The sequence below is a fragment of the Manis pentadactyla genome, assembly GCF_030020395.1.
Source record: "Manis pentadactyla isolate mManPen7 chromosome 15 unlocalized genomic scaffold, mManPen7.hap1 SUPER_15_unloc_1, whole genome shotgun sequence".
In the NCBI taxonomy this organism is placed as follows: Eukaryota; Metazoa; Chordata; class Mammalia; order Pholidota; family Manidae; genus Manis; species Manis pentadactyla.
This window is the reverse complement of record NW_026644588.1, coordinates 3,323,143-3,445,038: the sequence shown is the minus strand read 5'-3', so window position 1 is coordinate 3,445,038 and position 121,896 is coordinate 3,323,143. Positions and strand designations below refer to the sequence as shown.

Here is a 121,896-nt window from a genome sequence, read left to right as displayed (position 1 = left end):
CTTTCCAGCTTTGTTTTTCTTTTACAAGATGTCACTAAATAATTCTGGCCTTCTGTCTGTCTGGGGGAAAACATTTCCCTGGGTTTTGATTGAAATTGCATCAAATTCACAGACTCTTTTTGGGAGTGACATCTTTACAATATTGAGTGGGTGGCCATTATTTAGAACTTCAAAAGCTCTCTCAATGATGTTGTGGTTTTACACCTTTTGTTAGATTTATTGGTTTGTTAGATGTTTGTAGACGATTGTATATGGCATAGGTTTCTATTTTATTTCCTGTTCTACTTTTTTCTCCTGCTATGAGCAATGACTGGGTTTTGCTGGCCTTCTACAGAACAGCCATGCAAAGTTCATTTATCAATTTGAATAGCTTGTAAATTCTTTGGGATCTTATATGTACACAATGTATTCTGTGATCAATGACAGGTTTTATTATTTTGTTTCCAGTGCTTATGCCTTTTACACATTTCCTTGCTTTCTTGCCTGGCTAGAATCTCCAATACAATGTTGAATATTTATTTTATAAATTATAAAATAAATTAGTCATAGCAATGGAAGTACAGCATATAGAATATAACCAATATAACCAATAATATTGTGATATCTTGGTGTGGTGGCAGAGGGGACTGCATTTATTGTGGTGAACATTCAGGAATGTATATAATTATACACGCTGTACATCTGAAACCAATATAATATTACACACATATATATATACACATATATATATATCAACTATAGTCCAATAAATAAAAAAAGAAAAAAATGATTTCACCATTTGATATGATTATATGGTAGGGTTATTTATATATCCTTCGCCAGATGAAATTTCCTGCCCATCGTTTGTGTTGTGCTGTTCTGTCTTCCTGTGAGCGGCCCTTTGATTCTGTTGGACGTTCTGCACCTGGACGTTCAGAGCGCTCCTCTGCTGCTTCCTCCTTGGGGGCATGTCCCCTGCCTCGGCCCCTGGGCCTGCCCCGACCCCTCCCTGATTTCTGTGCCGGTGACCCGGGACCTCCGCTCGCTGCCATGCAGACCCTCGGCGCGCTTTTGCTGTTAGATCCGCTTCCCGGTGTGGTGGGGCTTGTGGGGTGGCTGGTGGATTCATCAGTCAGGGTTCTGCAGAGAGACAGACCCAACAGGGAGGGTGAATGCGTGCATGTGCATGTGCGTGTGTATAGGAAGGAAAGTGCCAGACGCACAGAGACAGAGGGAGAGGGAGCTAGGAAGGAGCTGGCTCACAGACTGTGCAGGCTGGCAGGTCCAAACCCTGCAGGGTGGGCAGGCCGGCCGGGAAGAGCTGCTGCCCCGCCCCCGCAGTCGGGGGCAGAGTTCCCTCCTCCTTGGGCACCTCAGGCTGTCTGCGCCCAAGGCCTTCTCCTGATGAGACGAGGCCCACCCGCAGCACGCGGGTCAGGCGGCTCTGCCCCGTCTCCTGATTTAAGTGCTGACGTCATCTCAGGGACGCCTTCACGGCAGCATCCAGACGAGTCCGACCGAATACCTGGTGCCATGACCCGGCCAGGCGGACCCTCGGAATTAGTGGCACAGCTCCTGACAGGTCTGCCTCCCGGGGTGCACACCGACACCCGCCATCGCTTCTGCAGCCCAGGCGGGGCACGGACTTTGAGCGGCGCTACTAACGAACAGCAGGGGTGCGTCCGCGTGCCCCACCGGTGTTGGGCTGCAGAGGGGTGAGCCCGCCGTCCCGCGGGCAGGCTGCTCCCTTGCCCTCTCGGCCTGGTGCCTGGATGAAACGCGCTGCCATCTGGGAGGAGCCGAGGGCGGCCTCTGGCCAAGACCCAGGAAGGAACCGAGGCCGCAGCCCGACCCCCCTGGGACACGGAATCCTGCCCACGGCTGTGGGTGAGCAGTTAGAACACTGAAAACCAAAACTCCCGACCGAATCCCGCAGACTCCCGAAACCCCACATGCACAGCCTCCCCCACCTTCAGCATCCTCACCAGATAGCACGTCTATTACCACTGATGAGCTCATGTTGGCACAGGGTAACCACCCACCCACAGCCCATAGCATCCCTCAGGGCTCATGCCTGGTGTACATTCTGTAGGTTTGGACAAATGCCCAATAGCATGTATCCTCCATTACGGTGTGTTGTACAGAATATTTCACTGCTGGAGAAACCCTGTGGTCAGCCACTCATCTCTCCTTCTCTCAACACCTGGCAACCACTGGCCCATAGTTTTCTTTCCCAGAATGTCATACAGTTGGAATCATACATTATGTAGCCTTTCAGACTGGCTTCCTTCACTTGGTAATAAGCATTTACATTTCCTCCCTGGCCTTTCATTACTTGATAGCCCATTCCTTTTTAGTGCTGAATAATATTCTATTGTTTGGATGTACCACAGTTTATTTATCCATTCACCTACTGAAGGACATTTGGTCACTTCCAAGTGCTGGTGATTATGATAAAAGCTGCTGTAACCATCTCTGTGCAGATTCTTGTGCAGACATAAGTTTTCAATTCATTTGGGTAAGGAAGGTGCACAATGGCTGGATCATACAGAAAGAATATGTTTAGTTTTGTAACAAACCACCAAGCTGTCTTCCAAAGTGGCCAGGCCATTTTGCATTTTGCACCAGCAGTGAGAGTTCCTGTTCCTCCACCCTTGATAGTATTTGATGGTGTCAGTGTTTTGGGTTTTGGCTCTTCTAATAGGTGTTCAGTGGAAACTTGGTTCTTAAGATGTTGAGGGAGGTGCAGCACCCTGGCTGGGGAGTCAGACAGCGCGAGATCCTCCTCTGAGCCTGTCTCCCACAGCCTCAGTGTCCCGGACAACTCACTTCCCTATAAAGCTTCATGAATATGAGCTTGTGAATTCCCTTTCTTCAGAAGCCCATCAACCAATATTTACCAGTTGTCTGTCACGGGCTTGAGCCCATCAACCAATATTTACCAGTTGTCTGTCACGGGCTTGGTGTTTGGGTTACAGGAGTGAACAAATATGACAGTTCCTGTGCCCAACAGAGCTCCTATCTTGTGAGGAGACAGACTCAAACAGTGAATCATAAATTATTTAACTACCATCAGGATATAAGAGAGAGTAACACTAGTCACTGTAACAAGCCAAACCTAAAATACCAGTATCTTAGCAGAGGAGTTTGTTTCCCACCCATGTAAATGGCTGATGTGGGTGTTCCTGGGCAGAATCTTGATTTCCTGTATGGAACGACTCCAGAACACCAGCATCTTCCATCCTGTGGCCTTACCATTCTCTTGGGCAACATGGTCCTCTGCTTCCAACCCAGTCGGGAAGAGAAAGAGAGAAGAGAATCTACATCCTCTTGTAAAAGTTGCTGGCGTGGAAGTGACACACGTTATTTCTGCTCAGATGTCTTAGCTATACGTAGTTATGTCACACGTGGACGCAAGGGGACTAGACAGTAAAGTTCCTGGTGGGTGGCCCCCTCACACACACAGTCCACCATAGAAGAAACAGCCACTTGTCTGGTGAGCAGCCAGGCATCCGTGTCACATGTGGAAGGTGATGTCGAGGCACTCACATGAGCATGTGTAGCAGGGAGCGTGTTATACCCCCTCTGACCAACGCATCATCTGGGGCGATGGACTCCACGAGTAGAAAGACCTCTTGGAGTTCTGAGTGACATCAGCAGACACATGTGCACGTGCCCTCCGGAAACCAACCAGCGGGGTTTTGGCTGACCTGGTCAAGATGTGCCCATAGAGAGCCAACACACCAACGTGGCAGGCACCATGCTGCCTACCCTGCCCCAGACCTGCAGACAGGGTACAGGATGTGGCCGTCAGAGACCCAGGCCCACCACCCTGTGGTTTCTCACCAACTGTTTTGCAGAAAGGCCACACCCAAGGGGGGTGGGAGGCGGGGCGGGGGGCAGAGCCGACTGTCTCCCTTGCCCTCTCTCATTCGCGCTCCTGCCCTACCTGGGTGTTATCTCTGACCCACACACCACATCCAGAACGTCAGGGCGGCCCTGGGCTCTGCAGAGGGATTCAGAGCATGACCTGGCTGCGGGACGGACATGATACTGTGACACTGGCTCAGTGTCACAGAGCATGTGGGACCTTAAGCAAGCTGAGCCCAGGACTGTGGGTTTAGGCAGGGTAGGGTGAGGGCCTCCAGAAAAAAAGGAAAGCAAAATAACTACAGTCAGAACAATGTAACAATATGCAAAGAAGTCCCTATTGAAACTCCATGTTAAGCATTACATGAAATCAGGGTCACACTAATTCTCTAGGGTAAAGATACTAGACTAAGAATATAGACATCTTCAGTGGGCTCAGTTAAAGCTCCAAAGGCCAGGAGTGACTTGGCCTGGAATGTTTAGATGTTCCCCAGGTAAAGAAAAGTATCTCAGCATAACCCATGACTCCATTGTATCAATTAGATCACGACACTCTAAAATTTCCCTTAGCCTGCTAAGAGGCCCAGCTTGGTTTTAACTGTACCTGTGTGCTGTGATTCCCTCTCTAGCCCTAATCAAGTAAACTGCAACCCGGGCAAAAGATTAATTTGGTAAGCAAGCCCAGCTATAAACATCCCAAAAAGTTAGAAAGTAAGGTTCTTAACACACTCTTTAGCAACCCAGCCCACCTTGGGGGCAGGGCAGGCAGTCTTAATTGATGTGCTCCCGGAGAGAAGCTGCTATCCTGAGAAAGAAGCAGAGCAGCAAATTTCTTGTTACTCATCAAAAATGAGCATTCTGCGACCGCTCAGCAAGGGGTACCCTAGCTCTTTCCCCCCATTCCTGAAAATCCTCAACCGCGCATAAATCCCCTAGACAACGCACCACCACGGGCTCTCTTGTCCCCTCTTGGCCTGAGCCAGGAGCTCTGTCCTCTCACTGTATCTCTCAATAAAAGCCTCTCCCTGGCTCTCCTACCTTGAGTGTTTGTGAAGATCATTCTTGGACTCCGTGAACAAGAACCCCAGTATCAAAGCCACTGCCCAAGGAACGTTAGTAAATGGGATTTGGCGAATTTCTTTTTCTTTTTCAACCCACGCATATATATGTATTGCATGCCTATTAAGGGCCTGGTCTGTGCCAAATATTTGAGATGCACAAATCAATGGAGCTCATAGTCTAATGAGGAAGACACATATCAAACTGTCAAATCATATAATTGCAGAGGGATAGGGAACTGCAGTAACTCTGGGCCTCGGGGAAGGCCACCCTGGTGACACTGAGCTTACAAGCATGGGAACTGCCAATGTGGGCAAGCAGAGAGGAGGGGTGGGGAGACTGGGCAGAGGAGACAGCTTCTGTGAAAGCCCAGAGTCAGAGAGAGTTTTGCCAGGTCTAAGAAGCTGAGACAATTCCAGAAGAGTTAGAGATGGGAAGACAGTGAGAAGTTCCATAGAGACCGGACGTGTAAGGCTTCCTAAAAGGCTGTGTAAAAACTTGGGATTTTATCTTTAAGCTGATGGGAAAGTTTTTAAACCTTAGCCCGGCATGATGAGATTTTTGTCCAACGTGTAGCTGTATGACCACTTCATGGAGACAGAATTGGAGGAGGTAGTAAACACAACTAACAGACTACCATTTTCTGAGCCCCTAAATACCAGGCATCATTCCGAATCCTCCACGGGGGACTGCTTCTCACAATGAGTCCGTGAAGGTGTTTGCATCATTAGCCCCACTTTATAGATAAGAACACAGGCTCAGAGTGTTAGTTAACTTGATTAGCAATGGGCATCAAGCAAGCTGTGGAGCTGGGTCTCAGCCTGGGCAGGCCCTATGTCCTCACCTGGGATGGCTATGTCATATTTAGCAATAGTACACAAAACTATACTTTAAATGTATTAAAATAAAAACGGCATGGACAGACCACTTAGGAAGCTCTTGACCTCTAGGAGAGAGAGGAATTGCTTGGAGTGGGACGGTGACAGCTGGAATTTCAATAGGTGCGTGGAATGTCCTTCTCCCGAGACGTACCTGGCTCACCCCTCCAGGCTTCCTCCAGTCCTCCTTTCTCATTTCTACCTCCCCAGACCCTCCTTTCCAAAACTGCTGCATTTTATATTGTCTTTTCCCCCCTCTTTGATGTGTAGCGTTAGCCTTGTTATGTATTTTACTTATTAGTCATCTTTACCATCTGTCTCCCCCTAGAATACGTTCTGGTTCTAGCTTCTAGTGTTTTTTTCTGTAGTATTTCCTACTTTTTCTGCACTGTTTGTATTTTTCTGGAGGGGTTCCTATCATGTCTTTGCACCCAGAGCAGTATCTGGCACCTAGCGGATATGTAATAAATATTTTTGAATGATGACGAACACACAGACACATGCAGAACACAGGAAGGTAAGGAAGACGGCAGCCCATTGCCACCGGACACAAGCCCAGGGTCTGTGTTTCTGTAAGGGGATCCCAGTTCTGCCAGCTTAAGCTCTCTGACTCTGAGCAAGTGACTCTTTATGCTTCTGCGCTTTTTTTGAAGTAATGGTACTTAACTCTCAGAGGTATTGTGAATTTTCAGTGAGTTCATATGTTAAAAATGCCCAGGCAGAGCCTGACTGTTGGGGCTCAGATATTGATGGTAATTATGATGATGACTATTGTGGCTGTTGTTCTTCTATTTATCTGCACAAAATAGCACTAACAGAGAATCGACATTCTTTTCAAGAATTTATGGAACAGTGGCAAAAATTGACCCCTTACAGAGGGACCAATTTCAGATTACAAAATAAATTAGTCATAGGAACAGAAGTCCAGCATAGAGAGTATAACCAATAATATCGTAGTATCTTGGTATGGTAATCGGGGGTAACTACACTCCCCGTGGTGAGCCTTTAGCAATGTATGTAATTATCAAGTCACTATGTTGTACATCTGAAACCAATATGATATTGTAAATCAACTATATACCAATAAAAAATAAACAAAAAATTTAAAAATCAACCACTTATGAGTCCCCCAAGGAGATATCAAAATATTCTGTAGATTTACTGTCACACAAACCATGTTCTCTGACTACGAAAATCCTATCAGAAATCAAAAATTGAAAGATTAAAAAAAAACCCACAAAAATTAAAAGAGTGGAAAACACACATTTTAAAATGAAAAAGAAAGTTTCTCCATAAGTCCTGAGTTTCAGGGTAACAAGAACACCAAAGTTATGAAATATTTAGAAACCGAGGGAGTGATTCATGCTGCTCACAGTGATCCTCAGCGATGTGTCGCATTGTTTTGCCATTTTGCTGATGAGTCTCAGAAAAGGGAAGGCGCTTGTCCAAGGTAGAAAAGCCAGTAAATGGTAGGGCTGGGATTCAAACCCAGGGTCAGCTGTCTTCCTAGTCTGAATGCTTCATCTTGCTGCAGCAACTTGAGTTTCACATAAAATGGTAATGATCTGTATGTGATCAATATAAGTGGAATGCAATAAAATATTAGTCTTTTGATTCCATGTTCTTATAATATTTCTTTACAGAAAAATAATGCTTTTGTTTAAGTAGCAACAATTTTCATGGGCAAATAATAATGGAGTGTGTTTTTCTTCTAACCCTCTTCTCTTGAACACAGTTTTAAAGAGTACTTGAATGGTAATGCTTTCTCCCTCTGAAAGACTGCTTGGTTGAGGATAAGGTCAGGCCCTTAGAGGGTGGGGACGAGACCCCTGCAGGGCTTGAGACAGTGGCCTCAGGAGAGGCTGGGAAGGTCCTGGTAGGACTGAGGGCAAACCTAACCTCCATGCCAGTTTGGTTACAGCCAGTCCTGCACTGAGACAGCAGGAGAAAGGGGGGCTCTTAACCTCATCCTGACCAGGGGACGCTTTCCCATGTCACCTGACTGGGTGCTGGGGTGGGGATGCCTCAGTAGCTTGTGCATTGGCCACCAGGCCACTTTATTATATCTCTTCGAGTGGAAGCCCTAAGTTATAGATATAGCCCAGCTGCAAGCTCTGGGCTTCCTATATATATAGTATTTTAAAATATAAATTTGCAAATAGAAAACATAGTATTTACTTCAAATATATTTTTATAGACATGAGAAATTAAACATTTCAGGGGCAACTCTTTTAAACTATCTTATGTGGCAAATTTGTTATTAGCTTCCCTTCACCCATCCTCAGAAACCATCAATATTTTGCCCATCTTGTTCCATCCACTACTCCATCGCCGCCCCTCTTTTATTTTTCAGTTGGAGAATTTTAAAGCAGATCCTAGATGTCATTTGGAGTACTTACTACTCCAGATCTCATAACTAGAAGGCGGTGACTCCTGGATTCAAGCCTCTGCGGTCTGGCTCCGGTACCTGTGCTGGGAGGAAAGGTGGGGGTGAGAAACAGGGCCGCCGAGCAGACCACTGTGATGACGTTGTTATTACAAATCAGTGTACCTAACAGTCCTCCTGGGAACCTCCAAACTATTTTTGAATCTGGGTGCTCCGCATAATTTCGTAAGGCTGTGAGTGTGTGGAGAGTGGGTGCAGGACTCAGTATCGAAAGTGTAGCATTTCACTGATACACTCATGAAACTCCAGTTTACTGCAGGGGCTGCTTCTCTCCTGAAACATATTTGTAGAAATCACTATTTGCGGATGCACTCTGCTGCCAGTTCAAGAATTTAACATAGCAGGGATCAAGCATAGGTGACATCTGACTGAAGGCCTGAGCCCGTGGGGGTCCCCCGCTGTACTCCCATCAGGCGTGAGGAGCTAACTCATTAACTACAGCATTTCTGGAGTGATCAAAGGCTTGACACTTATTCTTGACTGTTTGAAAATATACCATTTTTAAGGACTATACAGGACTCAAGTCAAATGACTGCTAATGTCTCAATGGTACTGAATCAACATTTGAAGTTGACTGAGCCCAAGCAGAGAGCTCAGATCCTGAATTAGGTCCTTTGTGATCTGTGGAGATCAAAGGAAGATCCTGGGGAAGGACGTGTCCTGCTTTTAAAGCCTGGCACCCTTTCTCTGCAGGAATGAGGCACCAAATAAGAACAGGCCGGATATTCTAGACGTGGGGCTGGTGGCTGCAATAGTGACCCCATCGGGAAGGCCCGCCCCGCCGGGGGGCTCCCTCCCTGGGCCTGGGGGCGCTGAAGGGCTGGCTGCAGGTGCAGCAGATGGCCCTGACGGACGCACCGGGTGTGGGCTCTAGGAAGCCTCTGTGTGAAGTGGTCCTAAGTTCCCTGGAGGGAAGGAAGAAGAGCTTTCAATGAACCTGAACACTGGTTACTTTTTCCCATCAGCCAACCGAACTCTCAGAAAGCCAAGAGGAGAGGGTGAGGCAGGATTAGTATACGGCTTGATGAATTTTCACTAATAGACAGTATCTTTTAGATTCCCTACTTTGTAAGATTAAAATTTTAGCTCTCCTGCCTTCCCTACCTCTTTTTATTTTTGTATAGCAGGCTTATAATATTTCACTCTGTTATGTAACTACACTTAAGTCTTTGATGCTTTATCTAAAGGTTGAGCCTAAAAACTGAAAATCATATGATATTAATATTTGTGACTTACTGTTCCTAGTGGAGCTAATGAGGACTATAGTTCAATTTTCTTGTTTAGATCACTTTCTATTTTCATGGAATTTCCCAATGCCATTCTTTCTCCCTCCCTTTTGGCCCTTGAAGCACAATTTCAATTTTTGTTACCCCCCCCAACCTGGTTCACTGTGTGCCCCTTTCCCGCAGGCCCTCCTCCCCGGTGTCCTGCGTCACCCTGCTCTCTAGGCGTGCTACTCACCTGTCACCCTGGGAAATTCCTGCTTTGCATCCACTGGTTCCCCCAAATCATCCCGTCTTCACGCTAAGGCCCTTCCTTCAATTTGGTTGCACGTCTTCCATTGTCTTCCTATGCTCCTGAGTCACTGAATGTTGGAAAATGGTTTTTTTTCTGCTCTTACATTGGGTCCACAATTAGGATGAATGTAGAATTCTAGGACGACAGTTATTTTCCTCCGGCTCCTGTCAGGGACGGGAGGATGGGTAGTGAGAATGAGCCGGAGGGAAAGAGTGACCCGTCAGTAGAGTCTCATTTATCTGCCGCCTTCCAGGCTCGCTCCTGAAAGTCTGATTCCTGTTCCTCTCAGATTCCCATTCCTTCATCGAAGACCAGTTTTCTCTTTTCTTCTCTTTATATGAAGGCACATTTTGGAACAATTCAAATTCTAAAATTTTCATGATTTTATGGGAACTGAGAATATTTCCTGGTTCATCTTCTAATTAATTTTTTATTTTAAAAATAATCTCCAATTTGCCATGATCTTTTTCTTGCTTTTCTATAGCATTCTCTTCTTGTTTTATGGATGCATTTCCTTGACTGTCTTTGGAATATTTGAAGTTGCCTGTTGCCTGTCGTGCGTCCCCTCCAGGACCGTTGTTGCCCCTCAGGTACAACCTTCTTGCCTGTGCTCCTCCTTGGTGGGGGGTTGCCCGAGTCTCTGACCTGTGACTGTCCAGTCATAACTGAGAGCCAGGCCATTAACCGGCTGTGTGACAATGCTCTGTGTGGGCTTAGTTTTAGGACAGTTGAGTGGGTTATGGTCTGACTGTGGAGTCGTCTTCTCTGAGGTCTTTCGGTTTCTCCACAGAAGATGACTGCAGCTTTCTGGGTTTGCAGGGGCAGGATCTGAGGTGATGGCAAAGAAGGAGAGGGGAGGGGAGATGAGGGAGAGAGAGTGTGGGTTAGCAGGAGGGAGGGGCAGGTGATGGGGATCAGCGGCTAGCAGCTCCACACACAGGCTTTCCAGTTATCTTTCCTGCCCAGATGTCACACTCATCCTTTGTCCTACAAGAGGTCTTATTAATAAGGTAAGAGACTTTTTTTTTTTTAGATTGTGGATTTCTGCCACTTTTAATCTCTTGAATCTCATTTTAATGGGGTTGATGGAGGGCGAGGTCATATCGTGTGGTCAACGAGAAGCCGTAGTACTGTGTTCTACACCCGTATTTTGAATTGTTCTTTGACAATATTTTATTCTACTGTCCATTTTATATACATTGGCCTAACAATTTAACATTCATCTGTGTGAGAATTAATGAAACTCAGGATGCTAGGAGCGTCTGTGTGTCCTACACTATGACATCATTGCCTTTATTGTCCTCGTCTTAGCCCCCTGCTCCTGTCTGCTGTGACTCCGTCAGCAGCTTCCGAGGCACTTCCCCTCCTTCCTCGGCCTCCCTGCCCGCAAGTAAACTGCGAAGGAGATCAGTTTATTCATGGCTTTGAAAATAAATTGTATTTTGGTAAGTTAGAGTGGCCACAATGATCATGCCTTGCTTTTCCGTCCTGGAAACCCCAAACATCCCAAATTCACCCCTGAGAATTACAGAAAGCTAAAATGAGGGTGCTCATGTGTTTTGGGTGCCTTCCCCATGCCATGGCTTCTAAGGAATTTTAAAGAATGCTCACTGGCTGGCCTCCCTCTGTGATCGAGGGCCCCAGGGGGGCTTATTTCACCTTAAACCCAGAACATTGTTGAAAACAGGCTCTTAACCCAGTTCCTCTCCTATTTTCTATTTGGCCCTGTAAGAATATAGATGTCTGTGTTCTGCAAGATGAGGAAGACAAACCAGGTGTTTAGGGTGCCTGTGCTCAGCTCCTTAGGAAGACTTATGTCTTATTGATGTTCCAAGAGTCTTCATGAACATTTAAAGTAAATCAAGCTGTTAATTCACAGATTGTCTCACTGTGATGTTCCTCCTGGAAAATGAAACAAATAGTATCCGTGGTTCATTGTGAGTTGTCAGAAAGTCTCCATCATTCCTATGCCAATTTCTTTAGGCACTGCCCACATTTTTATTTAGTAAGAAGTTTGGGGGTTTTCTGAGCAATGCATACCCAGATGGGAAGTTTTGAAGCTCCTGCAGTTATTAAAAAGTTATTAGAAGTTGTAGGTTTCTGCTTTTTTTAAACAGAGAGTAGTTTTCCAAGTCTTCCTTCAGGTCTTGGAAATGTCAGACCCTACGTCCATTCCCATGAGGCTTCCCCAGTGAGTCCTGGTAGCGGCGTGTCACCTGTAAGCTGAGGTTCCATCTGATTCCACTCAAACCTATAACCTGTGTGTGAGTGTGGGCCAGTCATTTCTCTGTGTCCACGTCCCTTATGTGGACAGGTGTCCCTGAGAGCGCTGTCCATCATCCCCCTCTATGGGCTGACGGGTTTCCCTGGAAGCTCGTCCAGCCTCATCTTCAGAAACCTGGAACATATTTGTGTTTATGAGAAAGCATCTGAGTGGTGACCCACGTCCATACTGTGACGGTCTTTCTGGTTAGACTGAACACTGTTCCCTGGGGTAGGAGAGTCTCCTTGAACACAGAGTGTGCTGTGGTGTATATTAGACCAGAATGCAGCTGGGCGTAGGGGAATGGCTAAAAGGGAGGTACTGGCTATCAAGCTGAAATACCTGTAATTCAGTTGACTACAAACTACTCTTAACATGTGATCTGGCACTCAACTTTGACCCCCATATATAGATGCTGGGCACCCCTCTTGGAGGTCGCTTGCTGTGATTGCCCTGGCCATAGGTCCCACCTTGACAGTGTGCATCCAAGACCACGTGTGGGACTTAAAAGGGAAGAGGGGCTCCTCAACTTCTAAAAAGAGATGAATGAAAATCCAAATGGGTCCCTGGAAAATTATTTGTCCTATTATTTACTCGTTCATCATATGCTATTGTGCCTAGCATAGGATGTAATGTGAGAGATGTGGGTGGCTTAGATACGGGTCACAAACACCGCGCTTTAGGGCACTGATGAACTAGAGCTGCAGGGGATGGCAGTTATGAAAATAGCGAATACAATGCAAATATAGTCTGTTCTAGTAGAAGCTGCTCTTTACAATACTAATTATTCTATTATTATACATCCTATGATAATATATTAAGGCTAAATTGTCAGACCAACTCATATTCAAATATATTTAATATGGAAAAATATATAATAACTTTAATTTACTGCAAAATGGGACACATTTAAATTGGGTGAGTAGACTCATGTGGCACCACTGATTTTACATAATTACGTAAGTAAATATAAACTAATTTTTCATTAGATTTGGCAACATTCAAATTAGAACTTTAAAGAATCTTTAATGGAGACTTCTACCTTGTGAAAGTGATACAGGCATAGTTAAGATGTATATTGTTTTATTAATTTTTAACCAGTGCTTAGCATCTGAGCCTACGGGCATGTATGTAAATGCACAGGGTAATCCCCAAGGATCATTGTTCTGATCCCTCCACCTTGTCAGAATCTTTTCTAATTTCTTCTTACTATTGTTATCTAGAGTAGTTATTCTAAAAGTTATTCTTTAAAAAAAGAACCAAACAAAATAATAAAAAAAAACTCTTAGTGAGAGCTCGAGCCATGGCCAAATGAAAATAAACAGTGCATTTTATGAATCAAGAGCCTGAAGTTTCATTGATAATACCTGCTTTTAAATTCTTTTTTAGCTTTGCCTGGAAAATATTTCCCACAGTGTACATGGAGTGTCCTTCCTCAGTACTCCTGACATCTGGTGGGGACACAGGATCGTGGCAGGTATTGCCGGGTATTCTGGTTAATACTAGCTGTCAGAGCAATCTCTAAAACAAGCCAACACTTCAATGGCTCAAGTATGACAGTAGTTTATTTCTTGCTTATGTAATGTCCAAAACAAGTATTGTTTTTATAGTCTTTAAAAAAAATTTAAATGGAATAAAATTGATATGCAGTATTATATTAGTTTCAAATGTCCAACACAGTGACCCAGTAATTACATACGTCACCAGATGCTTGCAACACCAAGTGGAGTTCCCCATTAGCATCCATGATGCTGCAGTATTATTCGTTATATTGTATATGTTGCCCTTCCTACTGCCAGGGATCAGTTTAGAAAAAGCATGGGCCCCAGCCCTGACCAATGGGACCCAGAGACACTCTTCTGGAGACCGTTACAAGCTCTCCCCGCTCTTAAAAAGGGACACGAGGAAGGAGGGAGGAACGTGCTCTTTCCTGTGCCCTCTGGTTTGGACCTCGGGGCAGGAGGGGGTGATCCTCGTCCCTGCTGCGATCCGCATGCTGAGCTGGCCGCTGCTGGGAGACCCTGACTTCACCCCGGACACACTGGAACCCCCGTCATGTCCTGACTGCTTGTCACTACGCTGCTGACTCTTCTGTCCTTAGGCCCAAAGCAGGAGCTAAAGTCACGTCTTTGCTTATTTATTCCTGCTGCTCTCCTGCTCCTAAAATGTGAGCTCCCTGAGGGGAGCACCCGGGTCCCTCCTGGGTCGCTGTGGGCCCGCTGCATGGACCGGGCGCGGACACACACTGCGGCAGGCACCTCAGGGCCGCTCCCGGAATGCATGAGGACGCGGCCCCTCCAGGGCGGAGACTCAGCTCACGCGTTTCTGGGGCGCTGGTGAGTGGCAGGAGCCCTGAAGCCTTTGCTGACTCAACAGGCCAGAGAAGCCTGAAGACACCTGCTTCAGAACAAAATTTAATAGCGTTTACAGATGGACAAAATAAAATAACAATGAGCCAAGTCATTACAAGACTATGGTATGAAGGCACAGGGCACACGTAAAGGGACCGGGGCCTCTGGCACCAGCTGACGAGGATGCCACAGTGTCCGCTGATGGCGCTTCTCGTGCCTGTTGTTGGCTGATGCCAGCTATTCTGCAAGCTGGGCTGGTCAGTGGGGGGCAGGGGAGGTGGGGGTGGAGGCAGAGGGATGCCCTGAACACCTCAGGGAGGCTGAAAGGAGAGGGGACGGGGCCCGAGGTCCTCATCTCAATGATGTGCTGCTTGGCCCCGGCTCACGGCCCAAATCACCCCTGCAAGGGGCCCATGTCAGCCCCCATCTCCCCTTCCTCCTCCTCCTCCTCCTCTCCCACCTTAAAGGCCTTCGCTGGCCGCTCCTCCCCGACGGCTGTTTCCTCGGGGTCCTGAAGCCGGTGCCGCTTCATGTGGGCACAGCGAGTCCACATCTTGTCAAACACCCTGCAGAGTCAGCAGAGGACACAGGTCAGAGCAGGGGGAAGGTGGGCTGAGGGCCACGGGGACAGAGGGCAGGCTGTGCGGGTGCATCCGGGGACAGGGCTGGTGCCCACCTCTCACACTCCCCACAGGGAAAAGCGCCCTGGCCCTGGACGCGCCCCGGAGGCTCAGGGGTCCGCTTGGGAGCAGCACTAGGGCTCGCGGTGATGATGGATTCTCCCCTGCCACTCTCCGTCTCTGTCTTCAACTCAAGGGTTGGATGGTGGTGGCGTCTCTTCTGAGGGCTGCAAGTGGCCTGCAGAAGGGGCAGAAATGACATCACGGTGCCGACCTTCCACCTTCTGAGGGTGATGCTTTCCCCTGTAGGGGCCCCTTCCCCACCCCGACCTGGGTGGTCAGTAGGTCTTCAGACCAGCACTGAACTCCAGTGAGACCCCATTGCCCCAGAATCCCCTACCTTTGTTTCTGTTGGGTCTGCCTCGGCCAGCTTCCTTTTGACCCTCTTGTCCAGTCCTGGGGCCCAAGAAGAGGTAGTAAACCGGACACTCTTTTTCCAGCCATAGTAATACTGTACACACTGGGCCACAGTCTTTGTCCGGACCTGGTGAAAGAAAACAGCAGCGGGCTTTGGGCACTGCCCCACACGCCCCCTCGTTAGGCACTTCCTGAAAGCTCTCCTGGAATGCCTCTCCCTCTGGCCTGGCACGCCCCGGGGCTACAAGGAGCACAGAAGCACAGAGTCCTGCTGGTGATGAGGGGCCCAGGGTGACGCCGCCGTAGCCAGCACCGTCCAAGCTCTGCACGCTCTCTGAGCCCCAAGTCAATCCCGGGAGGCCTTCCCTACAGGAAGGTGTACACGAGGGCTCCCTACACAGGCGCTCACTGTGACGTCAGGCCTAATGGCTATGCATTTACCAGCTGGGACTCCCATCAGCAGGTACCACAAAGCCTTTGCAACAGCCAGGCAGCGCCCTGCAGTGCAGAGGTAGGCGGCCCACGAGAGGAGGGTGGGTTTTGAGGGCACAGTCGGATCCTCGGGCATTCAGACCCCACCATGTGCTCTCCCCCCACTAAGAATGGACCCCATTAATAATAACTTCTGTAAAAACAAAGCAGAACAGGAAAGTTTAATTGCTCTAGGAAGACAATTTCTCAGGAAAATTAAATTGGCCATTTACAATGTGGGGCTCCCTTTAGAAAATACTTTCTCCATGTGAAATTTTTCCAGCTCTGTATATCTTCAAAGACTCGGAGCTAGAGTAGTAAATCCTCTGCCTAAGAATTATCACTACGTTAGAAGAAAAAAAAGAAAGAAGTTGGACTTCTGCTTCCAGACAAGATGGAGCAGCAGGAGCTACACTGACCTTCCCATTCAAAACAATGAGAAGAAACAGTCAAAATGTCTGAAATGATGTTTGGGAAGACGCTAGGCAAGCCAAGAACAAGTCTTTCTGAGACAGAAAATAACCCCCACTGTCCCTACACACTACACCCTGAGAGAGTTTCCAGGCCACGGCCTGGGGAGAGGGGCCCGGGCAGAGCCCGGTGGGCTTCCTGAGCTGAGATGGGAGGGGGGTTCTGGGAGAACAAGGCGGTGAGAGTTCACAGGACAAGGCAGGACAGGGAAGAGCTGCTCAGAGGAAACTTCCAGAGATCGGGGGGCGCTCCCCTTGAGCAATCAGCAATGTGCTGACTAGCATGTGCACATGAGGTGGCCCAAAACTGGGTAAAGAACCGCCTGGAAGAAGTAGATGAAAAGGCTCTTTCTTGAAAAAGTTCAATGTACACCTATCATGTGAGCCACTCATTCCTTTCCTAAGTATTTACCGCCCTCCCTGCCACCAACACTACTTGGTCATGTAGAGATTTGAACGTGAATGTTCACAGAAGCTTTATAATTGCAGATACGTGGACACCACGCAGATGTCCCTCAATAGGGGAATGATTAAACCAACTGTGTTACATCCACACAATGGAATACTCCTCAGCAAGAAAAAGGGTCCACACAATAACATGGATGGACCTCAAAATAGTGATGCTGAGTGTAAGAAGCCACACAAGGCAGACAAGCAGTGCACATGCTGCAGGATTGATAGAAAACACTGGAAAATGCAAACTAACTTATAGTGACAGAAAGAAGATAAGGAGGTGATTAGGGACAGGGGTGGTAGGAAAAAGGGATTTACCAAGGGGGCAGGAAGAAACTTTTGGGGGTGATGAATGTGTTTCTTATCTTGATCATGGTGATGGTTTTGCAGGTATAAATATGTCAAAACATAAAATCCTACATTTTGGTTACATGCAGTTTTGTGTGTATCAAGTTAAAAGAACAAAAAACAGCCGACATTAAGTGTAGTATGTTCGCATCCTTTCTAAATATATGTATTTATGTATTTGTACATATGTATATGCACATAAGATCTGTACGGGCAAAGAAATGCCTGAGGGGCCCAACCGAAGTCAGAGGTCATCATTCAGAAGTAGGACGACGGGGATGGCTGTGGAGGGCTTTGAGCACGGGATGGCATTTCTGTACTGCCTGGAGGTGTTCACATCAATGGCTTTATAAACTACAAGCAGTTTACAGTGTGAACAGCGTGTCACCCCGATAGGCCCTCCAGCTCTGGCTCGGCTCAGCGGTGTGAGAGGAGGCCTTGCCTACACCAGCCCACCCACGTACACCTTACCATCTTTTGTATCAAGGAAAAGTTTCTCTTGTAAACACAGAATCCTTTATGAAAGAGCTCCTTCTCCACGGGGGTCCAGATGGCTGAACCTATCGGGGGAAGCAGGAGGGAAAAGGACGGTTCTGCGGCCGCAGCCGTGGCGGAAATGCAGCCTGCCCTTTTTAAAGCTGTCGTTACCGAGTACCAAGTATGTGCCAAGAATTCTGTTTTATCTCATACAATCCTTAGAAAATCCTTAGCAGGTTGGGACCAATACTATCCCCACTTTACAGATGCAATAACAAGGCTCCCATTGGTTAAGAGACTTGCCAACGGGAGGCAGGGACCCCCAGTTGCCTGACTCCCAGGCTGGGGTGCTCAGCCACTGCATCTGAGCCCGCCTGCACCTCTCCCTGGCCAGGGGATCCCTTTCCTGGCTGGGCACAGCCCGTGAGGGAACCACTGGAAGGGGGAAGGGAGGACCCAGCCAGGAGAGAGAGGCACCCCCTGAGGTCCCCTGGAGAGGAAAGGCCCTTCGGGAAAGGCAGGAGAAGGAGGGCCCCAAGAGCACGCCCAGGGGCACAAGCAGAGCCCAAGTACTAGCCGGGCACACCCACTCCCGCAGCCTCGCTCCAGTACCTGCGTAGTGATAGTCAGCCAGCAGGTGAGTTGGTGGCTTCTGGGGTCCGCTCAGTGAGAGGGTCTCTAGCGCCACCTGAAGCAGGAAGGAAAGCAGGCTACTTTCTGAGGGAGGGAAGGTGAGGCGGAGGCCTGCCTTCATCCCTTCATTCATTTGAAAAGCACTGACAGGTCCCCCTAAAGGCTCCGTCACCCCAGGGCTACTCAGCACGTGGTGGGGCCGTGGACTGGCCGCAGCCTGTGAACTGCAGTGGACGTACCGGCTCCGTCACTGCGCATACTGCTGAGTGCAGCTGGGGTTTTCCTCAGTAGGGTTTTCTCCACGAAGGAAGCAGTGTGCGGATTTATTCCGGCACCAGCTCCTTCCTTCGTAAGGACTGGCATTTGTAGGAGCCCTGCCTGTGCCACGCCCCATTGTGTTTTCTTCAAAGCACTAACCACTAACAATTTTTGAAAACAGATTTCCCTTTGTCCTAAAATTAAAATTTAAGCCCCACGGAGAAGGATTTTGCCTCGCTTACCAGTGCAAAACCTATCGGGAAGGGCCATGGAACCTGCAGTGCTTCCCCGGGGGGATGCCTCCATCCTGGGACAATGACCCCCCGCCACTGACTCCCCCACCCAAAGCCTGTCTGTGCCCTGCGAGCACAGAACCTACGGCGTGCGCCCCTTTACCTGCTGGTCCTGGTTCCCTCGAGGTGACAGCCACTGGTCGTTGGGAAAACACATATGGCTGGTCAGCCCTTCCTCTGTTTGAAACATCTGGCTGCAATTCTTGCAGACATATGTGCTCCTTGGCTCTGCCCAGTCTGCAGGGCCTCCATTTTGCTGGTTACTGTGGAGAGACACGGCAGGAGGGAAGAACGGGGGAAGGGGACTCCAACCCTGCATTTTTTGTTTTTTAATTTTTTTCTTTTCAAGTGTGATCCACTGACAACTCTCGATGAATCCGCAGAAATGGAGAAGATACCCCCTTCCTTCGTGGCCTGGCAGGCACTCTTCAGGACTGAAGCATCCAGAGCTCACTCGCCCAAGGCCAGCACATTAAAGCCCCCAGAGGACTTCCGAGGGGCTGAGCCCCCAGGCCCGGCAGGGAGGGGCTTCTGAACTTACCATCCGCCTGCCATGCTCTCCTCCTTCACTGGATCCGGGAGCCGGTAGTTATTTCCTCCCTGAAGATGAAAATACATCTGAGCCGACATATCAAAAATGAGGCAGATGCAAGGACTAAAACTACAAGGTGCCGAGAAGAAAACACAGGTGTGGCTCCGTGACCTTGGATTAGGCCATGCTTTCTTGGGTGACACAGAAAGACAGCAAACTGGACTTATCAAAACTTAAAACTTCTCTGCATCAAGGGACACCATCAAGAAAGTAAGAACCCACAGAATGGGAGAAAGTCATTACATGTTATACATCTCATAAGGGCCTTGTATGTACAATACATAAAGAACTCTTACAGCTCAACAAAAGTCAAATAACCCAGTTCAACAATGGGCAAAGGATATGAACAGACACCAAACCGAAGAAGACATATGAATGGCCAATAAGCACGTGAAAAGATGCTCAGCACCATCAGCCGTTAGAGCCACGTGAGTCAGACCGTGATGAGGCAGCACCTCACACCCACTAGAATGGCTATGGTAAAAAAAAAATTGGACAATAGCAAGTGGAGAAACTAGAGACCTCGTCCACCGTGGATGGGGATGTGAAAGGGCGCAACTGCTTTGGAAAACCTGGCAGCTTCTCAGATGCTTAAACACAGAGCTACCCCATGAACTAATAATCCCACCCCCAGGTCATTTCCAAGAGAAATGAAAATTTATGTCCCCACAAAACTTGTACAAATGCTCACAGAAGCACTATTCACGACTGCTAAGAAGTGGAAAAAACCCAAATGGCCATCAACCGATGAATAAATAAACAAAATGCGATGTGTCCACGCAATGGAGTATTTCTCAGCCATAAAGAGGAGCGAAGCCCTGGTGTACGCTACAACATGAGGGAACTTTCAAACATTATGCTGAGTGGAAGAAGGCAGACCCGAAAGGCCACAGTGTATGATTTCAACCATATGAATATACTAATAATCACCAGAAGATGTGATTTAAAATGGTCAATTAGATGGCATGTGAATATTGAAGCTATTTTTTTTTTTTTTTAGATAATTATTTTTTATTGAAGGGTAGTTGACACACAGTATTACATTACATTAGTTTCAGGTGTACAACACAGTGATTCAACATTTATATACATGATAATTCTAAGTACCATGAAGCTATTTTTTTTTTAAAAAAAGGATGTAGCCATCAGGTGCTCGACCCGAGCACATCACAAAGAGAAGAGGCTGACGCCCTGGGGCCCAGGTCCTCGTGGCCACAACCTGGGGAGGAACCAGGCTAATGCTGCACAAGTGCTGACACATGTGGGCACCCGTGCCCCACAGCCAGAGATGGCGTCTCATGCAGGAGCATTGAGGGGGAAGGAACTCTCCGTTTATATCCTCTGAAGAGTTTGAGGGGCAAACCCAGAAGGAAGAGAAGGGTAAGAGGAAAGCAGGCAGAAAAAACTCAGTGAGGAAAGGTGGCACGGGGCGTCCCAGCGACTCTGCAAAGCCTTCATCCTGGCGTTTTTGCGGGGGAGGTTGGTGGGGAGGCCACGATCTGTCAGGACCTTCACTTTGCCTCTGTGAAACTAGGTCTGAGGACGCACAGGCACTAAATAAAATGCCTGGATGACTCATAAATTCAGAAACAAGTGATAAGTGAGACTGTCATCTCACAGCATAAAGTCAGGTACCTGGATCCTGTTGGATATCATCAGTTTGGACTTTGAGTCTTGTGGGCGGTTCACCAAAGGACCTGCCGACGAGAAGGAGGCCATGGCCACCTTGCTGGGAGAGGCCTCACAGCACATATCCATTTTCAACTTCTCCTTCTGGAAGTCCGAGAAACGTTTGTCCTGCGAGTTACCAGGGATGAGCCTGTGACCTCTGCGCCAGGAGCAGGCCAGGCCCTTTGCACCTTTCATGGCCCCCGAGGCCAGGCCACTCTCTGCCTGGGCCTGCTTCCCTGGGAGCTGGGCTCCAGCAGGGTAGTCCCCACCTAGCTGGGTCTGCCGTGGGCCCCCTGTGGGGAGGATGTCCCCCAGGTCTAAGGACCCTTTTGTGGATCTCAGCTGTGTGGCCAGAGAGGAGACGTCTGGGTTCCCAGGGGTTTGCCATGGTGCAGGGGCCACTTTTGGTCCTCCCTTCGTGTCCCGTCTATTGCTGCCGGGCAAGGCCTCCCTGGGGTAGGCGGGCATGGTTTTTCCCTTGTGGGGTGGGGATCCCTCTGCCTCTGGGTTTCCAGGGCCAGGATAGAAAGAGTCAACCGTGGGTGCCAGTGGTGGGGGCGGGTGTGGCTGTGGCCCCTGCAGTGGCTTCAGCGCAGCCTGCTTGCCCTCAGGCACAGCATGCTGGGAGGAGGCCACAGCCACCTGGGGGCCAGAGATGATCCGCTGGGACTTGGCGATCATCTGGAGCACCTGCATCTGCTCTTGACTCACCAGACACTCCTGCGACTTCAGGAACAGCTGCCTGAAGAGCGGCGTGGCGTCAGATGACAGCCAGCTCAGCGTCAGGGCCTCCTGGAGGGCGGGCCTCTCCACGTGCTGTTGTGAGCAGGAGTCGCTGTCAGAATCGCTCTCCTTGGAAGCCCCGGTGTCCCCTTCCTCGCTGGCATATCCAGGGTCGCCTGAGGCCTCCCCAGGTGCCTTCAGGAGTGCGGGAGGGAGGGGCAGTGCGTCCTCCAAACTGGGGCCACCGCTGGGCGAGGGCTCCCCCGTCAGGGAGGTGCTGCTGGGCCTGGGCCCAGACTCGGAGCCCTCCTGAGGGGACACTGAAGTGGGCTTCTGGATGGCAAACACATCGTCCCCTTCGCTCTCGGGGCAGCCTGGCAGGTTCTGGAGCCACTGGAAATTGTGGTTTGATGGCTCGGCGCTGGCAGGCGCTGCCTGGCCTTGGATCAGATGCAGGCCGGCCGGCAGGGTTCCACCCTCCTGCCCGCTCTCCAGGGTGGGTAGTCGCTGGGGCGGCCGCTCCGACTCAGCTGGGTCGGGACCACCATCCTCTGCTACCCTGGAGTGAGTGGCTGTGAACTCAGCGGCGGGCTCCTTCCACAGGGAATGACACTCCTCGGGAACATCAGTGCCCAGGATCCCTGGGGACGCTGGGGTGCAGGGGTAGGGCCCCAGTGAGGGTGGGCAGGGGCAGGCTGTGTTTTTCCCTTCCCCGTCATCTGAGGGCCCGGCCAGGACCGGGCCGGGAGAAGAGATCTCCTGGTGGACCATGCTGCTCACAGTAGAGGGCAGGAGGTCTTGGTTGGGCAAAAGGGAGCCTGGGGACCTGGCTTCTGGAGGCACCAGGGACCGCAGGCCATCTGCAGCAGGCTGTCCGGCCACGTCGTGGGCAGGAGAGGAGTCCCCACAGGCTTCTTCCTCAGGGGGGGCCTCCTTCAAGACATACAAGCCGTGCTCGACCTCGTACTGCCGGCGAAGGGAGCGGTCATCACAGTAGCTCTTGCTGCAGCCCTGCTCCATGCACGCAAAGGGCTTGGTCTTCTGGTGGGGGAGCATGTGCCCAGTCCTACGGTCACGCATGAGAAGCGACTCAGAGGGCACTGGGGCTCAGCCTCCCACTGCAGGGTCCGGAGCCTGACTCCCCCCACAGTGCTCCCAAGGGGCAGTGGAGCTCAGAACCACGGTTAATAACCTGCACTCAGACCCCGGCTATGGTCAAAGCATCTGGAAGGGGTGACCCTCTCCCTCACCGTTAAGGAAACCCCTTATCCGAGAGATAAATCAACAGAAGCCAGGCCAGAGTTCCCCAGAATGGGTTTCCCAGGAATGCCAGCCCTCCCGAGTGGCTCCCTGAGGACGTGGGCTCCACTGGCAAGTCAGTCCCGACAGAGCACCATGTGCTTCTTGAGGTTCAGGGGAGCAAATGTAAAAGCCACATAGCAGGTAGATAGAGGGTCATCTGTCTAACCCTCCATGTCTCTGAAACATACTTGCCCACAGAACTGTTTTCTGAAATAGTTCCTCTTAGTGCCCTCAAGAACCAAGTTTTGCAGAATACATTTGAGGAAAAGCACATTGGGGAGGATCCTGTCTTTAACAAAGGAGTCTTTCCCCTACCATAGAATTCCTATAAGGAGACAGCTGCCTGAAACCCCCCACAGGAAAAAATACAATTTACAGATGCCCAATCAGAACTTCCTAGAAAACACCTAAATGTGCCTCCTGTAATATAAATGAATACAAACAGGCACTATGTTTATGTCATTCTTATATCTACATTAATAACCTAAACAGATGAGTAAATCACCCTCCGCATTCCGAACACCCTACTCTGGACAGTCCTAATAATGCGGCAAATGGGGCGTGTCTGATAAATGACAGAGCCCTTCCCCAAAGGGCGGCCCTGGCCTCCAGTTGAGGAGAGTGGCAGAGACCCAATCTCCAGCTCCCCTGTTAACAGGTCTGTGACGTGGGCAAATCGCTGCCTTTCCCCGGGGTGGGGGGCTTAGGGAGAGGATGAGTCGGAAGGGGGGTCAGTCAAAGCCCCGTGGGAAGGGCAGGAGCGTATAAAATGCAATGGACTGCCGTCTAACACTTACCAGTCTCTTGGTTTGAGGAGGTCTGTCTGTCCTTCCTCACTAGCAAGAAAAGCTTATCATTTAAGAGACATTAGGAACAAAAGGAATTCTGCTCCAGACTCCTAATGGGCTTTCTTTTAAAACCAAGAGTTAAAAAGAAAAAAATAAGGAGTTAAAAAAGACAAACAAGAGTTAATGCTCCGTTGCCACGTTCTAGACAGAGGTATTTTGGCATCTCTCATGCCCTGTGGAGTCTGGTACATGGGCGTCATATAAACACGGGCTGGTTCTCCTCAGGCACCTGCCACTGTCTCCAAATATTTCTCTATAAAGTGAACCCGATTCCCTCCATGACAGAATCGCCTCGGGAGGTCCCATCTGCAAATCAAGGCAGTGATTTTCTCACTGGTGTCACTTTGGGAGCTGGGAAGGGTGACCTGTTCAGGGCAGTGTCAGGCCTGTCCCCAGACACGGAGTCCGCATCTAAGCACGGGTCACAGGGACCCAACAGGGTCAGGGTGTGTTGGGCTCATCTGGGAGGAGATGAGAACGACCTAGGAACTCGCCCCCTACCCCCCAAGCCCCTGCACAGACGTTGGTGACCAGACTCCTACATACAGTTGGTTGTGGCGCTTAAAGGCCTTGCTGCAGATTCCTCAAACATGTGTCCGTTCCTGGCTGTGCGTCAGGTAGTGCTTGCTCTGGGAGCTGGTGCTTCTCAACACCTTCCTGCAGAGGCTGCTGTCCAGAAGCAGGCTCTCAGGCGAAGTGGGGTGCCGCTTTCCTTTCCTCGGGCGCCCGGAGGTGGCGCTGCCTCCTTCGTCAGCCTCTCTAGGCACCTGAAGCTTGCCCAGCCTCAGGTCTAAACAAACAGAAGGAGAAAGCCCAGGTTAGAGGCACCTGGGGACATGGAAGAGCTGGGCTGAAGCGCCCCCCGCCTCTTAGAACCGCAGGAGGCTTGGGAAGGGAGGCCCGGGAGCCCTTTCTGCACCTCCAGCACCTTAACTCGCAGAGAAAACAAGGCTTAGACCAGAGAGTGGGGAGAGAAAGGACCCTGGTCTGGCCACGCTGCCAGACAGTGTCCAGTCAGTGGCCCAACTGTGGTCACTTGTGGCCTGGAAGGATTCTAAGAACCAGGTTGCCGTGGCGGCAGGGGCCTTATGACATCATGGCTCTCTCACAAGGGCAAACCGGAAAGACGTAATCCAAAATTTACTGAAGGATAAATCCTTTCTCCCAGCCACTTTTACCTTAGGTGTTTTTTTTTTTTCATTTTTTTATTTTTTTTTACCTTTGGGTTTTTGAAGGAAATAATGTAGACTTATATGAGGAGTTAACTGCAAGGGAATTACCCGCAGCGTTGCCTTTCCTGTTAGAAACAGCCTGCTATCTGATCAGAGAGAATGTAGGTGACACCGCTGTGGTTTAAATGGTCTAGGAAATAAGCATTTAAGGTAAAACTGTGGAAAACTATCTGATGACATGAAAGGATATTCATGCCTTAATGCTGAGAAACGCACAGCCTGTTACAAAACAAAATTATCCTAGTCTTTAAAAAAGAAAAATAAATGTTAATAGAGAACAGAGAGAACAGAATAGACTGATGGGATTATGGGCCAATTTAATTTTCTTCTTCTTCTGTACTGGAATATGTTTCCATGCTTTCTGTGTCCCTTGGTAAAGTGATAAAAGTTATTTTAACAAGTCGTGTCACCTGAGGACCAGAGGAAGGGACTGGGGGTGTGCAGGTGGCAGAGGGGAGGTCTTCAAATATCCCGAGGGCCAGCTTGGGAAGGAAGGAGCAGATTGCTTCTGTCTTGCAGAGGAATGGCTGTCTGCAGAAGTTCCCATCTGGGACAGAGACAGCTTGGGGACCAGGAAGCAAGGGAAACTGACCTCAAATCTCCAGAACCTAAGGCCCTGGGTGCCAGGACTCTGCAGGCTGCCTGCTGGGCTCACAGACACTCAGTAACTGTCCCTGGTGTGCATGAATCATGGGAGATTTTTCTACCCCTCAGATTGGTCTTCCAGGTGGAGCACACTGCCTCATGAGAGGGCAAGTTCAGAGATCACCATTTATCTGTGACTCTGCAGAGGTGGGGGCCAAGAATCCAACAGGCCAGGTTGTGGGGGGCGGAGGGGGCTCAGCTTTAGGAGCCAGAGTGCTCAGCCTCTGAGCCTGAGACCCAGCGGAGAGTCCCAGCAGCAAGGAGCCCGGATGGGGCCTCCAGGCCCAGCCTCTCGTCCTGATCTGCCTCTGGCCACTGCCTCCTGTTACTTCACTGTAAGGGGGTATGTGGTGGGGGCTTGATAATGGGGGGAACCTAGTAACCACAGTGTTGCTCGTGTGATTGTAGATTAATACCAAAATAATAAAAAAGGTGGAGCATAACTCCTTCCTTCTTAAGTGACTTCCTGCACAGTGTGGGGAGGAAGACTGAGTTGAGGGTGGAAAAACCTGACAAGCATCGCCAGCCAGGTGGCTGAGGCTCACACCAGCAGGGATGAATCACCACATTGATACATGCACCCTTGGTAACACGTGATGACAGTGATGCTTCACCTCTATGGTCTTCCAGCGTAACCATAATAAAAACACACAACTGAGGCACACTCTCCAAAATACCTGACCAGGACGTCTCAAAGCCGTCAAGGCATCCGAAACAAGGAAAGTCTGAGAAACTGTCACAGCTGTCAGAAAACAGCGTAAAACCTCAATGTGACTTATTCCCACCAGGAGGTTTAAGACATTTTAACAGTAAAGTATTAACAAAGGGCCACGCGGTGGCAGCTGTTTGGGCTGAGAGTCGGGTGGGAACTGATGAGGGCCTGGCGCTACCTGGTTGAGTTTTTTTAAACTACCAATAAGATTAAGACAAATGTAAGGGAAAGATGCAACTGGTTCAGATGCCGTCCGAGACACAGTGTGAACCTGCAGTACTCAGCCAGTGATGGGGCAAGGGGGGGGGCTCACGTGCCAGGGGATAAATCATTTGCCCCCACTGCCCCAGGGGTGCCCGCTCACCAGCCTCCCGGTCCTGCAAGACCGTCACTGAAGCCTCGCTCTGCTGTCCTCTTTGTCGCCGTGTCCACTTACTGGGTTTGGACCAGGGAGTGTTTCTCACAGGATTCATGTGAGAGAGTAAACCTCCTGGGGCTCAAGGCTGAAAGGGGTTCCCCGCCCGGCATAAGTTCTCTGTGAATCTGCTGAGACTGAATAAACACAAGGGTGGAATACTCGGGAGGGGGTGTTTATTTCTCACTGTCCAGTCTCCGTGCGCACTCATCTTTATCTCCCAGTGCTCGCGCCCCCTCTCGCTGTGCTGTGCTCCCCAGCTCTCTCCCCGTGTGCCCCCAAGTCCTCCCTTTCCCTGCTGCCAGTTCTGCTTGCCCCTCCCCCTCCCTGCAGGAGCAACTTCACGGGGGGTGGGGGGTCCCTGCTGACCGGAGGGCGCCTGACCAATTCTGTACCAGAAAAGGAGCAGTGGAGAGAATTACCATTTCCCGTCCACTCCATGCCCTGACCAGCAGTCCAATTACAGACTGGTGGCCGTGCTGTGCTAATCATCCCACTGGTGTGCAAACAGGCCCTTATACGCATCCGGGTGGGGATTCTAGTTGACGACTCCCATTTACCCAACACCCCCCATCACATTGCTTGGGGAGCATTGTGTATTTCATCTGTCCTTGTCCCCGCCGCGACAAAGAATTGGAGGGCAGAGACACTAGTGAAGCAGAGTAAAAGTTTTATTTAAAGTAAGTTAAAGAGAGAAGTGCAGCAGGCAACCTCAGCAAGGAGAGGCGCCCCGAAGGGTTTGGAGAGAGAAAGCTTAAGATTAAAAGGTTACGCACTTAGCAAGTGCGGGCGACCTCAGAGATGGGAGCGCCCGGAAAGGTTGGGGTTTCCCCCGTTTAAGGATTCTTTAGGAATGTGACTAAGGACTGGGGTGCAGACTTGTTAAATGGTCTTTGAATACTTACAATTACAACAAGGAAGTTCTCACACTGATTTCTCCCTGGAATATCGGTGTCTGGGTCTGGGAGCAGATCAAACAGCTTCCTTCCCAGCCCCCGAGGTGGGATGAGCTGTTCTGTTTGCTAAAGAGCAACTTAAAAATCCTACATTTTTAACTTCCTGGGTATTAAAATACACTCTTTAAGATGGAATCTTTCCTGCCTTTTACTATGTTGTTTACTGCTGGGGCTCCATGCTAAATTAGTTGCCTAGGTTACAGAACTACTTAACTAGGCACTGAAGGAGAAAATAAAACAGCATATAAGTAAAGGTAAAGATAAAGTAAGCTGGGCCTGGAAAAACCTGGACAGGATCACTGACCAAAGAACCAAGTGGCACTAGGAAGTTTTGGAGTGTTGAGGGTTTTACACCGGCGGCTCAGACCGGAGTTATCTCCCAAGGTCTGAGCCCTGAACAAAGGCAAGGGGAGCAATATGTATCTTTCTGCTTTCGTATCTGCAACATTTCTTCCTGCACAGCAAACGAGCAGCAGAAGGGAGCCACCTGGGCCAGACTGCTGTCCTTGCAAGGCGTTCCCTGTGAGTCACACTGCTCTGACTGCAAACTTCCAGCCCTGCTTTTCCCGGAGGCCCTCCCCCTACTCTGACTACACCCGCGCTCCCTGTCTCACAAGGACTGGAGATCTGCACCAGGACAAGCCTCCGCCCTCCAAGCCCTCCTCGCCAGGTCTCCTCTTTGGGAAAGTCTTTGAACACAGCGGAGGGTTGAGCTCTGACTCCAGGACGAATGGCGAAGTGCAAGGGCGGTTACTGGGGTGTCAGTGTGAAGAACCGTATTTTCCCCAGGTAGACTTTTCGTTTCACATTCTAGTTTGCATGTCCCTCACAGAAAATTCCAGGATTTAATTAAATTGCTTGAATTGATTTCAATTGCAGGTAGGTTCCTGGATCCAAGAACGGCTCCACACAACCCCCCCACCCCACCCCGCTAAGGTCCTGGTTCCCGGATTCTCAGTTGCTTCAGCCTCACTGGCAGAACTTGCGTCCATCCCGCTGGAAAAAGCTTTTCACTTGAACTGTTCTTCACTGTGAGGGAGAAGCCATGTTTCCCAGCGTAAATGGTCCTCAGAAATCTGCAACATTGTATCTTGAACAGTCTGAAGCACAGACATAGGCAGGATGCAGCCCTTCACGGAAAAAGGAGGAAAAGCTAGTGAACAAGGCACCAGCCAGCAGGGGACCGGGCTGACCCCGCCCAGCTCAAGGGATGGGCCTCACCCGCCCGCGGTCATGCGCAGTCCGGCCCCGCGCACGCCCCGCCCCCAGGCCATTCGCTTCTTGCTGCCGCACGCGCAGGTCCCCGCAGACCCGGAAACGCCCAACGCGAGGGGGCGGAGGCAAAGGAAAACGTATGTCCCGCCCCCCTCCGCCCTCTTAAACTGGTCCGGGGTCCCTTCGGTCTGTTCCCCGCCCACCACCGTGATACTTCCACGTCGCTGCGGGCGCCCGCGCGCACCCCTCGCGTATCACAGTCCCCGTGAAGCTGGGCCCCGCCCCTGGCCTCGCTTCCACCCGCCTTTCCCGTCGTTTTCTTGCCTGAAGCCCTTCCGTGGCGTCTCGGGCCTCCCGCGCCGGGTGAACCTCCACCACGGGCTGTGCGGCTCCCGAAGAGCGGCGCCAGCCGCCCAGCACCAGGACGAGGCCCACCGCGCCCGCCGGTCCCCTGCTGGCCCCTCCCGCCGCCCCTAACCGCCTCTCCGCGGCCACGGGCCGGGCCCTCTGCCCCCCAGGCCGCCCCTGCCGAGGCGCCTCCTCCCCGGACCGCGGTGCGGGAGGGGGACACCGGGCTTGAGCCCCGGATTCCGCCGACGGTGAACGTGCTCTCCCGGGAGGCCGCGCCCAGTGCCGCAGCGCTCCTGGGCTCGCGGGCGACGGCGCTGGGGAGAAGCCGGGCGGGAGCGGCGGGGACAGAAGCGGGCGAGTGCGGAGGCCGGGAGGCTGCGGGAGAGCAGGCGCAGGGAGAGGACGGGCGAGCCCGGGAAGGAGCAGGCGGCGGAGCCGGGGAGGCTTAGAACCTGCGGGGCATCCGGGCGAAGGTGAGTCCCCGGGGAGGGAGGCCCTTGGGGGGCGGCGGGGAGGCGCTCGGGGCGGGGTTCCGGGGAGGGTGCGCGCTGGGAGCCGTGGCCGCAGGGCGGCGTGGTTCAGGGCCCGAGAGGACCGGGGCGGCCCGGAGGGCGGAGGAGGGAAGCAGAGCCGTTGGGGGTGCCGTGGAGGGGACGGGGGGCGCGTGAACGGGCGGGAGGGCAGGGGAGTGACTGCGCTGGAGAGTGTAAGAGGGCGGGCGGAGGGCGGGAGTGCGGGGAGAGCGGGGACCGTGAGGAAGGCCGGGGAGAAGGGGCAGCGGGAGGGGGACCAGTTGCAGTGCGCGGAGCAGGGGGGAGAGGAGGCACCGAAGGGACAGACGGCAGGAGAGGGGAGGGCACCTGAGTGAGCAGCAACCCAGCGGGAAAACACAAAATCAAAGAGAAAAAGAAATAGGGAGGTGGATATACAAAGTGAGAGACGGAAACAGCATTAGAGAGGCGGGGGTGGAGGCTGGCAGGGCGGTGGTGGTGAGGCTCTGGATCCTGATGATGCTCCGTGATGCAGCTGTGATGCATCGGTGGCTTTGAAAATACATCTAAAATTCGTTTCAGTGGTGGAGGGAACACTGAGAATTGCAAAGCTTCTAATAGGCCTGGGCAATTTATATTGTATGTCAGAGAATAGCTGACATTTGCGACTTCTTTTAGCCTGAGGGCAGTGACCTGACTTGGTCAGTGGTGGGTCTCCCCCTTCCGTTTTCCTGGGGTGGCTTAGAAGTTGGGAAAGACAACTGTGGACGAAACGACTGTCACTATACGGTGCTGTTTTTAAGGGTACAGTAAAATGAATGCTTTGTTTTTTAGTTTCTTTATAATGGGATTTTATATATGTACATATATGATATATATAGACACTTAACACTTAATTCATAATTTGGTAGTTTGAGAGAAATGTTACTTCTTTGATTTTCTACTTCCTTATGATTCTCAAGTAAGTTTTGTTGACCTTTAATAAACTCATGTCATTCTTTTATTAGGATATATTCTAACATGTACTTTTGACATCAAAATGACTTAGACTCGAAAAGCTTAGACATCATTTCCTTTTTAAACTTGTTTGTGGTTTAAGTCAGGCCTGCAGGCTTTCTGCCCTGTATCTTCTGTCTTGGATGGACGTGTTCTTTGGTGACCAGTTAATAATTTTAGACTGTTTGACTGGTAGTTGGTAGGGATGTCAGTGATGTTTTAAGAGTCAAAGACTAATTGAAGGAGTTTTGTAATACTCAGTTTTCTTCCCTTTTATGTGATTTCTTAGCATAGTGAGCTGTGACCTCAGAGTAGTTGTTCCCCTCTGGTCTCTCCCGTCTTTTTTCTGCCGTGTTGAAGATGTGCCGGATTGACTTGGAAGCTCTGTGCAACAGAGCCCAACTATGTCTGGTGCAGCAATATTCTCAAAACAAATAAAAACAAAACCTCACCCATCTGTAAAGCTGAAATGAAAAGGAAATATGCTCAGCACTTATTTCTACAAGTTACTTGTTCAGTGTTGTGCACACCTGTAGTCACTTTTTCACAATTCTGCATTTTAAAAACATTTCACAATCACTTTCTGGAACGGAATTAAGTGCTGATATCAGGGTGAGAACCTGGGTGTGTAATCCTGACTCCTGGATGTTACTTCGGTCGCAGCCACAAATGGTGGTATGTGCATCCGAAACACACAGAGGCCCCCCTCGCACACAAACACAGGCCTACTATGCACTCTATTCTCCCATCTTTAAAAGCAAACGTTATCGCACACACTGCAGCAGTGGGGACTCTGGGACTCTGGCTGTCCCCACACCCCTCTTCAACTCACAGACCCGGCCTTGATCACACCCCATGGAGGGCTGACACCCCTCCCTGCAGCCACCACCAACCTCAGGAGAGACGCTCAGCGCCCTGGTGCTCACTGCTGCACACAGGTAACCTATGTTAAGGCTGGTCCTGTCTCACCTCCTGGAAGGAGAACCTCTGGTCAGGAGACACTATATAAAGATTTTCACGCTTGTAGTAACACCATTTCCAGGAAATAATTGTAAAATATTTTTAAAATACAGAATCACAAAAACATAGCTACACGTGTGCAAAATATTGAAAGAGAGTCAGTTGTAAGCTCTGAGCAGATTTCTTTTTAATTTCGCCTTTATTGATGCATAGGTTTTTGGTGCAGAGTGTGCGAGGGCTTCCCAGGAAGGCAGAATCTGAAGAGATGGTGGGGGAACTCACCCGTTGGCCTAAGGAGGCTTCTGTCCGCGAGTCCCTCCTCAGCAGTGGGCAGCAGGGGACCGTCCTTTCCACACCGGGAGGTCCCCCATGTGGTTGTGGCAAAGGAAGGGAATATGATGACTCTAAGCATTAAACGGCATGTTTTCCGCATTCAGGATTGGCTTCTAAGAAAGACTCATGTTCCCTGAGGCCAAAGTCTGGAAAAAGAGGAGGAGGACGGCAGAGAAGGAGCCGGGAATGGCTGTTCCTCAGGTAAAGTCCCTACCCTTTGGGTGACCTTCTGTGTCTCCTTCCTGAAGGGCCCTTCCTGGGTCTCCCTGATCCCTGACCCTGACTGCGTGTCCCCTGGTCACTGCACTCGCCCCTCAGCACCTCTCATCCCCACTTCGGTTCCATGTCAGCTGACCCAGTGACATGGGGCTTGTGCGGGGGCTCCCTGGGCATCGTCCTGGGCAGGGCTTCCCACCGTGTTCAGGGGACAGGGCGTCAGGGTGGGTGGGCAGCAGGGACGCGTCTAGGGCTGTGCCTGGATGCACCGTCAGCTCTCCGTAGCCCGGATGAAAGAGGCTGCAGGGGGAAGCCACGTACTAATGTTCATAAGTATGTGGTAAGTTGTGGGAAAGGAGACCAAAAAGGGGCAATCTTTTCTGCCTGATTTTGAATATATTTGAAGTTGGACATGTGAGTCACTGGCCCTAAATCTTAATGATTGGGAAACACCATCAGAGATAGAGGGTGTGGGATTCTATCATGCATTTTAACCTATGGCGTCCACCTTTCCGGCACGGATGGCTCCTGTTTCGTGTGCGTCGTAATGACCTGGGTGGGACTTCCGGTACTTCAGCACTTTGCACGGTACTCCGGGCAGGGTGCATCCTGGGCCGCTCCCCGGGCTTGAAGGCGAGCTTCCAGTCTCAGCACTGCGTGTGCCGTTCTGTGTGTGCCTTTCATATAGGGCCCTGCTCGCGTTTACTATTCCTGGTTCCTTCAGTGTTTATCTTTAGAGTTTGTCAAATGTCAACTTTTTTCCCTATTAACTGAGATGATTGTGTGTTTCTTTTCCTTTCCTTGCTATTAATGGAGTGCATTAACATTCAGTGGTTTTGTATGTTGACTATTCCCAGCCATGCAGGAATAATTCCACCTGTGGTGGTCTGTACTGGTTTGAATGTGCTGTTGAGTTCCATTTGCTCGTATGTTAAGTTTTTGCATTGATGTTCTTCAGGAATATCGGTTTCTACTTTTCTTCCTGTGTCTTTTCCTGGGTTTGGAATCAGATTCATGTGATTCCATAGAAGTGTTTCTGAAGATTTATAGCAGGATTCGTGTTTATTCTTCCGTAAGTATTTGGTAGGCTCCTGGGGAAGCCTTCTGGCCCTGGGTGTGTGTGTAGGTTTCTGAGGACCGCGTGACTCTCTCTAGTTGTAACTGTTCACATTTTCTTTATTACTCGGTGATGCGGTCTGCGAGGTTGTATGTTTCTCTGAATGTTCCCGTATTTTCTAGGATATGTAATTTCTTGGCATATAATTGTTCATAGTACTTTCTTGTAGACCATTTTCAACATTTCTGGGAAACCTGTTGCAGTGTCCCCCTTTCATTTCTGATTTTACTTGAGGGCTTGTTCTCTCTCTCTCTCTCTCAGCCTAGCTAAATGTTTGTCAATTTCTAAATCTTTCAGAAAACCTGTTCTTGGTCTCTTGATTTTTAGGTTTTCCTAGTCTCTGTTTCATTTCTCCCTGCTCTGATCTTACTCCTTCTGCTAAATTTTGGTGAGTTTGTTATTTTTCTGATTTCTTGAGGTATAAAATCCTATTTCTGATTGGAGACCACTCCTTTTCTGTAATGTAAAACTTACCACTGCAGGCATCCTCCTCAGTGCCGCTGTCACTGCGTCCCCCGAGTTTGCTGTGTTGTATTTCCATTTTTATCGTGATAGTTCTAAAAATCCTTGTGACTTCTTGGACCTTTTTATTTAAACATGGTGTATTCCATATTTTGTGGAGTTGTCTGTTTTCCCTCTGCTATTTGTTTCTAGCTTCACTGTGGATAGAGAAGATACATATTATTACTTCAATCTTCTGAAATTTTTTGTTTGTTTTGTGTCACAACATGTGGCCTGTCCTGCAGAATGTCCCGCGTGCGCTTGCGTAGAAGGTGCCCTGCGGCTGCGGGGGGGTGTCCTTCCCGGCTGTCGGGCCCCTCGGGCTGTGGAGCCGTGTGAGTCCTCGGGCTCCTTGCCCGCCTGGCTGGTTGTTCTGTCCGTGTTAACACTGGGGTGTTGGCCCTCATACTGTTTCTGCGATGCTGTCTGTCTCTCCGTCCCCTCCTTCCGTGTTTGCGTCATCGCTCTGAGAGTGCGGGCATGTTCGTAATGGCTGCCTCTTCCCGGGAATGGTCCCTCTTGCCATTCTCCTGCCCTTTGTCTCTTGTGACATCTCCCGTCTGGCCTTTCCTGTGCCCTGATACGGCTGCTGCTGCTGTCAGGAGCGTCCTGGTGGCATCGAGGGTCTTTCCCTCCTTCCTTTTGAGCCTCTCCCTGTCCTGAGATTCGTGCGTGTGTAGTTTGCCTGGACAGGGGTGAATGGCAGGAGCCCTGGGCAGTGCCCTTTTCTCCACCATCATTTCAGAAGAAAAACATCCAGTGTTGTAGAGATCATGGCGTTTGTTGAAATTTCTAGTGGAATAACAGTTTTTTTCCCCAATATCCTTACTTCATGATTTTTCAATTATCCAATAGTTGTTTCTAGTGTTCAATTTTTTATTTTTTTATTTTATTTTTTTGGTTTTGGTATCATTAATGTACAATTACATGAGGAACATTATGTTTACTAGGCTACCCCCTTCACCCAGTCCCCCCACAACCCCCATTACAGTCACTATCCATCAGCGTAGTAAGATGCTGTAGAATCACTACTTGTCTTCTCTGTGTTGCACAGCCCTCCCCCTGCCTCCCCCCACATTATACATGCTAATCGTAAGGCCCCCTTCCTTTCCACCACCACCCTTGTCCCTCCCTTCCCATCCATCCTTCCCAGTCCCTTTACCTCTGGTTTCATCCATTCTTGGGTTCTGTGATTCTGCTGCTGTTTTGTTCCTTCAGTTTTCCCTTTGTTCTTATATTCCACATATGAGTGAAATCATCTGATACTTGTCTTTTTTCGCCTGGCTTATTTCACTGAGCATAATACCCTCTAGCTCCATCCATGTCGTTGCAAATGGTAGGATTTGTTTTCTTCTTATGGCTGAATAATACTCAATTGTGTATATGTGCCACCTCTTCTTTATCCATCCATCTACTGATGGACACTTAGGTTGCTTCCATTTCTTGGCTATTGTAAATAGTGCTGCGATAAACATGGGGGTGCATCTGTCTTTTTCAAACTGGGCTGCTGCATTCTTAGGGTAAATTCCTAGGAGTGGGATTCCTGGGTCAAACGGTGTTTCTGTTTTCAGCTTTTAAAGGAACCTCCATACTGCTTTCCACAATGCTTGAACTAATTTACATTCCCACCAGCAGTGTATGAGGGTTCCCTTTCTCTGCAATCTGGCCAACATTTGTTGTTGTTTGTCTTTTCGATGATGGCGAACCTGACTGGTGTGAGGTGATATCTCATTGTGGTTTTAATTTGCATTTCTCTGATGACAAGCCATGTGGAGCGTCTTTTCATGTGTCTGTTGGCCATCTGGATTTCTTCTTTAGAGAACTGTCTATTCGGATCCTCTGCTCATTTTTTAATAGGGTTATTTGCTTTTTGTTTGTTGAGGTGTGTGAGCTCTTTATATATTTTGGATGTCAGCCCTTTATCGGATCTGTCATTTATGAATATATTCTCCCATACTGTAGGATGCCTTTTTGTTCTATTGATGGTGTCCTTTGCTGTACAGAAGCTTTTGAGCTTGATATAGTCCCGCTTGTTCTTATCTTTTGTACTGGAGAAAATGAATAAATAATTGGAATAAAATTGATATGCAGTATTATATTACTTTCAAATGTCCAACACAGTGACGCAGTGATTACATACGTCACCAGATGCTTGCGACACCAAGTGGAGTTCCCCATTAGCATCCAAGAGGCTACAATATAATTGGTTATATTGGATATGTTGCACTTGCTACTGCCAGGGATCAGTTTAGAAAAAGCATGGGCCCCAGTCCTGACGAATGGGACCCAGAGGCATTCTTCTGGAGACCGTTACAAGCTCTCCCCGCTCTTAAAAAGGGACACGAGGAAGGAGGGAGGAACATGCTCTTTCCTGTGCCCTCTGGTTTGGACCTCGGGGCAGGAGGAGGTGATCCTCGTCCCTGCTGGATCTGCATGCTGAGCTGGCCGCTGCTGGGAGACCCTGACTTCACCCCGGACACACTGGAACCCCCGTCATGTCCTGACTGCTTGTCACTACGCTGCTGACTCTTCTGTCCTTAGGCCCAAAGCAGGAGCTAAAGTCACGTCTTTGCTTATTTATTCCTGCTGCTCTCCTGCTCCTAAAATGTGAGCTCCCTGAGGGGAGCACCCGGGTCCCTCCTGGGCCGCTGTGGGCCCGCTGCATGGACCGGGCGCGGACACACACTGCGGCAGGCACCTCAGGGCCGCTCCCGGAATGCATGAGGACGCGGCCCCTCCAGGGCGGAGACTCAGCTCACGCATTTCTGGGGCGCTGGCGAGTGGCAGGAGCCCTGAAGCCTTTGCTGACTCAACAGGCCAGAGAAGCCTGAAGACACCTGCTTCAGAACAAAATTTAATAGCGTTTACAGATGGACAAAATAAAATAACAATGAGCCAAGTCATTACAAGACTATGGTATGAAGGCACAGGGCACACGTAAAGGGACCGGGGCCTCTGGCACCAGCTGACGAGGATGCCACAGTGTCCGCTGATGGCGCTTCTCGTGCCTGTTGTTGGCTGATGCCAGCTATTCTGCAAGCTGGGCTGGTCAGTGGGGGGCAGGGGAGGTGGGGGTGGAGGCAGAGGGATGCCCTGAACACCTCGGGGAGGCTGAAGGGAGAGGTGACGGGGCCCGAGGTCCTCATCCCAGTGATGTGCTGCCTGGCCCCGGCTCACGGCCCAAATCAGCCCTGCAAGGGGCCCATGTCAGCCCCCATCTCCCCTTCCTCCTCCTCCTCCTCCTCTTCCACCTTAAAGGCCTTCGCTGGCCGCTCCTCCCCGACGGCTGTTTCCTCGGGGTCCTGAAGCCGGTGCCGCTTCATGTGGGCACAGCGAGTCCACATCTTGTCAAACACCCTGAAGAGTCAGCAGAGGACACGGGTCAGAGCAGGGGGAAGGTGGGCTGAGGGCCACGGGGACAGAGGGCAGGCTGTGTGGGTGCATCCGGGGACAGGGCTGGTGCCCACCTCTCACACTCCCCACAGGGAAAAGCGCCCTGGCCCTGGACGCGCCCCGGAGGCTCAGGGGTCCGCTTGGGAGCAGCACTAGGGCTGGCGGTGATGACGGAGTCTCCCCTGCCACTCTCCGTCTCTGTCTTCAACTCAAGGGTTGGATGGTGGTGGCGTCTCTTCTGAGGGCTGCAAGTGGCCTGCAGAAGGGGCAGAAATGACATCAGGGTGCCGACCTTCCACCTTCTGAGGGTGATGCTTTCCCCTGTAGGGGCCCCTTCCCCACCCCGACCTGGGTGGTCAGTAGGTCTTCAGACCAGCACTGAACTCCAGTGAGACCCCCTTGCCCCAGAATCCCCTACCTTTGTTTCTGTTGGGTCTGCCTCGGCCAGCTTCCTTTTGACCCTCTTTTCCATTCCTGGGGCCCAAGAAGAGGTAGTAAACCGGACACTCTTTTCCCAGGTGTAGTAATATTCTACACACTGGGCCACGGTCTTTGTCCGGACCTGGTGAAAGAAAACAGCAGCGGGCTTTGGGCACTGCCCCACACGCCCCCTCGCCGTGGGGCTAGGCACTTCCTGAAAGCTCTCCTGGAATGTCTCTCCCCTCTGGCCTGGCACGCCCCGGGGCTACAAGGAGCACAGAAGCACAGAGTCCTGCTGGTGATGAGGGGCCCAGGGTGACGCCGCCGTAGCCAGCACCGTGCAAGCTCTGCGCGCTCTCTGATCCCCAAGTCAATCCCGGGAGGCCTTCCCTACGGGAAGGTGTACACGAGGGCTCCCTACACAGGCGCCCACTGTGACGTCAGGCCTAATGGCTATGCATTTACCAGCTGGGACTCCCATCAGCAGATCCCACAAAGCCTTTGCAACAGCCAGGCAGTGCCCTGCAGTGCAGAGGTAGGCGGCCCACGAGAGGAGGGGGGGTTTTGAGGGCACAGTCGGATCCTCGGGCATTCAGACCCCACTGTGTGCTCTCCCCCCACTAAGAATGGACCCCATTAATAACTTATGTAAAAACAAAGCGGAACAGGAAAGTTTAATTACTCTAGGAAGACAATTTCTCAGGAAAATTAAATTGGCCATTTACAATGTGGGGCTCCCTTCAGAAAATACTTTCTCCATGTGAAATTTTTCCATCTCTGTATATCTTCAAAGACTCGGAGCCAGAGTAGTAAATCCTCTGCCTAAGAATTATCACTACGTTAGAAGAAAAAAAAGAAAGAAGTTGGACTTCTGCTTCCAGACAAGATGGAGCAGCAGGAGCTACACTGACCTTCCCATTCAAAACAATGAGAAGAAACAGTCAAAATGTCTGAAATGATGTTTGGGAAGACGCTAGGCAAGCCAAGAACAAGTCTTTCTGAGAGACAGAAAATAAGCCCCCACTGTTCCTACACACTACACCCTGAGAGAGTTTCCAGGCCACGGCCTGGGGAGAGGGGTCCGGGCAGAGCCCGGTGGGCTTCCTGAGCTGAGATGGGAGGGGGTCCTGGGAGAACAAGGCGGTGAGAGTTCACAGGACAAGGCAGGACAGGGAAGAGCTGCTCAGAGGAAACTTCCAGAGATCTGGGGGGCACTCCCCTCGAGCAGTCAGCAATGTGCTGACCAGCATGTGCACGTGAGGTGGCACAAAACTGGGTAAAGAACCGCCTGGAAGAAGTAGATGAAAAGGCCCTTTCTTGAAAAAGTTCAATGTACACCTATCATGTGAGCCACTCATTCCTTTCCTAAGTATTTACCGCCCTCCCCACCACCAACACTACTTGTCCATGTAGAGATTTGAACGTGAATGTTCACAGAAGCTTTATTTATAATTGCAGATACGTGGACACCACGCAGATGTCCCTCAATAGGGGAATGATTAAACCGACTGTGTTACATCCACACAATGGAATACTCCTCAGCAAGAAAAAGGGTCCACACAATAACATGGATGGACCTCAAAATAGTGATGCTGAGTGTAAGAAGCCATACAAGGCAGACAAGCAGTGCACATGCTGCAGGATTGATAGAAAACACTGGAAAATGCAAACTAACTTATAGTGACAGAAGATAAGGAGGTGATTAGAGACGGGGGTGGTAGGAAAAAGGGATTTACCACGGGGGCAGGAGGAACCTTTTGGGGGTGATGAATGTGTTTCTTATCTTGATCATGGTGATGGTTTTGCAGGTATATGTCAAAACATCAAATCTTACATTTTGTTTACGTGCAGTTTTGTGTGTATCAAGTTAGAGGAACAAAAAACATCAGCAGACATTAAGTGTAGTATGTTCGCATCCTTTTCTAAATACCTGTGTATATGCACGTAAGATCTGTAAGGGCAAATGCCTGAGGGGCCCAACCGAAGTCAGAGGTCATCATTCAGAAGTAGGACGACGGGGATGGGTGCGGAGGGCTTTGAGCACGGGATGGCATTTCTGTACTGCCTGGAGGTGTTCACATCAATGGCTTTATAAACTACAAGCAGTTTACAGTGTGAACAGCGTGTCACCCCGATAGGCCCTCCAGCTCTGGCTCGGCTCAGCGGTGTGAGACGAGGCCTTGCCTACACCAGCCCACCCACGTACACCTTACCATCTTTTGTATCAAGGAAAAGTTTCTCTTGTAAACACAGAAGGCTTTATGAAAGAGCTCCTTCTCCATGGGGGTCCAGACGACTGAACCTGTCTGGGGAAACAGGAGGGAAAAGGACGGTTCTGCGGCCGCAGCCGTGGCGGAAATGCAGCCTGCCCTTTTTAAAGCTGTCGTTACCGAGTACCAATTATGTGCCTAGAATTCTGTTTTATCTCATACAATCCTTAGAAAAACCTTAGCAGGTTGGGACCAATACTATCCCCACTTTACAGATGCAATAACAAGGCTCCCATTGGTTAACAGACTTGCCAACAGGAGGCAGGGACCCCCAGTTGCCTGACTCCCAGGCTGGGGTGCCCAGCCACTGCATCTGAGCCCGCCTGCACCTCTCCCTGGCCAGGGGATCCCTTTCCTGGCTGGGCACAGCCCCAGAGGGAACCACTGGAAGGGGGAAGGGAGGACCCAGCCAGGAGAGAGAGGCACCCCCTGAGGTCCCCCGGAGAGGAAAGGCCCTTCTGGAAAGGCAGGAGAAGGAGGGCCCCAAGAGCACGCCCAGGGGCACAAGCAGAGCCCAGGTACTAGCCAGGCACACCCACTCCCGCAGCCTCGCTCCAGTACCTGCGTAGTGATATTCAGCCAGCGGGTGAGTTGGTGGCTTCTGGGGTCCGCTCAGTGAGAGGGTCTCTAGGGCCACCTGAAGCAGGAAGGAAAGCAGGCTACTTTCTGAGTGAGGGAAGGTGAGCTGGAGGCCTGCCTTCATCCCTTCATTCATTTGAAAAGCACTGACAGGCCCCCCTAAAGCCTCCCTCGCTCCAGGGCTACTCAGCGCGTGGTGGGGCCGTGGACTGGCCGCGGCCTGTGAACTGCTGTGGACGTACCGGCTCCTTCACTGCGCATACTGCTGAGTGCAGCTGGGGTTTTCCTCAGTAGGGTTTTCTCGACGAAGGAAGCAGTGTGTGGATTTATTCCGGCACCAGCTCCTTCCTTCGTAAAGGACTGTCATTTGTAGGAGCCCTGCCTGTGCCACGCCCCATTGTATTTTCTTCATAGCACTAACCACTAACAATTTTTGAAAACAGATTTCCCTTTGTCCTAAAATTAAAATTTAAGCCCCACGGAGAAGGATTTTGTCTCGCTCACCAGTGTAAACCCAATCGGGAAGGGCCGTGGAACCTGCAGGGCCCAGCGCAGAATGAAAACGCAGGCCCCTTTTAGAAAATTGATTAATTTCAAAAATGGTGGAGGCAGAGCATTAGACTGAGTGGGGCCCCAAAGCCGGCCCTGCCCCAGGGCCACAACACTCATGAGGTCCAACAAATATGTGCTAGTTCCTCGGCTGAGCACCTACTATGCGTCGCCCACTGTCTTGCAACCTGAGGAAAAGTACAGTTGCCAACACTGACTCCTGGGGCCCTAACTCGGGTGACATGATCTCCCTTCCCACTACTCAGAGTGGGACTTTTTATTTTCTAAACTTCAGGATTGTAAAGCGGGTCCTTGGAGGAAGCAGATATTTTTGTTACATCAGGGGTTTTCTTCCATGGGTTTTTAATCAAAAAGATAAAGCTGCATGGATAAACCAGATCAGTGCAGGACCTGAGTCAGTCTACTCGGCTCCGCTCACCCTGCCCCTGCGATCTAGGAGGAACCTGGTGCTCTGCCACTGCCCCAGGTAAATGACTGACTAACTGGGCCCCATCTGCACACTTGCCCTACAACTGACAAGGACATCAACTCCACAGCCACTTTGGAGAAGGATGGGTACTTTTTCTTCAGATTGCATGAGCTGCAAATCCCGCAGATGGCATGTTGCATGCACCACATCCCCAGACTCAGCAGGGCAGGGGCTTCCCAGGGACCTGCAAACCCGCCCCTGCCTCCAGCTCACTGGGACGTCCCCCTGGGCCTCTTGCAGGTAGTGCAGAGCGAGCTCCAGGTTGGTGCCCCCTCCTGGCATCGTGCTGGAGCAGGCCAAGCTGCAGAGCTCAGTCACTGTTCCCAGCAAACGTCCCCAGCAGAGTATGAGGGAGAGGGGAGACACAGGGAGTCAGTGAATGCCGGGAAGGAGACGTCCCCAAAAGCACAGAGAGGGGCTCCTTGTCCCTGTCTCCCTCACATCTCCCTGAAAAGCAGGCGAACGGAAGGACAGGGAGGAAGGGCAGAAGCCCTGCTCCTGGCACCTGCTCAGGATGGCCTGGCCAATTACTGCATGAGGATAATGGGGGGCGGGAGGAGAAGTCCTGGTCCCACAGCCTGCTACCCCACCCAGGGGTACTGCTTCTTGTTTCAGGTGAGAACTGGGAAGAGGAACTCCTTGGAGATGAGGGAAGGAGTCGCACCCTTTGGAATTTGCCCCCATGTCTCAGCCACCTCTATCCTGTGTTTCTGGATTGCTCATCATATCGTCCGATGGCTTCCAGACCAGAGAAGCTCCATGTTCACCGGGCTCAGTCGGAGGGCACTCCTGGAGCTCCGGGATCTCGGCCTGAAACTCGCTTCCTACCCTGATGCATCTGAAATGAGGCCACACACGAGACACACACATGTGACTAAGATGGGAAATAAGACAGAGATGTGACGTGCCCTGCTCTCAGGCCACAGCCCTGCTCTGTGGAAACCTCTGTCATCTCCCAGTTGCATCTGGGGAGTATTCGTCTCCCCGGACAGACATGGACAGGTGTTCTAGATACCGTCCAGCTACACTCCCTTCCTCCAATTTTCTTTACCACCAGGCTTCTCCCTCAGGTGCCCCTCTTGGGGTCCAGGACAGAGGAGGTGTATGCTGATGCCTGGCATGCTTCTACACCCATGGCCACATCTCTCTAGTCACATTCTGTGGATACTCAAGTCTCACATGTGCCATCACCAATTCCACCTAGAACCCCAGGGTCCTGGGCATTTGTCCCCGTGGGCCCAACTATGGGAAGCCCAGATAGAAGGAATATTGGAGGAACTTCCCACATACACCCAGAGAAATCTACCACTTCTCTCCCTGAGAGTAGCTAACGCCCCTGTGAGGAAGGAGCTCTGGGGGAACACAAGGAGGGTAAAAATATCCCCACTTTGGTAGGACCCCCAGGTTCTAAGTCTGTTCAAACTCACATTCGAACGGGGGGCTTGGTGTCATCCTTGATAGCACGGATGCCAGAAGAGTCATCCACTTGATCTAGAAAACATGCAACAGAAAGCTTCAGGAACACTGACTGGAAGTGATGCAGGGCCCCTTCTGCCTGCCTTTGTAGAGCAGCAGTAAGCAGGGTTTTGAAGATTGCAAGGTCGGGAGCTCCCTCAGAACTTTAACAATAGAACTACCATACGATCCAGCAACCCCACTTGTGGGTATTGACCCAAAAGGACTGAAATCAGGCTCTCAAAGAGACACCTGCACTCCCATGTTCACTGCAACGTGATTCACAATAGCTAAGATGTGGAAACAACCAAGATGCCCATCGACATATGAATGCGGTTTATACATATAATGGAATCCTATTTAGCCTTGAAAAAAGGAAATTTTGCAGTATGCAACAACATGGATGAACCCCTTCAGAACATTAATTGAAATAAGCCAGTCACAGAAAGAGAAATACTGCATGAATGCACTTAACATGTAGTGTCTAAAATAGTAAAATCCATATAACCAAAGGGTGGAATGGTGGTGGCCAGGGTTAGGGTCCTGGGAAATGGGGAGTTACTAACCAAGGAATGTAAAGTCTCAGTTAAGCAAGATGAATAAACTCCTGAGATCTGCTGTACGGCACTGCCAACAGTACTATATTGAACACTTAAAACATTTGTTAGAGGGTAGGTCTTATGTTAACTCCTTGTCACAACAAAAATTGTGAAAAAGATCATGTGGAAGAGGATGAGGACTTCTGAAAAGGCAAAGAGTAAAACAACAAATTAACTGGTAAAAATTATTTTAAAAGCAGTTAAAGTCTCTGGAAGTTATCCTAAAAGTATTCAGCATTTTAAGAAATATTCAGGACAACTGAGTAAATGTCAGTAAGAATAGTGAGTTTGTGGCATCTGAGCCATGACTTGTTCCCTTCCCCACCAGCCCCAGGCTCTGTGTATCAGAAGCTCTACTTGGAGGGCTCTACTCCTGGGAGGTGCAGCCAGGGACACAGGGGGTCCCTCTCCTCCCAGCTCTCACGCCTAAAGTACATATATAAATAATAAGAGCAAAAGGGTTAGGAGAAATAGAGCTATATAGGAGTAATGTTTCTGTATTTCACTGTAAGTTATTGTACATCTGAACAGATTCTGATGATGTTAAGATATAGTTTTAAGTTGTAGAGCAACCACTAAGTAATGACTAAGAATAAAATGAAAAACTAAAGCAATTAAAATGTTACAATACAAAACACTTAATACAAAAGAAAGCCAGAATAGAGGAACAGAAGGAGAAAAAGGCAAGGGACATACAGAAAATCAAAAGCATAATGGCAAATGTAAACCTCCATATATCAATGTAACATTAAATGACACTGGATTGAATAATCCAACGAAAGTGCAGAGTTTGTCAGATTAGATATAAAAGAAATAATCCAACCAATATTATCTATAGGAAACATGGTTTGTTTAAAAAAACACAAGCAGGTTGAAAATTCAAGAACAGAAAATATATACCAAGTAAACAACCTTAAAAGAGGCAGAATGGTACCAATGTTAGGCTAATTAGACTTAAAAGCAAAAATACCTAGAGATTATGATAAAATTATTGCACTGATGATAAATAACATTGTAGTCATTTCATGAAAAAAATCACACCATCAGGAAGTTATGACAATTATAAGCATATATGCACCTAAAAACAGAGCCCAAAAATACATGAAGCAGAAACTGACATAATTGAGTATGAAATAAGCAATTAAAAACAATAGTTGGAGATTTCAGTACTTGTAATGGATAGGACAACCACACACAATAAAACAAGACATAGGAACATTTTTGGTGCGTTCCACCCAACATCAGGACGTTCTTCAGGACAGAACATATTCTAGCTCATAAAACATGTCAATAAATTTGAAAGGACCAACTTAATACAAAGCATGTTCTCTGAATACAATAGAATTACATTAGAAACCAATAAAAGGAGATAATTTGGAAAATTCACAAATATGTGGAAATAAAACAACACATCAATAATCAGTGTATTTAAGAAGAAATCAAAAGAGAAATTAGGAAATATTTTGAGATAAAGGAAAGAAGAACATAACATACTAAAACTTTCAGAATGTGGCTAACACAATGCTCCAAGGGAACTTATAATTGTAACTGTCTGTATTAAAAAAGAAGAAAAATCTAAAATCACTATGGCCAGTTGATTTTCCACAAAGGTGCCACACCAGCTCAATGGGGGAAAGAATAATCTCTTTAACAAACGGTGCTGGAACAACTGATATCCATATGCAAAGGAATGAATTTAGACTCCTACCTCACATAATACATAAAAGTTAACTTAAAATCGATCAAAGACCTACATGTAAGAGTTAAAATCATAAAGCTCTTAGAAGAAAAAGGAGTAAAAGTCAGCATAATTGCATATTTCTTCTCTTTTCTTAACTGACTTAAAAAAAGCAATTGTGACTTTTGGTCAGGCAAAACCGTAGATACAACACTAAAAGCACAAGTGACAAAAAATAAAAATTATTGTACCACAGATGCCATAAATAAAATGAAAAGACAAGACATGAAACAGGAGAGAATTCCCAAATCATATATCTAATAAGGGGCTTGCATCCAGAATATATAAGGAGCTCTTACAACTCAGTAATAAAAGATAGTAACTCAATTTTTAAAAGGGGCAAAGGATCTGAATAGACATTTCTGAGAAAATACACAAATGGACATAAGCACATGGGAAGATATCAACATCATTAGCCATTGGAGAAATGCACATCAAAACCACAATGAGATATCTTATGCCCACTAGGAGAGTTATAATTGAAAAAGGTAAGAATCGTTGAGGATGTGGAAAATTGGAACTTGCGTGCAATGTGCGTGGAAATTTATTAGCATGGCTCAGCCATTTTGGAAAACAGTCTGGCAGACCCTTCAACCGTTAAACATAGTTACCCTGTGACCCAGCAATTCCACTCCCAGGCATAAACTCAAGAGAAATGAAAGCCTTTGTCCAACAAAAACTTGTATGTAAATGTTCATAACAGCATTATTCACAATAATGAAAAGATGGAAACAGCCCAAATACCCATCAGCTATAAATGGATAAAATATTGTGTATCCACACAATGGAATATTATTCAGCCATAAAAAGGATTGAAGCACTGTATACGCTGTAACATGGATGAACTTTGAAAACATTATGCTAAATGAACAAACTAAACACCAAATGTCACATACTGTATGATTCCAATTATATGCAATGTCCAGAGTAGGTGCGTCCATGATGATTAGAGATGATTAGTGGTTGCCCAGGGCTGGGGAGACCAGGGCTGTGGGGGGGGGTGACTGCTAATGGACACAGTGCTGCTTCTGGGGTGATGAAATTGCTCTAAAATTACATAGTGCGGTGGATGCACAACTCTGAATTTACTAAAACACACTGTATCCTTTAAATGGGTGATTCATATGGTATGTGAATTATGTACCAATAAAGCTGCTAACAAAATTTTTCAAAAGGACAGGCAGAAGGGTGGTCAGGCTAAATGACCTCTATATTTTCCTTCTGCCTGTAAAATTCTCAGCACCTAGAAGGCTGCTGGTTCCACATGGTCCTGGGATACCTCTGAGCAGCCATGGGACCCCCAGGCCAGACACAGGCAAGGGCCAGAGAGAACGCCTGGACCAAATGCTAACATCGAGGTGAATCTGGCCCATCACAGGCCTGCCGTGTAATGGTCAGAGATGACGGGCCCCAGCCTCACTCACCAAGCTCAGTGCTGATGAGTTTGTCAGGACCAGCCTGAGTGGACATGGAACAGAGAGTGCTAGAATCCAGCCCAGACCCCTCCCGGATGGGGCTGATCACCGGGGGCGGTGTATCGGGAGAGCTCGGACACAGTCCCTGCAGGGAGTGGTCCACCAGGAGCACGGAAGACTGGAGGCAGCTTTGGTGGCCTTCTTCGGGGACCGGACCCCCAAAGGCAGAAAGGGCGGGAGGCAGGAACGATGCCTTGGGCTGCGGGCGCTTTCACCGCTTTCTGGGCTGGCTGGTCTCCTCCCCATCTCTCTCCTCCTGGTCTCCGTCCTGTCCCTGGAGAGGAGAATTCAAAGCCACAGGGGGTGACTTGGGGCCACGTGTGCACAGCTCAGTCTTCAAGGGGGCGCAAGCAGAGGCAAGGGCACTGCCCACGGAGCCAGAGGGAAACCACGGAGCAAAGGGAGCCAAGCAGGGCCACCACGCTCGAGCCAGACCCCAGATTCTCGGCCTGGATGGATGATGCCGGAAGCTTCCTCATGTGCCCACCCCCCCAAGGAGAGGCCCTGATACAAAGGGTTTTGGAGACGTATGAGCCAAGCGTCAAGTTGGTACAATGACTGGCACTTAGAGATGGGGCCAGAGATGCAGTGCAACAGCAAGACGAAATGAAAAATGACCGCAGCTCCATGAGATGGACAAGTGGATCTGTGCACCCTGTTGCCCCACCTGGAGGGGGCTTCTCCAGGTGGGAACCGCCAGTCCAGGCTTCAATGCCTGATCCATTGAACTTTCATCTCTTACCCACCTCCACACAATCTCCCCTCTTTCTGGCAGTCTTACTGCTCCTCATCCTCCACGTCTCAGCTCTGCCCCCCTCCTCCAGGAAGTCCTCCTTGACCTCCTCAGTCAGGGTCTCTGGTGTCCCCTCAGTCCCTCTGCTCACCCTCCCAGTCCAGCGCAGTCTGAGTCCCCACTGTCTGGCATGGGTCCATCTACTCGCATGGACAGGGAGCCCCAGGAGGCCAGGCTGGGGCCATCCCTGTCACCACGGTGTCCCCAGCACTGCCCCCACAGGGCCGGCCCAGAAGGTGAATGAATGAAGGAACGTGCAAGCCAAGCTGCTCTAGAGAGATTTTTAGTGGCGTCTGGTTTGGGCTTTGCCCATGGCTTCCACTGGCAGGTTGTGCAGGAAGCAGTGGGAAGAAAGTGGACCGACCAGCACCCACCTTGGCTGTGCTCCCCGGGGCCCCGCTCACTGGGCCCACAGGCTCCGACGCAGGCGTCCCCAGAGGAGCTGTGCTCGTGCTGTCCGAGGGCTTCCCGGCTCCTGAGGGGCTCTGTGCCTCCACCTCCACCCTCAGCGCCTGACTCAGAGACTTGAAAAACTTCATGCCTGACACCTAAACACAGAGAAGCGATGGCAGCGTAAGAGGAACCGTAGGCACCCAGCAGAGGGGACGCTCCAGGCTCAAGTGCGGGCCTGCCACCCGGAGCAGCGCAGCCTGACTCCTGGTCCCTGCCCAGGCTTCCCCGGGAGGACACCTCCATCCTGGGACAATGACACCCATCCACTGACTCCCTCCCCCAAAGTCTGTGAGCGCCCTGCGAGCACAGAACCTACTGCGTGCGCCCCTTCACCTGCTGGTCCTGGTTCCCTTGAGGTGACAGCCACTGGTCATTGGGCAAACACATATGGCTGGTCAGCCCTTCCTCTGTATGAAACATCTGGCTGCAATTCTTGCAGACATATGTGCTCCTTGGCTCTGCCCAGTCTGCAGGGCCTCCATTTTGCTGGTTACTGTGGAGAGACACGGCAGGAGGGAAGAACGGGGGAAGGGGACTCCAACCCTGCATTTTCTGTTTTTTAATTTTTTTCTTTTCAAGTGTGATCCACTGACAACTCTCGATGAATCCCCAGAAATGGAGACGATACCCCCTTCCTTCGTGGCCTGGCGGGCACTCTTCAGGGCTGAAGCATCCAGAGCTCACTCGCCCAAGGCCAGCACATAAAAGCCCCCAGAGGACTCCCAAGGGGTTGAGCCCCCAGGCCCGGCAGGGAGGGGCTTCTGAACTTACCATCCGCCTGCCATGCTCTCCTCCTTCACTGGATCGGGGAGCCGGTAGGGATTTCCACTCTGAGGATGAAACTACATCTGAGCCGACACGTCAAAAATGAGGCAGATGCAAGGACTAAAACTACAAGGTGCCGAGAAGAAAACACAGGTGTACCTCCGTGACCTTGGATTAGGCCATGCTTTCTTGGATGACACAGAAAGACAGCAAACTGAACTTATCAAAACTTAAAACTTCTCTGCATCAAGGGACACTATCAAGAAAGTAAGAACCCACAGAATGGGAGAAAGTCATTACACGTTATACATCTCATAAAGGCCTTGTATGTACAATACAGAAAGAACTCTTGCAGCTCAACAAAAGTCAAATAACCCAGTTCAAAAATGGGCAAAGGATATGAACAGACACCAAACCGAAGAAGACATATGAATGGCCAATAAGCACGTGAAAAGATGCTCAGCACCATCAGCCGTTAGAGCCATGTGAGTGAGACCGTGATGAGGCAGCACCTCACACCCACTAGAACGGCTATGGTAAAAAAAACATTGGAGAATAGCAAGTGGAAAAACCGGAGCCCTCGTCCACCGTGGATGGGGATGTGAAAGGGCGCAACTGCTTTGGAAAACCTGGCAGCTTCTCAGATGCTTAAACACAGAGCTACCCCATGAACTAATAATCCCACCCCCAGGTCACTTCCAAGAGAAATGAAAATTTATGTCCCCACAAAACTTGTACAAATGCTCACAGAAGCACTATTCACGATTGCCAAGAAGTGGAAACCACCCAAGTGGCCATCAACAGATGAATAAACAAAATGTGATGTATCCACACAATGGAGTATTACTCAGCCATAAAGAGGAGCGAAGCCCTGGCGTACGCTACAACATGAGTGAACTTTGAAACATTATGCTGAGTGGAAGAAGGCAGACCTGAAAGGCCACAGTGCATGATTTCAACTATATGAATACACTACAAATCACCAGATGGTGTGATTTAAAATGGTCAATTAGATGGCACATGAATATTAAAGCTGTTTTTTTAAAAAAAGAGGATGCAGCTATCGGGTGCTAGATGCCAGCATGTCACAAAGAGAAGCGGCTGACCGCCTGGGGCCCAGGTCCTCGTGGCCACCACCTGGGGAGGAACCAGGCTAATGCTGCCCAAGTGCTGACACATGTGGGCACCCGTGCCGCACAGCCAGAGATGGCACCTCTTGAAGGAACACGGAGGGGAAAGGAACTCTCCATTTATATCCTCTGAAGAGTTTGAGGGGCAAACCCAGAAGGAAGAGAAGGGCAAGAGGAAAGCAGGCAGAAAAAACTCAGTGAGGAAAGGTGACACGGGGCGTCCCAGCAACTCTGCAAAGCCTTCATCCTGGCGTTTTTGCAGGGGAGGTTGGTGGGGCGGCCACCGTCTCTCTGAACCTTCATTTCCCCTCTGTAAAACTGGGTCTGAGGATGCACGGTCACTAAATAAAATGCCTGGATGACTCATAGATTCAGAAACAAGTGATAAGTGAGACTCATCTCACAGCATAAAGTCAGGTACCTGGATCCTGTTGGATATAATCAGGCTGGACATTGAGTCTTGCGGGGGGTCCACCGAAGGACCGACCGATGAGAAGGAGGCCATGGCCACCTTGCTGGGAGAGGCCTCACAGCACATATCAATTTTCACCTCCTCCTTCTGGAAGTCCGAGAAACGTTTGTTCTGTGGGTTGCCAGGAATGAGCCTGTGGCCTCTGGCCCAGAAGCCACCGGGCCCTTTGCAACTTTCATGGTGCATGAGGCCAAGCCATTCTCCACCTGGGCCTGCTTCCCTGGGAGCTGGGCTCCAGCAGGGTTCTCTGCACCTAGCTGGGTCTCTCCTGGGCCCCCTTTGGGGAGGATGTCCCCCAGTTCTAAGGACCCTTTCGTGGATCTCAGCTGTTTGGCCAAAGAGGAGAAGTCCAGTTCCCAGGGGGTTCCCATGGTGCAGGGGCCACTTTTGGTCCTCCCTTAATGTCCCGACTATTGCTGCCAGACAGGGCCTCCCTGGGGAAGGCGGGTGTGGTTTTTCTCTTGTGGGACGGGGATCCCTCTGCCTCTGGGTTTCCAGGGCCAGGATGGAAAGAGTCAACTGTGGGTGCCAGTGTTGGGGGCTGGTGTGGCCGCAGCCCCAGCAGTGGCTTCACCGCCGCCTGCTTGCCCTCAGGCACAGCATGCTGGGAGGAGGCCACAGCCACCTGAGGGCCAGAGATGATCCGCTGGGACTTGGCGATCATCTGGAACACCTGCATCTGCTCTTGACTCACCAGACACTCCTGCGACTTCAGGAACAGCTGCCTGAAGAGCAGCGTGGCGTCAGATGACAGCCAGCTCGGCTTCAGGGCCTCCTGGAGGGTGGGCTCCTCCACGTGCTGTTGTGAGCAGGAGTTGCTGTCAGAATCGCTCTCCTTGGAAGCCCCAGTGTCCCCTTCCTCGCTGGCATATCCAGGGTCGCCTGAGGCCTCCCCAGGTGCCTTCAGGAGTGCGGGAGGGAGGGGCAGTGCGTCCTCCAAACTGGGGCCACCGCTGGGCGAGGGCTCCCCCGTCAGGGAGGTGCTGCTGGGCCTGGGCCCAGACTCGGAGCCCTCCTGAGGGGACACTGAAGTGGGCTTCTGGATGGCAAACACATCGTCCCCTTCGCTCTCGGGGCAGCCTGGCAGGTTCTGGAGCCACTGGAAATTGTGGTTTGATGGCTCGGCGCTGGCAGGCGCTGCCTGGCCTTGGATCAGATGCAGGCCGGCCGGCAGGGTTCCACCCTCCTGCCCGCTCTCCAGGGTGGGTAGTCGCTGGGGCGGCCGCTCCGACTCAGCTGGGTCGGGACCACCATCCTCTGCTACCCTGGAGTGAGTGGCTGTGAACCCAGCAGCGGGCTCCTTCCACAGGGGATGACACTCCTCGGGAACATCAGTGCCCAGGGTCCCTGGGGCCGCTGGGGTGCAGGGGTAGGGCCCCAGTGAGGGTGGGCAGGGGCAGGCTGTGTTTTTCCCTTCCCCGTCATCTGAGGGCCCGGCCAGGACCGGGCCGGGAGAAGAGATCTCCTGGTGGACCATGCTGCTCACAGTAGAGGGCAGGAGGTCTTGGTTGGGCAAAAGGGAGCCTGGGGACCTGGCTTCTGGAGGCACTAGGGACCGCAGGCCATCTGCAGCAGGCTGTCCGGCCACGTCGTGGGCAGGAGAGGAGTCCCCACAGGCTTCTTCCTCAGGGGGGGCCTCCTTCAGGACGCACAAGCCGAGCTCGACCTCGTAATGCTGGCGCAGGGAGCGGTCATCACAGTAGCTCGTGTTGCAGCCCTGCTCCATGCACGCAAAGGGCTTGGTCTTCTGGTGGGGGAGCATGTGGCCAGTCCTGTGGTCACACACGAGAAGCGAGTCAGAGGGCACTGGGGCTCAGCCTCCCACTGCAGGGTCCGGAGCCTGACTCCCCCCACAGTGCTCCCAAGGGGCAGTGGAGCTCAGAACCACGGTTCAGAACCTGCACTCAGCCCCTGGCTATGGTCAAAGCATCTGGAAGGGGTTCCCCCTCACTCACCGTTAAGCAAACCCTTTATCCAAGAGAGAAATCACCAGAAGCCAGGCCAGAGTTCCCCAGAATGGGTTCCCCAGGAACGCCAGCCCTCCCGAGTGGCTCCCTGAGGACGTGGGCTCCACTGGCATGTCAGTCCTGACAGAGCACCATGTGCTTCTTGGAGGTTCAGGGGAGCAAATGTAAAAGCCACATAGCAGGTAGATAGATAGCTGGTCATCTGTTTAACCTGCCATGTCTCTGAAACATACTTGCCCACAGAACTGTTTTGTGAAATAGTTCCTCTTAGCACCCTCAAGAACCAAGTTTTGCGGAATACATTTGAGGAAAAGCACATGGGGAGGATCATCCCTTTAACAAAGGAGTCTTTCCCCTACCATAGAATTCCTATAAGGAGACAGCTGCCTGAAACCCCCCACAGGAAAAAATACAATTTACAGATGCCCAATCAGAACTTTCTAGAAAACAGCTAAATGTGCCTCCTATAATATAAATGAATACAAACATGCACTATGTTTATGTCATTCTTATATCTACATTAATAACCTAAACAGATGAGTTTGAGTAAATCACAGTCCGCATTCCCAACACCCTAGTCTGGACAGTCCTAATAATGCGGCACACGGGGCGTGTCTGATAAATGACAGAGCCCTTCCCCAAAGGGCGTCCCTGGCCTCCATCGGAGGAGAGTGGCAGAGACCCAATCTCCAGCTCCCCTGTTAACCGGTCTGTGACGTGGGCAAATCGCTGCCTTTCCCTGAGGGGGTGGGGGGCTTGGCGAGGGGATGAGTTGGAAGGGGGGTCAGTCAAAGCCCCGTGTGAAGGGCAGGAGCGTATAAAACCCGATGGACTGCCGTCTCCCACTTGGCAGTCTCTTGGTTTGAGGAGGTCTGTCTGTCCTTCCTCACTAGCAAAGAAAGCTTATCATTTAAGAGACATTAGGAACAAAAGGAATTCTGCTCCAGACTCCTAATGGGCTTTCTTTTAAAACCAAGAGTTAAAAAAAAAAAAAATGAGGACTTAAAAAAGACAAACCAGAGTTAATGCTCCGTTGCCCGTTCTAGACACAGGTATTTTGGCATCTCTCATGCCCTGTGGAGTCCTAGTACATGGGCGTCATATAAACACGGGCTGGTTCTCCTCAGGCACCTGCCACTGTCTCCAAATATTTCTCTATAAAGTGAACCCGATTCTCTCCATGACAGAATCGCCTCGGGAGGTCCCATCTGCAAATCAAGGCAGTGATTTTCTCACTGGTGTGACTTTGGGAGCTGGGAAGGGTGACCTGTTCAGGGCAGTGTCAGGCCTGTCCCCAGACACGGAGTCCGCGTCTAAGCACGGGTCACAGGGACCCAACAGGGTCAGGGTGTGTTGGGCTCATCTGGGAGGAGATGAGAACGACCTAGGAACTCGCCCCCTACCCCCTAGGCCCCTGCACAGACGTTGGTGACCAGACTCCTACATATAGTTGGTTGTGGCGCATAAAGGCCTTGCTGCAGATTCCTCAAACATGCGTCCGTTCCTAGCTGTGCGTCAGGTAGTGCTTGCTCCGGGAGCTGGAGCTGCTCAACACCTTCCCGCAGAGGCTGTAGTCCAGAAGCGGGCTCTCAGGTGAAGTGGGGTGCCACTTTCCTTTCCTCGGGTGCCCGGAGGTGGCCCTGCCTTCTTCATCAGCCTCTCTAGGCACCTGAAGCTTGCCCAGCCTCAGGTCTAAACAAACAGAAGGAGAAAGCCCAGGTTAGAGACGCCTGGGGACATGGAAGCGCTGGGCTGAAGCGCCCCCCGCCTCTTAGAACCGCAGGAGGCTTGGGAAGGGAGGCCCGGGAGCCCTTTCTGCACCTCCAGCACCTTAACTCGCAGAGAAAACAAGGCTTAGACGGGAGAGTGGGGAGAGAAAGGACCCTGGTCTGGCCACGCTGCCAGACAGTGTCCAGTCAGTGGCCCAACTGTGGTCAGTTGTGGCCTGGAAGGATTCTAAGAACCAGGTTGCCATGGCGGCAGGGGCCTTATGACATCATGGCTCTCTCACAAGGGCAAACCGGAAATACGTAATCCAAAACTTACAGAAATATAAATCCTTTCTCCCGGCCACTTTTACCTGTTGGTTTGGGGGGCGTGTGTGTGTGTGTGTGTTTTGTTTTATTTTTTTTACCTTTGGGTTTTTGAAGGAAATAATGTAGACTTATATGAGGACTTAACTGCAAGGGAATTACCCGCAGCATTGCCTTTCCTGTTAGAAACAGCCTGCTACCTGATCAGAGAGCATGCAGGTGACACCGCTGTGGTTTAAACGGTCTAGGACATAAGCATTTAAGGAAAAACTGTGGAAAACTATCTGATGACATGAAAGGATATTCATGCCTTAATGCTGAGAAAAGAGCAGCCTGTTACAAAACAAAATAATCCTAGTCTTAGAAAAGAAAAATAAATGTTAAGAGGGAACAGAATAGACTGATGGGATTATGGGCCAATTTAATTTTCTTCTTCTTCTGTACAAGAATATGTTTCCATGCTTTCTGTGTCCCTTGGTAAAGCGATAAAAGGTATTTTAACAAGTCATGTCACTTGAGGACCAGAGGAAGGGACTGGGGGTGTGCAGGTGGCAGAGGGGAGGTCTTCAAATATCCCGAGGGCCAGCTTGGGAAGGAAGGAGCAGATTGCTTCTGTCTTGCAGAGGAATGGCTGTCTGCAGAAGTTCCCATCTGGGACAGAGACAGCTTGGGGACCAGGAAGCAAGGGAAACTGACCTCAAATCTCCAGAACCTAAGGCCCTGGGTGCCAGGACTCTGCAGGCTGCCTGCTGGGCTCACAGACACTCAGTAACTGTCCCTGGTGTGCATGAATCATGGAAGATTTTTCTACCCCTCAGATTGGTCTTCCAGGTGGAGCACACTGCCTCATGAGAGGGCAAGTTCAGAAATCACCATTTATCTGTGACTCTGCAGAGGTGGGGGCCAAGAATCCAACAGGCCAGGTTGTGGGGGGCAGAGGGGGCTCAGCTTTAGGATCCAGAGTGCTCAGCCTCTGAGCCTGAGACCCAGCGGAGAGTCCCAGCAGCAAGGAGCCCGGATGGGGCCTCCAGGCCCAGCCTCTCGTCCTGATCTGCCTCTGGCCACTGCCTCCTGTTACTTCACTGTAAGGGGGTATGTGGTGGGGGCTTGATAATGGGGGGAACCTAGTAACCACAGTGTTGCTCTTGTTTTTGTATATTAATACCAAAATAATAAAAAAGGTGGAGCATAACTCCTTCCTCCTTAAGTGACTTCCTGTACAGTGTGGGGAGGAAGACTGAGTTTAGGGTGGAAAAACCTGACAAGCGTCGCCAGCCAGGTGGCTGAGGCCAACACCAGCAAGGATGAATCATCACATTGATACTTGCACCCTTGATAACACGTGATGACAGTGATGCTTCACCTCTATGGTCTTCCAGCATAATCATGACAAAAACACACAACTGAGGCACACTCTCCAAAATACCTGACCAGGACGTCTCAAAGCCGTCAAGGCATCCGAAACAAGGAAAGTCTGAGAAACTGTCACAGCTGTCAGAAAACAGCGTAAAACCTCAATGTGACTTATTCCCACCAGGAGGTTTAAGACATTTAAGCGGGAAAACACAAAATCAAAGAGAAAAAGAAATAGGGAGGTGGATATACAAAGTGAGAGACGGAAACACAGCATTAGAGAGGCGGGGGTGGAGGCTGGCAGGGCGGTGGTGGTGAGGCTCTGGATCCTGATGATGCTCCGTGATGCAGCTGTGATGCATCGGTGGCTTTGAAAATACATCTAAAATTCGTTTCAGTGGTGGAGGGAACACTGAGAATTGCAAAGCTTCTAATAGGCTTGGGCAATTTATATTGTATGTCAGAGAATAGCTGACATTTGCAACTTTTAGCCTGAGGGCAGTGACCTGACTTGGTCAGTGGTGGGTCACCCCCTTCCGTTTTCCTGGGTTGGGTTAGACAAGTGTGGACGAAACGACTGTCACTATACGGTGCTCTTTTTAAGGGTACAGTAAAATGACTGCTTTGTTTTTTAGTTTATCATGGAATTTTATATATGTACATATATGATATATATAGACACAACATTTAATTCATAACTGTAGTTTGAGATAAATGTTCTTAGATTTTCTACTTCCTTATGATTCTCAAGTAAATTTTGTTGGCCTTTAATAAACTCATGTCATTCTTTTATCAGTATGACATATTCTTTTTTTTTTTTTTTTGTAGATAATTATTTTTTATTGAAGGGTAGTTGACACAGTATTACATTAGTTTCAGGTGTACAACATAGTAATTCAACATTTATATACATGATAATTCTAGGTACCAGGTATCACCATACCAAGTTGTTACAATATTTTGACTATATTCCTTATGCTATACATTACATCCCGGTTACTTATTTATTTTACCACTGGAAGTGTGTACTTTTTTTTTTTTTTTCTGTTTGTGAGGGCACTTTTTTTTTTTGTTTTTTGTTTTGTTTGTGAGGGCATCTCTCATATTTATTGATCAAATGGTTTTTAACAACAATAAAATTCTGTATAGGGGAGTCAATGCTCAATGCACAATCATTAATCCACCCCAAGCCTAATTTTCGTCAGTCTCCAATCTTCTGAGGCATAACAAACAAGTTCTTACATGGAGAACAAATTCTTACATAATGAATAAGTTACATAGTGAACAGTACAAGGGCAGTCATCACAGAAACTTTCGGTTTTGCTCATGCATTATGAACTATAAACAGTCAGTTCAAATATGAATACTCATTTGATTTTTATACTTGATTTATATGTGGTTACCACATTTCTCTCTTTATTATTATTATTTTTAATAAAATGCTGAAGTGGTAGGTAGATACAAGATAAAGGTAGAAAACATAGTTTAGTGTTGTAAGAGAGCAAATGTAGATGATCAGGTGTGTGCCTGTAGACTATGTGTTAATCCAAGCTAGACCGGGGCAATAAAACATCTACATATGCAGAAGATTTCTCTCAGAACGGGGGGGATGAGGTTCTAAGCCTCACCTCTGTTGATCCCCAGTTTCTCACCTGATGACCCCCCTGCAACTGTACCTCGCTTAGGTTGTTCCTCCCCTGAGGAATCTTACCCATCTCTGGCTAACCAGTCATCTTCCGGGGCCATACAGGGAAATGTAAAGTTGGTAAGTGAGAGAGAAGCCTTATTGTTTGAAATGGTTAGCTTTTTATTTCTTTGCATATTTATGCCCTGTAGCTTCTATGCCCAGCATTTGTCTTGAGGTATCTTTACCACTTGGAAGAATTATGATACTCGGTAAATTTGATATGAGGCACGAATTCTATTTAAGGGTTGTAATTAGGAAGGAAGAAGAAAAGCTATAGAAGTAGCAGGCGGAAGAAAACATGGGAAGATTGATTATTTCTTTGACATATCTTCTTGTAGAGTAACTTCAGCATGTATAGGTTTTAAGCTACTACTTAAATTGCGCACACACATTAACATAATAGGAGTATAGTTACATAACCAAAGCATACCTGTAATTACCAGCCATCTCCAGTGAAACCAAGAAAACCAGTTAGGCACCTTAGGCATTTGTGAAAACTTATCTATGATATGGTGGATATTGTCCAACTGAATGTGAACAGTCTGAGAGAAATCAGACAAATTAAAACAACCCATTCCTGGGGAATGTTCACATCCCTTATGTTCTTTTAACAGTAAATAGTCTGTAGTTGTAAGATTTTGGAGCACTTCTCCTAATTCTTGGTTGAGTTCCAACAGTATAGATCCAGTCAAATTTGTTGTTTTACTGTATGCACAGGCCAGCTTAGATATCTCCTCCTTCATTCCCATGGCAAGTCCAGGAACTGGTGGGATGAGTGCATCTACAGCTGTAGCAGTGCGTGGATCTTTGTTGGGGTTTTTTGATGATCATCTTCTGCCATGAGTCTTCCAGAGAGTGCTGATGTTGGAAGTTCTTTTTCATATCGTATCTTAGTTCATTTTCGGGGTAGCCCAATTAGGCTTTGATCCTCTGTATAAACACAAACAGACCCTTTGCCTACACTTTTATATGCCCTTTATACCCTTGTGTAGAACTCATTGGAGGTTACCACACAGGAACTGCCTTTTTTTTTTTTTTTTGGTATCACTAATCTACACTTACATGACAAATATTATGTTTACTAGGCTATCCCCTATACCAGGTCCCCCCTATAAACCCCTTTACAGTCACTGTCCATCAGCAGAGCAAAATGTTCTAGAATCACTACTTGCCTTCTCTGTGTTGTACAGCCCTCCCTTTTCTCCTACCCCCCCATGCATGCTAATCTTAATACCCCCCTACTTCTCCCTGCCCCTTATCCCTCCCTACCCACCCATCTTCCCCAGTTCCTTTCCCTTTGGTACCTGTTAGTCCATTCTCGAGTTCTGTGATTCTGCTGCTGTTTTCTTCCTTCGGTTTTCCTTTGTTCTTATATTCCACAGATAAGTGAAATCATTTGGTATTTCTCTTTCTCCACTTGGCTTGTTTCACTGAGCATAATATCCTCCAGCTCCATCCATGTTGCTGCAAATGGTTGGATTTGCCCTTTTCTTATGGCTGAGTAGTATTCCATTGTGTATATGTACCACATCTTCTTTATCCATTCATCTATCGATGGACATTTAGGTTGCTTCCAATTCTTGGCTATTGTAAATAGTGCTGTGATAAACACAGGGGTGCACTGATCTTTCTCATACTTGATTGCTGCATTCTTAGGGTAAATTCCTAGGAGTGCAATTCCTGGGTCAAATGGTATGTCTGTTTTGAGCATTTTGAGGATCCTCCATACTGCTTTCCACAATGGTTGAACTAACTTACATTCCCACCAGCAGTGTAGGAGGGTTCCCCTTTCTCCACAGCCTCGCCAACATTTGTTGTTGTTTGTCTTCTGGATGGCAGCCATCCTTACTGGTGTGAGGTGATACCTCATTGTAGTTTTAATTTGCATTTCTCTGATAATTAGCGATGTGGAGCATCTTTTCATGTGTCTGTTGGCCATCTGTATTTCTTTTTTGGAGAACTGTCTGTTCAGTTCCTCTGCCCATTTTTTAATTGGGTTATTTGTTTTTTGTTTGTTGAGGCGTGTGAGCTCTTTATATATTCTGGACGTCAAGCCTTTATCGGATGTGTCATTTTCAAATATATTCTCCCATACTGTAGGTATCCTTCTTGTTCTATTGATGGTGTCTTTTGCTGTACAGAAGCTTTTCAGCTTAATATAGTCCCACTTACTCATTTTTGCTGTTGTTTTCCTTGCCCGGGGAGATATGTTCAAGAAGAGGTCACTCATGTTTATGTCTAAGAGGTTTTCGCCTATGTTTTCTTCCAAGAGTTTAATGGTTTCATGGCTTACATTCAGGTCTTTGATCCATTTTGAGTTTACTTTTGTATATGGGGTTAGACAATGGTCCAGTTTCATTCTCCTACATGTAGCTGTCCAGTTTTGCCAGCACCACCTGTTGAAGAGACTGTCATTTCGCCATTGTATGTCCATGGCTCCTTTATCAAATATTAATTGACCATATATGTCTGGGTTAATGTCTGGATTCTCTAGTCTGTTCCATTGGTCTGTGGCTCTGCTCTTGTGCCAGTACCAAATTGTCTTGATTACTATGGCTTTATAGTAGAGCTTGAAGTTTGGGAGTGAGATCCCCCCAACTTTATTCTTCTTTCTCAGGATTGCTTTGGCTATTCGGGGTCTTTGGTGTTTCCATGTGAATTTATGAAGAATGTTGCTGATAGTTTCATAGGGATTGCATCAAATCTGTATATTGCTTTGGGCAGGATGGCCATTTTGACGATATTAATTCTTCCTAGCCACGAGCATGGGATGAGTTTCCATCTGTTAGTGTCCCCTTTAATTTCTCTTAAGAGTGACTTGTAGTTTTCAGAGTATAAGTCTTTCACTTCTTTGGTTAGGTTTATTCCTAGGTATTTTATTTTTTTTTATGCAATTGTGAATGGAGTTGTTTTCCTGATTTCTCTTTCTGTTGGTTCATTGTTAGTGTATAGGAAAGCCACAGATTTCTGTGTGTTGATTTTGTATCCTGCAACTTTGCTGTATTCCGATATCAGTTCTAGTAGTTTTGGGGTGGAGTCTTTAGGGTTTTTTATGTACAGTATCATGTCATCTGCAAATAGTGACAGTTTAACTTCTTCTTTACCAATCTGGATTCCTTGTATTTTTTTGTTTTGTCTGATTGCCGTGGCTAGGACCTCCAGTACTATGTTAAATAACAGTGGAGAGAGTGGGCATCCCTGTCTAGTTCCCGATCTCAGAGGAAATGCTTTCAGCTTCTCGCTGTTCAATATAATGTTGGCTGTGGGTTTATCATAGATGGCCTTTATTATGTTGAGGTACTTGCCCTCTATTCCCATTTTGCTGAGAGTTTTTATCATGAATGGATGTTGAACTTTGTCACATGCTTTTTCAGCATCTATGGAGATGATCATGTGGTTTTTGTGTTTCTTTTTGTTGATGTGGTGGATGATGTTGATGGACTTTCAAGTGTTGTACCATCCTTGCATCCCTGGGATGAATCCCCACTTGGTCATGGTGTATGATCCTTTTGATGTATTTTTGAATTCAGTTTGCTAATATTTTGTTGAGTATTTTTGCATCTACGTTCATCAGGGATATTGGTCTGTAGTTTTCTTTTTTGGTGGGGTCTTTGCCTGGTTTTGGTATTAGGGTGATGTTAGCTTCATAGAATGAGTTTGGGAGTATGCCCTCCTCCTCTATTTTTTGGAAAACTCTAAGGAGAATGGGTATTATGTCTTCCCTGTATGTCTGATAAAATTCTGAGGTAAATCCATCTGGCCCGGGGGTTTTGTTCTTTGGTAGTTTTTTGATTACCACTTGAATTTCATTGCTGGTAATTGGTCTGTTTAGATTTTCTGTTTCTTTCTGGGTCAGTCTTGGAAGGTTGTATTTTTCTAGGAAGTTGTCCATTTCTCCTAGGTTTCCCAGCTTGTTAGCACATAGGTTTTCATAGTACTCTCTAATAATTCTTTGTATTTCTGTGGGGTCCGTCATGATTTTTCCTTTCTCGTTTCTGATACTGTTGATTTGTGTTGACTCTCTTTTCTTCTTAATAAGTCTGGCTGGAGGCTTATCTATTTTGTTTATTTTCTCAAAGAACCAGCTCTTGGTTTCATTGATTTTTGCTATTGTTTTATTCTTCTCAATTTTATTTATTTCTTCTCTGATCTTTATTATGTCCCTCCTTCTGCTGACCTTAGGCCTCATCTGTTCTTCTTTTTCCAATTTCGATAATTGTGACATTAGACCATTTGGGATTGCTCTTCCTTTTTTAAATATGCTTGGATTGCTATATACTTTCCTCTTAAGACTGCTTTTGCTGTGTCCCACAGAAGTTGGGGCTTAGTGTTGTTGTTGTCATTTGTTTCCATATATTGCTGGATCTCCATTTTGATTTGGTCATTGATCCATTGATTATTTAGGAGCGTGTTGTTAAGCCTCCATGTGTTTGTGAGCCTCTTTGCTTTCTTTGTACAGTTTATTTCTAGTTTTATGCCTTTGTGGTCTGAAAAGTTGGTTGGTAGGATTTCAATCTTTTGGAATTTTCTGAGGCTCTTTTGGTGGCCTAGTATGTGGTCTATTCTGGAGAATGTTCCATGTGCACTTGAGAAGAATGTATATCCTGTTGCTTTTGGGTGTAGAGTTCTATAGATGTCTATTAGGTCCATCTGCTCTACTGTGTTGTTCAGTGCTTCCGTGTCCTTACTTATTTTCTGCCCAGTGGATCTATCCTTTGGGGTGAGTGGTGTGTTGAAGTCTCCTAGAATGAATGCATTGCAGTCTATATCCCCCTTTAGTTCTCTTAGTATTTGTTTCACATATGCTGGTGCTCCTGTGTTGGGTGCATTTATATTTAGAATGGTTATATCCTCTTGTTGGACTGAGCCCTTTATCATTATGTAGTGTCCTTCTTTATCTCTTGTTACTTTCTTTGTTTTGAAGTCTATTTTGTCTGATATTAGTACTGCAACCCCTGCTTTCTTCTCGCTATTGTTTGCTTGAAATATGTTTTTCCATCCCTTGACTTTTAGTCTGTACATGTCTTTGGGTTTGAGGTGAGTTTCTTGTAAGCAGCATATAGATGGGTCTTGCTTTTTTGTCCATTCTGTTACTCTTTGTCTTTTGATTGGTGCATTCAGCCCATTAACATTTAGGGTGACTATTGAAAGATATGTACTTATTGCCATTGCAGGCTTTAAATTTGTGGTTACCAAAGGTTCAAGGTTAGCCTCTTTAGTATCTTACTGCCTAACTTAGCTCGCTTATTGAGCTGTTATATACACTGTCTGGAGATTCTTTTCTTCTCTCCCTTCTTGTTCCTCCTCCTCGATTCTTCATACGCTGGGTGTTTTGTGCTGTGCTCTTTCTAGGAGTGCTCCCATCTAGAGCCGTCCCTGTAAGATGTTCTGTAGAGGTGGTTTGTGGGAAGCAAATTCCCTCAGCTTTTGTTTGTCTGGGAATTGTTTAATCCCACCATCATATTTGAATGATAGTCATGCTGGATACAGTATCCTTGGTTCAAGGCCCTTCTGTTTCATTGTATTAAATATATCATGCCATTCTCTTCTGGCCTGTAGGGTTTCTGTCGAGAAGTCTGATGTTAGCCTGATGGGTTTTCCTTTATAGGTGACCTTTTTCTCTCTAGCTGCCTTTAAAACTCTTTCCTTGTCCTTGATCTTTGCCATTTTAATTATTATGTGTCTTGGTGTTGTCCTCCTTGGATCCTTTCTGTTGGGGGTTCTGTGTATTTCCATGGTCTGTTCGATTATTTCCTCCCCCAGTTTGGGGAAGTTTTCAGCAATTATTTCTTCTAAGATACTTTCCATCCCTTTTCCTCTCTCTTCTTCTTCTGGAACCCCTATAATACAGATATTGTTCCTTTTGGATTGGTCACACAGTTCTCTTAATATTGTTTCATTCCTGTAGATCCTTTTATCTCTCTCTATGTCAGCTTCTATGCGTTCCTGTTCTCTGGTTTCAGTTCCATCAATGGCCTCTTGCATCCTATCCGTTCTGCTTATAAACCCTTCCAGAGTTTGTTTCATTTCTGCGATCTCCTTTCTGGCATCTGTGATCTCCCTCCGGACTTCATCCCATATCTCTTGCGTATTTCTCTGCATCTCTGTCAGCATGTTTATGATTCTTATTTTGAATTCTTTGTCAGGAAGACTGGTTAGGTCTGTCTCCTTCTCTGGTGTTGTCTCTGTGATCTTTGTCTGCCTGTAGCTTTGCCTTTTCATGGTGATAGGAATAGTCTGCAGAACTGGGACGAGTGACGGCTGGAAGGACTTCCTTTCTTGTTGGTTTGTGGCCCTCCTCTCCTGGGAGAACAGCGGCCTCTAGTGGCTTGTGCTGCGCAGCTGCGCGCAGACAGGGTTTCTGCTTCCTGCCCGGCTGCTATGGAGTTAATCTCCGCTGTTGCCGTGGGCGTGGCCTGGCTCGGGCAGCTGCTCCAAAATGGTGGAGTCGCGTTGGAGCAGGAGCTGCTGGGAGGCTATTTATCTCCGTAAGGGGCCTCCCTGCTCCCTGCAGCCCAGGGGTTAGGGTGCCCAGAGATCCCCAGATTCCCTACCTCTGGATTAAGTGTCCTGCCCTGCCCCTTTAAGACTTCCAAAAAGCACCTGCCAATACAAAACAACGACCACAAAAAAAAAAAAAAAGTGGCTTCTCGTTTTTCTTTATTCTCCGGCGCCAGCCTCAGGCCTCTGCTCACCGGTCTTGCTTCCCTGTTTCCCTAGTATTGGGGTCCATATCCCTTTAAGACTTCCAAAAAGCACTCGCCAAAACAAAACAGCAAAAAAAAAAAAAAAAAATTGGTCGCTCACTTTTCTTATGTCCTCCAGTGCCTGGCCTCCGGTGCCCGCTCACTGTTCTTGCTGCCCTGTTTCCCTAGCATCCAGGGCCCCCTGGGCACACACTGTGTCTGCGCTCTGGCCCGGATTACGGGGGCTGGGTGTTCGGCAGTCCTGGGCTCCGTCTCCCTCCCGCTCTGCCTGCTCTTCTCCCGCCGGGAGCTGGGGGGAGGGGCGCTCGGCTCCCGCGGGGCCGGGGCTTGTATCTCACCCCCTTCGCGAGGCGCTGAGTTCTCTCAGGTGCGGATGTGGTCTGGATATTGTCCTGTGTCCTCTGGTCTTTATTCTAGGAAGGGTTGTCTTTGTTATATTTTCATAGATATATGTTGTTTTGGGAGGAGATTTCCGCTGCTCTACTCACGCCGCCATCTTCCGATCCCTAGAAAAACCAGTATGACATATTCTAACATTTACTTTTGATATCAAAATGACTTAGACTTGAAAAACCTAGACATCATTTCCTTTTTCAACTTGTTTGTGGTTTAAGTCAGGCCTGCAGGCTTTCTCCCCTGTATCTTCTGTCTTGGATGGATGTGTTCTTTCGTGACCAGTTAATAATTTTAGACTGTTTGACTGGTAGTTGGTACGGATGTCAGTAATGTTTTAAGAGTCAAAGACTAATTTAACCAGTTTTGTAGTACTCAGTTTTCTTCCCTTTTATGTCATTTCTTAGCATAGTGACCTGTGACCTCAGAGTAGTTGTTCCCCTCTGGTCTCTCCCATCTTTTTTCTGCCGTGTTGAAGATGTGCCGGATTGACTTGGAAGCTCTGTGCAACAGAGCCCAACTATGTCTGGTGCAGCAATATTCTCAAAACAAGTAAAAACAAAACCATCTGTAAAGCTGAAATGAAAAGGAAATGTGCTCAGCACTTATTTCTGTAACTTACTTGTTCAGTGTTGTGCACACCTGTAGTCGCTTTTTCACAATTCTGCATTTTAAAAACACTTCACAATGACTTTCTGGAACGGAATTAAGTGCTGGTATCGGGGTGAGAACCTGGATGTGTAATCCTGACTCGTGGATGTTACTTCGGTCGCAGCCACAAATGGTGGTATGTGCACCCGAAACACAAACGACCCCCGCACACAAGCACAGGCCTTCTATGCACTCTATTCTCCCATCTTAAAAAGCAAACGTTGTCGCACACACTGCAGCAGTGGGGACCCTGGCTGTCCCCACACCCCTCTTCAGTTCACAGACCCGGCCTTGATCACACCCCATGGAGGCCTGACACTCCTCCCTGCATCCACCCACAGCCTCATGAGATCTGACACTCCTCCCTGCACCCACACCCAGCCTCAGGAGGCCTGACACACACACCCCTGCAGCCACCCCCAGCCTCAGGAGAGAGGCTCAGCGCCCTGGTCCTCACTGCTGCACACAGATGACCTGCATTAAGGCTGGTCCTGTCTCACCTCCTGGAAGGAGAACCTCTGGTCAGGTGACACTGTATAAAGATTTTCACGCCAGTAGTAACATGTGTAACTCCATTTCCAGGAAATAATTGTAAAATATTTTTAAAATACAGAATTAGAAAAACATAGCTATACGTGTGCAAAATATTGAAAGAGTCAGTTGTAAGCTCTGAGCGGATTTCTTTCTCATTTCCCCTTTATTGATATGTAGGTTTTTGGTGCAGAGTGTGCGAGGGCTTCCCAGGAAGGCAGGATCTGAAGAGATGGTGGGGGAACTCACCCGTTGGCCTAAGGAGGCTTCTGTCCGCGAGTCCCTCCTGAGCAGTGGGCAGCAGGGGACCGTCCTTTCCACACCGGGAGGTCCCCCATGTGGTTGTGGCAAAGGAAGGGAATGCGATGACTCTAAGCATTAAACAGCATGTTTTCTGCCTTCAGGATTGGCTTCTAAGAAAGACTCATGTTCCCTGAGGCCAAAGTCCAGAAAAAGAGGAGGAGGACGGCAGAGCCGGGAATGGCTGTTCCTCAGGTAAAGTCCCTACCCTTTGGGTGACCTTCTGTGTCTCCTTCCTGAAGGGCCCTTCCTGGGTCTCCCTGAGCCCTGACCCTGACTGCGTGTCCCCTGGTCACTGCACTCGCCCGTCCGCACCTCTCATCCCCACTTAGGTTCCATGTCAGCTGACCCAGTCACATGGGGCTTGTGTGGAGCCGGGGGGGGGGGGCCCTGGGCATCATCCTGGGCAGGGCTTCCCACCGTGTTCAGGGGACAGGGCGTCAGGGTGGGTGGGCAGCAGAGATGCGTCCAGGGCTGTGCCTGGATGCACCGTCAGCTCTCCGTAGCCTGGATGAAAGAGGCTGCAGGAGGAAGGCATGTACTAATGTTCATAAATATGTGGTAAGTTGTGGGAAAGGAGACCAAAAAGGGGCAATCTTTTCTGCCTGATTTTGAATATATTTGAAGCTGGACATGTGAGTCACTGGCCCTAAATCTTAATGATTGGGAAACACCATCAGAGACAGAGGGTGTTGGATTCTGTCATGCATTTTAAACTATGGTGTCCACCTTTCCGGCACGGATGGCTCCTGTTTCGTGTGCATCGTAATGACCTGGCTGGGACTTCCAGTACTTCACTTTGCACGGTACTCTGGGCAGGGTGCATCCTGGGCCGCTCCCCAGGCTTGAAGGGGAGCTTCCAGTCTCAGCACTGCGTGTGCCATTCTGTGTGTGCCTTTCATATAGGGCCCTGCTCGCGTTTACTATTCCTGGTTCCTTCAGTGTTTATCTTCAGAGTTTGTCAAACGTTGTCAACGCCGTTTTTTCCATTAACTGAGTTGATTGTGTGTTTCTTTTCCCTTCCTTCCTATTAATGGAGCAAATTAACATCGAGTGGTTTTGTATGTTGAATATTCCCAGCCGTGCAGGAATAATTCCACCTGTGGTGGTCTGTACTGGTTTGAATGTGCTGTCGAGTTCCATTTGCTCGTGTGTTAAGGATTTTTGCATCGATGTTCTTCAGGAATATCGGTCTCTACTTTTCTTCCTGTGTCTTTTTCTGGGTTTGGTATCAGAATCATGCGATTCCATAGAAGTGTTTCTGAAGATTTATAGCAGGATTCGTGTTTATTCTTCTGTAAGTATTTGGTAGGCTCCTGGGGAAGCCTTCTGGCCCTGGGTGTGTGTTGGAGGTTTCTGAGGACCGCGTGACTCTCTCTAGTTGTAACTGTTCACATTTTCTTTATTACTCAGTGATGTGGCTGCGAGGTTGTATGTTTCTCTGAATGTTCCCGTTTTTCTAGGATATGTAATTTCTTGGCATATAATTGTTCATAGTACTTTCTTGTAGACCATTTTCTACATTTCTGGGACACCTGTTGCAGTGTCCCCCTTTCATTTCTGATTTTACTTGAGGGCTCACTCTCTCTGTCTCTCTCAGCCTAGCAAAATGTTTGTCAATTTCTAAATCTTTCAGAAAACCTGTTGTTGGTCTCTTGATTTTTAGGTTTTCCTAGTCTCTGTTTCATTTCTCCCTGCTCTGATCTTACTCCTTCTGCTAAATTTCGGTGAGTTTGTTATTTTTCTGATTTCTTGAGGTATAAAATCCTATTTCTGATTGGAGACCACTCCTTTTCTGTAATGTAAGACTTAGCACTGCAGGTAGGCATCCTCCTCAGTGCCGCTGTCACTGCGTTCCCCAAGTTTGCTGTGTTGTATTTCCATTTTTATCGTGATAGTTCTAAAAATCCATGTGATTTCTTCTTTGACCCATTTATTGTTTAAGCATGAGTTGTATTATTTCCACATGTTGTCGAGTTGTCTCTTTTCCCTCTGCTATTTGTTTCTAGCTTCACTGTGGATAGAGAAGATACATATTATTATTTCAATCTTTGGACATTTTCGGTTTGTTTTGTGTCACAACATGTGGCCTGTCCTGCAGAATGTCCCGCGTGCGCTTGCGTAGAAGGTGCCCTGCGGCTGCGGGGGGGTGTCCTTCCCGGCTGTCGGGCCCGTCGGTCTGGGGAGCTGTGTGAGTCCTCGGGCTCCTTGCCCGTCTGGCTGGTTGTTCTGTCCGTGTTAACACTGGGGTGTTGGCCCTCATACTGTTTCTGCGATGCTGTCTGTCTCTCCGTCCCCTCCTTCCGTGTTTGCTTCATCGCTGTGAGAGTGCGGGCATGTTCGTAATGGCTGCATCCTCCTGGGAATGGTCCCTCTTGCCATTCTGCTGCCCTTTGTCTCTTGTGACATCTCCCGTCTGGCCTCTTTCCTGTGCCCTGATACGGCTGCTGCTGCTGTCTGGGGCGTCCCGGTGGCACCGAGGATCTTTCCCTCCTTCCTTTTGAGCCTCTCCCTGTCCTGAGATTCGTGCGTGTGTAGTTTGCCTGGACAGGGGTGAATGGCAGGAGCCCTGGGCAGTGCCCTTTTCTCCACCATCATTTCAGAAGAAAAGCACCCAGTGTTGTAGTGATCATGGCGTTTGTTGAAATTTCTAGTGTAATAACAGTTTTTTTCCCCAATATCCTTTCTTCATGATTTTTCAATTATCCAATAGTTGTTTCTAGTGTTCAATTTTTTATTTTTTTATTTTATTTTTTTATTTTATTTTTTTGATTTTGGTATCATTAATGTACAATTACATGAGGAACATTATGTTTACTAGGTTCCCTCCTTCACCAAGTCCCCCGCACAACCCCCATTACAGTCACTGTCCATCAGCGTAGTAAGATGCTGTAGAATCACTACTTGTCTTCCCTGTGTTGCACAGCCCTCCCCCTGCCTCCCCCCACATTATACATGCTAATCGTAAGGCCCCCTTCCTTTCCACCACCACCCTTGTCCCTCCCTTCCCATCCATCCTTCCCAGTCCCTTTACCTATGGTAACTGTTCGTCCATTCTTGGGTTCTGTGATTCTGCTGCTGTTTTGTTCCTTCTGTTTTTTCTTTGTTCTTATATTCCACATATGAGTGAAATAATTTGGTACTTGTCTTTCTCCGCCTGGCTTATGTCACTGAGCATAAGACCCTCTGGCTCCATCCATGTTGTTGCAAATGGTAGGATTTGTTTTCTTCTTATGGCTAAATAATACTCCATTGTGTATATGTGCTACCTCTTCTTTATCCATTCATGTACTGTTGGACACTTAGGTTGCTTCCATTTCTTGGCTATTGTAAATAGTGCTGCGATAAACATGGAGGTGCATCTGTCTTCTTCAAACTGGGCTGCTGTGCTGTTGTTATTTTGATAGGAATTGCATTGAATCTGTAGATTGCTTTAGGCAGGATGGCCATTTTACAATATTAATTCTTCCTATCTATGAGCATGGGATGTGTTTCCATTTATTGGTATCTTCAGTTTCTCTCATGAGTGTCTTGTAGTTTTCAAAGTATAGGTCTTTCACTTCCTTTGTTAGGTTGATTCCTAGGTATTTTATTCTTTTTGATGCAATTGTGAATGGAATTGTTTTCCTGATTTCTCTCTCTGCTAGTTCATTGTTAGTGTATAGGAGTGCCACAGGTTCTGTGTATTAATTTTGTATCCCGCACCTTTGCTGAATTCAGATATTAGATCCAGTAGTTTTGGAGTGGAGTCTTTAGGGTTTTTTGTGTACAATATCATGTCATCTGCAAACAGAGACAGTTTAACTTCTTCTTTACCAATCTGGATGCCTTTTATTTCTTTGTGTTGTCTGGTTGCTGTGGCTAGGACCTCCAGTACTATGCTGAACAGAAGTGGGGAGAGTGGGCATCCTTGTCTTGTTCCTGATCATGAAAGGCTTTCAGCTTCTCGCTGTTCAGTATAATGTTGGCTATGGTTTGTCATATATGGCCTTTGTTATGTTGAGGTACTTGCCCTCTATGCCCATTTTGTTGAGAGTTTTTATCATGAATGGATGTGGAATTTTGTCAGATGCTTTTTCGGCGCCTAGGGAGATGATCATGTGGTTTTTGTCCTTTTTGTTAAAGTTAATGATGTTGATGGATTTTCTAATATTGTACCATCCTTTAAGCAACAGAGTGTTCTCAGAATCCACTAAATGATTCATAATAGAAGGAAATGTAATGAATTGAGTTCTTAATGACATTACATAATAGAATCCACATCAGAGAATTTATATGAGATCTAAGTCTCAAGTACTTTCAAAACTCAACTGTAAGTACTCATGTGGCTCTCTTGTTGGGTTCTCTTCTATTCCGTTGGTATGTCTCTTACTCCACAAATACACATCTTGATTACACTTTAATCCAGTATTAGAAGTCCTAAAATGAATGAGTGTGATTCCAACCATCTTATTCTTCTTTTTCAGATGTCTTGGTCATTCTACTTTGTTGCCTTTCCATATAACTTTTAGGATAATCTTGTAAGTGACTATAACATATCTTGTTACAAAGTGCTTTAAGCCTATCAATTCATGGCCATTTGACTTCATTTCTGTGTTGTATTCCAAAACATGGCTGTGGTGTACTTTTACTTATTGTGCGATCTGGTTTCTTTCACCAGCTTTCCATAGATTTTAGCAGTAAAATCCTGCCAATGTTTTGTGAGATTAACATTTTTCTCTTTTGAGCAATCCTACATTAATTATATTTTCAATTTGTTTCCATTTCTTTATTGCTACTGTATATAGAAATACGGCAGATTCTTTTTAAATGTTGGTCTCCTACCCTCAGAATTTACTAATCTCATTCACCAGAGATTGTAGGTTCCTGGGGCTGTTTCGTTAATGTTCTAAGGGGTCTGTAGGAAATTACCACATAGCAAATGGATTGGAACAATAAACTTTATTATCTTACAGTCCTCAAGGTAAGATGTCTAAAATGCATCCACAGTGCTGCTAACCTTCTGGATACTCCAGGGAGGAATTCTTTTCCTTGCATTTTCCAAGTTCTAGCGACTGCTTACATGCTTTGCCTCGTGGTCCACTTCCATCTTCAAAGTCAGCAAAGTAGTGTCTTAGTATCTCTTTGTCTCTATGCTGTTACCATCCCAGCAAAAACATCCTTGTGACTCTAACTCCACCTGCATTCTTCAGAGCCTTGTGATTACAACATGCTCATCTCTTCATCCAGAATAAAGTCCCATGTCAAGATGCATAACTAGATCACATTTACAAAGTGCCTTTTGATGTATAACACTTGGCAGGTTGTAGGGATGAGAGTGTGGCTGTCCCTGGTACCACAGTATCTCCTGTTAATGAGTACACTATCACACATTCCTTCCTAGTCCTGTCACTTCTGTTTCCTTCTCTTCCCTTATTTCACTGGCTGTGACTTGTTGTAGTACGTCTGTTAACACCAGGGAGAGAAGCCATCCTTCCTTATCCCCAGTCTCTGTGGGGGAAGCATTCAGTCTTTCACTGTGAGGAATGTCTGCTGAAAGGTAAGGCTGTGTGGGTGTTCTTTACTGTAACACGGATGTTTTCTTCAGCATCTTGGCATCGTTTTTCGTGTGGGATTTAGTTGGTAGTTACATACATGTTTTTGCTAATGCCTTTGTCTATTTTTGTCACCATGTACACTGGTCTCATAAGTTGAGCCCAAAAGTATTCCTTTCCTAGCATTTTCTGGAAGACACTGTATGCAGTTGGTATTGTTCTCTGTATGTTTGATAGAATTGTCTAGTGTCACCATCTGTGTCTAGAAATTTACAGTGAAGAGAGGTTATTGTGGTAAGAACAGGAGCACTGCCCCCTTGACAAATTTTTAAGTGTGGAATACAGTATTTTTCATTATAGACATGCTTGTACAGCCGATCCCTAGAAGTTAATCATATTGCTTAACTGAAACTTTATAAATGAGCCACTAAATAGCAACTCCCCTTTTCTCCCTTTGGGTCCCACAGTTCTACAGTTTCTATGTGCTTGAATATTTTAGATGCCTCATACAAGAGGTATCGTGCATAACTGTCCTGTGACTGGCTTATTTCACATAACAATGTCCCCAGGGATCATTCATGTTGGCACACATGGCAGGATTTCTTTTATAATGCTGATAAAATTCCACTGTATGTATATACTGCATATTGTTTCTATTCTTCCATCAGTGAACATTTATGTTGCTTTCACATCTTGGGGGTTGTGAATATTGCTGCAATGAATATTGAGCTGTGTTTCTTTGCAATCTTCATTTCATTTCTTTTGCATACCTACCCGGAACTGGGATCACTGGGTTAGAAAGGTATTTCTATTATTGATTTTATGAGGAGATGCCATACTCTTTTTATAGTAGTTGCACCATTTTACATTCACACCCACAGGTGTACAAGGGTTCTAGTTGCCCATTGCTCCACATATTTGACAGTCCTGCTTATATTGCTTTTTGATATTGCCACTGTCACAGGGATGAGGTGATATTTCATCATGTCTTTAATTTCAATTTGTCTGCATGATCAGAGATGTTGAGCACCTTTTCATACACTTTTTGGTCATTTGTATGTCTTTGAGAGATTACTCAAGTCCTTTGCCCATTTATTCGATCCGTTTTTCTTGTTTCTTTTTTACTGACACTATGTTATTGAGGTATGATTGACATATAAATAACTGTACATGTTTAATGTATAGTACTTAATGAATTTGTGTTTATGTACACATCACAAAGAAATCACTATCAAGGCCATAAACATACCTGTAACCTCCCAAAGTTAACCTCCCAACCTCTTTTTTTATTATTACTATGTTTATGTTTATTGAATATGTTAAGACTACAACATAAAATATAAACTTTCAAGTAATTTAAGTATACACTGTAGTGTGCTAGCTATATTGTAGATCTCCAGAACTTATTTGTCTTGCATAACTAAAAGTTTGTACTTTTTGATTTTTGAACAGCATCTCCCCATTTCCTGCTTCCCCCTCCCCTGGCCAACAGTGTTGTACCCTCTGATTCTCTAATTTAGACCATTTTAGATTCCACATACAAGTGTGATTATGCAGTATTTATCTTTCAGTATCTCGCTTGTTGTCATTAGCATAGTTTCCTCTAGGGCTCTACATACTGTCAAATAATGACAGGGTTTCCCTCTTTTGTGAAGGTGAATAAGATTATATTGTACATATATAAAACATTTCTTTATCCATTCTTGTGTCACTATTCATTTAAGTTTCCAGACTTGGGCTATTGTGAACAGTCTTTTGGGAAAATTCATGGAGTATTGGTATGTCTTTGAGATCCTGATTTGATTTTCCATGGATATAAACCCAGTACTGGGATTGCTGGATCACATGGTAGTTCTGATTTTAATTTTTTGAGAACCCTCTTATGTTTTCCATAATGATCGTACCCATTTCCATTCCCACCACCACTGTGACGATGTTCCCTTTTGTTCCACATCCTTGCCAGTTTTTGTTACCATTTGTGTTTTAATAATAGCCATTTTAACAAGTGTGAAATGATAAATTGTCATAGTTTTGATTTGCTTTTCCCTTATGATCAGTGATGTTGCGTAACTTTTCATATATGTGTTGACCATTTGTACGTCTTCTTTGAGAAATGTCTGTTTAGGTATTTTCATTTATTTATTTTTTTATTTTGGTATCATTAATCTACAATTACATGAGAAACATTATGTTTACTAGACTCCCCCCTTCACCAAGTCACCCCACAAACCCCATTACAGTCACTGTCCATCAGCATAGTAAGATGCTGTAGAATCACTACTTGTCTTCTCTGTGTTGCACAGCCCTCCCCGTGCCCCCGCCCCCCACTATACATGCTAATCATAAGGCCCCCTTTCTTTTTCCCGCCCTTATCCCTCCCTTCCCACCCGTCCTCCCCAGTCCCTTTCCCTTTGGTACTATTAGTCCATTCTTGGGTTCTGTGATTCTGCTGCTGTTTTGTTCCTTCAGTTTTTCTTTGTTCTTATACTCCACATATGAGTGAAATCATTTGATACTTGTCCTTTTCCGCCTGGCTTATTCCACTGAGCATAATACCCTCTAGCTCCATCCATGTTGTTGTAAATGGTAGGATTTGTTTCTTTGTTATGGCTGAGTAATATTCCATTGTGTATATGTACCACATCTTCTTTATCCATTCATCTACTGATGGACACTTAGGTTGCTTCCATATCTTGGCTATTGTAAATAGTGCTGCGATAAACATAGGGGTGCATCTGTCTTTTTGAATCAGGGGTCTTGTTTTCTTTGGGTAAATTCCTAGGAGTGGAATTACTGGGTCAAATGGTATTTCCATTTTTAGTTTTTTGAGGAACCTCCATACTGCTTTCCACAATGGTTGAACTAATTTACATTCCCACCAGCAGTGTAGGAGGGTTCCCCTTTCTCCACAATCTTGCCAATATTTTTTGTTGTTTGTCTTTGGGATGGTGGTGATCTTTACTGGTGTGAGGTGATATCTCATTGTGGTTTTAATTTGCATTTCTCTGATGACCAGTGATATGGAGCATCTTGTCATGTGTCTGTTTGCCATCTGAATTTCTTTGGAGAACTGTCTGTTCAGCTTCTCTGCCCATTTTTTAATTGGATTATTTGCTTTTTGTTTGTTGAGGTGCGTGAGCTCTTTATATATTTTGGATGTCAACCCTTTATCAGATCTGTCATTTATGAATATATTCTCCCATACTGTAGGATGCCTTTTTGTTCTATTGATGGTGTCCTTTGCTGTACAGAAGCTTTTCAGCTTGATGTAGTCCCACTTGTTCATTTTTGCTTTTGTTTCCCTTGCCCTGTTTAGGTCTTTTGCTGATTACTTTTTATTGAGGTGTCACCAATATACAATCTTATATTGGTTTCAAATGTACAGTACAGGGTGCAGCAGTTACCCATATTATTATGATTGTTATCTGCCAGTGTGGAAAGATGTTCCAGAAACACTGACTTTATTCTCCATGCTCTGCTACTGTCCCACGACCAACTTATATTGTGACTGTGAATTACTGTGCCTCTGTATCCCTCTCGCCCTTCCCCCCACCATCCCCAATTCCTCCCCCTTGGTAACCACGAGTCACTTCTCAGTATCTATGAGTCTAATGCTGTTTTGTCCCTTCTCTTTTGCTTTGTTTTTATATTCCGTAAATAACTGAAATCATATGGTGTCTGTCTTCCTCCTCCTGGCTTATTTCACTCAGTATAATTCCCTCTCGCTCCATCCATGTTGTTGCAAATGGCAGGATTTCTTTTCTTTTCATGGCTGAATAATATTCCACTGTGTTTATGTCCCACATCTTCTTTATGCACTCATCTACTGATGGACACTTAGGTTGCTTCCATGTCTTGCCTATTGCAAATAGTGCCGTGATAAACATAGGGGTGCATACATCTTTTTGAATCAGGGATTTTGCCTTCTTCAGGTAAATTTCTAGGAGTGGAATTTTGTCAGAGTTTCTATGTTTCTTCCTTTGTATTAGATAGCTCTGCTAAGCTTCCTGGACTACAGAGCAATACCCATTGAAGGTGGTGTCTTATTATACCCAGAAACTTAAGATTCCTTATTCTCCAGTGCCTGGTTCTACTTTGTGGGAGCCCCAGCTGATGACACACAGTGAGTGGGGCCGCCTTTCTGTCTGTCTTCTGTAGTGGTCTGAGTCTGTGCCAGAAGTTTGCTTCAGCCACTGACTTTGTGATCAGTACAGAAGTCTCTGCTGAAATTGCTGTGGACAGGAATGCCCTCTGCCTGCCCTGCAGCAATGGTGGCGCTGCAGGGTTAATGGGGTGGGCACACCAATGTGCAACTCAGTCGGGGTCAAACGCACATCCCTGTGCTTGGACACCCACGGGGAAGAAGGAGTTCTTGGGGGTGGCGCCTTCAGGCGCCTCCCTGCCGGGGCTGAAATAGAGCCAAAAAACTGGGCAAGTGTCCCTCTGCCAGCCAGGCAGCAAAGTCTGACACTGCCTCTGGGCCAAGAGGATTGGCTACCAGCAGTGCACACAGGGAGGAGCCTTGTGGCTGCAGTGACAGTGAAGGGACTGGGGGAATGGAGTGGCTGGGGCTCCCACGAGTTCTTGGCCTGTTGGGCCGCGTGAGGCCTGGAAGGTATTCTCTACCCGCCCTTGCTCCCCGAGCAGAGCGCTGCCTCCAGCCGTCATCCTTAGGGAACCCTCGCACTGCTCGCAAGGCTTCCAAATTGCTGCTTCTGCTCTCGTGTCCAGGACGGGTGGAGCACGCCTGTCCTCCACAGGGGGCTGGAGGCTTGGCCTCCCAGAGTGCTCCACCACCCCGGGGGTCCAGCCCCGCTGCTCACCAGAACCCAGCGTGATGGGCGTGCATGCTCGCAGAGCGGATCCCCAGGGCCCCCACCCCCTCCCTGCTCCCTTCCTGTTTCGCCCACCTGTCTGGCGTGGAGGGAGGGCTTGGGATCCACTTTATTGTAGCTTTGCCATGTTACCCTTTTCTGTGTGGTCTTCTCTTCTTCCCCAGGTGTAGGTGGTCTGTTTTGCAGTCCTCAGGCCATTTTCAAATTTAGTTGTATTTCCTGTATTTTCTTCTCCTACATGTTTTTAGGAGAAGGTTTCCACGTTGCCTTCCTACTCCACCATCTTTTTCTATCACCAATTTTTAAAATTAAACTTGTTTATATTATAATGCTGTGAGTTAAATTCCTTATACATTTTGGATATTAACCTTCCCCTCCCCCCCTCCCACCCCACATCAGACAGTTGGTTTGCAAATATTCTCCCATTGTATAGATTGCCTTTTCATTCCTGATTGGTTCTTTGCTGCAAGGAAATATTTTAGTTAGATGAGGTCATATTTGTCTCTTTGGGCTTTTTTCCCTTGTGTTTTTGGTGTCAAACCCAAAAATCATTCCACAGGCCAAGGGCAAGAAGCTTTTTCCCTGTTTTTTCAGAGTTTTACAGTTTCAGGTCTTGCCTAAGTCTTTAAGCCATTTTGAGTTATCTTCATATATGGTATGAGATGAACGTCCACTCTCAACTTCTGCATGTGAATACCCAGTTTTCCCAGCACCATTTAGTGAAGGGACTAGTATGTGTTCTTGGCACCCTTGCCGAACAGTGCATAGTCAGTGCGTGGGGTTATTTCTCCTCTGCCTAGCTGGGGTCTTCCAGGGCCTAACAAGAATTGTCAGCACAGATTTTCTTTAAAATAGCCTTTTAGGGAGTTTGACTTTCTCAGCCCTCCCCGTTTACCCCCACCCTCCTGTTGTCCTTTCTCAGCACTGCTTAGTGGTGAACGGGGCTCCGGGCGGCCCCTCCACCTGCCTGTTGGACTGGCGATCAATTTCCGGACATGCAGGTTGCAGAACAAGGGAGCAGAGGACTTAAAATTTGCCAAAAGTGAGTTTGTGGGGCTTTTGCTTTTCTTTCTTGGTTTGGTTTTTGTTGTTACAACCTGTTTCAAGAATTCCTCACAGTGCCAAGTCTCCCACTCTGAGGGCTGCACTGGTCACTGCACATGTGAAAAATAAAGAAAATTCATGAACACACACATACCATGAGGAAATCCCCCAGAACCACTGCTCTGTCATTTCTTTCTGGTCCCTCTCTCCATCTCTGTTTAGCTACCAGCATATGACATTCTTTAAGAATCACTGATAGGGTGGGGTGTTCACAACATTTCTGACACAAAATGTGTTAGATTTTCTTTATGCCAACCAGTTCTCCAGCTCTCCAGAGGCCAGCTGGGTGTCCTACAATCCAACTCATTTCCGAAACCAACCACTTAGAGTGGCATATACTAAACAGTCCCACAACACTGACTCCACTTTAAATAGATAACAATCACTAGTCCTGGGGGCCTCATAATTCTGAGTGACTGGCAATAAATGGCCACAAATTCCAGTATATTCTTGAGTAGAAGTGGTGCTATACAGGGATCAGTTCTGAATTTATGCCTGACCTTAACAAATGCTTCTAACATTTGACCATCCATGAAGTTTTATATTCATTGTTGATGGGCACTCTAGGCCAGATTCACTTTCCTTCTGACCTATATGCTCAGCATAGGTTTCTGTTTAAATGTAGTAGTGTTGAAAGGTTCCAAATACTTTTCTGAAGCTATTTCCATAATGGAGATAGATGTTCTCATTTATCACACCCAGTAGGGTATATAACACCACCATAAAATCAGAAATTAACAAGTGTCAGCAAGGATGTGGCAAAATTGTACCCCTTGTTCACTACTGGTTGGAACATAAAATTGTGTAGCTAATATGGAAAACACTATGGTAGTTTGTCAAAGGCAAACATAGAATTAACATATGCAGTGTTTCGACTTCTTGGTATGTGCCCCAAAGAACTAAATATAGACTCTAAGATACTTGAACAAGCATGTTCCCAGCAACATTACTGACAGAAGCTAAAAGGTAAAAGAAACCCAGGTCCCATTTACACAAATTGATGCGCGGAATATATTCAGCCTTGGAAAGGAAGTTCTGTCATGCTACAACATGAATGCACCTTGAGGCAAGTCAAATAAGCCAACACCGAAGAACCGACTACTATATGATCCCTCCTGCGGTCCCGAGAGCGGTCACGTTCATAGAGACAGACAGTAGGATGGTTGTGGTCAGGGGCCGGGGAGGGCGAACGGGGACTCAGTGTGTGCACACTTACAGTCTGCCAGGTGAACAGAATCCTGGTGATGGGCAATACTGGTAGTTGCACTACAATTTGAATGTACTTGCCACCCCTGAGTGCTACATAAAAATAGTGAAAATGTTACCTTTTTTGTGTATTTCACGATTTAAAATAATTTTTAAGAAATCCCAGGACATCTGTGTTTATTTTATTGCTTTCATCACTCAGCTGATTCTTGCCACACACACAAAAACTGTGTCATTCTCTCCCCAACCGTGAACAATTCAAATGACAATATCCCTCTTAGGTTTTGAGGTAGAAACACATAACTTGACCTGCAGAATAAGGTCTGACACCTCATTCCCTCTTCCAGATCCAACCTTGCGGTGTAAATAATCAAAACCAATGGCTCTTCCTTCCCATAAACCCTTCTCACGTTTCCCTCCCCGCTGAACTCAAGGGAAATTTTCATTTATTAGGCTGAATTATATCTAGTCAGAGAATAATTATTATCCAAATAATTACAGGCCACACTTTAGAAATTCTCAGACTCTGAAGTACTACACTGAACCATCATGAAAAGGAAGTCACATGGCATCTTGCTTAATAAATAGCTGCCTCAGTGTGTCTTCCTTTTCTTCTTATTTTTTTTAAATTTTTTAATAAGGTATGATTGATATACACTCTTATGAAGGTTTCACATGAAATAACAATGTGGTTACTACATTTACCCATATTGTCAAGTCTCCCCCATACCCCAAGGCAGTCACTGTCCATGAGTGCAACAAGATGCCACAGATCCACTCTGTGCCTTCTCTGTGCTACACTGTTCTCCCCGTGATCCCCCACACCATGTGCACTAAACATAATACCCCTCGATCCCCGTCTCCCTCCCTCCCCACCCGCCCTCCCCACCCCTCCCCTTTGGTAACCACTGGTTCCTTCTTGCAGTCTCTGAGTCTGCTGCTATTTTGTTCCTTCAGTTTTGCTTCATTGTTATACTCCACAAATGAGAGAAATCATTTGGTACTTGTCTTTCTCTGCCTGGCTTATTTCACTGAGCATAATGTCCTCCAGCTCCATCCATGTTGTTGCAAATGGTAGGATTTATTTGTTTCTTACGATCGAATAGTATTCCATTGTGTATATGTACCACATCTTCTTTATCCATTCATCTACTGATGGACACTTAGGTTGCTTCCATATCTTGGCTATTGTAAAAAGTGCTGCGATAAACATAGGGGTGCATGTCTTTTTGAATCTGAGAAGTTGTATTCTTTGGGTAAATTCCAAGGAGTGGGATTCCTGGGTCAAATGGTATTTCTATTTTTAGTTTTTTGAGGAACCTCCATATTGCTTTCCACAATGGCTGAACTAGCTTACATTCCCCCCAGCAGTGTAGGAGGGTTCCCCTTTCTCCACATCCTCACTAGCATTTGGTGTTCTTAGTCTTTTCAATGCTGGCCATCCTTACTGGTGTGAGCTGATATCTCATTGTGGTTTTAATTTGCATTTCCCTGATGATTAGTGATACGGAGCATCTTTTCATGTGTCTGTTGGCCATCTAAATTTCTCCTTTGGAGAACTGTCTCTTCATATCCTCTGCCCATTTTTTAATAGGGCTATTTGCTTTTTGGGTGTTGAGGCATGTAAGTTATTTATACATTTTGGATGTCAACCCCTTGTCAGATATGTCATTTACAAATATATTCTCCCATATTGTAGGATGCCTTTCTGTTCTGTTGATGGTGTCCTTTGCCATACAGAAACTTTTTAGTTTGATGTAGTCCCATGAGTTCATTTTTGCTTTTGTTCCCTTGCTCGAGGAGATGTGTTCAGGAAGAGTTGCTCATGCTTATATTCAGGAGATGTTTGCCTATGTTTTCTTCCAAGAGTTTTATGGTTTCATGACTTACATTCAGGTCTTTGATCCATTTTGAGTTTACTTTTGTGTATGGGGTTAAACAATAATGCAGTTTTATTCTCTTGCATGTAGCTGTCCAGTTTTGCCAACACCAGCTGTTGAAGTGGCTGTCATTTCCCCATTGTATATCCATGGCTCCTTTATCATATATTAATTGACCATATATGGTTGGGTTTATATCAGGGCACTCTAGTCTGTTCCATTGGTCTATGCGTCTGTTCTTCTGCCAGTACCAAATTGTCTTGATTACTGTGGCTTTGTAGTAGAGCTTGAAGTTGGGGAGCATAATCCCCCCAGCTTTATTCTTCCTTCCCAGAATTGCTTTGGCTATTCGAGGTCTTTTATGGTTCCATGTGAATTTTAGAACGATTTTCTCCAGTTTGTTGAAGAATGCTGTTGGTATTTTGATAGGGATTGCATTGAATCTATAGATTGCTTTAGGCAGGATGGCCATTTTGACAATATTAATTCTTCCTGTCCATGAGCATGGGATGTGTTTCCATTTATTGGTATCTTCTTTAATTTCCTTTAAGAGTGTCATGTAGTTTTCAGGGTATAGGTCTTTCACTTCCTTGGTTACGTTATTCCTAGGTATTTTATTATTTTTGATGTAACTGAAAGGAATTGCTTTCCTGGTTTCTCTCTCTGCTAGTTCATTGTTAGTGTATAGGAATGCCACAGATTTCTGTGTATTAATTTTGTATCCTGCAACTTTGCTGAATTTAGATATTAGATCTAGTAGTTTGGGAGTGGATTCTTTAGGGGTTTTTATGTACAATATCATGTCATCCTGCCCTTTCTTATTTTAAATTCTGTGAGGACAGTGGCTCAGTGCTGCTGAACACACAGCAGAAACTGAAAGAATAAAAATAACTATATTGTGAATACTGCAGGTAGAGTGGCGTCTGGATACTCTGGTGTCTGGGCTCATGAGGACAGGGGCTGATAGTGGGGAAGCAGGAATGCCTTCGTGCAGTGATGGTATCAGCCACGAACTGGAATCGTTGAACTTCACCATATGAACTACAAAAATGGAAGGGAGGATGTAGAAAGATAGAAAGGTGCTCACCAAGGCCAGGATTCTTTGGGTATCTCTGTTCTCAGAAGAGGATCTGGATGAGTGGTAGGTCCTCTGAATATGTGGGAGTTGATGGTTCCATCTTTACAGGATGGACACCATGTCTATCCACTTAGTCATGAGTCCAAAGTACAAAGAGCAGGAGAAGTTATAAAAGTTGTCAGTAGGGGGTGTTATTTTGCCAAGCATGCTGGAGCAGTATCTCAGATCCTTTTCTTTGTGATGTTTGTCTGGCTTCATTCACTGGACACATATATAAAAACAACTGTATTTATAAGCAAGTGCAAAACCCATGGCAGGTAAATAGAGAAGCCAGTGTGGCTGGGAGCTTTAACTTTAAGCTCTGTCCACGTGGAGTTTCTGGAACTTGTTGTGATGGCCTGGATGAGGCTCAGGAGACATACGGTGCTGAGGGCACAACCCTGGCCACTCTGTGAACACAGAGAAGTCGGCCTCCAAAGTCACTGAGGAGATGCCTCCTTGTGTGGGAGAGACCTTTAGAAAGGAGTGCCGAGATAGTGGCAAAGGTCAGGAGCCAAATTTGAGGACTTTAACTTGCATCCTCTGAAGTAAATGATGACATCATCAGAAAAGAGAAATTCCCTAAAATTCCAGCGGTGGTCTGTGATAAGGAGATAACCTTTATTGCTAAATCCCTGGGGGCCATTCTGCCCAGATACTGATAGTCAGAGTCAGAATGTGATGGCACTGCAGGGCAATCGGAGATTTGTGTTACTGTTAACATGACCAATGATATTCACGATTTTTCATTCACAAACTCATTAGATATATTTTCTCTTAACAAGTGGTTTCATAAGTTTATATATTATGCTTTATATATGATGAAAGTAGACTCGTTATTGTTTTGTATGTCACAACTGATTGTATCTTCAACTCTCTAAGTATTGTTGTTATTTTACAGATGAGGAGACCCTAGGCACAGCATGTAAAACCGTTCCAACTCACATCTCCCTGTGTTGCAGCATTAGAAGCCAAGCCTGTGTTTTCTGGCTATGAAGACAAGCCTCTTAATCACGCTGCTACATACGGAAAGGTAGTTTTCCTCTTCAAGTTCTCAACATCTCTACTTGCTTTTACTCAAATCTTTCTCCATTTTTAAGTAGTTTTATCTTCATGAAAAATTGTGATTGTGGCAAATTTGTAATTATGTCTATAAGTTTATTTTATAGGCCAATATTACTTAGGAATAAATATTTAAAGGTGCAAATAAGATGATACTGCATTGACTGCCATGAAACCCCTTAGAAAGATTATCCAAGGCCAAGTGTTAGGTTTATATGGGCAAGAATGGCTTGATATTCTGATGGGGACAAAAGATGCAATTGTCCTTATCCAAGGAGCACGTTTGTAATTGCAGCAACAACCAAAATCTGTATATCATAAAATGATGGGCTGATCTTTGGATTTTGAAACATGTATAAGAGATGAAACACTGTAAAATAGAGGCTAAATTATTATTGATTGCTTATCATTGATTAATAATGAATGACACTCTAGAAATAATGTAACAATTATTGAAATAGACTATATTCAAGAAAAATATTCAAAATAATATGCAGAAGGGATGGACATGAATGTATTGAATAAGTTTAAATGGTCGAATCGCTGTGAGATTACTGTTGACATTAAAATTTTTATTTTTAACAGAAAAATATCACTGGACACATTTGAAGCTGCAAACTGCCAAGTCCCAGATTTTTTTGGTCTGAAACCCTCAGTCATATAAACTTCTCCCCAGGTAGTCATGGCCTGATTTCAGGAGGGACGATAGTTCCACCAAAATCCATAGACCAGAGTTTTTCCCTTACTGCAGATGCAATAACTACATCTATTAATCACATATATGCCCAGTTTAAGGGGAGAAAAAGATGTTTATACTGTAGCCATTGCCTCTCAAACATCATTTCTCTATAGAAATATCTAGATATATATTATTAATTAATTTTGTATTAATTATTAGAATTGTCTGTTGACATACATGATTTATAAAAATTAATATAAATTTTTATGAGTTATATTTATTAATCATCACATGAAAAGAAGTTTTATATCAATACCTCTACTATCCTGAAAAATAATGTTTGTGATTCTTGTAGGGTGGGTGAATCGCACAGCTACAATCACAGAGTGACTTATATTTTAGATGATATTAGAAACACAGGCCGAAACACCAGTCATCCCCATCAGGGTGGTTCCATTAAGTTATACTGAGGCATCAGGGACTGGTTAGAGTTAAGAGTCTCCAATCTCTCCACCAGTTCAGCACATGCCCCAGGAATTATTCCTACGTTGCAAAGGGAGTTAGCACTGGGCCGGTTCTACCAAGAGGAATCCTTTTTCTGCAATGAACACCTCTCCTCATCCCTACAAACTCCAGTCTTCATTGAGGGCTTCTCAGAACAAAAGTACAAAATACAAAATACTCACTAGACGCATGCTTGGATGGTGGGCTCCGTGAAAGGGTCCCCACAGCCAGTATGTATGTAAGAGGGAGACAGCCAGCCCCTAAGGGCTTGTCATTCTGTGACCTCACCTATCCATACCCACAATTACCATTTTACCTGTAGTGGAGATGACAGTGTGCTAGGGGACCTGAAAATACTTGAAAGCAACGTGTCCCAGTTCTCAACACCAGAAACAGTCACAAGTGTCTAGTGAGCACCTTCCAAAATACAGCTGGAATGTTTGGGAGAGGCACTCTCATGTCCATGCACCGGAGCATGTATAGGGGCTTCCAGGGAGAGAGCCAGAAATGCTGAGTTCAGGGCCATGAGGTTTCCCTGGATCCTCTGATGCCTTGAGACATTCTACAAAGGATTCTAACTCCCTCCTAGGTCTCAGACCCCTCCCGAGTCTTGTGGGGATGTGAGAGGATGACACGAAGAGACTGGGAAGGGTTTATTAATGGAGTAAGAGTTAAAGGAGGAACACGATGCCGAGAACGGATGCGTGAGAACATCTGATGGCTTTCTATGATGTGAATGGATGAATAAGTAAATAAATGGGAGAAGAGACGATATCCCATACAGAAGAATGCTGAATGATTTACACTCACTCAAAGAGGTGGACGATGTTTCTCAACCCCTTAAGTGTTGGCTGCATATAGACATTTCCTTTTAAAGAGTAGAGTATGCAAGGGGAGAAAAGATGAGGTTTCTGAGAGGAACTTCACACATTCAACCTTGGCCAGATGATCAAGGTCAAAACTGGGGTCATGTTGGTAGTATGCAACCTTGAGACCATGTGATGAAACATGGCTTTCCTCTGCGGTGTTCTTCCCCAGAAGACCTAACCCCAGTGTGACAATGAGGAAACCTCAGTGAGCTTTTAGGAGAGTAGGACTCGCCAGTAACCGCGGTGACTGTGCTGCTCTGTCTGACCGCTGTGCCTCAGACTGTCAAGAACATGAATGTATCCCTCACATCATGCTCTATTCTCTCAGGTAAAAAAGAAATTTGGTAAAAATAAAAAGCTAAACGGTACAAACACAAAAGAAAACTTTGGTGATTTCTTTTATACCCTGAGAGAGGATAAACTGGCCTCAGCATAGCACAAATTAAGAAATATTAATAAACATAAGGATCACTAAACCACAGATGAAAAATGTGCCAGTTATGCTTGGCGAGAAACATGAAAAGCAAAATCCTGAATTCCAAACGGAGAAAACTCATTGGATCTTATATAAGAAAGGGAAACACTAATCTGTGTTCTAGGAAGTTCTCAAAGCATGTGAGGAGGTCATGGGACACACTAGCCAAGGAGAAGGGGCTCCTGCTGGCCTGTAGGGAGACAAAATTTGAGCTCAAAAAGAAAAAAAATGTCAGCAATGGGTTGAGTTATACGAAACATATACAAAATCCATGCATTCATAATGCTCCTAAAATTCTCTCATATGATCTTGGAGAGCCTTTCAGCAAAAGGAAAGCTAAAATTCAAAATACACAATTTTTCAATTCCCAGTGAAGGAATGGAGCTAGGAAATTTTAATCAATGAATGACAAAACCATTAGGTCAGTCGTTGATGGATGGAGCATCCTGTGAAAATAAAGTGAAACCTTACTAAATGGAGTCAGGAGGCTAGAAGGGGGAGCCACACCACCCCACTCCCATTACAAGAGGCATTGTCAGTTACAGGCCCCAACAGGAATCTCCAACAGGAAGGAATCATCCATTACAGGCCCCAACACGGAAAGACCCCCACGGCATCTCCTACAAAAAAATTAACTGCTCGGCAATTCAGCCAACGAGACACGGTCATCACTAAACTGCTTCTCTCCAAAGGACTTCCCTTCAGAACAACCCCTCCCAACACCTTTCTTCTCCATAAAATATTTGACAGTGGTATTTCAATTGTTCTAGCTATGCTAGAAAAATGTATTTGCTGTTTTTATGTCACAGGGACTAAATAACTATTTGTGAAATTAGTTCCCAGTTTTAAAACAACTTGGTATCTTTAATAATTTGCATCTGTTTTATAATGATATCAAAGGGAACCATATTTCAAAACCTTTCTGTGATTGGGGAGATACCCTTTTTTTTTCCTGATGAATATGTCCATTTTGCTCCCTCGAAAATTTTACAAGCCACAGAACTTCCCATAAACAAGATGGATTCATGATTTTTTCACCTATAATCAGCTTCTCTGCTGTGTTCTGTGTGTCATGAAAAGTCCCACCATCAGCTCCTCGCCATGAGGCAGCGCAGGGACACTGGACAAGCAACATGATTAATTTTCCCTGCCTATGTTGCAAATGCCAACATACAAGCAGTATAGTAAGAACAGAAGGGACTCCATCTGAAGGCTGAGATTCTATTTCAGAAACCATGGAGTCAGGAGGTGTAAGAGTCCTCATATGTTCTTCGGCAGTCAGCCAACAACCTGTCGTAAGGCAGGGCAAGCAGTCCTAAAATGATATGTTTCCAAGGCTTGAGGGTAATCATTATCTTGCAAAAGAACAGGATCAATAAATTCCTGGTGTTACGTTTATAATGCAGAATATCTAGAGGACTGACTGGAGGGTGGCATACCGTCCATGCTGGAGACAGACGTCATGAGACCACATGTCAAGCCTGCATTTCCCCCCATTCCTCACCACCCTTTGCTGCATTCCTGAAAACCTAGAAAGTCAGAATCCTAAGCCCTTAAGGGCACCTCCTCTCTGAGGTTGCCCACACTACACTCCCCTTTCTTTGAGTGTGTTTTTAATAGCCTTAAACATAGACTTCCCACTGCTCAACTTGCTGTCTTTGTCACTGCCCTCTTCCAGTGGTGTCTTTGTTACTTTGCGATTTTATTGTGTTTTCCAGACTTAAGCACCAGTCTTCCCTCTGTGTCTTCTACTCCAGACAAGTAGGGAGGTGCTCTTGAGCTCTCTTATTTGGACTCGGAATTCCTGCTGCCTGGGGTCCCCAGACAGGACTGCTGCTGTTATGATCATGTTCTTTAGTAGCCTGCTCCCAAATCTTTGCCCTTGGGAAACTCTCACAGCAGAATTTCACTCCATCGAGTGCTCTGCGGCTCCCCCAAATCCTGGGGTAATAGGACTCAGTACCCACATCCTGCAGACCCAAGCGGACGTTGGGCGCCAAGTGAACCTGGCTTCAGGGGCTGGCAAGGGATGTGCACTTTGCTGAGCTAGAGTTCAATGAACTTCCCTTTCCTGCCTATCCTCTTCCTCGCTCTCTGCTGCCTGCAAAGCAGCTGCCATTTGCTGCTACTCTCACTTTAACAGATTCCTTCCTTGCCGGCCCTCCTCTGACCTGCTCCGGAGTTCTTTCTCCATCAGAAGCAAGAGCCCTCTCCTTTGCAGGTCAAGTTTCACCCGGTGCTCAGGGAGAAGTCTCCCCAGACTCAGCTGCCTGGCAAAACCCTCCTGGAGTCATGGAAGTCTGTGATTGAAGTTGTTTCTTGCCAACATAGCTAGTGAGCAATACCACATGATACAGGATAATTTACCTTATAAATATCCCAAATCTATTACAAACACCAAATCCTTTAAAAATGTGATGTTATACCTTTTTGTATTCATCTGTGTCCTATGCCAGGGCATTGTGCTCAGTTTAATTTGAAAATGTGTAAAATGTGCTATTTTCCCCATCTAAACATTTCAAGTGATCTATTTCAAGTGATCACAGTAGATGTTACGGTGGGTAGAAATGAGGCCATTGAAGATTTGACCATCCAGTTTTGCTTCTTTTGGATTGTTAGGAAAGACCATAAAACCTCAACACTACTTGTATTTCCTCAAAAGCACCATGACACTTGTGTGTGTGTTTGTGCGTGGAGAGCCTTCTGTCTGAAGTGCATCCCTTCTTTTTGCTTCCTGGGTGAATTTCCAGCCAGCTCTTAGATGGAACTACAACCTCCCCTGCTCTGATTTCATGGCGCTCTTTCGTGTGGATGGAGTCAGTCACCCCCCTTCCCTGAGCTCCATAACATATAGGATTTATTAGACTAAGTGTTGATTATGTGTTCATATGCTTGTTTTTGTCACTATTTATTTTCTTAAAGTTGTCATTATTTCCCTTTGCATCCCTTCCCTAAGCACATTGTAGGTGCATAGTTAATACTTGTTCAAGACATCAGTGAATAAACAATGATAAAAGAAATGAACCCATTTGATACTAGACATTACAGGAAGGAGCTTATAATACCCTGTACCCAGGGGGAGACAAGACAATTTGTATTTTATTTTCCCAGGTTCAGCTGTCCAGACAAGGACATGTTACCCTGAATGCAGAGGAAGTAAAAGCATTGTCACTAACTAGCTTCACGTTTGCCTAACATTTACTGAGCCCGTGCCGTGTGCCAGGACCCATGAAGGACACTTGCACGTTCATGCTCTAATTTAGACTCCCAGCAACCTCGTAAAAGACGTCTTGTTTTCTCCATTTTACCAATGAGGAAACCGGGACTTAGAAGGACGAAGTGTTAAGGCCAAATGAGAAGTGCCCCAGGGGTCCAAACCCGGGGTTGTAGAGCTGGTGGGATCCATTTCCTTGCCTGGGTCCTTAATGTCATTTCTGTCCCCTTTTTTCTTGGCCCCAGGCTCTGCTTCGGCTTTTTGGTTTGGAGCTTTGGGAGGCCCTGTGAAGTTCCTCTGGAGTCTGTGAAGTTCCTCTGGATTCTTTGTGGAGGGGGCAGCATGCGCCAGTGGTCAGGGCAGTGGTGAAGGTCACAGTGGCGGCGGTGGCGTTGAGAAGGAACAAGGCCAACACCGGACGACTTGCTCTCAGGCTCCAGGAAGAGGGTTCTGGGTGGTCCAGCCCAGGTGGCCAGGGAAGCAAACGAGACAGTGATTAAAAGACAGGCACACTAGCCAGAGTGAAACCACCGCTGGCAGGAGGTCCCTGTGCTGGACCTTTCTGGTAACTGAGGGAGGGGCAGTCGGGGGCGTCCTGGCGTTCCCCTGCTCTGGGACTGGTGAGGTCTTTGAAAGGCTTGGTGGTAGGATGGGGCTTGCCAGACAGGTAATAACGAGTGCGACTGACCGGGCCTCTCAGCTCCAGGTGGCAGCCACTAATTTCCCACCAGTTGTCGCCAGGAGAATTTTGGCCATATTATCAGGTTTTATAATTTTTTGAGAGAAGCCAGATTTTATGTTAAAGTTCCAAATGTTAATGTTGAATTTAAAATTAAGAAGAGGACACTCCCTCCCTCATTCTGGCCAGACAAAATAATCTTCAAGAATGTCGCTCTGCTTGGTATTTGGGGCCGAATGATTCTTTCTCTGGAACTCACCTACACATCACAGATTTCCTACACACACCCCCATCCAATACCGATTTTTTGTCGTTCTGCCAAAGAAAAGTGTCCTCAAATTTGCAAATAACTCCTAGGGGAACAATATTCCTACCCCCAGCCATGGTTTCTCCAGACTCATTATACACGATATTCACGTATCTGTGTTTCCTTTGCTGGGAATAATCTTGGGCCAAATGGGACACTTCAGACTCTTGGTAGAATCCTGTACCTCAGCCATCCTTCCTCTTACTCTGATTTCAGTGGGATTTTTTTTTTTTTTTAGTAAATGCACCTGGCTTTTGGTTATAGGCGAATCAGGAGGTGGTTAGCTGGCAGGATTACCTGGAGACTTTTGTGAATCTCACACCTTTCTTTGGCTGTAGCAGCCCCGACTCACAGCAGGTACTCAGTCCTGAGGCTCTTCCCAGGAGGCATCGTGCGCTAAGCCGGCAGCATTCCTTCTCGGAAGTCCGTTGTCATCGGCCGTGCCTGGAGCTGGGGTTGGGTGATGCGTGCTCTTCAAGGGGAAGTTCATTTTCTGGAAAATAGTTCAGTCATGTCTAAAAGTGTGTGTCCATCTGTGTAGAGATAGATGATCAGAAATGTGCACAATTATATTATTTCTATAGCTAATTCTAACAGCTGAAAGTAGTAAGAAGTGTTCCATAGTAGGAGAATGATTAAATAAATTTAGATTTAGCCACAGGATATAATAATAAACAGCCCTTTAAAACAATATTTATGAAGAATCTTTAATGACATGGGAATATGACATTAATCCAAAGAGAAAGAATATAAAGTTATGTATATGCATATAGTTATATGTATACCTATTTTTATAGGTATTATTCTTTTTTACAATTATCTGTCTTTCCAATTCTACAGAAAAAAAACCCCAAGTATTTTTTAAAAGTAAGCTTTTTACTTCAGAGTAGCTTTTTTTTTCAAAGAAAAGTTGCAAAGATAATTTCAGTTCCAGTATACAGTATCCAGTTTCCCCTATATTTGTATTACTGTTTAAAATTAGAATAAAATAAAAGCTTTTTTAAAAATGATTAAAAACTTCCTGAGGCTAACATCAGAAGATAACGTATTATCAGAAGATGTCTTAATTAGGTTATTTTAAAGGAGGCTTTTAAAGGAAAAAAGTTATGTTCTTCATTAAAAGGCTTGTGTGACTGCCAGTTACTTCGTTACTTGTTTGTACTGCTGCATTTAACTGCAGTTCCAGGCATTTCACATGGACTGGATGGAGCGTTAGAACATTTAGAAACCCTCTGTCAACATTGCTACTTGTCCTAAAGTGATTGGAATGAATCTGTTATTTATCACTGACTGACTTTGGACTTGATTCCAAAATAGATCTGTATTTGAGACAAGAGAAGCTATTCATCCTGCCTCTTTGAGTTAGATATTTATCTTTTTTAAAACTTCCTTAGCCATAAAAAAGACAGCTTTATATGAGTCTGTAACGAATACGAGTTTAAGATGCAGTCACCTTCCCCAGCACCCCCAACCTTCCCCTCCAGGTAGAGCTTGTCTTGGCTCCTTCCACGGCCTGCAGGCCTGCACGGCTGTCTCCAGCTGGACACATGTCACGGCACAGCCACACGGCGGCCGACACCTGCCTCCTGGTGTCCTTCCCAGAAGCATCTCCAGGGCTGGTCCATCTCTGTCTCCAGAACGGCCTGGGGGGCCGGGCAGGTGACGGTTCGATTGGCCAACATGCCTGATGTTCTCTCTGGGAAAAACTTAAAAACATATACTCATGACTCTTGTGGAATATCCAGAAAATACAGAACAGGCACAGGAGGAAACAAGAATCACTCATCAGCCACACCCAGGAAAGAACCCCTGGGTATGCTTTCTTTTGTATTCATTTTTCCCATTTTTTTTATTGTGGTAAAATACACGCAACATAAAATTTGCTGTGCGGCCATCTTAAATGCACAGGGCAGCCAACTTAAGCACACTCATGTTGCTGCGCAGACACCACCGCCATCCCCTCCAGAACCCCACATTTTGCAAAACCGAAACCCTGTCACCATGTGACCACAGCCATGGGAAATGGATACCGGTGTTTAGAGTAACCCGACTGAGGTCACCAAAGTTAGCAACTACTGCAACATTTCCTCTGAGAGTCTGGTGGTGAGGACAGCATTCTGCTGCCCAACCTTGGCTTTTGTACCACAGGGAGACAAGATTGCTCAGGACAGGCTGATCAGAGAGGTGGGGACAGGTGTGCGACCACAGATGCCCCCTTACCGGTCACAGGGCTGCAATCTGTGCTGACCACTGCTCTTCACATGCCCTACTCGTCTGCAGGGCTCCATGCAAAATGCCAAGCCTGGGAGGCCTAAACAACCGGCATTTCTTGTTTCCCAGCTCTGGAGGCTGGAAGTCTGAGGTCAAGGGGGCAGTCGGGCTGCGTCCTCCTGAGGCCCCTCTCTCTGGGTCCCCCCATGGACTGTCTTCTGTACCAGGACAGGGAGAAGGACATGTCTGGGGTCCTTCCTCTTCTTGTGAGGACATGAGTCCCACAGGATTGGTGTCCATCCCTTGACCTAATTCAATCTCAATCTCCGCATGTCATACTCCTTTCTTATTTCTGTTGGAGCTCATCCCTGCTTTCACACTTGGTGACATGTGGTAGTGACACTGTCACACATTGACTTGTATGAACTTGAGTCCCCTTCTGCAAATAAGGAGGTGGATGGCAGCTTTTTGTTTTTTTTTAACACTGAATAAAAAAATTTCTTTATTAACAGTTAACTTTGCTGTTGGTGGACACTGTTTGCTAACTTGAACAACTGCCTGTTACTACTTGATAAGCAGTTCTTTTCAGACGCTACTCAGTAAGGTGGGTCAATACAAGAGAACTAAGATTACAAAAACAATTTGGGAAACTGAGATCCAATTTCAGTGGCACATAATTAACATTTAATGTAATTCTTACTCGGTATCCTTCAAGTCTAATTCAGCCACTACAGTGGCAAAAGGAACAAGTTTATTGTGGTGCAGCAGCAGTTGCACAAGGGGCAAAACAGCATCATTTTTATCTCGACATATTTCACCCAAAATGTAAGCAGCTGAGGCAGAAATCAGCTGAACATGTGATTTTAGCAGCAAAGTTTTCAAAGGACCATAGTACTCTGAAGGAAGCACGTAGTCTTCTGTATAACATATATTTAATCAAAGAGACCCCAGGCCATCAGTTTTAGATGACTTGTTTCCATTGTCTCTTGGTTGCAGCAAGTACCAGGCTTGATGAGAAGAATCATTTCTTAACACATTCACAGGAACCTTAATCTCACCTAGGAAAACATCTTGGACCAGATTTCCGTTGTTCCACAAGTCAATCCCAATTTCTAGCTTTTCAATGTCCCCCTCTTCTACCTGGAATTGGGACTTTCTGGTATAACTACTGGATCTGGTTACCTCAAAATAAAAGACTTCATTAAACTGAGGATTGCTTGTTTTCTTCTTTACTTTTGTCTTGTTTTGGTCATTCCTAGAAGGGCCCACCAGGGAAACCGCTGCATAAGGGTCACAGCTTCGTCCATGTGCGAGAGGCAACCCATGACCTGCCTTGATGTGTACAGCAAGCTGCTGGCACACAGTTCCATTCTCTGTAATCAGTTCATTCCGTTTCAATTCAAGGTGAACTTTTCCCCGAACCTCTGAATTGGAGTCAACAGGCTGTAACAAAAACCAAGTTTCTTTGCCACTATGGTTACACAAGTCTTCTTTTTTGATGGCTACTTTTCCTATACGAAGGTCTCTTTGTAAAACATTCTTATAAACATAAAAAGACAAATACTGAAAAGTTCTTGGAATCTCAAAGTAAAATTCTTCACTGAAAAATGGGCTTAAAGATTTTTCAACAACTTGCGTACGATAAACTTCTTCCTGGTCCAAATTTATGGTGCAGAAACAATCTCTCATTTTGTTGGGCCCAAGATACGGTAATAAATTTTTTGCTTCACCTCAGGGCCGCTCCCCAGCGCCGGCAGCCGCCCGGAGCGGCAGGTTTTTTTTTTTTTTTAACACGTTACTGCTCTGCAAGATAACTCTATTGTCAAATCCTTTGATTGATATTTCTTATTAATTAAATCATCAGATTTCCTATTAATGAACTTTAATATTATTTTATTGATATATTGGGATGCGCAAGGATCTTGTGCTAGCCTGATGGCTTTTTTGTTGTTCTTCAATGCAATTTTTTATTTATTTTTAATGGGTGTATCGAGGCATGATTGATGTATATTTTAACAATGCACATGTTTGATGTATAGAACATGTGATTGGACACATATAATCTGTAGCCTTTTTAAAACACCTTCAAGCACATGCATTGTCCCTTTGCTCTTCCCAGGAGTCTATTTTGGGCATTTCATCTCCACTCTACAGAGGCGGAGGTGAAGGCTCCTGGTGGAGAAAGGATGGGGTCAGCGTCACTTGGCCTGGTCCAGAGACCACCCACCTGGGGCTGCGAAGAATCAACGTGTGTCGTGTGCTCCCTCTTGTGGTCGGAGTGGAGAAATTCCCTTCTGAGTCAAAGAAAAATAATTTTTTTCACCTCACAAACTCATTTTTTTTTTTTTCATTCAAGCATTTGCTGGTGCTCTACTGTGTGCCAGACACCGTTCAAGGCTCTTGAGAGCCATCAAACAAAACAGACAAGGATCCCACGCTTATATTTTTTGCAGAGGGAAACAGAATACCCCATCAACCTAAGTAAATTCATAGTCTACAGGAAGGTGAAAAGTGATTTGGAAAAGCAAGAAGGGTGGAAGGGAGGTCCAGGCGATTAGAATGCGTGAGGACAGGAGGTCAGGGAGGGCTTCCTGAGGTGGCATCTGAGCCACAATTAAATGAGAGGAGGAGCTGGTCAGGGATCTGCAAGGGAAACACAGCTCCACATGGGGGTGCTGCTGGGGCAAAGGCCCGTGGTGGGCGCATGCGTGGCCCTCGGTCACCTCCAGGGAACACAGGGTGGCGGGTGTGGAGAGAGAGGTGCAGGGTGAGCTCAGAGAGGTAAGCGTTGGAGGCAGCAGGTCATAGGGGTCCTGGGAGGCACTGCAATGACCCTGAGTGAGGTGGAAGGTGACAGGAATGACCCCACGTGGAGCACACTGCATCAGCAATTCCTTCCGAGCCTCCTTGAGAGAGCTGAGCCGGCCCTCCCGCAGGGGATGCCTCATCCCTCCAGCCTTCAAATAGTCTCCCTGGTTCTCTTTCTTCCTGGGCGTCAGGCCTCCTCCCTCCTGGTCTGGACCTGCATCTGGCTGTCCATGACGCCTGTCCTGGAAGCCCGAGAGGGCACTTCACACTCCGAGTGAGAAGGCTGTATTGAAAATGGAGTTTGCGGGATGGGGACCCTCGGGTTGTGCAGTGCACGACCTACACAGCTGTACATGGCACCCTGAAGTCCTTTCCCTGTGCTTCCACAAAGTTCTAGCTATGTTGCTTCTCTGGGAGGTGCGATGAGTTAACTTCTCTCCTCCAACAACCTGTAAGTCTCTGAGGACAAGAGAGTCAGAATTCCATCTGTGTCCTGGTACCCAGAAAAGGGGGCTGAAATCCTGGAGGCCTCAATAACACACTACTTAATACATATAATAAGCAAATTGGATAATTATGATTGGATTTCTATAAAAGGCCATATAGTAATGGCAGGGTCCTAGGATTTGGCACATAAGTATGTAGAGTCACCAAAGGATGTAAAGTCACAGGAATCAGCTAGGGAATAGTGGTATAGTCTTAGGAACCAGCCGGGTGATTGCCCCAGGAGCCTGCAGACCAGCTGGGTAATTGCGGTAGAGTCTCTGGAATCCACCCTCTGGCTAATTACCATGGAGTCAGGAAATCAGCTGTAACAGAAGGAACAGCGTCTCACTAAGGCTCGGATTGATGGGAACCTCTTCCCACATAGAAGGGCCCCCATGTGGACAGCGGAAAGTGACAAGTGTGGCCTGCTCTGCTGCATGCACCCACGCAAGGTGATTCCTTAAATAAAACCTCTCTTCTCACGCACTCTCTGCCAGGTGCCCAAAGTCATTTTTGTAACAAAAAGAGACTGATGAGCCGGTGGGGTGAGACGACTGTTATAGGCTGAGTTTTTCTCCATTTTACTATGAAAACTTTTCAAACATACAGAAGAGCTGGAAGACTTCTCAGCGAATACCCACCTACCCCCTGCCCAGGTTCGTCCACTGACAGTTTACTCCACCTGCTGCGCCTGCAGCTATTCACAGGGCCGTTTGGGGTGCCTTGCCTGGAAGCCTTAGACTGGGGTAAGCTTAGAGAGTCTTTCTTTTCCTTTGGTGTTAAAATTTGCATACAGTGAAAGGAAATTCCCTAATAGCAGCATTTTGACAATTAGCTACCCAACCCCCTACGGAGATGCAGACTAGTGTCATTGCCCCGGGAAAACTGTGCTGGCCTGGGTGGGGGGCCTGCAGAGTTAGCGTCTAAAGGGGCCAGAGTTGCCGTATTAGAAGCTGAAAAGTCCTGGGGATGGACGGTGGTGATGGCTACACAGCAGGAATGTAGCCAGTGTCCACTGCGCTGCACACTTAGAAATGGCCGGCATGGCAAATCTTACGGTATGTACATTTTACCACGATTTAAACATGAGAAATAAAATAATAATAATAATAATAATTTTATGGCATGGGGATTATTAGAGTCGTACTGCTAAAAAACAACAAAAACAGGCCAGATCAGGGTTGTGAGTCCCACAGAGTCACAGACCTAGTGAGGAGGGCGGAGGGGGGATCAGGATTTGAACTCGCATCTGTGTCACTGCAAGATCACCCACTTTCCTTCTCCTGCCAGTTTCCAACCTCTTCAGTAAAATCCCCAGGAGCTATAAGAATGACAGGTAGTAGTGTACTCGTGAAAACTAAAATGAGGAACAAAATGTGGCCTATCCATACCTGGGGTCCCATACAGGGCCTGCAGTCCTGGTACGGGCTACAAAATGTCAACGCATCGGGGGGTCCTCTGGGGGACGGAGAAGGTTTGGAACTAGAGGGAGGTGATGCTCACAGCTTTGCGAAGGTCCTACGTGTCACCAAATCGGACACTTTAAAGTGGTTACTTTATGTCATGTGAATTTCATCTCATTAAAACATAAAAACCACAGTTAGCACTTTCTGAGTATTCGCTCTGCAAGCCCTTGGACAGGCATGAATCTTAGGGGGGAAGGGTGGCTACCTCCATTTCTGGCGATGGGTATACCCGGTCACAGCGTCACGAAGCTGGCAGGCGGCACTTCTGAGGTCCCAGCCGAGGCTGTCTGGCTCCGGGGCTCCTCCTTTTAAAAGAGTGTGGCCTCCACTGCCACCCTCCTGTCCCGCAGAGCTCAGGCGGATCCGGGAGTCTGCAGCTCGCACTGCCTTTTTCTCGGCTGGCGGCCAGTCTCTGTGTGCCTGTCATGCTATAAATAAGATGGTTTGATTTTGTCCCACCTGCCGGAGCTAAACTCATGTACACAGCGGGACCCGCTCACCGTTTCCTGCCAAGCTCCATTCACAGCCTCACTGTTATATCCAGAGTTGCTGGGAGCCCCCCATGGTTTATGCTGCCTGAAAATGAGTTCTAAACTCCTCTGGACCTCAGGCCCTGACGGACTGGCCCAGCCCACCTCCCCAGCCCCATCCTCTAGCAGCCGCCCCCCTCAACAGCACCCCCCACATGGGGTGTTCGTTTGGGTCCCTCCACAGCTCAGCGTGTCCCCGCCCGAGGGCCTTTGCACATGCCATTGCTCCCGTCTGAAACTCCCTGCCTGCATCACCTCATCCTTCAGGTGCTGGTTTGCACCACTTCCTCCAAAATTCCTCATCACACCAAACAAAGGGACCTCCCCCCATTCTTTTCTCTCATATCTCTGTGATAATTTGTAACCAAATGGTGCTGTACCCTGGGGTCCCCGTCACTACACCGGAAAGTCAAAAAGCAGCCAAAGGAAGCAGCCTGAGTGATGCAAAGGGCACATCCTCTCTGGTATTCCTCCCCAAACCCACATCTCAGCCCAATCGTGAAGAATGTTAGACAAACCATGCAGAGGACGACAGAACACCGTCCCTGCCGGCTCTGCAAGCCTGTCAAGGTCATGGGAAATGGAAGGGCTGAGGGCTGCCCTGGATGGAAGGACACCGCATGTCACCTGTGATCCTGGGCCGGGGGGACAGTGTTTGTGGAAAACCTGGGACATCTGGAAACAGTTGTAGTTCAACTAATTGCAACATGCCAGCGTTGGTCTCTGTTCTGAGCAGGGTAAGGTAGGCCGGTGAGATGTCAGCATCAGAGGCGTTAACACACAGGGCAGGGCGATGTCAGGTAAGATGTCAGCGTCCGACACGCCGAGGGAAGGGTGCTGGGGATCTCTGTACTGTCTCCGCAGCTCTTCTGTAAGTCTAAAATGACTTCAAAATAGTTTAATAGAAAGTAGACATTCTAAGCACAAAGCAAGTGAGCACCAGCAGCCCCACCCAGGAGCACCCCCCAAAAGAATCAAAGGCAGGGTCTCACACAGAATTTGCACACTTGCATTCGTGGCAGCATTATTCACAGCATCTGAGAGGCAGAAGCAACCTTGGTGTCCATCAACAGGGGAATGAATATAAGCAAAATGTGGTCTGCCTGTACACTGGAGTATTATTCAGCTCTAAAAGGGATCGGAAATTCTGACACTACAACATGGATGGACCTTGAGGTTATTTATGATCAGTAACATAAGCCAGTTACCAGAGGACAAATACTGTGTGATTCCACTCGTACAGGGCATCTGGTAATCAAATCCACAGAGGCAGAGGGCAGAATGGGGGCTGCAGGGGCCCGGAGGACAGACAGGTAAGCAGGGAGTTAGCGTGTAACGGCGACAGAGCCTCAGGTCTCCAAGATAAACTAGTTTGGGAGATCAGTTGCACAACCATGTAAACTTAACACTTCTGAGCTTCACACTCATAAATGCTTCCAAGATAAATTTTATGTATTGTACCACAACCTAAAAAAATCTTAAAAACAAGCAAGACGCTGACCTGTACTGAGGTGCTGGAGGGCAGGGTAGTTCTTTGGTGAGGATGCGAACCCCCAAGAGGAGACTGTAGGGGAGCAGGGCCCCTGGGGGGTGTTGGAGCACCTGCGACCAGGTCCTGGTGATTTAGATGAGGTCACCAGGGGTCCCCAAGAAGGGATCAGTTCCCTTAAGGAGAGGAGGAGACCGTCTCGGGGCGATCAGCTGCACACTGGGAAGGCCACTGCCTCTCGCAATCCGGGTGTAAGAAGCCGTCTCCTCCGGGACAGGCGCCCTGATGGCCTCGCCATACCTAAGTAATAATAGAACCTGTATTTGAGGACATCTGGGCACCTGCCCGGAGCAGCTGGAGCACGGTGAGAGAGGAGGGCATGCCCCTGAGGTTGGGGCTCGCCGCTGGCTGGAGCCGGGCCTGCTAGCACCCACGCCGGGAGGCTGCCCGGCAAGGGGGCCGCTCCCCAGGCCTGCCTGAGGCTGGGGCCTGGGTGTGTGCCGGCGAGCGGGAGCCGGTGGGTCCCAGGACAGCGAGAGGGAATGACAGGGAGAGGCAGAGGGCGCGGGCGGCCCTGCGGTGGGCAGACCCCCACTTGGGGGTTTGGCACAGCCCGGGTGGGCCCATCCCAGGTAACAGGATGCCCTGTCTTTGCAGATACTCCGAGGGCAGAGATAGTCATGAGGCTGGGGGGCGAGAGGACTGCTTCCCAGGGAGGCAGGGGAGAGGTGGTCTTTCACGGAAGGACAGAGGTCTCAGCAGCACTTCACGCTGAGGACAGGGAGCAGGAACTCGGGGCGGGGATGGAGGGAGCGCAAGGGGAGGGGCTCTCCAGGGTTCCCACCGCCCAGGGAGACCAGCTGGACACCTGGGCCTGGGGACACGGTGGCCAGCACCGCACAGCACCAGGGTGCTGAGTCTCCCCTTCACCCTGAGCGCCTGGACGGAAGGCGGGGAGGGTGGACAGCAGCCATGTGCCCCCATTGGCTACCCTGCTCCCTGGGGTCCTCCCTCAGGCCTCCCCCAGGAGAGGGGTGTGACCTGGGGTGCCAGATGGTTCCTGTGATGTTAGGTTAGGCTGGACTGTTGCCCCCCTGAAATCGGGACAGTTGGAAAACCCCCAGAATGGTAAGAAAACCTGGAAGACCAAGGGGAGGGGGCAGGAGCTCAGGCAGAGGGGGCAGGGCTGCGGTGGGGGCGGGGAGGGCTGCTTCCTGCTCACACCAGCGAGCCCAGACTTTGTTTTTTTTTTTTTTACTCTCCTGTCATTAAAAAAAAAATTTTTTTTGGATTGCCTTTTTTAAGTAAAATTTTTATTTTAGAATAACTTGAAATGCACAGAAAAGTCACAAGGAGAGTACAGAGCGTCCCTCTACAGGCTTCGCCTGGCTTCCGGACTGCTAGCCTCCCGCGGGGACACAGGCACTGCTACTGACCCCGCGCTCCCAAGGGCCACATTCGGCCTGGACCAGGCACCTTGTAGAATGTGCGAGAGACTGGGGTCTGGGCTAAGGCAGATGTTTTTCTTCTGATTAGACCAGGGTCATGGGTTTGGGGGAAGAGAATCACAGAGGTAAGGGCCATTTCCACACAGGGTATCAAGGCCACACAAAGTTCTCGTGCATATTCACTGTGGGAGCCAGGGTCCCCCGGCTGAGGCCGCAGCTGTCAGGTTTCTCAACTGCAAAGGCACCGTTTCCCCCCATTTTCATGCTGTTCCCTTTAGTGGAAGTCATTGTGCTCAGTCCAACCTTCAGTTATAAGGAGTTACAATCCGCCTCCTTGTGAGGAGAGGATCTACATGAATTATTTGGACTTCCTCTGCCTAGGAGATTTGTCTCTTCTCTCCCATTTGTTCCATTTATTACTTTAAGTCAATCGTGTATTTCTATCATTTTGAACTCGTGCATATTTGTTTAATGCCTTGGTTATAATCCAGTACAACTTTATTTCTTTTGTTGCTCCAATTGTAGCTCTGCACTTTCCTTCTCAACATCTTTTTATGAAAATTTTCAAACAAAAGAAAGTTGAAGGAATATTCCAGTGTGTGTGTGGGGGGGGGTCAATTATAAGACGGGCAAAGGACTCAAATAGACATTTTTCTAAGAAGATATTCATAGGGCAAACAGGTACGTGAAAAGGTGCTCCACGTCGCTGATCGTCAGGGAAATGCAGATCAAAACCACAGTGAGACATCACCTCACACCTGTTAGAACATCCACAGTCAGAAAGACGATGACAAGTGTTGACGAGGATGTGGAGAAAAGGGAACCCCTGTGCATTGTGGGTGGGAATGTAAATTGGTGCAGCCACTATAAAAAACAGTATGGAGGATTCCTCCAGAAATTAAAAATAGAACTACCATCTGATCCAGCAATTCCACTTCTGGGTATTTATCCAAAGAAAATGAAATCACTAACTTGAAAAGATATCTGCATGCCCATGTTCATTGCAGCATTATATACAATTGCCAAGATAAGAAAACGACTGAAGTGTCCATCCATGGATGATGAAGAAAGTTATGGTACACACACACACACACACACACACACACACACAAAATGTAATTGTGCAAGGTGATGGACATGTTCACTAACCTTATTGTGCTCATCATATGGCAATATGTACATAAATCAAATCATTAGAGTGTATACCTTAAACTTACGGTGTTGCATGTCAGTCATATCTTAATAAAGCAGGACAAAAATAAACAATATTATAATGAACATCTAGATACCCACCACCTAGATTCAACCACTAATGCTTTGCTTTATTACCTCTCTGTGTCTTTGTTGATCCATCTTATTTTCTTTTTGATCCACTTCAAAGGAAATTGCAGACACACCACACTCCCCAGAACTTAAGTATGCATACCCCTGACTAGAGTTCCTATTTTTCTTTTGAGGTAAAATTTGCAGTGAAATGGAAAAATCACAAGTAGGCCACAAATGTAGACCCCTGTACAACGCAAACCCTGATAGCACACAGAACAATGCTATCTCCCCAGAAAGTTCCCTCAGCCCTTCTCTGTTGGCCCAGTCCCCACGCTCCCCAAGGCAGCCACGATCTCACTTCTGTTGCCACCATAGATGAGTTTTGAATGTTCTAGAACACCATCTAAATGGACTTACACAGTATGTACTCACAACCACCTTGTTAAATTGGTGGGTCTCGGGGAGTTTAAGTCTCAGGAAGCCCTTGCTGAGCCCTCAGCCAGGACCTACCCTGGTCTTCCATCAGGAGGGCTGGTCGGGAGGCCTTCCTGGAGGTGGTGGCATTGCCGCCTCCCTTCTGGCTTCCTTCCCATCTGCCTGGGCTGTTCTTTCTCAGCCTCTGCGGGCTCCTCTTCCTCCATTGCCCCTTCCATGCCGGTGCTGCTCAGCATCTGGCTAGACTAGAGCTTACAATCCAGCCAGCTCCAACCCACAGACAGGTTTTAATTGGCCCACACAGTATTTTTTTTGTTGCTGTTGTATTTGAATTCATTTTGACATTTAAAAGCTGAGGGATTTTGCTTTTAAAAATACCCAGATTTCTGTCTTCTTTTGGAAATTTGGAACCTCTGGTGATGCTGCGTCCCTCTTCCCACACGGCAAGCATTGCCTGGAACGGAATAGCAACAACCATGTGCTCCGAGCACTCCTCCACTGGGGGGTTCTCATGCACCCAGGCCCCCTGAATTCACACCCGTAGGGTTTGAGATGGCACTGGAAGGGTAATCAGCCAAAAGCCCTGGAAATTATCCGGGACTGCCCTGGAATGACCATTTGTCTTTCCCAGGAGGAACAGACCGAGGGAGCAAGGGCCAGAGAGGGCTAAGGAGAACTAATTCCTATCAGACAGCGTCTCAGGCTTCCCTTCACGACAGTACAGTCAGCACAGGCTAATGCGACCCTCTAAAGACCCTGGAAGCGGCCCTTCTGGGACCCAAACCATATGTGAGAGAGACAGAGAGATGGGCACAACAGAAAGCCGGGAGATTCAGCCAACAAATTTTCCTGAGGAGAGTGAAAGGGCGTGTTGTGTGTATGTGCACAAGTGTGTTTGCACACACGTGTGTTGCATGGTGGTGCACTGAGCTCCCCCTGGAAGCCAATAAAATCTACTGCTGCTTAGTAGTAGTTATTCCTCTTCCAACACCAGCCCACGCTGTTCTCTGGGATTCGAGATTCGGGTTTTTCAGGTTGCAGGTGAAGACCCATTAGCCGGCAGTGAAAAATTTAGGAGGTTGTGACCAGATTTTTATTTACAAAATAGAGTAAGCATAGAAGAGAAAACACACTGTGCAGGTCAGTTCTGCTTCATGAAACTTTTTGGATGTGCGTGTGCCAGATCATGATATACAATGTATTTCTCACCGTGAGTCCCGCAAGCTGGAAATCCACCGCCCTCAAATGTTATCTATACGGGGAGGGCTGGCCCAGGACCAGATGACGGGAGAGATAAAAGCAGACTGAGAACATTTGACTTGGTTCCACAGGCAATAGGGAGTCACTGAGTGTTCTAGAGATCCAGCGTCACAGTGAACACCAAGTCCCACCCACATACACATGTGCGCAACTGCACACATCGTTGTATTTGCAATTCCCCCATCAGCAAGTCCTGCCGGTTCCACAAACATTGGCTGTGGGCATGATGCAGGAGATTACCCAACCCAGGGCTTTTAGGACAGGTGAATCTCAACTCTTTCTCCCTCACTTTACAGATAGAAAAGCAGACACTCCAAAACGGGGACTCACTTGCCTGGGGTCACTTAGTATGACTCACAGCTGCTCATCTCAGGATCTTGCTCCTCTCCGGACCCGTGCAGCCCATCCGGTTGAGGGTGGTGGAGGACGTGCTTTCAGCCAGAACTGGAAGCAGGCTGGAGAAGACCCCCGGGAGTAACGTGAATGAGTGTGTGCGTGTGTGTGTGTGCACGCGCGTGCACGTGTGCAGTGGGGGCAGCTATCCTCACTCTCCCGTCTCTACCATTATCACCATCCACTCTCATCACCATCACCATCTCCACCACCGCCGTTATTTTCCCCCCTAGTAATGTGGCAACTCCCCACCCAGCCCTTTCTCGCCAATCAGAAGCACCATTGGGATGAGACAGGTGCGGTGTGAGCCTCCCCTTCCCCCTCCTGCCCATCTCATTCCCGCCAGGTGAGGCCAGGTGTGGGGTCTCCAGGGGCCGAAGTCTAGCTCCACAAGGGTTTGGGGAGCACCCCTGGAGTAGATTCCTGGGAACCTTGGTTGTAGCTCCGACGTGACTGCCTGGGTGGTGACGTCAACGTGCCCAGGTCCCCTCCAAGGGTCTCTTGGTCCCCATGTATCGGTGTGGCATCTGTGGGCCCCTGTGACGCTCAACATAGGTAATGGAAAATACCTGGTGAATTAAAGTGAATGGCAAGGGGCAGGGCATCCTTACGCGCTCTGAAGTAGTCCTTGATCGGTGGGCAGCGGCTCTCCAATACACGGCAGGCATCCTTCTCAGGACGGGAGGGGTCCCTGGAGAGCCCAGCCGGGCTCTTCTTCCGGAGGGAGGGGCCTCATGCAAATGGAAGGGGTCCTTACACGGTGCTGGGGTACACAGCGGAGTGGCCCATACACACAGGAAGGCTGTGTGTGGAAACTGCGTCCTTATACAGATTTAAAGGGTGGGGGGGGGCTATTACCCAAACGGAGGCGTCCTTTACAAGCGAGGGCTGTTTATTGCTGCAGCTGAATGTTATTTGCACGACGCCGTGAAAATTCTGGCGCCCCTAGCTCAAAAGGAGCTCCCCCAGGACCAAACGGGCGGTACCTGCGCTGTCACAGGTGCGAGCCGCCGCGGGGCGGGGCGCAAGCGGGCTCCCCGCGCCGCAGTCCTCCGCGCAGCCGCCAGGGGCAGCACCGTCCGCGCGGCCCGCACCTCCCCTCCCCCCAATCTCCGCCCCCCACCCCCTCCCTCCCCCAGCTCGGCTCCCCTGAGCCCCGCCAGACCCCGCTCCGCCCGCGCCCCGCTCCGCTGCCCAGGCGCCCGCTGCCCAGGCTCCCGCAGGCCCGGAGTCGGCCCCGCTGCACCCTCCCCGGGGGCCATGGGGGCGCCCCCGGGCTACCGACCCTCGGCTTGGGTGCATCTGCTGCACCAGCTGCCCCGCGCCGACTTCCAGCTCCGCCCGGTGCCCAGCGGTTTCGCGCCCCAAGAGCAGGAGTACCAGCAGGTGGGCGCAGGCAGGGGTGTCCTGGGGCCTGGGCGGGAGGCCAGAGCTTCTGGGTCCCGACGGAGAAGGAGGCTGGTGGCCGATGCCTGTGTTCTCCGGGGGTGGGGGTCTGGCGCGGACTTAGGGTGTCTGAGGGAGGAGCGTGGGGCTCCCATACCCGCAGGCTCCCCGGGGACCGGCGTGCGGTAAGACCCCTGGCTCCTTAAATAAGGGAGGGCGAGGGGCCGGACCGCCGAGTGCCAGAGGAGGGAGGGCAGGGCCTCTTGGGCTCCCGGGTCCCTGAGCTGCCTGGGGAGCTAGCCTCGAGGGTCGTCCGGGGACAGCGCCCCCCTCCGTGTCCTAAAGACGAGCCCTCCTCCATCGGATCGGGGCAGGCCAGTTAAATACGTCCCAGTTAAGGCGGGACCCCGGAGAGAGAATGAGCTGGTGAGGGTGGAGGGGAAGAGGCTGGGGGTTCCGCGGTTCTGGGACGGGACCGACACCTGACGTGGGGAGGCGGCTGCGGGGGCTTAGGGCCGGGCTGGGAAAATGGGGTGGGGGAGTTGGAAGAGGAAGCTTGCAGCCTGTCCGAGGACGAAAGGGGCAGCCAGGACGCTGGGGGGGGCGGGGAGTGGGGGGCGGGTGGAGATGAGGTTCTGCTTGGGCGCCAGGGCACAGAAATGGGTCTGGAGGGTGGGGCCCCGGTGGGAATCTTACAGAAACCGGGTCCCTGGGGAAGGGAGCTCAGCCTGGGTCAGTTCTAAGAGGCGCAGAAGAACTGTCCCCTGACCCAGTTTAATTCAAGCCCTTGACTTTGAGATTAATGAGGAGCAAGGCTGGCTGAGCGGGGGACCCGGCGGTGGAATGGGGGGCGGGGAGCCCTAGGGGAGCCCCAGGGTGGGTCCTGGGCTCTGCCTGTAGGGTCGGGGCCCCTTGGATGTGCTGGGATCTCCTGGGGCCGGGCGCTGGCACTGGAGAGCTTAGACAGAGGGGCGTCCACAGAAAAGCGGAGAGGGGGATGTGTGCCAGCGCTGAGCTATTTGGGTCAGGGCCGCGCAGCCCCGCGCGGCTCCTCCCCGCCTGCGCCGGCGCCCCCTCCCACGGAGCGGAGTCCCTCTCCCCAGCCTCAGGGTTACCGACCGCAGCCCCCAATGCGGGTCACCGCTTGCTCTCCGCCCTACCCGTCCCCCACGATGCCCACACAGCCACAGGCGGGGTGCCTGGCCCCGGCCGCCGCCAGAGGCACTCCGGGAGGGTGGCAGCCTTGGCACTGGGCTCAGAGCCACACGTCCAGGAAGGACACTGCCCCCAGGGGGTCACTACAAGGGCACAGCTGGAAAAATAGTGAGGGACTGGCCACCCTGAGCCAAGGGGACACACACACACCGAGTCATACAGGCATATACATACCCCCACACACTACACACACTCAGACACACACGCCTATGCAAACACTAACACACAACCTACACACAGCTGTGCACACACAGATATGTACCCACACACTCACACACGTACACGTTTTCATATGCACGACACACACACACTTTTGCACTTAGACAATGCACACACAAATTCATGCAGAGCATCCACACATCTATATGCTCATATTGACACACACACACACACACCCCAAGGGACCACTCATGGACTCAAGAAATGGTGCCCAGAAATACACAGGTGCACACAGGCTACTCTCTCACACCTGCAGTCATAGGTGCTCTCACAGAGGACAGCCCCCCCCACACACTCAGGTGTGTCATCTCATGGCAGACAAACCCAGTCAAAGATAAAACATCCAGTTTCACAGCTAAAAACACACACACACATCCCACTGCGCAAAGGCAGAGACACCGTGGTTTAGGTCTGATTCTGTTCCCAATGATGTCCTGGCTATGCTGTGTGGCTCCAGGTAAACCCCAACCCCACTCTGGGCATCTGTGAAGGTCCGTTACTCTGCAAGGCTTTTCCTTCTACCGAGACCTTCCCTCTCCCTGCCTGTTGCCCCAGCCTTCGGGTGCACTCCATGTCCGCCTGCTGCGTCTCCCTTCCTGCATCTCCACTTCCCCCTCTCCCCCTCTTTCCCCGCCCCTCCCCCACCTGTCCTGTCTTCACTCTCCCAGTCTCCATCTCCGAGTCTTGCGCACACACACTGTCACGCCCCCTCCCCGTGAGTCCTGGGTGACAGACTCACACGGTGGTGGGTGGGGGTGCAGAGCTCAGCAGAGGGGAGAGAGCAGCAGAGAATGGGGAGAACCAGCAGGGAGGACGGAGGAGGGGGCCTGCTGCCCCCAGGTTTGCACACATTGCCAGGAACAGGCCCCCGGCCTGCCCCCAGTCCTGCACCCTGCCGGTCCATCCCAGCTGCCTGGGTGCGGAGAGGGGGACACTGAGGCCCAGAGAGGGGGAGGCCCCTGCCAGAGGCTGCAGGGCTGTTGGAGGACAGAGCGGACCTAGAACCCAAGGCCTGGGCCGTCCCCCAACCCCCAGTTGGGGCCTGCCTCTGGCTGCCCGGCCCCCAATCCGCAAGCCCCAGCTGCCAGCCTGGGGGTGCTGGGGACACCAGCTTCCTCCACAAGCCTGAACACCCCAGTCTGGCCAGGGGTGCCTTCTACCTCCCCTGAGACCCCAGATCCAGAACCGCAGTCAGGCAGGGGTGAGCACGGAGCCCCCCTGAGCCCGGTGTCACCCCTTCCCAGGCCCTGTTGCTGGTGGCAGCCCTGGCAGGCCTGGGCTTGGGCCTGAGCCTCATTGTCATTGCTGTCTACCTCATCCGCTTCTGCTGCCGGCCCCCGGAGCCCCCCGGGGCCAAGAGCGCCACCCCCGGGGGAGGCTGCGTCACCTGGAGCTGCATTGCTGCCCTTCTCGTCAGCTGGTAATGGGGCCCCGGGGTGGGTGGGCGCGGGGACAGGGCTTCCGTGCTCCGTCAGCCCCCCGCGGGTCCTGGAACTCCAGCCTTGCAGCAGGGAGGCCTGCTGCCCTTTGACGGGTGGAGGAACTGAGGTCCAGAAGTGACTTCCCAGGGGCAGCCAGCCTGGCAGGGGGGTGGGGTGAAGAGCCAGGCGCCAGACTGGGTGTTGTGGCCCTGCCTTCGAAACGCTGTGCAAGTAGGGAGGGACCTCACCTCTCTGGGCCTCAGTATCCACATCGCTAAAATGATGCTACAGTAACACCCACTATCAGTTATGGCCAGATTAGACGAGAGCTCAAACGGAGCCTGGTTACTGCCGGATGCGGCAAAATCTAATGGGTTGATGTCATTCATTCAGTCATTCAACAAACATTTCTTGAGTACCTACTATGTGCTAGGAGATACCAAATGGGCCAGACAAGGTCCCTGCCCTCAGGGAGCTGATGTTCTGGTCATGGAGACAGACAGCAAAGGGGTATTTACAGACTGGCCAGCCTCCTCTGAGCCCAGACCCCCACGGGAACTCCTGCCCTCAGCACCCCTCCTGGATTGGGGTTGGTGCACCCAGTTTGAAAAAGGAAGGCTGGGGAGAGAGAGGAGGCAACTTTTCAAGGCCAGGTCTGCCAAGTGGCCCAGGGGAGGGAGACTCAGACCCACAAGCCCCTCGGAGCCCAGGGCCTCCTGCAATGCCCCCAGGGTTAAGGGCAAGGGTATTTGGAGACAGAGCGTTTACGAAGAGCCGCCTTGAGCCAGGGTCGCCCCACTGGGGCATGGACCTGTCCTAGAGCACAGAGACGGCCAGAGACCTGCCCAGTGGGGCAGGGGACCGAGGTGGGCCTCCCGTGGGCTGGGCTCTGCCCCTCTCCTTCCCTGCGAGAGCAGCAGGTGTGTTTGGGGGTGTGTATGGGGGCAGGGGCTGCGCTTCCTGTACCCAAGATGTTTCCTCTTCAGGCTCTCCTGAGTGGGGTGGACGGGGGAGGTGGACAAAGGCCCCGAGGGGGAGAGACACGGCGGCCCCGGCGGCCTGGGAACAAGAGCAGCTTTGTGGGAGGCAAACAATGGGTGTGGGATCCCAGGGTTGGGAACCGCGAGGGCGTCTGGCTCCCTCCGCCCCAGTCCAGGCCCCTCCGCAGAGGGACACGGAGGGCGGGACGGGGGCACACAATGGGGCTCTGTGTGTTGGCGGGGGAGAGGCGGGGGCCCCGCTTCTGGACCATCGGTCCACATTCCCTTGCTTTTCTCCCAGCTGGCCAGACGCTTGGGTCCCGGGCGTGGGGCGAGGCTGGGCGCTCCAGGCTGGGGACCCCCAGAGGACGGTGGCTGGGGGTCTGGGCTCCTAGGAGGCGGGGGAGGGGATGGCGGGACCCCGAAGGGACAGTTGCAGAGGGCTGGATGCTTGGGGGAGGTTGGACGGGGTGGTTTTCGCGTCCTGGGGCTGGACGCCACCGTTCCGCTCCAGTGAGGGGCGAGTTAAATCTGGGCCCCCTCCCCTCCGCCCGAGCCACCCACATTAGCATCACAATGACGGCCCTGGGCGGGGGAGTCGGAGGGCCTTCCCATTACCTTGGCAACCGGTGGGGGCCGCCGGAGACGTTCCTTTCCCACGATGGGCTGGACCACTGGGATGGGGTGCGGGTCGGGATTGGGCGAGCGAGGAGGTGGGGTTCGGCGCCCTCAGGGTCCCGGACCGGTTGTGATTTCCGGTTCCTCCTCATCCCAGCGCCGGCATTGGCATCGGTTTCTATGGCAACAGCGAGACCAGTGACGGAGTGTCCCAGCTGAGCTCTGCCTTGCTGCACGCCAACAACACACTGAGCGCCATAGACCACCTGGTGAGGGGCCAGGCACCCGCCCGACCCCAAACCTGAGCCCAGACTGGCTCCCCACATGGGGACAGAGGGCCCCCTCCTAGGGAAACGGGGTCCAAACCCAGAGCCAAGGCCCTGCACCTGAAACTTAGGATCCCAGACTCAGAATTTCAGGCTCAGACTTGCAGACATCGCGCAGTCCCCCAAGCCTCAGGCCCGGCTGGTCAGGACCTCACACGTGGCACCTCAGAACCTTAGCCCAGACCTGGAACCCTGGGGCCAAACCCAGACCCCACAGTCACACCCAGTCCCAGCCCTGGGCTTCCACTCGTAGCCCAAAGCGGACAGAGATCCAACACGGGGAACCCCTGCCCCTGCCCCCAGGGCAGATTCAGGCACGTACCCTATCCTTGGCCCAAACACAAGCTCAGGGACCTCAGTGCTGACACCCAGGACGCAGACGAGAGGCCTCACTCTATCCGCTGTCCCAGGATCCCAGACGCCGGGCTGAGACCCAGCCTGACCTCAGACCTCAGACTACATGTCCAGTGCAGACCTGGACGGTGGAACCCAGATCTGATACCCCAGACCCGGGAGGGCGGATGCCAGCTACAGACCTAGGACCCCAGATGTAACCCCACTTGTGGGGCCTGACTGTCCCCTCAGGGGCCCAGGCACTGACCATCCACGAGCCCCACCCCCCTGCCCTTCCTGAACCCTCAGAGGGCCTGCTGCCCCCACCCCCAGGATGCCCCCCCTGACCCGGCCCCCCCCACCCCCCCGTGCCCAGGTCTTGGAGATGGTGGAGAGGCTGGGCGGGGCCGTGAGGACAGAGCTGACCACTCTGGAGGAAGTGTTCACGCAGCGCACAGAGCTGGTGGCTGCCGCCCGAGGGGCTCGGCGGCAGGCGGAGGCGGTGGCCCAGCAGCTACAGGGGCTGGCCTTCTGGCGGGGAGTGCCCCTGAGTCCCCTGCAGGTGGCCGAAGATGTGTCCTTTGTGGAGGAGTACAGGTGGGTGACCGTGCTTCGTGCCGTGTGGCAGGGGTTCTCGCCCTGGCGAATGTGCGTCCTGGACCCATCGGGCAGTGTCTGGAGACAGGCTTGGCTGTCACAGTGGGTAGGGTGCAGCTGGCATTCAGTGGGCTCTAAAAGCAGACAGCTGCTCCCTAACCTGTGACCTTAAACAAGGTAGTGGCCATCTCTGAGCCTCAGTGTCGCCTCCTGTAAAAGGGGGGTAATGGGTAGCCTTCCCCTCATTGGATCGTGAGGGTCAGTCCGGCGGTGCGTCTGTCTGGTGCCTACAGCGTGACTAGCACACATTATACGGGTGTCTATAAAAGTAGGTGCACCTGAGACAGAGCCATGAACAAAACTCAGAGGTGCCTGCGTGTCTTCCTGTGGGTGGGGGGCAGGGGGCCCAGTGAGAAACAGACGCAGGAGTGACACATTGCTCTGAAAGGGGTGGGGGATAAGAGCTCACAGGAAAGTAAGCAGAAGGGGAAGGGCTGGGGACCGAGCAACTGACAGCCTGAAGCTGGGGGTGGGGGGTCCGGGAAGACCACTCTGAGCAGGTGACATTTGAAGGAGGGGAGGGAACAAGTCACGCAGTCGTCTGGGGCAGCAGCCCTTCCCAGCAGCCGACGTGAGGAGTCCTCACCGCTCTGCCCCTGGGAATCATTTCTCGTTCATCAGACACCCTCTGAGGGCCCCACCCCAGGCTGGGGGCGTTGATGGGAAGGCTGTGTCCTGGATCCTGCACTCCAGGGAGGGGTACGCAGAGCTGCAGCAGTCTGCTAGGAAGACCCCCTCTCCGTGAGACACCAGGCCTGGGTCCCAGTGAATCCTGGTTCTGAGCCCCAGCCGAGCTCAGGTGCTGGGCTGCAGCCCCCCTTCTGGGGCGGCTGGGGGTAGCTGTGCGGACCACACTAGGGTGAGGCAGACCCACCATCACCAGGAAATGTCTCCTAGAGGCACCTATAGGAGAGTGCCTCGCACTTGGGGGTCAGGGTGCACCAGCTAGCAGTGGGAGGGAGCAAAGGCCTAGAGCCACTTGGCCCAGCTCCTCCTCCCTGGGGAAGGAGGTGCCTTAGCCACTCTGGGCCCCGAGCCTCTGCATAGCTACGTGGGGACTACTGAGAACAGTACCATTTAATGAGCATTTGCTACACGCCAGGCCCTGTGCCTGGCCTCACATGGACCTCCTCTCCGATCAGCAAATTAATCATTAATAATTATTCTAACATTCACACTTCCCTGATTAACGCTCAGGCTACTATTCAAATGCACCCACATGCTGCGCTCTGAGTGCTTTATCCCACTCGGGAGCCTCCGTGTGGCCTTTGAAATAAATGCCAGGGTTCTCCTGGGTCACCGGCAGGGAAGGCGGGTCCCAGGAGGCGAGGTCCCTGGGACTGTCAGTGCGGCCAGGAAGGGGAGGGGCTGGCATGGGACCCAGGTTGTGCACACCTGGGACCATCAGGCTCCACTCTGTACGGTGGGGTGGAGGCTGGGTTGTTTCACAGGGAGCTGGGCTGTGGCACCTGGAAGGTCACACCTGCGGGAACCGCAGTGTGCGGCCGCCCTCCTCGGAGTCCTGGTCTGGGGACCTGGGGGCCCGGAGGCTGGATTTGCGGCTTCAGCCTCATGCCCGTTTCCCCAGGTGGCTGGCCTATGTCCTCCTGCTGCTCCTGGAGCTCCTGGTGTGTCTCTTCACCCTCCTGGGCTTGGCGAAGCAGAGCAAGTGGCTGGTGATTGTGTAAGTCTGGGCACCCTCAGGCGGCCCATCTCACGGCACAGAGGGTCCTCTCTCCGACCCACAGCTTCCTTGGGAGGGGGACTGCCGTCCTTCCCAGGCTCACGTTGGTTTCACTCCCTTGTCCCATCAATGTCCATGGAGTTCAGGGCTGGGCCTGTACCGACAGGGGAGCAGCCCAGGCAGGTCAGGGGTGGACCTGGAAACAGGCATGCTTGCAGCGGAAAGTGCACCGAAATCCTAGACAAGCAATCTTAGTGATACTGTGGATGGGGGCAACCACAGGCTTCTATTGAGGGCTGCACACCGACCCCTTCAATTTCCACAACAGCCCTGAGAAGCAGGTGCCCTTCAGGCATCCGCCTGCAGATGAGAGGGCATCTCTGGAGTGGCAGGACCACACTCTTAGCAACTGCCAGCTCTGTACCAGGCCCTCTTCTGGAACCCTCCTGCCCACCCTAGGAGGGGGCGCTGTCCTGATCCCTGTTTATCAAGGGGGTGCTGGGGATAAGAGGGGTTGGGCCACTTGTACAAGGCTGCATAGCCAGGCATTGCTGGAGCTGGGATTTCACGGGGCCAATCTGTCCCATCTGGAGGAGACCCAGTACCCCCACTGCCCCTGGAGGCTGTGCCAGTGCCCACGCTATCCCCCATTTCCCTGGGGTGAGAGGGCCAGCCGACCCACTCTGCCCCAGGCTTGGAGATAGTGAAACATGGCCTGGCCAGTTGGGTCTGGGACTTGAGGCCAGGCCTTCAGTATGGGCTGCCTGGCTGCCCTTCCTGCTTGCTGACCACCCTCCACGGGACGGGATAATTTTAGCCCTAGAGCTGTCTCCACTCTTGGGAGCAGGCCTGGGCAGAGCAGGAGGCCGGACCTGGGAGTGAGCTTGGGACTTTCTGGGCTCTCGTGGAAATCAAGGCCAGGAAATGGAGCCCAGAGGTGAGGGGAGCCCTCCCAGAGCCCCAGAGCAAGGCAGGGCAGCCCTGGGCTGGGATCTGGGCTGCTGGCCTCCTGCCCAGCCCTCGAGGGAGCAGAAGCCAGATGTCCAGGCTGACGTCAGCAACCACAGGTCTGCAGCTGCAGCCCCCCCGCCTGATCCTCCAGGCTTCCGAGGTTGACAGGGAGTGGGGGTGGTGTGGTGATGGGATTTGGGGTGGAGGGAGGGGAGGGGTGAGGCAGGAAGATTAAGAGCCCCAGGTCCTCGGGTCCAGGTCCCTTCTCCACTGCAGGATGATGGTCATGAGCCTCCTGGTTCTCATCCTGAGCTGGGCCTCCCTGGGCCTGGAGGCAGCTGCAGCTGTGGTGAGTGCTGGGGCCAGGCCCTTGGGCTCTGGGACTCAGAGGGCTGGGGGTCCCAACTCCTGGATCCTGGGGCTGGGTGGGGCCCTAAGAGGAAGGACCTGGGGCCAGGGTCACAGGTTCTGAGGTTGGGGCTGGCTTACAAGATCTGAAGGTCTGGAAGCTGAAGTCCTGGACACTTGGTTTGTAAGGGAGGAGGGCTGGGGGCTGGGCTCCCAGGTCTAATGGGGGAGGGGCGGGGGCTGGGCTCCTGGTCTGAGGGAGGAGGGGCTGGGGGCTGGGCTCCTGGGTCCGAGGGAGGGGCTGGGGGCTGGGCTCCTGAGTCCGAGGGAGGGGCTGGGGGCTGGACTCCTGGTCCGAGGGAGGGGCTGGGGGCTGGACTCCTGGTCCGAGGGAGGGGCTGGGGGCTGGACTCCTGGGTCCGAGGGAGGGGCTGGGGGCTGGACTCCTGGTCTGAGGGAGGGGCTGGGGGCTGGACTCCTGGTCCGAGGGAGGGGCTGGGGGCTGGACTCCTGGGCCCGAGGGAGGAGAGTCCAGGACCTGGACCCTGGGACTGGGGGAATGCCGGGCGCTTGTTCTGTAGGATCATGGAATTGGGGTAGCTCTGGGCTGAACACTGCTCCCCCGCCCCCGGTACTTCTCTCAGGGCCTCAGTGACTTCTGCTCCAGTCCGGACACCTACCTCCTGAACCTGACCCAGGAGGAGACTGGGCTCAGCTCAGGTGACCCCATGGCCTCCGTGCCCAGGCCTCCTGAGGGGGGATGGGGGTGCCCAGCTGTCCAGCAGGTCCAGCCCTGACCCTGGAAGTGTCAGCACCTCTCCTGCTGGGCTGGAAGAGGAAAGGACGAAGATGCTGGAGCCGGGGGAGGATGGGGGTCCAGAGAGGGGGCTGGGCCCGAGGGACAGGAGGACTTGGCCATTGGAGAAAATGGGGAGCCTAATTCAGTCAAGGGGAGGCCGTAGAAATAGGAGTTCCCCGGGCATGTGGAGACCACTGTGTTCCTTGGCTGTGGCTGGAGCATTACAGATGGGGTCGGGGGCAGGTGGCCTATCCTTGAACGCCAGGACATTGGGATCACAGGAGGGTCCTGAGCCGGGGAGGAACCCGTGGTCCCCCCCCCCCACCTCCCCCCAGGGAGGCCCCGGGCCCAGGCTCACGCCTCCCCCTCTCCCCTCCCGCTTCAGACATCCTGAACTATTATTTCCTCTGCAACCAGGCGGTCTCCAACCCCTTCCAACAGGTTAGGGCTGCGGGCAAGGTCCCCCCTCCACCGGTGGGCGAGGGCGGGGCTGGGGCCGGCACTGCGGGGTCTGGGAGAGGGTGCAGGTGCCACGGGCTCCGGCTCTGGTCCCGAGGGAGAAGGGTGGGCAGGGAGCGCCGACTACCCCGTCTTCCGCAGAGGCTGACTCTGACCCAGCGAGCCCTGGCTAACATCCACTCCCAGCTGCAGGGCCTGGAGCGCGAGGCTGGCGTCCAGTCCTCCTCGGCTCAGGTGGGCCGCCCCGCAGTGAAGGCGTGCACTGGGCCCGCGCGGAGGGCGGGGCCAGCGGGGCGGGGCGGGGCCAGCGGGTTGTGGGCGGGGCCCTGGGGAAGGCCGGGCCTGCGCAGCTGGAGGGATAACCACCCTCCCCAACTTGCCTTTAAGGAACCTCTGCTGTCCTTGGAGGAGACGCTGAATGTGACAGAAGGAAGCTTCCATCAGTTGGTGGCGCTGTTGAACTGTCGCGGACTGCACAAGGTGATCCTGGTCCCCTGCCAGAATTCTCCCAGGGGGGCCTCTGGACCTTTCTCTCCCCCGACGTCCAGTCTTCCTCCCACTGCCCTTGAGAACCCAACCCTGTCATCACCCATCACAGACCTGTTCTCTCCTGTCACCTGTGTCTCCGTCCGCCCTCGGCATTCCCCTTCCGCGCCCTGCGTCCTCCCCGCCACCCCCCACCCCTCCGTTCCTTCTAGTTCCCTCCCCCTCCCTCCTAGAGGCTATGCCTTAGGCAAGTCGCTGACCTCTGGGGCCTCAGTCTCCTCACTTATAAAACCGGGATTACAAGGATAAATCCGGACCGGAGCCGTCATCCCCTGGGCAGGGGTGGGTGGGGCGCCCTGGAGGAAGGGGGCCTCGTGTCCTGCAGACAGCCCAGTTCTGGCTCTGCCGTGGCGGTGTGGCCACCGGCAGGTGAATGTCCCCAGCCCTGCCTTTCCCCACCTGCTTTGGCCTCTATCTCAGCCTTGCCCTATGATGCCCCACGGGCATGGGGGCTTCACTAGGCCAGCTCTGGTATTCTACAGGTGGCAGCTCACTGGGCCCTCATGGGTAATGCTGTCAAGAAGTTGTTCCCATGAGGCTTGGCAGATGAGGTGGAGAGGGTCGGTCACCCAAGGTGGCAGGGCTGGCCCGCACCTCTCCCTCCGGGACCCCCCACACCCCTGCAGCAAGGCAGTGCCTGGTCTCTCTCTCCTGCTTCTGGAATGTCTGCATGCCCCTCCCCCGCAGGCCCACTGCAGCCCAGGCCTGGTCTTCTCCATAGGGGAGGCCACGCGCCTCGGCTTCTGGTGTGTCCTCCCCATGGGCTCAGTAGGGCTCCCAGATTCAGCCAACGACAAATATCTCTCTGCTATAAGTATGTCCCATGCCGTATGTGGCAGACCCTTGGACACAATTTTTTTCATTGTTGGGCATGTTCAATTCAAATCTAACCGGGCATCCTGTGTTTGATTGGAGACCCTACCCGGGGGATCCCTCTATCGCACAACATGGATCCAGGCTGCTCCTGTGTCCAGGTTCCTTCCATGGCTACCGTTTCCCCCAAGGCCTCTGAAAATGCACTCAACAATCCTCAGACGTGCTGAGTACCTGAGCTGAGAACCCTGGGGGTTCTTCCAGGGGAGCCCGGGGCCCACAAACTTCTGTCTGGTCCAGGTGGACCCAAGGTCTATTCCGGAGGGAACCTGGGGAGGGACGGAGGTGGGTCAGCATCTCCACCCACCACTGATGCAACCTTGCGATCCTGTGCCTCAGTTTCCCTAGTCTGGGCCTCAGGGTCCCCACATACTAATATCAGGATGAGAGACTTCAGGGATGAGGCAGCAGGAAGGTGGGTTCTGGAGCCTGACAGACCTGGCTTCAATCCCAGCTCTGCCCCTTCCTGGCTGTGTGACTCTGGACAAATGGCTTGACCTCTCTGGGCTTTAAGTTCTCACCACCATAAATGGCAACTGTGAAAGAGTGGGGGGAGTGTATTTCTGCCTTGCAGGGCTGTTGGGAGAATTAGAGGATGTTGCGTAGGTGCCAGACACAGTAAAATAGAGGCCCCTGAGGCCCTGGCAGCCCCTCCATCCCGGGGAGTAATACCCTTTGCTCTCTGTCCTTACCTCCCACAACCATTCCACAGGCAAGTTCTGTTGGCCCTTCATCTGAAAGTATCTGGACTGTGAGCATGGCTCTTACCACCACTGCCACCCTGGTCACCCTCCCCACGTCCCACCTGCCGGCCACAGGGCCTTTCCGTGGTCCCCCTGCCTGCCCGCCCCATCTGTCCTCCCTGCAGTGGCCATCTGCGGGTGAGCCTTTTAAACACAATCCGATCAAGTTCTTCGTCTGCTTAAAACCCTCCAGTGACTCCCTTGCATGCGAATTAGAGCTGGGGCTCCTCACCTGTGGCTTCCCTGGCTGGTCCTGGCCTCAGCCCTTTGCTCCCCCCCCTCGCAGGAGACGACTGTGAGCCTCCCATGGGTGGTCCCTCCTAGGGGCCCTGCACTGCTTCCCTCTGGCTCGCAGCTCTGAGCTCCTCGTCTGAAATGACCTTCTGGGGCCTGGCTCCTGAAGCACCTGGGACTTGGAGCACCCCTGGTGCAGAGCAGGCTTTCAGCCAGTTCATTCTTGGCTCTGTGAATTGTGGCTGAGCATTCACTAAATGGTGGTTCTGACGATTTCCAGGGATGCCGGCAGTCACTGCCAGCATTTCTGAGTGCATTACATGCAAGGTGTAATTCTAGGCCAAAGGTCCTGGGTGTTATTCTGAACCCACGATTTTGCCACTTGGCACATCTGGCCAAGGAGGAGACATACCTGGTTGTCTAGTTGGGGTGGGGGTGTTCCTGGCATCCAGTGGGTACAGCCCAGGGTTCTACATCCCGGGTGCACAGCACAGTCCCCACCACGGACAGTGATCTGGCTACACCAGCAGCACCAGGTTGAGAAGTCCTACTCTGCACCAAGCCTATGTGGGGGCACAGGCTGCAGCGGGGAGGAGGGTCTCAGTGATGGAGAGGAGAGATTTAGGTTCCTACCTGTGGGGTGTGATAGAGAACACAGCACCTACTAAGCACAGACAACAGGGGAGGGTATGGAGGCAGAGAAAGGCTGAGTGACTGGTCCGGCTGGGTCCTGCACACTGCCCTCTCACGCCCTCCCCCGCCCACTGCAGGACTATGGCGCCGCCCTGCGGGGCCTGTGTGAGGATGCCCTGGAAGGCCTGCTCTTCCTGCTGCTCTTCTCCCTCTTGTCTGCAGGGGCCCTGGCCACCACCCTCTGCAGCCTGCCCCGCGCCTGGGTCCTCTTCCCACCCAGGTCAGGAGGGGAGGGAGGCACGGTCCTGGGTGGGGAGGGAAAGGCCCCTTGGGCCATTGTTGGGGGGGAGCATCCTCCTGATGGATCCCCCAGCCTGCTTCTCTATCACTCCCCCCATTGCACCCCAGTGACGACTATGATGACACGGACGATGATGACCCTTTCAACCCTCAGGTACTGAACTGCTGGGCCTGGGGACCTGGGGCCCGGGTCTGAGGGAGGGGGCTGGGGGCCTGGACTCCAGGGTCTGAGGGAGGGGGCTGGAGGTCTAGAATCTGGGTCTGAGGGAAGCGGCTGGGGCCCACACCAGAAGCCAGGTCCCCTCATCCCCAATCTCCTGGCAGGAGTCCAAGCGCTTCGTGCAGTGGCAGTCGTCCATCTGAGCCCTTCCTCCATGCCAGACTGGAGTCTGTCCCCCCTCTCTGGTGAGCTTGCCAGTGACCCCCGGCTGCGGGAGCCGGCCTCTGCCCTCCTGTCCTTCCCTCTGGGTGCTGTGCGGGCCTCCTGCCTGTCATCGGTGCCGTCTCTGCCTCTCTGCAGTTCCCCCCCTGGCTGCCGGAGAAGACCCCACTAACCCAGCCTGACTGGGCTTTCACCACTAACACCACCCCTGGCCACGGACACCAGACAGGGCTCCTCTGCCTCTGCGTGCCCTTGCCCCTGGGAGCAAGTGGAAGGGACAGGCCAGGGTCTGGGGCTGGCAGGAAGGGGCAGCCAGCCAGCCCCATACCTCCCACCCTGGCCACCAGACCCATCCTTGAAGGGACATGAGTGCCCGGCCCCTGCCGGGCCCCAGTGGGCTTAGGGCCCTGATGCCAGCTTGCCACACTAACTTGGGAATGGGTTGATCTGAAATAAAAGGGAAGACTTTATTTTATGAGCACCTGCATCCTTCTTATTCTACTCCTTCCCTATCCAAAGGGATTGCTCTTTTTAAGGAAGAATAACTTTCCCCTGATTCTAAAAGCAGTACTTGTCTTCTGATGCAGTAATAGACAGACAACCCTGGAACAGAACAGACAGCCTAGAAATAGATCTCAGCGTGCGCATGTAGGACAGAAGACAGATCCCAAGTCTGAGGTCAAGCCGTTTATAAGCCCTGTTGACCCAGTGGCTCACCACTGGGACGAAAACACTCTACATGCAAGACAGGTGGAAACTTCAATGTGGACAAGAGAAAGTAGGAGAACTTGGTTCACTGTGTATCCTGGTTGGAGGGGGAGGACTTTAATCAAGACACCTAAAGCTGGAAACAGAAAGGTGACAAAGGAAAAGGTGGACGAATGGGAGTGACAAAACTACCATGAAGTCACAAGGCAGACTGGCAGTCTGGGGAAAACTTTTTTATTTTCAAACACATATGGCAGAGAAATGTATTCTTAACACATAAATATAACCTACAAAGCTCCCATAAACTAAGACAAAGACAACCTAACTTAGAATAAGCCATCAATGAAGTAAAAATACCAACACAGTCAACAGAGGAAAAGATGCTCAAACCCTAAGAATTAGAAAGTGTGATTTGAAATAACCAGGAACTTAATTTAAAAAATGTTTTCACTACCCAGTGATCAGCAAATTCAAAGGGCGCTAATATTCTGTGCTGGCAGGATGCGGAAGGACCAGGCCCTCCGGTGCATGGCTCCTGAGGCTGTGGACTGCAACGCTATGAAAAAAACCATCTGCTTGCCTGTGATAAAATCCAAACTGTATAGACCCTTTGACCAGGCAGTCCTCCTCCTTTTGGAATTCATTCTACAGAAACAAAGCAGAGGCATCTGAGGTTGTATATGAACGGCTGTTTGCTGCAACAATTCTTCGATTGGTTCAGCTCTGGACACTAAAGGTCCCGGAAGGAGGACGAGTCCAATCACTGTACAGCAGGGCTCTCTGGACCATGACAGCTGTCAGCTGGGTGTGGGATTTTAGGGAAAGCCTGAGAGGGCAGAGAATGGAGCTGGGTGTGACAGACAACTGCAGCAGAGAGGACACTCACAGAGCACCACGGTTAAGGGCCCAGCCTGCTACTCACCACCAGGTGGCCGTGGGCAGTCGCTTGACCTGTTGGACCTTGGCTGTCTCATCCGTCAAATGGGGATGGCATAAAGACAGTCCCCCAGTCCCTCCTCTGCAAAGAGCTCTGCACGTCAGCAGTCTTCCCCTAACTGCCTGCAAATCCTGACGGGACCTGGCGGGAGGCGGGAGGCTGCTTACAGCCGGCTGCCCCCATTGTGAGCACTTGCCTACACCCTGCATACACACTGATGGGGGGACTGCTCAGGGCCATGCGGGGTACTGTGTGTGTACTGTGTGAATATAAACCGTGTTACCTCTTGAAATTCTGAAAAAATCCTGAAGCCCAGAACACGGATACTGCCCCAAGTGTTTCAGGTCAGGGCTTGTTGCCCCAGAGGGCCAGATGTCAAGTATAGAGTGTGGCGCCTGCCACTGGGGAAGCTCCATTCTTGCTAATCATTTCCATCTTGTGCACTGCAAGGCATGTTCAAAGGCGATCTCACTGTGCAGGGGCCTGAAGCCAGGAAAGAGAAACTGATTAGTCTGCAGTGAGGGGCTCTGGGGCCTCTGTGCACTGACTCACTTTCTCATGACCCCAGGCTGGGCTGATCTGGGGGCCCGGCCCTGCTGGGGCTGTTCTGGCTGCTTTGCTCTCAAACACTGCCCTCTGGTGCCTCGAACTCTTGAGTCCCTGTCAGAAGCTGAAGCGCTTGCCACTATTCCCAAAGTACCCTGATTTCCAAGGGCAGCCTGATTTCCTGCTAATAGGCCCGGGAGTCATCTTGAATCAGGAAGATTTAACCAAGAGAAAAGGACATGTTGCCTAACCTTTACAAAAGGTGACTATTTTTATCTTAAAATGATACGTACCAGTACTTACAAACAAGATGGAGTAACAGGGAACTGGGTTTGCTCTCCTTCCTGAGACAACAACAAAGCCAGACAAAACACGGAGAACATCAGCACTCGAGACTCCATGTCAGGCAAGGAAAGTGAGGGACCCCTGAGAGATGGAGAAGGGCCCCCGTGCGCCCTGAGGGTTTCCAAGCACAGGGGAGAGGAGGGGAGGGGAAGTGAGGCAGAGCAACCCCCAAGAGCCCCGCCTAAAACTGCCCTAAAAAAGTATACTTTAAAAAGTGCTCAAGCCGGCAGAAGGCAGAGAAAGAGGAAATGGGGAACAAAGAAAGATGGGGCTAATAGAGACCCAATAACAAGATAATAAAACGTCACCAAACCAATAATCACGTTACGAGTACAAACACGTCTTAAAACGTGGAGATTGTACAGTGGGGTAAAAAGGAAATCCAACCATGGGGTGTGGACAGGAAACCCACCTTCAATATAGCAGTTCAAAGTAAAGGGGTGGCAAACGCAATGGGGTAGTTGGGATTGGACTCTGGCACTTTATAAAGAAGGCATTAGCGGGAAAAGTGGTGACATTCGAGTAAAGCCCGCAGTTTAACTAATAGTAATGTGCCAACGTCAGTGTCTCGGTTTTAACACACCCACCACAGGAACGTAAGATGACTGCCATCTGGGTGCAACTGGGTGGAGGGCATGCAGGGCTCTGAATTACCTGCACAACTCTTTTGCAAATCTAAGGTTAGTCTAAAAACAGAAGTTTAGTAAGACAAA

The 121,896-nt window shown here is 49.4% G+C and overlaps 2 protein-coding genes, 1 long non-coding RNA gene and 3 pseudogenes across 13 annotated transcripts in view; 1 reads left to right on the top strand and 5 right to left on the bottom strand.

The window, feature by feature from the left end:
- Window positions 1–6,578: 6,578 nt before the first annotated feature.
- Window positions 6,579–28,892, bottom strand: LOC130682297 (zinc finger protein 541-like; annotated as a pseudogene).
- Window positions 27,598–34,542, bottom strand: LOC130682296 (uncharacterized). The gene is made up of 3 exons (XM_057496677.1): window positions 34,346–34,542; window positions 29,440–30,163; window positions 27,598–29,030 (listed from the first exon to the last, which is right to left on the bottom strand). Exons 1-3 carry the CDS (start codon window positions 34,540–34,542, stop codon window positions 28,911–28,913), a joined length of 1,041 nt encoding a protein of 346 aa, XP_057352660.1. The 3' UTR covers window positions 27,598–28,910.
- Window positions 34,543–36,421: 1,879 nt separating this feature from the next.
- Window positions 36,422–54,603, bottom strand: LOC118911530 (zinc finger protein 541-like; annotated as a pseudogene).
- A 32,667-nt stretch (window positions 54,604–87,270) lies between these two features.
- LOC118911529 (ras GTPase-activating protein 2-like) lies at window positions 87,271–94,907 on the bottom strand (annotated as a pseudogene).
- Window positions 94,908–104,672: 9,765 nt separating this feature from the next.
- TTYH1 (tweety family member 1) lies at window positions 104,673–119,117 on the top strand. Of its 9 annotated transcripts, XM_036883751.2 has the most exons (15): window positions 104,674–104,926; window positions 107,605–107,780; window positions 109,537–109,648; window positions 110,415–110,635; window positions 112,284–112,379; window positions 113,607–113,679; window positions 114,323–114,398; window positions 114,863–114,918; window positions 115,078–115,170; window positions 115,324–115,416; window positions 117,068–117,236; window positions 118,188–118,245; window positions 118,374–118,419; window positions 118,590–118,670; window positions 118,786–119,117. In XM_036883751.2, exons 1-14 carry the CDS (start codon window positions 104,801–104,803, stop codon window positions 118,626–118,628), a joined length of 1,434 nt encoding a protein of 477 aa, XP_036739646.2. In that variant the 5' UTR covers window positions 104,674–104,800; the 3' UTR covers window positions 118,629–118,670; window positions 118,786–119,117. The 9 variants fall into 9 exon arrangements, 7 of the variants coding, with proteins under 7 accessions (XP_036739645.2, XP_057352632.1, XP_036739646.2 ...); XM_036883750.2 differs by lacking the exon at window positions 118,374–118,419 and having other exon boundaries at window positions 104,673–104,926; XM_036883753.2 differs by lacking the exon at window positions 117,068–117,236.
- A 111-nt stretch (window positions 119,118–119,228) lies between these two features.
- The window catches only part of LOC130682287 (uncharacterized), a 3,293-nt gene continuing 625 nt past the window's right edge, over window positions 119,229–121,896 (bottom strand). For 2 of the 3 annotated variants that reach the window (XR_008995530.1, XR_008995532.1), the window contains exons 2-3: window positions 120,576–121,182; window positions 119,229–120,433 (exon numbers count right to left, since the gene is read on the bottom strand). This is a non-coding gene — a long non-coding RNA (uncharacterized LOC130682287). The remainder of the gene's footprint in view (window positions 120,434–120,575; window positions 121,183–121,896) is intronic. The other variant, XR_008995531.1, reaches the window with a different exon arrangement.

What these genes read in the sequence shown, in the direction of transcription:
- LOC130682296 (XM_057496677.1), bottom strand. Translation starts at nt 34,542, where the DNA reads ATGACGCAAACACGGAAGGAGGGGACGGAGAGACAGACAGCATCGCAG. An exon ending in AGCCGCAGGGCACCTTCTAC is followed by an intron (nt 30,164 to 34,345) that starts GCAAGCGCACGC and finishes TACACTCTCCAG; the next exon opens with CGCAGTCACTCCCCTGCCCT. An exon ending in ACGCCACGGAAGGGCTTCAG is followed by an intron (nt 29,031 to 29,439) that starts GCAAGAAAACGA and finishes TTTTCCGTGAAG; the next exon opens with GGCTGCATCCTGCCTATGTC.
- TTYH1 (XM_036883750.2), top strand. Translation starts at nt 104,801, where the DNA reads ATGGGGGCGCCCCCGGGCTACCGACCCTCGGCTTGGGTGCATCTGCTG. An exon ending in AAGAGCAGGAGTACCAGCAG is followed by an intron (nt 104,927 to 107,604) that starts GTGGGCGCAGGC and finishes ACCCCTTCCCAG; the next exon opens with GCCCTGTTGCTGGTGGCAGC. An exon ending in TCCTTTGTGGAGGAGTACAG is followed by an intron (nt 110,636 to 112,283) that starts GTGGGTGACCGT and finishes CCGTTTCCCCAG; the next exon opens with GTGGCTGGCCTATGTCCTCC.